The sequence below is a fragment of the Eubalaena glacialis genome, chromosome 4, assembly GCF_028564815.1.
Source record: "Eubalaena glacialis isolate mEubGla1 chromosome 4, mEubGla1.1.hap2.+ XY, whole genome shotgun sequence".
Taxonomy (NCBI): domain Eukaryota; kingdom Metazoa; phylum Chordata; class Mammalia; order Artiodactyla; family Balaenidae; genus Eubalaena; species Eubalaena glacialis.
The window spans coordinates 184,860,659-184,974,723 of record NC_083719.1 but is presented as its reverse complement, the minus strand read 5'-3'; the positions used below and the strand labels follow the sequence as shown (position 1 = coordinate 184,974,723).

Sequence of the window (114,065 nt, the reverse complement as noted above, 5' to 3'; positions counted from 1 at the left end):
CATCTGGAAACATTTCCATTTCAGGCTGTTTCTCTAAAACGATTTTTTTAGGTGGGGGGGTGGGGGGGAATCTTGTTTATTTTCATTTAATTGGTCTACTTGTGAGGCATGTTTCTTTTCAATAAACATTTTATTTTGGAATAAGTTTAGGTTTTCAGAAATGCTGCAGAGATAGTCTAGTGTTCCCACACCCCACACTCAGCTGTCCCCACGGTTAACGCCTTATGTAACCACAGCACATCTGTCACAACTAAGGCACTAAACAGCTAAGAAGACCTTTTGAAAACAACCACCACACCTAAAAATAGTCAATAACAGTTCCTTAGGGAGCCCCTCGTAGTCTGAGGGCTTCCTCCCTCTTTGCCGCCCACCCCCTGCCTCAGCTCCCAGAAGGAGGATGTATTCCTGAACGCTCCAGGAGGTGCGCAGCTGCACACCTGGGCCAGGGGACAATGCTCAGCGGTGTCTGGGGACATCTGTGCTGGTCATGATCTGGGGGGCTCCTGGCATCGTGGGGTGGGGGCCAAGGATGTTGTTCCACACCTCACAGGGCCCAGGATGGCCCCCCACAGAGAGTAATCTGCCCCTATGTCCCCAGCGCTGAGACTGACACTCCCCAGGCCACTGGTCATCTACCAACCCCGACTTAACAATGTCCCAGGAGCCTCTGGCTCAGCTCTGGCCTCCACTGTCCTGCCCCACCCCACACGTGCTCGTACATCAGTAAACATGTTCTAGACAGCTGGGCTTGGGGACTCGGTAGGGAAGTGCATCTGGTCAAGGGGCGCCCAATCCCCACTGCAGACCCTGTCCCACCCAGCCAGCCTGGTCCAGGATGAAGACTACCCTTTAGGGCAGCGCACAGACCACATCCATCCCATTTGGAACCCTCCACAGACATTAGTAATCAATTGCTGATTGCCAGAGCAATCTTAGAATCCTCTGGGCAGCCGCTACCAATTGATCCCTGGCCTGCTCCACTGTCATCGAGTGTGGGACAGGCCCTGGGAGCAGGGTTGAGTCGGGGGCAGAGCTGGGACGCACTTTCGCACCTAGCAGGGTGCTTGGTCACCAGATGGGTCGGGCCTTGTTCTGTTCTCAGAGCACGGGCTCTGTGTGGCTGCAATGGCCTGGCCTTTAGCTGGTGTTTTGTGGACCTCACACCAGCCCTACATGACAGCACTTGTGTCCATTTGGGGAAACAGGCTCACAGAGGCACATGTTTTCAAGCCTAGAAAGCAGCAGTCAGGGTTAGAACCCGGGTTTCTCCAACCTCCCATTCCCAGCCTCAGTTTCCCCACCTGCCCCCCGAGGAGTCTTCCCAGCCCCAGCATCCTGGTTCCTCCTCATGCCCCTCCTGCAATCCGGGCAGGGAGTCTACCCCAAGGGAGGTGGCGGCTCTGAGCAGGGGGAACAAGGTGGCTGTGACCCCGACTCGCTGGGCACGTGTTTAGCCAGGAGCCCCCAGTCCGGAGGGAGGAGAGCTGGGCTCAGACGCCCTCCAGGCAAGGAGTCAGGGTAGGGCAGGGGAGGCACTGAGTCTGGGGGGCCCCAGAAGGGACACTGAAGGCTCCCTGGAGGAGGGGAGGGATGCAGGTGCTGGGCCTGGGAGGACGGGGCTGCCGGGCAGAGAAGGAGGGTGGGGCCTGCCTTGCAGAGGAAAAGGCAACAGGTGCGCCCAGGGCAGGGCTGAATGCAAGTCCAGCTGCTGGACTCTTTCGCAGGGCACTGGGGAGCCATAGAGGGTGAGTGAGTTGGTCAGGGCACAAGTTGCGTGTCAGGGAGACCCCTCAGGCAGACTGGGGGCACATCACCCCATCCAGCTGCCCCATGACACAGCCCCAGCCCAGCATCCCCCCAGTGTCCCTCAGATTGTCCCCAACCCCCATCCCAGCCTCTTCCTGCCCTGGGCTGTGAGTGAGGCTAAGAATAGATGCTCTCTGCCTGGCTCCCACCGGAAACCACAGCCACTGGGGGGGGCACGTCCTGAACCTGGTCTCTGTTCCCACCATCTGGAGCCCCCAGGCCATCTCAGCCCCTCCCACGCCTCCCGTGTGCCCTTTGAGCAGGGCGGGGGGCGGGGGGGGGGAACGGAGGCCCGGAGACCCCCAGACACCAGCCCAGGAGGTGGGGGAAGCCCAGTACTCATATTCAGATCCCACCCACACGTGGCCTTTGACATGTCCTATCTGCTCTCCAGGTCTCAGTTTCCCCATCTATAAAGTGAGCATTTTTACCCCCTGCCTTGCAGAGTCGTGGTGAGACCCAGGCTAATTGCAAGTCAAGTGCGCTTCTCTGACCCCTGCCCTGGCTATTTCCCAGAAGGAGCACTGTCCTTCTTATCTCGGGCCAGAGGAAATGAGACCGGAACAGTCCCCTTTCATCTCACCCGCCACCCCATCTGAAGCCCCAGCCCCACATCCTCTTCCCACCAAGTCTGCCCTCCTTACAGTTCCCTGAAGCCTCATGTTCTCTCTTGCCTCCAAAGTTTTGCACGTGTAATTTCTGCCACGTCTCTTGGACCTGTGGAACTCCTACGCGTTCCACAAAGCCCCAGTTCTCAGTCCCTTCTCCCCTACCCCCACCCCAGGATGCCTTCCCGGCTCACCTCCTGGGCTCCTACCTAAGCCCTGTCACTTCCCTGGGCCCAGCCCTGAGCGCAGGAGACTGGGACTGTCTGTATCCAGCTTTCTCTCTCTCCAGCCTGGGGGATCTTTGAGGGCAGGTCAGGTTTAGACTACCTGTTCTACCACATGGGCTGCCACACAGAGTTGCCCTTAAGGAGGGGTTGGGGGAGGCAAGACTGCCTGGAACAACTAGGCTTTACAGAGGAGAGGGCCTTGGAGCCAGGGCTCTGCCAGATGCATAGGAGTTGGGGAGACTCCTTGTCAAGGAAGAGAAGTTACGGTTAAGTGGGATGGAACAGAGGAGGTGCCATCTGGAGGGATGCAGAGGCCGGAAGGATAGTGGGTAGACCCAATGGAGGGGAGAGCAGGGCCAGGGCAGGAGTCCATCTTTCTCACTCAGAGCCTGTACTCTGTGCCCCTCCCAGGCCCCCGAGGACTGGGTGGGGTGAGGTCAAGGCCAAGCCAGAGAGTCCCGGCCCACTCCAGGCCTTAACTGAGGGCCAAGTAGGCCCAAGGCCACCCCTCCATGCCCAAGCCCTGCCCTCCACACATCTTCAAAGGCCAGCCCCAGGCCCGTGGACCCCCTTCACCCACCTGAGGCCCAAGGACTGTGGGCAGGAAGGACCTTTAAGGAGCTTCTCACTTTCCTGCATCACGGTCCAGCCTCCATGCCTTTGCTCTAGCTGTACCCAGGTGGTCACCCTCTGCTTTCATGGCTTTGGGCTGATCAGACCCTGGCCCACAGCCCTGAGTGAGTCTGGGGGCTTTCAAGGAAGCCGATCCTGCCTGGGGAGTCATTCCCCAGCCCTGCTTCCAGCCCCCTGCTCATCCTCAATCACTCCTGCAGTGCCGGGCTCTGGGCATCCTTCCCCACCCTGAACTGGGGGGCGGAGGGAAAGCACACCTCCCCACCCCGACCACAGGCGGCTCTGCAGGGGGCTTTGCCTCCTCTGGCCCCAATTCCAGCCTGTGTCCTCACAGGACCCTCCCCCTAGAATGCCACCACCCACAGCCCTCCCAGGTCACCTGCTCCAGAAGCCTGTCTCAGCAGGCTGCCCACGAAGCTCCTGGGCGGAGAGTGTGGTCGCCTCTCCCCTCTAAACGTCCCTGCACCCCTACCCCCAGCCCGGGCAGGGGCCTCAGACAGACCCTACATTGACGAGGCACCTACTGTGTGCCAGGCCCCACCCCACCGGGTTCACCAGCTCTGAGCCCTGGGTCCCTGGGTCGGGGTCTGGGCGCGCTTGGGAGCGGGGCCCGCCGGGCCCGCCCCCGCCCCGCCCCCGCCCCGCCCCCTCACAGCCTCGGGTGCTGCCCGGACGGTGAATAACACTGGGCCTGACGGCCGGAGCGCCGGGAGGGGACCTGGCTGGGGCGGGCTTGGGGGAGGGGAGCGGGCGGAGGCTCCCGAGAGGGCGCCGGCCACCCCCGCCACCACCCCTGCCCCTACGGCCCTGGGGTCCCATGGGCGCCCCCTCCCCCAGGAGGCCTCGCGGTCTCCCCGCGGGGCTGGGGGGCGCCCACTGACCCTCATCAGCCAGGCCCGGGCGGGAGGGGCGTGGCCAGCGCGGGGCGGGAGGGGCTGATGGGAGACAGACCGAAAGACAGAGAGATTGAGCCAGACACTAGCAGAGACGGGCGCCGGCCGCAGAGCGGAGCCCCAGCCCCGGGCTATTTTTAGCCCCCGCCGAACCCCCTCCAGGCCGGGAGGGGACCTCGCCCCCCTCCCGCGGCCCGGGACCCCGCGCCGCCCCACCCTCCATCTGTGTCCCGCCGCGACGTGGCAGTGCCGGGGTCCTCGGCGTGGTCCTCCCGCCGTGACTCAGTTTCCCCAGGGCCCCCGGAGGCAGGGCCGCCCTGCTTCCGCTTCCGCACGCCCCCCTCCACCCCGGCACCCGCAGGTCCGCCGGGACACGACTGCGCGGCTGGCTACCCCTGCACGCCCCATCGACCATCGCCTGCTGAGGACAGTTGGCTATCAGGTTAGGGGCGGGGCATGAGAGTGGGCAGGTGTGGCTTGGGTGTATCCTGCGGTGACCCGCCCTGCTGTGGGTGTTTCACCGTGGGCGGTGACAGTTGCCAGGTGCTGGGTGTTCCGGGGCATTGGTGAGCTTGGGTCCCGTGCCTGGAGTGCTACCGGCCCTGGGCACCTGCGTGTGCCTCTGTGGCCAGTGTGGCGGAGGATGTGCTTTGTGTGTGGGTTTCGCTGGGTCTGTGCCCGGCCACTCCGTGTCCTGTGGTGCCACCACAGCCGGAGAGGGTGCCAGGGTGCTGGGTGTGGCTGTGAGTGTGAGCACACGTCTGGTTGGTTGTGTGTCTGTGTGCACACTCGGAGTTGTGCCCATCATTAACCACTGGCCGCCTGGCCTGGGTCCTGTCCCTTCATCACCCATCTGTCCCCCGCCGGTGCTGGGGGACGCCCACTGGACAGATAAGGAAACTGAGGCTCAGAGGGAGGGACTGTGTGAGTCCGGGCCAAGGCTCAGCTCCAACCCTGACAGGCTGACTGTGATGTCTCTGGGGTGGGGGCCTGGCTGCTGTCACCAACAGGAAAAGTTCCCGGAAATTGAGTCTTGTGGTGGGGGAAGGCAGGGGCGGGCCTGGGGACTGACAGTGGCCCTGCATGTATGCGTTTGTGTCTGTGTGGGCGTCTGTGGCTGCACAAGGGCGTGGAGGGGGTCCACACCCTCAGGCGTGCAGGTCTGCATCGGGTAAGGGCAGGAAATGATGCAGAGATTGGCCTGGTCCCTGCACTTTCATGCCAGAGGACATCGTCGTTGGTCACCTGGGCAGCACTAAAGGACTTAGGAAATGTGAAAGTGGGCCAAGGTCACACAGAGCATCAGGACTCCAACCTGGCTGCCCCATGCACGCAGCCAGGAGACGAGCTGTGAGCACAGCCAGGAAGCAGGAAGGGTGCACCAGGCGGGGTGGGGATGGGAGGGGGCACAGCGGAGGCAAAGTCTCGGTGGCAGGAGCAGGTCAGGCCTGGGAAGACCAGCCAGAATGCCAGCAGGCGAGTTGGTGTCCTTGTTATCCCCATTTCACAGAGGGGGAAACTGAGACTCAGCAAGGTCGAGCCCCCAGCTGGGCAGTGGCAGATTGCGGGCTCCAGTCCGAGTTTGTCTGAGGTCACCGTCACCCCTGGGGGAGGCTGGGTGGGTCCATGGCGTGAGGACAGGCAGGCCGGGCAGGCCAGGTGGTGGCGTGTCAAGAGGAAGAGGGACTTGTTGAAAGACGGATGGATCACAGGAGCAGGAGGAGGAGAATGGGGCAGGTGATGACGGGCCATCAGGCAGAGGAGGGGCCTGGCCCTTGGGAACCAAAGGCCACATTCCATCGGGGCCACCATGGTGGGCGGAGGGAGGACCAGCCTGGTGCCCGAGCCCAACCCAGCGCACAGGCCCCTGGGACAGCGGTGGATAGATCCCTCCCAGCCTCACCGAGGGAGGCTGAGGGAACAGTGAAAGTCCATCCTCCAGAGAGGAGCCAGGACCCGAGAGAGAGATTTCTGGAACCCAGGACCCAACCAAATTCCCATCAAAGTTCTGGAACCTCAGCCCCTTGAAATTCTAGATTCTTGGGACCTTCAGCTTCCAGAACTGGGAACTCGTTAGAATTCCAGAACCCTGGACCTTCAAAGTCCAAACCTCCCCACTCTCGGGCCATGGAATCCTGGGTTTGTCCAGCAAATCTGGGGTCCATGTTTCTCTTGAGGCACAGAGAGGGAGAGCAGTTCCCCCAAGGGCCACACAGTGGTGCTTATGGACCTCGGGCTGGGAAGAGCACGGTCCCCTGCAGGGTGGGGGCCCTGCCAGCCCTCCCGGCCAATGTGGGAGGGGAAGGGAGGCCTCGCCAGGTGCCCCTCTGGCCCGCTTGCCTGGGGAACTTGAGCTGGCCACTCTCACCTGAACCCCTCGGGGGGACTGGAAACCGCCGGCTGGGGCCAGAGGGAGTGGCCCTGGGCCACAGGTTTGTTCCCAGACATGGGAGACGAGGCAGACACGAGGTGTGTGTCCCCAGGTGCATAAGCTCCCACGCAAGGGTGGGGAACCAGGGGACCATGAGACCCGGGAGGAGCTGGCGGTCACTCAGGGCTGAGGCAGGGGCAGTGACCGCAGGCACAGCCCGAGTCCCCAGGAATGTTTAGAAAGAGCGCATACCAGCTCTCAAGGGAGGGAGGGAGCAAGCGCCCCGCCCCAGGGGGAATCCAAGTGCAGGCCAAATCTGAGATGGCAAAGAGCACACCCCTGCCCGGGAGTGGACGGCTCAGATGGCCGAGCACCGTGGAACGCCCCCACCCCTCTGGGGTTCAGGTTTCCCTCTCCAGGCCCCGCCCCCATCGAAGTGGCAGTGGCCTTGGCTCTCAGCCTGGGAGGGAAGCTCTGTGGAGCTGGCCATCGGGAGCTGGATAATTTATGAGGCTCGATAAGGAGTTGCTGAGCTGAATTAATGAGATGGGGAGTGAGGGGGTAGCTGAGCACGCTCACTGCTGAGGCCAGGTCACAGACACGGGCCCAGGGCCAGCACGAATGGAGCGCCTACATGGGCTTAGCCCTGGGCACAGACGAAATCATTCTCATCATCCGCCCCATTTTATAGGAAGGGAGACTGAGACTCACAGCGGGGACTTGACTCCCCCCAAGGTCCGTGAGAGGGTTCGCGGCAAAGTCAGGATTCGAATCCAGTCTGACCAACTTTTTAGAAAAATTCTACCCCTTTTTGTTGTTTGTTTGGTTGGTTGGTGTGTTTTTTGTCTGTCTTGTTTGGTTGAGCTGCACGGCTTGCAGGATCTTAGTTCCCTGACCAGGGACCGAACCCATGCCCTCGGCAGTGAAAGCTCAGAGTCTTAACCACTGGGCCGCCAGGGAATTTCCTAGAAAAATTCTGTTTTTCATCAAGGAAAATTCCAATGATGGTGACGGTCCACACCCACCTCCCACCAGCCTCCACCTGACTGGCAGGCCTTTGACTCAATTACACACATTTGTATGTAACGAGGCCCGAGTTTAAATCTCAGATCCACCCCGGCTAGGCTGTGTGACTTTGGATTAGTTATTTAACCTCTCTGTGCCTCAGGTTCCCTGCCTTTGCAAAATGGGGATCATAAGAGGACCTTTCTGAGCTTTAACTGCCTGGGCCATCTGTGCCTCCCATGGTCCTGCCTCCCCACCTTTGCCCACTCTGATCCTGCCGCCCAGTGCCCCCTCCCTGCCAGCACAAGGATGGCTCGTGGTGTGCACCCAGTGTGGGGTGCCGGCCCCCTGGGTGACCTTATGCCCTCCCTGCTGTGTCCTTTTGGGGAATAGTTGCGGCATGCGGACTTCTTAGTTGCAGCATGCAGACTTCTTAGTTGTGGCATGTGGACTCTTAGTTGTGGCATGTAACTCTTTAGTTGCGGCATGCATGTGGGATCTAGTTCCCCGACCAGGGATTGAACCCAGGCCCCCTGCATTGGGAGCGCGGAGTCTTACCCACTGGGCTACCAAGGAAGCCCCTGGAAGCTGGCTTTTGAATGGTCTCATTTTATTTCTACTCGACATCCCCATATCTGGCTGATTCGTCCACACCCGAGGCAGTCAGACCCTCATGTCTCTCCAATTTTCTCCCCCAGCCCCACACAGGGTAGTTTATAGCCCATTACCCTCCTCCTATTGTTTATAGCCCGTCCCTGGGGAACCTGTTGCTCCAAATGACCTGAGTTTTGTTCCCAGATGGAACTGGATTTCTGGGTTTCTTTCTTTTTTTTTTTTTTTTTAATTTTTATTTATTTTTATTTTATTTTATTTTATTTTTATTTATGGCTGTGTTGGGTCTTCGTTTCTGTGCGAGGGCTTTCTCTAGTTGCGGGGAGCGGGGGCCACTCTTCATCGCGGTGCGCGGGCCTCTCACTATCGCGGCCTCTCGTTGCGGAGCACAGGCTCCAGACGCGCAGGCTCAGTAATTGTGGCTCACGGGCCCAGCTGCTCCGCGGCATGTGGGATCTTCCCAGACCAGGGCTTGAACCCGTGTCCCCTGCATTGGCAGGCAGATTCTCAACCACTGCGCCACCAGGGAAGCCCCGGTTTATTTCTTATTAAATGAAAATGGGGGGAAAAAAAGAATCTACACGATTCCAACATGTGAGGAAGGCTCTCCCTAAAACACCAATGGGGCCGGGCCTCCCCCACAATTTCATGAGAAATTGTGACCCACAAGGCTGACCTTGGAGCCCGCTCGAGAACCAGCGACCTCTGGCCACCAGCCAGCCGCCCTCCCCACACTGGATGTGTCCTGTTTTACAATAGCTGAAATCTGTTCTGGATTCTGCAGTCCACCAAGGGCTCAGATGGATGACCAGCAGGGAAATGGAAGTGTAGAGAGAAGAAATCATTTGCCTGGGGTCACACAGTGGGTACCAGGGCTGGAGTTCAAACTGGGGCTTCTCAGCCCTTCTCTGAGACCTGGCAAATACTAACTGGTGTCTTTCAGGGTTCCCAGAGGAGACAGAACTGATCCTCACCCTTGAGGGTCACTGAGCCTGGGCAGGACAGGGCTGGAGCTAGTCATAGTAGTAATAGTAATACTTACTGAGTGGGGAGTGAGATAGGTCAGGAAAGGCTTCCTATAGGAGGGGATATTTGAGCTGGGGCATTGAAGGTTGTGTAGGAGTTCACCAGGGCTGCTCAGACTAAAATGCAGAATGAATCACCAGCAAATCTTCTCTTCCGCCATCCCCCTCCCCAGGTGTGCCTGAGCCAGTGCCAGTCCACCCCACCTGCAGCCTTGGCCTGATGGGGTGGTGACCCTCCCCACTCCGCTCTGGCGCCATGTGGCCCAATGGCAGTTCTCTGGGGCCCTGTTTACGGCCAACAAACATCACGCTGGAGGAACGGCGCCTGATCGCCTCCCCCTGGTTCGCAGCCTCCTTCTGCCTGGTGGGCCTGGCCTCCAACCTGCTGGCATTGAGCGTGCTGGTGAGTGCGCGGCAGGGCAGCTCCCATGCGCGATCCTCCTTCCTGACCTTCCTCTGCGGCCTGGTCATCACCGACTTCATGGGGCTGCTGGTCACTGGCACCATCGTGGTGTCCCAGCACGCCGCCCTCTTTGACTGGCAGGCCGTGGACCCAGGTTGCAGCCTCTGCCACTTCATGGGCGTCATCATGGTCTTTTTTGGCCTGTGCCCGCTGCTGCTGGGGGCCGCCATGGCCTCGGAGCGCTACCTGGGCATCACCCGGCCCTTCTCACGGCCCGCAGCCGCCTCGCAGCGCCGGGCCTGGACCACAGTGGGGCTGGTGTGGGCCGCCGCACTGGCGCTGGGCCTGCTGCCCCTGCTGGGCGTGGGTCGCTACACCGTGCAGTACCCGGGCTCCTGGTGCTTCCTCACGCTCGGTGCCGAGCCGGGGGACGTGGCCTTCGGTTTGCTCTTCACCCTCCTCGGCAGCCTCTCGGTGGGGCTGTCCTTCCTGCTCAACACGATCAGCGTGGCCACCCTGTGCCACGTCTACCACGGGCAGGAGGCCGCCCAGCAGCGCCCACGGGACTGCGAGGTCGAGATGATGGCTCAGCTCACGGGCATCATGGTGGTGGCCAGCATCTGCTGGATGCCGCTGCTGGTGAGTGGCGGGGGCAGGGGCTGCCAGGGTCTCCCACCCACCCTTGGTGACTGGGCCTCGGTTCCTCCCGAATGAATTCGTAACCCTCAGGTTCTCGTCCGCCCAAGAAAGTGTGGGCATGACCCCAGTGTTCAAGGGTCCTTCCTTGAGGAACCCATGAGCAAGACACAGATAATCCCAAACTGGGGGCAGGACTGGGGCAGAGGCAGTGTCCTGGGACTGAGATGCCCAGGGAAGGGCTCCCAGGCTCTCCCTGGGATATCAGGGAAGGCTTTCTGGAAGAGGGGCATTGGAGCTGGGGTTTTGAAGGATGAAGAGGAGTTTACCTGCCAGAGAAAAGCAGGGAGGACATTCCAGGTACAATTACTGGATCATTTCTACTTTGTGCCTAGTTCTGGGCTGGACCCTAGCCTTGCACAGATCTTCCCTGAGTCAGGGGAGCTTGCTGAAGTCCTTCCACTGATTGATGTAATTGGCCGCTTGGAGTGGTTATTTTTCCGTTTCTGACTGGATGGGGACAAGTCTGGAGACTGGAATCAGATACTTGCTTTCCAGCCCACATCCAACAAGGACTTATCATGTGACTCTGGCTACGGGTTTCCCTCCTCCAGCCTCAATCTCCTCCTATTATGGGGATGACTAAAAAGGTGCCAGCCTCTCAGAGTGACTGTCAGGATGATGACATGAACTCATTTATTCATTTGTTCCTTCAACAAACATTTATTGAGCAATGAGTGTGTTGCTGGCTCTGGTCTAGGCACTGCACAGGGAACAAAACTGACAAAACTGAGTGACTTCCTGGAACTCTTAGGTCATGGGGAAGACAGAAAATAAACATAGTATATAAATAAGTGAAGTGGTAGATATTAGGAAGTGATAAGGGCTAAAACAAAAACTAAACCTGTGGGATAGGAAGATTGCAAATTTGGTTTGCTTTGTTTTGCTAAGAATATTTTTACGTGTGTCAATGGTGGGAGAAAAAAAAGAAAGGAACATAATTTTTTTTGTGATATGTGAAGCTGCAGGCACTGATGGGTCCCAGGGGAGTGGCAGTTACAGGATGATGCTTCCGGCTGAGAAATGTGCTTCTGTTCTGTACCTGGGGTGTCCCTCCCAGGCCTGGTCTCATAGAGCTGAGGCCATTTCTTTTTTTTTTTTCTTTTTTTTTTTTTGAATTTTTGAATTTTATTTTATTTATTTTATACAGCAGGTTCTTATTAGTTATCTATTTTATACATATTAGTGTATATATGTCAATCCCAATCTCCCAATTCATCCCACCACCACCGCCCCACCCCGCCACTTTCCCCCCTTGGTGTCCATACGTTTATTCTCTACATCTGTGTCGAGCTGAGCCCATTTCTATATTCACTTATAATTATTATCATTATTATTTATCGGGCAGCATCTAGAGGGCGCCTGTGAACACCTGAGTCAGGTCCCCCCTCTGCCCACAGCCCTCCAGGGGTCTCACCTCCCTCAGGGTAAAAATCCAAGTCCTCCCTGCCACCCACAAGGCCCTGTACTACCTGCCCCGTCCCCTCCCTGCCCCCCCCTCCTCCCTCTCTCCGCCTCGCTCACTCTGCTCCAGACACATGGACCTCCTGGCTGTTCCTCCAACATGCCAGGCCCGGTCCTGCCCCAGGACCTTTGCACTGGGCTGTATCCTCTGCCTGGAATGCTTCCCCCCACCCCAGATCTCCACATGGATCACTCCCTCACTCCTCCATGTCTTTCCTCAAATGTCACCTTCACCAAGAGGTCCCTGAGAAGGATCTGCCTCAGCCTCTTCTTTCTCCCTGCCCTCCAGCCTTGACTCTCTTGAAATACCCAGGATGAGCCCTGCCCTGCTCTAAATAGGAGTTGAACTGTTAGGTAAAAACCAAGAAGGCATCCTAGGTAGAATCATTGAATCATTATACGATTCCTGGTCCCCTTTGGCAGCAAAGTTTTTCCTAAAAGGCCATATAGTAAACCCTTTAAACACAGTCTCTGTGACAACAATGCGGCTCTGCTGCTGTGGCATGAAAGCTACATGGAAACAAACGGGCACGGCTGTGCACCAGTAGGACTTCATTTACGGACTCTGAAATTTGAATTTCATGTCATTGTCACGTCACAAAATATGCTTTCTAGGCCACTACCCTGGTGGCCCAGTGGTTAAGACTCCGTACTTCCACTGCAGGGGTTGTGGGTTCGATCCCTAGTTGAGCATGCTGCGTGGCACGGCCAAAAAATAAAAATAAAAATTTTTTAAATTAAAAAACCCCCAAAATATGCTTTCTATTTTTTTCCTCTCACCATTGACACATGTAAAAACATTCTTAGCAAAACAACAAAACAAACCAAAAAGGCAAAAATAAAGCAAACAAAGCAAAACAAAAACAGGTGGCAGGCCAGATTTGGCCCATGAGCCAACTCCTGCTCTAAAACCTCCCATAGCTCCTTATTGTCCCAGAAGAAAGGCCCACAGACACTTCCTTCAAACTCACCTGGGAAACTCCTATTAGCCATCTGGTTACCTCTCCCAAGCCCGGTCAGCCTCCTACCCTGGGCTCCAACAGTGCCTCCATCACTGCTAGGTCACCCCCACTCCCACCGCCAAGCTGCAACCACCTGGTCACATGTCCTAATGGGGCTGTGAGCCTGTGAGCCTGTGCAAGTGGGACCTGGGTCTGCCTTGGCCACTGCAGTGTCCCCAGAATTGCCCAGCACACTGTAGGTGCTCAGGAAACAATTTTAAAATAATAATTTATGGGAAATTTCCTAGCGGTCCAGTGGTTAGGACTCTGCACTTTCACTGCTGAGGGCACGGGTTCAATCCCTGGTCAGGGAACTAAGATCCCGCAAGCTGTACGGCGCAGCCAAAAAAAAAAGAAAAAAATTTATTTTAATATACTACATGCAATACAATATGAATATAATTATATTAAATATAGTATAAATTGGATTATAATTATGAAATATAATAATTATAATTAATTATATTATATTAGAATTAATACTTAATAATTATATCAATCATATAATTGTTAAATACTGTATAACATATAACTATAATTACATATTATTACTTAATATTTAACAATTATATCAATCATTATATAATATATAGTTATATATTATATAATTGTTAAATACTATATAACATATAACTATAGTTATCTATTTTTCATTCATACTTAATAATATATCAATCATTATATACTATATATTATATAATTATTAAATACTATATAACAGAGCTATAATTACATATTATTAATTAATACTTAATAATTATATCAATCATTATGTAATTTATAGTCACATCCTTATAATTATGTTATATATTATATAATTACATATATAATTTTAAATACTATATAATATATATAACATAACTTATATAATAGTTATAATTAACAATATATTAATTATTAGGTAACTAATTATATTCTATGATAATCTGTAAATACCTTATTACATTACATAATGTATAATATTAAATATAAAATCCAATATTTAATAAAATATATTAAAGTGATTTAATATAAGAATTTAACATAAAATTATTTGTCATAAAATTTTATAAACTATAAATTTTAATATAATATAAACTGACTTAAAATAAAATAAACAACATAAAGTTTAATTATTTAATATACAATTTTATACCATAATTTGATATTATATTATAAAATTTGTGTAAAATATAAATGTTTGATAGAATAATGAAACTGGCAGTCACAGTGATTCCACCTGCTCACACGTGCAAGTCCTCTTGTCCACCACGTTTAATTGTGCCCAGGAGAGGAGCAGGAAAAGTGTGCTATTTTTCGGTCACATCAGCTGAAGCTCAGAGAGGTCAGGCAGCTCTCCCGAGGTCACACAGCACCTCGGGGACAGAATCGGCACGGGATCTCGGCGGACGGCAGGTGGCCCGGGCAGGTGCTGGTGGAGGGCAGGGCTGGTGGCCGGCCTGGCCCCCGGCTGACAGCTCTGGCGACACACACACACACACCCCTCCCCCCGCAGGTCTTTATCGCCCAGACGGTGCTGCGGAGCCCGCCTGCCATGAGCCCGACTGGGCAGCTGTCCCGAGCCACCGAGAAGCAGCTGCTTATCTACCTGCGCGTGGCCACCTGGAACCAGATCCTCGACCCCTGGGTGTACATCCTGTTTCGCCGGGCGGTGATCCGTCGCCTCCACCCTCGCCTCAGTACCGGGCCCAGGTCGCTCTCCCTGCAACCCCAGCTCACCCGCAGGTCCACGATGCAGTAGGGCCAGGGCTGGACATCGGGGGCAGCTCTGGAAGGACAGAGCACCCTGCCAGCATGTCCCCCATCAAACCTTCATCCTCCCTGTCAGTCGCATCTGCCTGTTCGGAAGTCCAGGAGCCAGGAGTGCAGGATGGACAGTTTGAGCGGCAGGATTGTGTGCTGTCTTCCATCATCCCTGGGGACCCTCGAACTCTTCCCTGACTCCCCTTTCCAAAGCCCCTCCCCTCTCTCAGCCCCCTCCCCACTCAGTGGCCCCTCCGGATCCCAGGAAGGGTGTGGGCAATGCTGGGATGGTGTCTGGAGGAAAGCAGACTTGTAAGCCTCCCCTTGCAGAAATCCTCCAGAAATGGGGGACTCTGACCCCTGAATATGACCTACTTACTGGGGTACAGTTGATTCCCTTTGACAGCCCAATTTGAGAAGGCTCTGTCTAGAAAAGATTGAATGAGAACGGGCAAGAGACTCCCTCTCTTGCCAAAATATAATCTCTTTTGGCTCTGAAATTGTCAATTATTGAAGTTTCTTGTATCAATATTCCTATCCAACCGTGTGGCAGCCGAGCAAGACTGGGGGTCTGCGGAAGCCCCAAGAGGTTGGGCTGGCTTCCAGCTCCTCTCCCCACTTCCTTTATTGAGTCTTCCCTAAGCACATTACAGCTTGGATCTCCTGGAAGCCTCCCTACAGCCCCTAGGAGAGGGTTCTGGGATTAAACCCATTTTGCAGGTGAGGAAAAGAGAGGGCAAGACACACGGAGACCATGGGGTACACGCCTGCTTCCTCCACGGAAGACGGGGCGCACTCCCTCATAAGCTTGTGGTTTAGCCAGCTATTCGCTCAGCCCTCAGACTCCCCATGCCTTGAACAAGCAGCTCCTGGCCCATAGTAGGTGCTCAATAAAGGCAGACGGAATGGCCGAACGACTGAGCTTGTATAGAGCACCGTGTGTCTGCAGGTCCATGAGCACCTGCACACTTAGCACTTAACAACGTGCCTGGCACATCGTAGCCGCGTAAGAAGCATCCAGTGTTGTCATGTCAGCCCCCCAGACCCTCACGCCTGCCCCTTCCTCTGCTCTCCCCCAAACACCCCCCAAAAACGACACACCAGGCTGCAGGGGTGGGAGGTGCCTTTATTCCCCATGAGCCCTCGAGGTACATGAGGAGGAAACCGCCTCCTGCCCCCACTTTCCCCCCCACCCCTCCTCCCCTCCACAGACCTGGGATCTGCTTACAGCTCCCAGAGCCAGGCCCAGGTGAAACCAAAGCCCCTGTGTCCACCCTCCCTCACCCCCCCCACCCCGCCTGTGGGGGAATGAGGTCACCTGCTGCTTCTGGGGGACCCAGGCTGGGAGGGGCAGGAGAGGGCATGGGGGCCACAAGTATGTCACCCCCAAGCTATAGCCCCCCATGGTAGGGGAGGGGCTCTGACGCCTGCGGAGCCGGCCCTGGCTCCCTGAGCACGGGGAAGGGGGCAGGCCCCCGAGCTGAGGGTTCAGGGGGCTGGGAATGCAGGAGGGCCGCCCTGGTGGCAGAACTAGGGATGACAGATTTGGTGGGCAGGGTGGACTTCTGGGGTCCCAGCTGGGGCTTGGGGGGAAGGGCTGGTTTCTGCAGGGCAGAGGGGGACCACGGCTGTGGCACCAGGGCAGAAGTGGATGGGCTTCGGCCTGGGCCAGTATCGGCCTGGGCTCCTTGAACCAGATCATGGGGCTGAGGGTGAGAGACCCTCCTAGGACCTGGAGGTGGGGCTCTGGGTGGTGGGCCTGGGTGTTGAGGTCGGGCTGGGGGAGTGGGATCAGGCTGGGTTCTGGGGTCAAGGCCAGGGGTCTGTAGGTGGAGCCCATTTCTAGAGCTGAGCTGGATTCTTGAGCTGGTCTGGCTTCTGGAGCTGGATTGGATTTCAGAAACAGATTCGGTTCTGGAACTAAGGTGGATTCCAGAGCTGGGCTGGGTTCTTGAACTGGTCTGGGTTTCAGAGCTGTGGTGAGTCTCAGATCTGAACTGAGTTCTAGAGCTGAACTGGGTTCTGGAGCAGAGCTGGGCTCCAGAGCTGGGCTGAATTCTTGCACTGGTCTGGGTCTCAGAGTTGAGCTGGGTTCCAGAACTGGTCTGGGTTCTGGAGCTGGTTTGGGTTCCAGAAATGAGGTGGACTCCAGCGAGGGGCTGCATTATCACACTGGGCTGGGTCTCAGAGATGAGCTGGGTTCCAGAACTGGTCTGCGTTCTGGAGCTGGGTTGGGTTCCAGAGCTGGGCTGAATTATTGAACTTGTCTGGGTCCCAGAGCTGGGCTGGGCTCTAGAGATGAGCTGAGTTCCAGAGCTGGTCTGTCTCCCAAAGTCCGGCTCAATACCAGAGCTGCCTGGGGGTGTGTTCTGGAGTTGGTTTCGAGAGCTTGGCAGGGTTTCTGAGATGAGCTGGGTCCCAGAGGGTTTTTGAGCTCCCAGGCAGGGCTGGGTCCTGGGGCTGGGCCTGCTCTCAGAGCTCGACAGAGCTGTGGAGCTTAAGTCTGTTGCTGCGTTGGCCTGGGTCCCAGGACCAGACTTTAGCTGGATTCTGGAACTCAAGTGGGTCTCAGCGGTTGACTGTGTTTTAGAGCTGGATGGGATTTCAGAGCCAGCCTGTTCTCTAGAACTGAGCTGAGTTCTGGAGCTGGGTGGGGTGCCTGAGCTGGACTGAACTCTGGAAATCGGCCAAGCCTTGAAGTCTGTCTGGGTCCCAGAGCTGGATGACGTTCTAGAGCTGTTCTGTGTTCTGCCGTGAGGGCGGGGCTTGGCATCAAGTGGAGCTCTGGAGGCGGGCCTTGCCCCAGAGATGGATGGGGGTCCAGAGCTTGTCTGAATTCTGGAGACAGGCCTGCTTGTTGCACTAGTCTGGGGTCTAGAGCTGGGCTCAGTCTCTGAGCTGGACTCATCACTGGAGCTGGACTGGGCCCTAGTATGGGGGTGGGGTCTGGACCTGGGCTGCTCTGTGGCATGCATCTGGGTTCCTGAGCTGGTCTGGGCATGAGAATAGGGTTGGGCTTGGGAACTGTCTTTGAATCCTGAGCTGACGTGGCTTCTGGAACTGGGCTGCTTCTTGAGTCTCACCTGGGTTCCAGAACTAACTGGCATTTCTGAGCTAGACCAGGTGTCCAGGAACAGCTGGGTCATGGAGCTGTCTTGCGTTCCAGAGTTGGGTCGAGTTGTAAGGCAGGGCTGGGTCATAAAGCTGGCCTGGCTTTCAGAACTAGGATTGATTTCAGAGCCGGGGTGGCTCTTAAAACTTGTCTGGGTTCCCAAACTTGACTTTACATCAGAGCTCAGCTTAGCCTCAGAGCTGTCCTGGGTTCTAGAGGAGAGCTGGGTTCTGGAGCTGGGTTGCATCTCAGAACTGGATTGGGTTCTAGTGATGAACTGGACCTCAGAGCTGGCCTGGGTTCCAGAGGAGGGCTTGGTCTCAGAGCTGGGCTTGGTCTCAAAACTGGTATGGGTTCTAGAGGTGAACTTGGTCTCAGAGCTGGCCTTGGCTCTAGAAGGGAGCTTGGTCTCCGAGCTGAGCTGGGTTCTAGAGCAGGGCTGGGTCTCAGATCTGGGCTTGGTCTCTGAGCTGGGGGTTCTAGAGCATGGCCGAGTCTCAGGGCTGGGCTCGGTCTCAAAACTGGCGTGGGTTCTAGAGGTGATACCAGTCTCAGATCTGGGCTTGGTCTCCGAGCTGAGCTGGGTTCTAGAGCAGAGCTGGGTCTCAGATCTGGGCTTCTGGACTCCAGAGCAGGGCTGGGCTTGGGGAACTGGCCGGGAGGGCTGGGGCAGGGGGCTGGGCTCCGGGCTGGGGCTGCGCTCAGCCCCGGGGCAGACTAGCCACAGGCCTCCCTGGCCTCGCCGATGGCGGCCCACACCTCCACCACAAACTCGTCCGGGAAGGCGAACTCGCCCAAGACAGAGTCTAAATGGCGTGCAAACTCCTGGACACTCACTGTCTTCTTGGATGTCTCCACCATGGTGGACGCTGCAGGCCGAGCCGAGGGGAAGTGGGTGAGGGCGCTCCCTGGGGGGACGCCAGCTTCCCCTGGGACCCTTGCCTCCTCCCCGTGGGCTGTCCTCCCCCCAGGGTCCACCCGGCTTACCCTGGCCCCTTACCCAGCTCTGGGTCCCGAATGCCCATGTAGCTCTCCAGCAGGTCATCCACCCTCCGAGATGCCTCTTCCTCAAATTCACTGGGCTGGGGGCGTAGGGAGCAAAGCAGAGGGTCAGAAGCCTGGGATCCCTCCGGCCCAGCCCCCTCCCCAGTCCCCCACCCCTTAGGTGACAGCAGACTGGGACCACCCATTAGTCAATGCTTCTGGTCCCACCATTACTGCCCTGACTGACAAGGGCCCACTTCGCACGTAGGGAAACGGAGGCTGGGCAAAGGAGAGGGTCTTACCCAAGGTCATGCTGAGTCAGCGATAGAACTCTAGGTGCAAGAGACCCTGAAGTCCACCCTTCTCCCCTCCACTCACCACTTCCTCCACGGTGGCGGCCCCCCCAGACCGAAGCCGCAGGGTCTCCCTCCCGCTGCTGACTTTTGCCTCCATGGGGCATTTGCTGCTCCGGCTCCTCTGGCCGATCATATCTGGAGGGGACAGAGTGGGGGAGGTGCATGTGTTCTGGGCAGATCCATATCTTCCTAAACACTCAGAAGCCACCAGCTGAGCCTTTCTAGAACCTTCCTACCCTTCAAAGTCCTCCTTATGTCCATGGGTGAATCCTCAGGAACCATGCTTGAGAATCCTTTCTTCCCTCAAATTTCCCTCCTCCTCTCAAAATGACTTTCTCTAGAAGAGACTGGTTAAGATTCTCCTTGTGCCCAGAGGGTCAATCTAGAAAGCTCCTTGCTCTAGAATTGGCTCTTTCTAACCTGCTCATGGCTCTCAGAGTTCACTGTCTTGCTCCAGGGCAGATCTAGGACCCCATCCTGCCACACTCTCCTGGGACCTCCCTCCAGATGGGCCAGGGCAACTTTAGAGCCTCTTGTTCTGGGACAGGGCGACTCAAAGGGCCAGTCCATGATGAGATAAGAAGGCTATGCCAGAATGGAAATTAGCATCCTGCTTCCTTCCTTGAGAAAGTCTACCTATGGAAAAAAATTGTCTGCTGAACTAAACAAGGTGATCTACATTCTAGATCAAGGTTCTCATCCCAGTTGGCACGGGGTGGGGAGTGTGATTTTGCCCCCCACCCCCGGTGACATTGACAATACCTAGAGACACTTTTGATTGTTACAACTCGGGGGAGACACTGGCACTTGTTAGGTCGAACCTGACAGTGCCCAGGACCACCCCACAACAATCATCCAGCCCCAAATGTCAATAGTGCTGAGGTTAAGAATCCTTCTTCGACGGGGACCTCCTTATCTCATCCATGGACCAGTCACAGACTTCTCTTTGAAAACCTCCATTCTAGAGCTCCCTTTGAGAGCCATTCTCAAGAACTCACCAGAGCCTCATAGCAGTACTTTAAAAGCTCCCAGACCAGCTACAAAATAGATCCAGATACCTCCTCATCCTTTCCCAATCTTCCCAAGCCTCCCCCGACCCCCATGCCCAGACCAACTCTATAACAATCTAGAAATGACCCTCCTGTTCCTCATACAGTGCCAGAAGCTCCCTGTCCTGTCACCAGAGTCATCTAGAACCTTCCATCCTGTCCCATCCCCCCCACCCTTTGCCACCCCGTGCATCCAGAGGACCAATTTCTGGAAGAGCTTCCCCGCCCCCCCCCCCCACCAGCCTGCCCCCTGGGCCCCAGGTGGCCCTCACCGAAGGCTCTCTTGGGCTGAACCAGGCGCAGGGTGAAAGGCTGCAACTTGGGCAGCTCCCGGAGCATCTTGGCCACCTCGTAGTGGCGGCAGCCAACGATTGAGTGGTCGTTGATGGCCTCAATGCTGTCGCCCACGCATACTGCCTCGATACGGTTGATGATGCTGCCTTCCTTGATCCTCTGCAGGGACCCAGAGTCACTCACAGGGCCACCCCAGCGACCCCTCTCAGGTCCTGCTCACACCAGAGAGGGGCAGAGAGGGGCACCCGGGAAGCCACCCGCCCCCACGGGCACCTTGATGAAGGCATAGCCAGCCCCGTTGTCAGTGATGGTCAGTCCCAGGGCGTCCTCGGTCTTAGTGACCTCCACCTCTTTGGTCTCGCCGCGCACGTGGGCAAAGATAAAGTCCTCCAACCCTATCTGGCCGCCCAGGAGTTTCTGCATGTCCACTTTGTGGCTGTTTAGGGTGCAGAATAAGATCTGTCCCGAGGGGAGGGGGAGCCCAAAATTAACGACAGACCTCATCCCCCACCGTCTGCGCAGAACAACCGGGGGTTGGGCTCAGGGGCCTGATAGGGAAACCGAGGCGCAAAGAGGCACGAAACTGACCCCAGTCATCCCCTACCAGGATCGCAGTCACGTGTAATGGCAGAGTATGGGATCCTCTCAGAATGGGGTGGGAGGCGAGGAGATTGGGACCCCCAGAATGGGGAGCAGGGTGAGAAGGAGACTTCGGGCAGGAGGTCGCCCCCTCTCCCACCCCCCAGACTTCCCCTTTTAACCCTTCGGTGCCCTGTCACCCCCAATCTTTTAAGGCTGTTCTAAATCTGCTGGCGCCCCCTCGGGGCTGCGAGGCGCACCTACAACCCAGCCCCTGACCCCCCGCAGTCTCTGACTTCTCACCTGAAAGGGGGCTGCCTGGAAACACAGCCCCGCAGCCGCGCCCAGGAAACATAGGCGCTTCCCTGAGAGCTGGGGTCCACTCCTAGCTGGGTCAGCCCAGTGTTTTCCTGGACGAACTAGGCGTCCATTAACCCTAAGACGTGCTCATGTTTTGTGCAGGGGGTCCACCGGGTATGGGCACCCCAGGATCTGAGAGGTGCGTCTCTGAGATCCGGAGATGGGATCCCCTCCATCCGAAGATGGGCGTTCTGGGGCCCCAGTCCCGGCGTCCAGGGTCCACCCATACCCCCGGTCAGCCGGTGGGCCTCGGGTGCTGGGGGTCCGGGGGCCTCACCTCGGTGGGCGCGATCCCGAAGGCCTCGGCGATCTTGGCGTAAAGCTCGCGGACGTTGGTGAAGCCCTCGATCTTGCCCGTGGGGCTGCCGTGAGCCAGCTGCGTGCGGAAGACGAGGCGCGGGCGGGCTCGGGGCGCGGCCGGGGTGGGGGACGCAGCTGGGGGCTCGGCGGGCGAGGGCGGGGGCGCGGGCAGGCGTGGGGCCTCGGCCCCCCGGGCCTCGCGGGCCGCTGTGGTCTCCATGGCAGGAGGAGCTCGGCCACCGGGGCCACGGCCACAGCCGCCGGATCCGCCGCTTCCTGCAGCCTCCCCTCCCCCGGCCCAAGGAGCGACAGCCGAGCCGCCCGGGTAAGGGGATCCGGGAACCCGAGCCTCCCGGGAAGGCGACACCGCGGAGTGCGGGGCCGGGGGTGGGGTGGGGGGGGGAAGGGGGGCGGGGGGGTGGGCCCCAGGTGTGCCGGCCTTGCCAGGGCCAGCTGTGAGCTCTCCGGGGAGCGGGAAAAATAAGGATCACAAATAAATAAGGATGGGGCAGCCGCGGGTGCCCGGGCGCTTGCTCTCTGCTGGGCGCACTCATTTAATCCTTGCGACAACCATAGGAGGTGGGGAGGACGCTTACCCTGGTATAAACTGAGCCACATCGTGTCCATCCTCTGCCCACAGCCCTCCAGGGCTCCCACCTCCCTTGGGGTAAAAACTCAAGTCCTCCCCTCCGCGCACAAGGTCCTGCACGACCTGCCCCGTCCCCTCCCTGCCCTCCCCGCCTCCCTCTCTCCCCCTCGCTCACTCTGCTCCAGACACACAGGCCTCCTCACTGTTCCTCCAACACACCAGGCACAATCCTGCCCCAGGGCCTTTGCACAGGCTGTGCCCCTACACTTGGAACATCTTCTCCCAGATCTCCAAGGTTCACTCCCTCACCTCCTTCGGCTCTTGGCTCAGCTGTCACCTCCTATCACCACCTCCCAATCTCTCTTTCTGGCTTTTTTCCTCCCTAGCACTGAGCATGACCTGACATAGCAGATAGTTTATTTATTCATCTTGTGTTTCCTCTGTCTCTCCAACTGGAATGTCAGCTTCAGGAGGGCAGGAGTTCTGGTCTCTTTTATCCCCTGCTGTATCCTGGCACACAGTGGGCACACTGGGTTACAGATAAAGAAGGAGGTTCTCGGCACCAGGAGGCGTCTCTCAGAATCCCCTGGGAACACAGCATCTAGGCATCACCAACAGGAACGTTGGTTGGCTCAATAAACAGCAGTGGAATGCCATATAGCAGCTCCAAAGAGAGGTCTTTCGCCTTGGATGAATCTCAGAAACCAAGCATTGATGAAAACAGGCAAGTTGCAGAAGGCTTTGGACGATGTAAGAAAATTTATGTAAAGTTTAAAAACGTGCAAAATGGGATACACACTATAGCACAGATGAACCTTGGAAACATGATGCTCATTGAAAGAAGCCAGATTACAAAGGCCACATAGCGTGTGATGCCGTTTAGATGAAGTGTCCAGAACAGGCAAATCCATGGAGACAGAAAGTAGATTCGTGGTTGCCTGGGGCTGGGGGAGGTGAGGATGGGGAGTGATGGCTAACGGGAGGGGGGTTTGTTTTGGGGGTGATGAAAATGTTCTGGAATTAAGTTGTGCTGGTGGTTGCACAACTTTGTGATTAAACTAGAAACCACAGAGTCGTCTACTTTCGAACCTTTAGAAAACGAACCAAAAAAAATCCATCAAAATGGTACTCTTGTGGGAAGACATCCTTTTGTGCTAAAAGTAGGTAAAGACCTGCCCAGGAATGGTAAACTCCAAATTTGGGATGAGGGTATGGAGCCAGGGAGGGGGTGAGACGAGGGAGCACACACTTGGAGGTGGGTGTGTGACAGTATTGTTTTTCGAGTCTCCTGGGACAACCGTAACAAAGTATCACCAACTGGCTGGCTTATAAAGAACAGAAATTTACTCTCTCACAGTTCTGGAGGCTAGAAATCAGCAAGACCAAGCTCCTCTGACACCCTGGGTGGCACCCTTCCTGCCCATCCTGGCTTCTGTTGGTGGCTGGTCATCCTTGGCATTCCTTGGAGGCGTGCTTTGCTTGTGTCTGCCTCTGTTGTCACATGGCTGTCTCCTCTCTGCGTCTGTGTCCAAATCTTTATCTTCTTATAAGGACATCAGTCATATTGGATTAGAGGCTGCCCCACTTCAAGATGACCTCATCTTAACTAATCATATCTGCAGTGACCCTATTGCCAAATACGGTCACATTTTGAGGTTCTGGGGGTTAGGGCTTCAAGATTTTCTTTGGAGGGGACAAAATTCAACGAGTAACATCAGTGCTTGTCAAATGACTCCCCAGAATTTTTAAGCTGCCCCAAACATTCCATTAAAGGCTGAAGTCTCTGAGAGGGTTCCCCAATAAGTTAAGCATAGAATTGCCATCTGACCCAGCAAGTCTGCTTCTCAGGATCTACCCAGAAGTGAGGGCAGGTGTTCAAACAAAAACCTGTACGTGCATGTTCTCAGCAGCACGATTCACAACAACCAAAAGGTGGGGACAACCCAAATGGCCATCAACAGATGCTGGATAAACAAAACGTGGTCCATCCACACAATGGAATATTATTCAGCCAGAAAAAGGAATGAAGCACTGACATACACTACAATGTGGATGAACTTTGAGAACACGATGCTCAGTGAGAGAATCCAGACACAAAAGGACACGCAGCATGTGATTCCATTTACATGAAATGTCCAGAACAGGTAGATCCAGAGACAGAAAGTGGATTCGTGGGACTTCCCTAGTGGTCTAGTGGTTAAGGCTCTGGGCTTCCAATGCAGGGGGCATGGCTTCCACCCCTAGTCGGGGAACTAAGATCCCACATGCCACGTGATGTGGCCAAAAAAAAAAAAAAAAAGTGGATTCCTGGTTGCCAGGGGCTGGGGAGAGTAGGCTTAGGACCCCAACAGAGGGTCCTGGCCTGTTTCCCTCCAAAAGACACACACTCACAAACTTGAAATTCAAATTCCATTTTTATTTAAAAAGTCCAATTGAGCAGTGGCAAAGGGGCCCCCTCCACGGGGGTCCCTCAGCTGGATGAGGGTGGGGTGGTCAGTACCAGCCCCCCCATTCTGGGGTGCAGGAATGTGAGGGCGACGGTAGAGGGCCCCGCCCAGAGTGTGAGAGTGTGTCCCTGCGGCGTGCCCGGCCATGTGGGCACTTAGGATGACACCTGCCAGGCAGGAGTCCCAGTGTGTCAGGTGTGGGTTTTCTCTGCCCTGTGTCCAGGGACTGGTCCTGGAGAGCCGGTGTAGGGTGTGTAACTCTCCCCACACCGGGCGTATGAGCGGCTGTGGGTCTCCTCCTGTCCCGGGTCACGCTGTCCACGCGTGGTGTTCCCACGTCCGCGTAGTGTGATGTGCCCTGTCGGTCGAGCAGGCCTCGCTGGGCCCTGGGGCCATGGGGTTCTATGTGTGCTGTGCGTGGTGGGCGATTTTTCTGGGTTGGGACGCTGGGGAGACTGAAAGCTAGAGGGATGCTGTAGAAATTTAATTTTAGGGGGGCTGGAGCCCCCAAGGTGCAGGATTGGGCCTGGCCCCAAACGATGGACCCGCACCCCTCCTCCATGGGGTGGGGGCGGGGGAGGGGCCGTGACCAGGACTTGGTCTTCTCTGGATCATGGGGCGGCAGACACCCTCATAGATGCTCACTGTGACAGAAGGGAGGAGATCTGTGAGGGGGGACCCCCATCATCTCTCAGCCCCACCCCCTTCCTGGGTACCCTAGAGGCCATGCCCCTCTGCTCCTTCAGATGCCAGGGTGGGGAGCCTGGAGTTGATCCCACCTATCCTGGGCAGCTGGGAGCCACCCAGAAAAACCCACCCTGAAGCTTTGGGGAAGCTCGGGTCCCCTGGGCCAAGGGGGTGCTGGACGATTCCCCATAATAGAGTACCAGGCCGAATCAGCGCCCCCAGGGGCTAGGCCATTAGCCACCTGCATCAAACCAGCCCCACCTAGTAGATCCCGCATGGGCTGTGGCCTCCGTAAAAGAGCCGGCAGCCAGATCCCACTGGGCAGCGCCCACAGACCCCAGAAACCCCGCTGGAGGCCTAAAGCTAGTCTATTTCGCCGGGCCCCGCCAGCGAAGGTCTAGCCTGAGGCAGCCCCTACGCAAGGCAGCCCCAGCTGGGCTGAACGGGCCTGGGGGGCAGACCTGCCCGGGCACATACCTGGCTACCTGAGCCAGGATCTCCTTGATGCGGACGATGAGCTTCTCGTGCTGCGCGGGGTCGCGCTCGATGGCGCCGTGCAGCCGCGCCATGTAGAAGTCCAGGGTGCTGAGCGTGGGCGTCTCGCCTGTGCCTGGGGGGGGAGGACCCGTCAGCCGAGCCCAGCGGAGGAGTCACCGCGGTGGGGTCTCCACCGAAGCAGAGGTCAGAGGGTGGGGGTCTGTAAGCGCGGGGTCCTGGGGGGGGGGTCAGGGGCGCACTTCAGTGGGGCCGGGAGGGCGCGGTCAGGGCGTCTGTACCCGGGGAAATCAAGGTCAGCTGTGGCAGGGGTCAGACGATGGAAGTTGGAGAGGGCGGGGTCGTGATGGGGGGGGATGCGGGGGCTAGTGGGGGAGGGGAAGTTGGCCCAGGTCAGCTGAGGAAAGAACCATGAATGAGGGGAGGGGTCAGAGGCGAGGGGAGGGGTCAGAGGCGAGGCGGGGCGCGAGGGCCAGCGTGGGCGGGGCTGGCGCAGCAGGGTGGGGCAGCGGGGCGGGAGGGGCTCGGGTAGCCGGGAGCGGGGTCCGCAGGGGCGCGGCGGAGGGGAGGGAGGTGAGGGTTTGTGAAGAGACTGGTGAGGGGGTAGGGGTAGGGCTCGCGGAGCCGGGCCAGAGGAGGCGGGACTCGAGGTAGCCTGGGCGGAGCCCGAGGTAGTCGAGGGCGGAGTTAGCGGGGCGGGACTCGCGGGGGTGGGAGGGGCGGGGCTAGGGTGGTTGGGGGCGGGGCCTCCGCACCCGGCACCGGCAGCGAGGCGAAGCTGGCGGTGAGCGCCTGGCGCACCGCGTGGAGTTGCTGCTGCAGCGCCAGTGTCCGCCGCTCCTCCAGCGCCAGCTCCTGCTCCAGGCGCTCGCGCGCGCTGCTCATGCTCTGCGTGTGCCTCTGCAGCACCGCGTTCTGCTCCTCGAAGGCCACGTTCATCTTCCGCAGGCGCCGCAGCTCCGCCTCCCGCGCTGTAGGCGGGGAGCTGGGTCAGATCCTGGCGCTTTCCTGCCTCCCCTCAGCCGCGCTTTGCCCCTAGCTGTGCCCCACGCAGGCCTTCCGTCACTGCTCTGCCTCCAGCCCCACACCTCAGCTCTCTGGTCTACGGGGGCAGGAGAGGAAGGCACCCACTGCCTACCCCCTTGGCGCCCTCTGGGCCCAACACTTGCTCCAAGAACCTGTGGTCAGCGCTCACCTTTGTTTTGGTCCAAGAACTCTTCCGTGAAGATGGGGACGTCGAAAGTGGAGAAGCCGTCACAGTCTCCACCCTGGGACGACAGGACAAGGTAGCAATATTTTTGGGAGGGGGTGGGAGGGCAGCCACACCCCCTCTGGGACATCCCCTAAGCTTGGGAGGGTCTCCTCAGGCCACCTGGGTCAGAGTCCATTTTACAGCCTTCCCATTGTGTGGCTGTCCAGCCTCTGCTTGCACACATCTGGACCGGGAGCTCACTTCATCCGAGGAGCGATGGTCCTCACTCACCCAGAGGTCTAAATACCTCCAGACCTTTCTTGCCCAGGTGTCCTCCTTGGAGGAGGGAAGCTTACCTTATGTCCATTCAAAAGGGTATTCATGAGCCCGGAGCTGGAGTCCTCTGGTGGGGGAGGGAGGAGGGCAGGGTGAGCCTCCCAGGTCTCCTCGGACCCCACGCTTTGCTCTGCACGTGCTGTTCCCCCTGCCTGGAACACCATCATTCCCCTCCCCTAGTCAGCCCTACTCATCCTGGGTCAAGATCCCCACCTGGTCCCCTCCCCCCGCCCCCGCATCTGTGTGTGCCCAATCTCAGCGCTGACCAGCCCTATTCACTCACAACTGTCTGGTTATGTGTGTCTCATTCCCACGGGACCGTGGGAGCCCTCTGGAGGGGGTAGGTTGGTCTGCCTGTGTCACCTATCTCAGAGCAGGCACTCAGCTGCCTGGGGGCTGGGGCCCTTCGCACCTTTCTTGATCTTCTTTTCCTGGATCTTCTCTGTGCACATCTTGTAGGCTTCTGACTGCTGGTATGCCCTCAGCTCCTTCATGTACTGCTGCTTCTCCCGCTCTGCCTCGTCCAGGTACCGCTGGCGGGGGCAGCATGAGAAGGCTTGGCCCAGCCCGGGGGCAGGGTAGCCCTCGCAGGCCAAGACCCCATCGCCATCCCTCAGCTCACTGTGCTGCACCTTCCCACAGCGCCCTACTGCCCTCCAGACAAAACCCCACCCTTCAGGCTGCTGCTCAGGCCACCTCCCAACTCCCTGACCTCACCGACCTCACCCCAATTCCAGCCTTTATAAACCACTCCCTGGTGTCTGAATGTCTGCAGGCTCCCACCTCCAGGCTGGACTGCCCTCCCAAACGCATTTTGCTTGTTGAAATCCCAGGGTAGAGGGTGCAAGCTGGTGCTAACGTTTCCTTGATGTTTTTGCAATTTTAAAATTAATTACCAGAACTTAAAAACCATAAGGTTTCTAACAGAAATCCAGCCCCCACCCCTACTTCTTTAGTCTAACGTTGTTTATTAAGTTTTATGTCTATTCCAGCCTACTGCTACTCTCTCCTCCCTTCAACAAGCTGGAGAGAGCTAATGGGTGGTCAATTCTCCAGGTCCTGGAGTCCAGGAGGAACGAAGGACCCTCCACACCTGTTCCTTTGGGGTAAGTGGCTGCAGGTGGGTATCTGAGTGGGTGAGGGAAGGTCAGTGGTCCCCAGCCGTCCCCACCTGCTTCTCCGCCGGCTGCAGCTTGCTCCACTCGGCGCCCAGCATCTTGGTGATCTCAGGAAAGGGCAGGTCCGGGTGGCGCGTCCGGATCTGCTCACGCCGCTCGTTCAGGAAGCGCACGTAGCCGGTGACAGGTGCCTTGGGCCCATTCGGCAGGATTTTCTTCCGCTTCTTGCCTTTGGGCCAGCCGCGCTTCTTCACCGGCTGCAGAACCCAGCCGCGCCGTTGGGAGGGGCCTGGAGGGCTGGGGCCGGGCCCAGAGGGGAAGGGGCGGGGCCCTGAAAGACTTGGGCGGGGCCTAACCACGAGGTAGGACCCAGAAGGCCTGGAAGAATGGCCTGATCAGGGTTCAGGGTTGGGAGACTGGGGTTAAGGGACCCCTGGCCAGGGGTGAAGGGATCAGAGAAGTACTGGGGACAGAGGATCAGCCCAGGGATGGGGCTGCCTTGTGTTGTGGGCGTGGCCTCGTTGTGGCCGTGGCTTCCGTACTGGCTTCGATCCCTGGGAAGTGGGCGGGGCCTGGACTTAGAGTGGCAGTGGAGCTCTTGGGGCGTGATATCTGGCACGGGGCGGGGCCTCAGCATCTGGAGGGAAATCTGGACTGTGGGCGGAGCCACAGCGAATTCAAATTGAGTTCGGGGCGGAGCTTCAAGACTAAGGGCCGCCGCCACCACAGTGCAGGGACTCTCACCTCCTCCTCGTGTGACCCCTTCTCTCCGGCCCTCGGGCCCTCGCCGCGCTCTTGCTTGACAGCCACCACGAAGCCCCCATGCTGTCCTGGAGCCTTGCCGCTCGCCGGCCTGGAGCCATGGGAAGCCAGGGTCACCCCCCACTCCCCAACACCGACGGCGGAGTTGGCAGCGAGGGGCCTGAGTCCTCCCTCAGAGGAGGGCTCTGAGAGGGTCAGGATCCGCGGGTTGAGGCAGAAGCACTAGGGGGGGGCCACAGGGGGCGTGGGAGAGACTAGAGCCACAGGACGCCAGGGTCATCCACGCCCCCACGACGCTAGCGCTGGCAGCTAGGGGCCTGAGTTCTGGAAGCAGGGGTCAGAGGAGGTCAGGATCCGGGGTTCGGGCAAGAGCACTAGGGGAGGCTAGTAGGGGACCCCTGAAAGGGAGTGGAGCCCGGAGGTTTGAGGGAGAAGCCCGTGGGGGCCCGAGGGGGAGGGCCTGCCCCAAGTCGGGGAAGTCAAGACCCTGGGGGGCGGGGGTCGAGGAGCTCCAACGGGACGAGGTGGGGGCTAGGCTGCAGCTCCGAGTGGGCTGGGGGGAGGGGATGTCGCACTCACGCGGCGGCCGCGCCGGGCTGCTTGGGACCGTGGGACATGGCCACTCCCGGCCGCACCTGGAACGTAGACGCGTGGCCGAGTGAGGGACGCCCAAGCCGGTGACGGCGGGGCCGGGCTGGGGAGCCCCGGAAAGCCGGGTCCGGGGCGCCTGGGGGGGCCGGAACCGCGGGCGGGGAGGCCCTCGAGGGCGGGCGCCCCAAGGATCCTTTGTTGGGCAATCGCCCCCCAGGAGGCTCGGGTCCGCACCCCCCCGGCCCGGGAGGGGCCCCGCTCCGGCCCCTGGACCCCCGCGCCCGCGCCCCCTCGCAGGGCCCCGAGTTCCGCGGCTGTTTTCACCTCCAAAGAAACTTTCCCGGACCTCTCCGCTGCTACGACGCTCCAACCAACCGCCCCGAGCCCGCCCCTGCTGCCCACCCCTGCCGTCCGCCCCGCCCTGGCCCGCCCCCGGCATGCTAATGACGGTTCGGCGAGCGGTCGGATTGGGTATGCACTTCCCCTGGGGCGTGACCATGCAGATGAGGGTCGGCGCGCCCGTTGGTGATTGGCGGGGACGGCCGCTGAGCTGCGTGGGAGGTAAGTAGGGAACGCTGCGGGCGGGTGCGTCAAGTTCGGCTGCGCTCGGCGGCTCTCGGGACCAATCAGGATGCTTTGAAGCATCGCAAGGAGGAGCCTCTTAAAGGGCCAGTAGGCGCGGCGCGGACTCCTCCTCCCCCTCTGAAGGCGAGACTCCCCGCCCCTGCAGGATCCGGGGACCTGTGACTCCGAGTTGAGCCCCGCCCTAGTTGCCCTGGGACGGCGGCAGGTTGCTAGGGGAGGGATTAAGGTCTTTCGGAGCAGCCCCTTACCCCACGGCAAGGTGGGGACCTGTTCTTAGCAAACCTGGCGGGGAAATTTCCCGTTTATTGACAGGACTTGTAGCCCCCGACGCCCCCGCCGTGCCCCGCCCTGCTCTGAGCCGGGGGCCTTTGGATGCAGGGGCTACTCTCCTTCCTGTGAAGGGGCCTCTACTTTCTCTCCTGTGCAATGGGGATTTTGCACGGTGTTCAGGACCAGGAGGCTGGGATGCTGCGAGGATGAGACCGGGAGCTGGGCTGGAAGCATTTAGGAAAAGGTGGTGTGGACAGGAAAATTGCAAGGACCTCGTGAAGATGGAGGGCCAGGAGACTCTGCCCTGGGATCTTGGGGACCCCCAGGCAGCAGCCTGGTCTTCTTACAGCCTGGACTGGGGTTACCTCTGACCCCAGGATGCTAGTTGTGGTTACTGGGTGCTCATGATGGCCCATTAGAACCTAAACAATCTGCCGACATCACCTTCCGGCTCTCACCTCCCTGCACTTTCCTCCTCACTCCGCACCGGCTACCTCGATGTTCCTCAGATACCTATATTTCATTCATTCCCACCTCTGGGCCTTTGCACTCGCTCTTTCTTCCATCTGGAGTGCCCTTCCCCCAGATTAAATGGCCCCCTTTTCAGTGAGACTTTCCCAGGCTTGTACCCCACCTCGTCTAATCTTTTCTCCATATGTTCGTTTGCTCCCTGTGAGCTGCCTGTTTGCTCATTGCTATATTCCCAGCACCCAGAACAGTGCCCACAGGCGCTCTCCATACATATATGTTGAATAAACAAATAAATGAATCATGTAAATTTCTAACAGGCAGGTGCAGCAGCTTTGGCAAACAGTCTGGCAGTTCCTCAAAAGGTTAAAAAAACAAACCATGGAGTTACCATGAGATCCATCCATTGCACTCCTAGGGATATACCCAAGAGAATTAAAAACATACATCCACAAAGACACTTGTACATGAATGTTCACAGCAGCAAGATTCACACTAGTGCAAAAGTGGAAACAGGGACTTCCCTGGTGGCGCAGTGGTTAAGACCCTGTGCTCCCAATGCCGGGGGCCAGGGTTCGATCCCTGGTCGGGGAACTAGATCCCACATGCATGCCGCAACTAAGGAGCCGGCGAGCCGCAACTAAGGAGCATGCCTGCCGCAACCAAGACCCAGCACAACCAAATAAATAAAATTTAAAAAAAATTTTTTAAAAAGCGGAAACAACCCAAATGTCTATCAGTTGGTGAATAGATAAATGCTGTGGTCCATCCATCCAATAGAATATCATTGGCCATAAAAAGGAATAAATTGCTGATTCATGCTACAACAAGGATAAGCCTTGAAAACATTAGGCTCAATGAAAGATGCCATCACAAAAGCCCACACAGTGTGTGGTTCCATTTATGTGAATTGTCCAGAACCAGCAACGCCAGAGAGACAGGAAGTGGATTAGTGGTTGCCTGGGGCTAGAGAATCAGTGGGGAGGGGCAATGGAGAGTAATTGCTAATGGGCACGGGGTTTCTTTTGGGGGTGTTCAAAATGTTCTAAAATTAGACTGCGGTGATGGTTGCATAACTCTTTAAATATACTAAAACCCACGCAACTGTACACTTTAAATGGGTGCATTATCTGGTGTGTGAATTAAATCGCAATGAACCTGTATTTCGAAGAGCCAGCCCAGGGCTCAGGAAGATGAGCAGTTCCCTGGAATCTTGACAGACCCAGATTCCACACCCTGCTCTGTTGCTTCATCCGATGTGGTACTTCCCACTCTCACTTGCCTCTCTGCTGGGTTAGAAACTATCAATATCTAGGTGAGAATTCCAAGCTAGAAGACAGGGGAAGACCCGCCCTCCGAGCCCCGCCTCTTTGGCTTGATTGACAAGGCTGGTGTTGGCATAGAAACTGTCCTTCCACTCCCAAGGTACCACACAAGGAATTCAGGGGTCTTCCTGTGTATCAAAAAGAAATGAAAGGGGCTTCCCTGGTGGCGCAGTGGTTGAGAATCTGCCTGCCAATGCAGGGGACGCGGGTTCGAGCCCTGGTCTGGGAAGATCCCACATGCCGCGGAGCAATTGGGCCCGTGAGCCACAACTACTGAGCCCACATGCCGCGGAGCAATTGGGCCCGTGAGCCACAACTACTGAGCCTGCGCGTCTGGAGCCTGTGCTCCGCAACAAGAGAGGCCGCGATAGTGAGAGGCCCGCGCACCGCGATGAAGAGTGGCCCCCGCTCGCCGCAACTAGAGAAAACCCTCGCACAGAAACGAAGACCCAACACAGCCAAAAATAAATAAATAAATTAATTAATTAATGAATTTAAAAAAAAAGAAATGAAAGGTTTTGAGGTTGATTTTTAAAATTTTTATTGGAGTAGAGTTGATTTACAATGTTGTATTAGTTTCAGGTGTACAGCAAAGTGAATCTGTTATACATACACATATAGGCACTCTTTTTTAGATTCTTTCCCCATATAGGCCATTACAGTGGACTGAGTAGAGTTCCCTGTGCTATACAGTAGGTTCTTATTAGTTATCTGTTTTATAAATAGTAGTGTGTATGTCAATCCCAACATTCCAATTTATTGAGGTTGATTTTTTAAAATTTACTTTATTTATTTTTTGCTGCATTGGGTCTTTGTTGCTGCGCGGGCTTTCTCTAGTTGCGGTGAGCAGGGGCTACTCTTCGTTGCAGTGTGCAGGCTTCTCATTGCGGTGGCTTCTCTTCAGTAGTTGTGGCACGCGGGCTCAGTAGCTGTGGCGCACAGGCTCAGTAGTTGTGGTGCACGGGCTTAGTTGCTCCGCGGCATGTGGGATCTTCCCGAACCAGGGCTCGAACCAGGGCTCGAACCCGTGTCCCCTGCATTGGCAGGCGGATTCTTAAACCCTGCGCCACCAGGGAAGTCCCTATTGAGGTTGATTTTGAAAGAAGTTTGGAGCTCTTTGGCATCAAGACAAATTCCTTGCTGTGTGGGTATTTTCTAGAAAAAACAAAAGTGTCTTGAGTCTAAACTGCATTGCATTCAGTCCAATGCATGCAATCCAGACACACACCACCCCCCAACAAGCAACATGTAAGAAGTAGCATTTCTGCTGTTTGACTTTACATCCTTCATACGTTTATCTAAAAGCAGATCCTTTTGCCCCCAAATTATAAATAGGTTTTTCTTAGCAACAAAGTTCTCTCAAGTCCTAGCTCTCAGTAAAACCAGGAACTCTAGCTGTCTAATGTCATATAATTTCATGCTAGTTTCTTTGCATTCATTTCTATGCTCCATTTGGAAATTTTTATAGTATGAAATCAGGAGGAGTATCCCGATTTGTGGTCCTAGAAATATGAGATCTGTTAAGGATGGCTTAAATGTCTTTGTTTACAAAATTAATTTTATTATGCAAATAATGTGCAAATTCATTTCATTTGTACAACATTAAAGTAGTGTATGAAGGCCACCATACCTCCACCATACTCTCCATTATCAGCTTGTTACATTTCTTAGCAAAACTTCTCCTAGACACACACACACACACACACACACACACACACACACGCACTCTATGAGTCTCCTAGGGCTACAGTTCTGGGACCAGAAGTCCAAGATCAAGGGCTTGGTCAGGCCTGGTTCCTTTTTAGGCCGTGAGTCTGTCCCATGCTCTGTGTGCTCTCCCGGTTTCCGGGGGTCCCTGGCAATCTGCGGCGTTCCTTGACTTGTAGAAGCATCACGGCATCTCTGCCTTCATGTGCACATGACGCTCCCTGTGCGTATGTGTCTGTGTCCAAATTTCCCCTTTTTCTAAGGTCACCAGTCATGTTGTACTAGGGCCCACTCTGCTCCAGCTGTGACTCATCATTACATCATTACATCTGCAGTGACTCTATCTCCAAATAAGGTCACATTCTGAGGTCCTGGGGGTTAGGACTTTCACCTAGGAATGTTGGGGGGACACAGTGCAAAACACAACACGTGCAGGACTTCCCTGGCGGTCCAGTGGTTAAGACTCCACGCTACCAATGCAGGGGGCCCAGGTTCGATCCCTGGTCAGGGAACTAGATCCCACATGCCCCAACCAAAGATCCCGCGTGTGGCAACGAAGATCCCATGTGCCACAACTAAGACCCGGCACAGCCAAATAAATTAATTTTAAAAAACCCAAAAACACACAACGCGTGCGTGCGTGCACGCATGCGCACGCACACACACACACACACACACACACGAGTGTGAATGTATTCCTATAAGGAATGTGAGCTCACATCTTGCTTTTTGGGATCACATGGCCATCATGCTGTGAACATCCCCTGCAAACTGTGAGTCCATAGCCTTTCTCCCAGTGGTTTTATATGTGAGGTCCAGAGCAGTGCCTCGTTCCCTCTGGCGCTGGGTAACATTCCACAGCAGGACCGCATCACCGCCTGTTTAACGAGCCCTGGCTGACGCAGGTTCTGGTCCTTCTCGATATGACTGTATTGCAGCCCCTGCTTCAAACGTTCCCAACCTGCTGTCTAATGCCCCTGGTTGGCTTTTCCAGGGTAGGTAGGAAGACATGAAATTACTGGGGTGTGGTGCCTCCCGTTTATTTTTAAATTTTTATTGTTTTTGTCCATGCCGTGCTCATGTGGGACCTTAGTTCCCCGACCAGGACCAGGGGTCGACCCTGTGCCTCCTGAATTGGGAGCATGGAGTCTTAACCACTGGACCGCCAGGGAAGTCCCCCATTTACTTTTTTTTTTTTTTTTTTTAAAGATTTTTTTGATGTGGACCATTTTTAAAGTCTTTATTGAATTTGTTACAATATTGCTTCTGTTTTATGTTTTGGTTTTTTGGCAGCGAGGCATGTGGGATCTCAGCTCCCCGACCAGGGATTGAACCTGCTCCCCCTGCGTTGGAAGTCGAAGTCTTTACCACTGGACCACCAGGGAAGTCCCCCGTTTATGTTTTTAATGCTTATTTGCCAACATAGGGTGGTTCAACTTCTCTCCATCCCCAGGAAGGATCAGGGTGTTGTCGGTGCTCCCAGGATATCCCAGCCCTGCTCAGGCTTTTTTACAGAGTGAATTTAATACAGGGGATTGCTTTCATGGGCATTGAAGGGCCGAGAAGGCAAAAGGGAAACACAGAGGTATCAGCTGCCGGAACGAAGGGGTGTGGAGACAGGGGTCTCAGACCTCTGAGGAGGGGGCACCCCCACTGCTGCTGGACCCTCAGGAGCTCAGGGAGGTGGCGCTGAGCCCCAGCTGTGTGACTTGGGCAATTTATCAAAACTCTCTGCACCTCAGTTTGCTCCCTCTGTAAAGTAGGATAATAACCATGTCTGCCTTTATGAGGTGGTTGGAAGGATATAATGAGTTTAATTCACGGCACAGTGCTCAGAAAGATCAGGGAAGGCCCTGCCTAGGGGAAGGGATGACAGGAAGGAGAGATAAATGCCCAGCCCTCAGGGTAGGACAGAAGGACAGACAAGCATTGGCTAGTCTTGTCCACGGAGACTGAAGCCCCTGTTACAGAGAATTTTCTACTGCCATGGTTCCCACCTGGGGGCAATTCGCCCCCTCCCCTGCCCCCGCCCGGACTGATGTCTAGAGACAATTTTGGTTGTCACGACTGGGGCCGGGGGTGGGTGGGGACCAGAGATGCTGCAATGCCCAGGCCAGCCCTCACCACAGAGAACAGTGCCAACTGTCAATACTGGCCAGCTTGGGAAACCCTGTTCTAGGGCCCAAGAAGTTCTTTACCTGTCTGATCTCCCTAAGGCCTCCCAAGAACTCTATTCAGAGTTGCTACTCTCACCTCCATTTCACAGAAAGGGAAACTGAGACCCGGTGGCTTGCATGAAACTGCCTGTGTTTGGTCTTGCCTGTGGGCTCTGCACAGCCACCCAGGGATTTAAGGAAATTTCTTCTGAACCTCCGTCCGAACCCTCCCTCTCCGAGTGCTCCCCCCACCCCCCATTTTGACCTGGGTCAGAAGAAGATCAAAGCAAGCACCTCTCCTGAGGCTGGACAGGGGCCACCGGGACATCTGATCTCCAGCTCGGAGGAGGGGAGACGCGGGTCTGGCGTCTGAGGTGGCTGGGGGATGCTCTGGGGGCATCAAAGGATGTCCGGATCTCTCCTGACCACAAGCCTGTCTGTCCTTCTGTCCTTCCCTGAGGGCTGGGCATTTATCTCTCCTTCCCGTCATTCCTTCCCCTAGGCAATGGCCTTCTCTGATCTTCCCAGCAAGTCTGCCCCCGCCTCTTATTCGGGTCATGTATGCCCTCCACTGGTGTCCCACCCATGCAGCTGAGGCCTGCTTTGGAATAAACCGCCCTCACCCTCACCCCCACAGACATTTTATCTGACCCTCCCCGCTTCTAAAAACTCTACTGTGGCTCCAGTGACCTGAGGGTAACGTCCCAACTCCTCCTCTGCCACTCAATCACCCTTTTTGGTCTGATTCTTCCAGCCCCAGCACTGACCACGGGGGGCTCGGAGGGTGTGGCTCTGCCCCCCCCACCTTAAGACTAGGGGTTTCAGAAGCTTTGGGGGTCCAGCATTGCTCAGCCTGAGACCAGATCCACTGAATGAATGAGTTCATGAATGAATGAATGAGTTCATGAATGAATGAATGAGTTCATGATTGAATGAATGAGTTCATGAATGAATGAATGAGTTCATGAATGAATGAATGATGATGCTCGGGAGGCAGCTCCCTGGCTCCCCCAGGGTCAGAATCAGCTTTGTTCCTGCCTTCCCCACAGAGTCAGGGCCAGGAAATACTAGCTGACTCTAACAGCGCAAGGACCCAGAGATCAGAGATGTGCTGTGCTTCTGCCAAACATCTCCTTGTTCCCCTGCTGCATCTGCCCCAAGGGGCTGCGGGGATGACGTCTTGTGTTCCTGACCCACACAGGAGGCGGATAAGAGGGAAAACTGAGCCACCTTTCCCTCCAGGTGGGCTGTCTCCTGCCAGTGAATAAATAACTCAAAGATATTGGAAGTCACAGGGAGCTCAGTTGGAAACTTGAATCCGCCTCTTGTTAGCTGCTTGCCCTCTGGCAAGGGACGTCTGTCTGAGCCTCAGTTTTCTCATCTGTAAAATGGGTGTGGGGACTTCCCTGGTGGCACAGGGGTTAAGAATCCACCTGCCAATGCAGGGGACAGAGGTTCATGCCCTGGTCCGGGAAGATCCCACATGCCGCGGAGCAACTAAGCCCGTGCGCCACAACTACTGAGCCTGTGCTCTAGAGCCTGCGAGCCACAACTACTGAGCCCACGTGCCGCAACTACTGAAGCCCGCGCGCCTAGAGCCCGTGCTCCACAACAAGAGAAGCCACTGCAAGGAGAACCTCGCGCACCGCAACGAACAGTAGCCCCCGCTCGCCGCAACAGGAGAAAGCCCGCGCGCAGCAACAAAGACACAGCGCAGCCAAAAATAAATACGTTTGTATATATTAAAAAAAAGAACAGAAGCAATATTGTAACAAGTTCAATAAAGACTTTAAAAAAATGGGTGTGAAGTGTTGAGGGATGAAAGGAGAGGAGGAATGCAAATAAAAAGCTTAGCCTAGTATTTTTTTTTTAAATACTTATTTATTTGGCTGCACTGAGTCTTAGTTGCGGCATGCAGGATCTTTTTTTAGTTGCAGCATGCGAACTCTTAGTTGCAGCATGTGGGATCTAGTTCCCTGACCAGGGATCGAACCTGGGCTCCCTGCACTGGGAACTCCGCAGAGTCTCAGCCACTGGACTACCAGGGGAGTCCCTAGGCTAGTAATTTTAAAAGTCGTCTTCCATTTCCTTCGGAGAAATCGAAGGGGAGCATGCCCAGCAGGGAGGAAAGACTTGTGGTTCTTATCTCTCCTAATCCATTTATCAAAGATCTGGGTCTACCCCTTATCTCCTTTCTTCCCCTGCCAGGCTATCTCTCTTGGAGCCTCTATTCCCCATCCACACCAGTTTTTCAGGCTCCTTTTCATGAAAGAATTGTGGGTGGTCTGCGTCAGTGTGGGCGTCTGGGCCAGGCACCCCTTGGGCTGCCTGGGCTTCAAGTTTATAGGGGTTCCCCTCTGTTTCCCAATTTCTGTCTGCATTTCTGATTCTCTGCCTGTATGTCCACCATTCAATCGTTTGACAGATGTTTCTTGAGTTCCTACTATGTGCCAGGCATCGCTGGGGACAACGCAGTGACTAAGACGGACCCGGTTCCTGCCTTCACAGGGATCATGGTCCAGTGGGGGAGACAGTTACAATTGGGGCGGGGAGAGGAGGAGGTGTCAGGGTTGTGATGGGGGCAGCCCAGGACACTGTGGAACCCGGAGTAATAACCGAGGGGGGAGGAGAGGGTGCTGGAAAGCCTTTCTGGCTGAGAATATGGAGAGAACACTTAAAGGACTTCCCTGCTGGTCCAGTGGTTAAGACTCCTCGCTTCCACTGCAGGGGGCGCGGGTTCCATCCCTGGTCAGGGAATTAAGATCCCACCTGCCGCGCGGTGAGGCCAAAAAGAAAAAAAAAAAAAAGATAACGCTTATATCCTTTTAAACATACATTATACCCATTCTAGAGCTCGGGAGACTGAGGCCCAACGAAATGGACTCGTCCCAGCCGGAAGAGCTAGGAGGGGGTGGGGCTGGGTCTGGATCCCGTGACTCTGGCTCCAGAGTGCAGGTTTTAAACCACTGCTGGTGGAGGCCCGGAGGCCGGGGGAGCTGCACCCTACGCTTGGAGGAACTTGAAACTGCTTGCGTGGTGACCCAATCGTGGGAGGGCTGTTGGAAGGAGGATGGGGAGGGGTCCAGAGCACAGGCTTCAGAGTCGCATGCACTTGACTCACTGTGCGCCCCAGAGCACCTGCGTCCCCTCTCTGGGCGGGTTTGTCGCCTGTGAAATCGGAGATTTGCCCCGCCTCCTGCTCTGCTGGGATGAGAAAATCCACGTGGGGCGCTCGGCACAGTCAGCGCTCATTAAATGCCAGCTGGTGTTAAAATTCTGATTATCCCCATTATTATCGTTAATAACTAAATAATTAGAACTAATGCGTCCTCTCTGCGTCCGATTGGGTCTCTCCGCGTCGGGAAATCACCGGGCCCCAAGAGAGGCGAGGTCGGACTCAGACCTCTCTTCCACTCACCCACGCCCCGAACCCACCCCGTCTGCCCCGGCCTACAGCAGGCAGGCCTCGTAAATTTGCAGGCAGGCTGAGAAGGCGCGGGCCTGGAGACGGGGGTGTGATTAAGGGTGCCCTTGGCGTCGCCCCCATCTCCGTGGAAGGGGTCTGCAAACCACTGTGAGACCGTTGGGCGCTAGGACCCAGCAGCCCCGTCGGTGCCGGGCTAACCCCGAGACCACGCCTCTCTTCGTGATGATTGGCGTTCCGTCCCCGGCCTGCGGTCCCTATTGGCGGACGCGGCCGCCGCTCCCGGGATTCCCCGCCCCGTCCGAGCTAGTCTCGGGTCCACCGGTTTTTGTCGCCGCAAAAGCGCTCGGCGGGGCGGGCGGGCCGGAAGAGGGCGACCCGGGCCGGGGATCCCGTCTGCTGGCGCCGGACGGACGGGCCGAGCCCGGAGCGCCACCATGGGCCCGGGGCCCCCGGCGGCCGGAGCGGGGGCGCCCCCGCGGCCGCTGTCCTTGGTCGCGCGGCTGAGCTACGCCGTGGGCCACTTCCTCAACGACCTCTGCGCGTCCATGTGGTTCACCTACCTGCTGCTCTACCTGCACTCGGTGCGCGCCTACAGCTCGCGCGGCGCCGGCCTGCTGCTGCTGCTCGGTCAGGTGGCCGATGGGCTGTGCACGCCCCTCGTGGGCTTCGAGGCTGACCGCGCCGCAGGCCGCTGCGCCCGCTTCGGCCCGCGCAAGGCCTGGCACCTGGTCGGTAAGCCCCGGCCCGGACTCCCCCATCCGACTGCCTGCCTCAGGGCCCGAACCTCCGCGCTCTGTCCCACTGCTCCGTCCTCTCTAATTGCCCGACCCATGAGCCTTCCCGTTTGTCTGCTTAACTGCCCAGTACCCCTTCTGTTTGTCTGTCGCCTGGCTGCCGTCTGACCCGCGGATCCTCCTCCGTCTGACTGTTCGTGTGACCGTCCAGTGTCACTTTTCTTTGTCTAATTCTCCGGGGCACCCTGAACCCTCTCTGGGTTGGGTCTACTGCTAGCGCCTCCTCTGTCAGTCTGTCTGGTCTGGCCTGACTTCATCTGTATCAGGGTGACCACCCAGGACAACTCTTGAGTCAGGCTGCCTAGAGTCCCCTCTGTCTGTCTGTTCCCCCAGCGCACTTTGTGCATCCATCCCCTCCCTCATCTCAGGCAACCTGGCACTTGGTGGCTTTGGGGAGCTGTCCTCTGAACTGGGTTGGGGACCAGGTGAGCCAGAAGGGTCGGGGTTCTGTGCTTGTCCCGCTGATGTGCTGGGGGTCTGCAGAGCAGGTAATGGGGTCACCCTCTGTTTGTTATGAAGGAGTTACCTGGACTAAAGGGCTGTTGGTGAGGGGAGGAGGTGGGTCCCACGGGGGCCGGGGCACCCTGCCCGGTGCACATCCATGATGAGGCCCGGCTCCTGGCATCCCTTCTCTGCCCACCCGGACCCTGGACCCTGAGATTAGCCTTGGCCACTTTGCCTGCTGTTCTTTCCCTGGCAGAAGTACCCGCCGCATCCTGGCTCTTGGGGCATGCCGGGCATTTCAGGAGGCAGAACCAGGAATCCTGCCCGCTTCTGGGAATTCTGGGCGGCAGCTTCCAGAAACCAGGAGGGCCGGCTGGTGTCTCCTTGCCCTTGGGAACAATGACTGAGGAGGCAGTGATTTGCCCTGGCCCTCATGAGGGACATTTTTCCAAGGTACAACAGATCTCCAAGTTGCCTGCAAGTGGCTGGCATTGCTGTGGCCGCGGCTTAGGGTCTGGATTTCAGTTTCTTAGACACTGAGGATGCCCAGGCTGTTCTTGGGTCACATTAGGCTAGCAGCCCAGGTGCGGGGGCGCAGGGGGAGCGGGGAGCAGGGAGAGGCACGTGACTCAGACCCCAGACAGAGGTATCCGTCTGCGGGCTGCGGTTGGGATTGCTTACAGAGCTGAGCCCAGAGTCTCAAATGCAGTTTTGTTCATAATAGTTGGGTAGACCCGTTGACACACAAAAAAGGTAGTTCTTGGGTCAGAGAGATGTGAGGGCTGTTTTCTCTGGTGCAGACAGGTGAGCCCCCTCTAAGGAGATGGAGTCAGCCACAGGTAGGTTTGCCTGGCAGTGGATGCTGCATGTGCAAAGGCCCTGAGGTGGGACCTCGTAACAGCCTGTCTTCCCGTTTTGTAGGTGGGGGGCTGAGGTTCAGCGATGGTCCCACCTGACCCCAGAGGGAGACGCTGAGTCCCCTTGCAGAGGGGAGGTTAGGGTAGTGGAGGCACCTTTGTCAGTACACTGAAGGCTTTGTGTTTATGCCTTCAGCTTATGATGGGTGCCCCAACCAGACACCAGGGCCTCCACCTGCGCCCTCTCCCTGCACGTGCAGAGATCCAGGAAGATCTGTGGAGAGAGGAAGCCAGGGCGGCCCCTTGTGATGCCTGATAAGGTGACTTGAGTGAAGGTCACCTCGGCCACAGTGCTCACTTCTCTTTTTTACCCGAGTCTGTGGGTGATGGGGACGGACTCATTCTTTCCCTTAACAAGCCCTCGGGGCTCCCCGTCTAGCGCAGAGAGGACCCGGAAAGCCAGACATGGACACTCCTGTCGTGTCCAGGCTGGGGCAGGTGGGTAGACTGGGCTTCATAGGAAGAAGCAGAGCTCTGGAGGAGGGGACATTAGCTTTGGGGTTTTGAAGGACGAATAGGAGTGTGTGTGTGTAGGGGGGCATTCCAAGTAGTTGAAACAGCTTTTGCAAAGGTGTGACATCTCATGGCTTTGAAGTTGCTGAGACAGGCAGTGGCTCAAAGTAGTAGGAGCTCCCAATTTCACACATTAACTCTTAATTCTCATGCCAATTTTGTGAGGTATTTTTATTAGCTCCTTTCCTGGAAACGGAGGTCCAGAGAGGCAGTCACTCGCCCAAAGTCCCCCAGCCAGGCAGCCTGGCCCTGACAATGGTTAACGTGGCCTGGGCAGCAGCAGGGTAAGGGTCCGTCCAGCCAGGGCAGCACATTCTTCTGACCAGAGTCTACAGTTCCTGTCTGGCCCCGGGGTGGCCTCCAGGCCACCAGGAATCTGCCTGGGGTGTCTCTTCCAGGCACCAGTTCCAGAGAAATACCAAGCGTGGTTTTGGTTTCATTTCCCAGTCCCTGGACTGTTGGGGCGGGCCCAGGGTCTGGGGGATGAGGTCACCTCCGGGGCCTGGTGGGGAGGAAGGAGGTCTGGCTCCAGGCGCTCTGGGATGGGAGGAGAAGGGTGGAGGGCTGGAGGGAAGGAGCATGGCTCGGGGTCCAGCAGGCTGGCCTCGCAGCTCTGCAGCTCACTCAGTGGGCCTCAGTTTCCTCATCAGGAAACGGGGTTAATAATGACATTCACCTCTTTGGGCTGTTTTAAATAGAGGCCACTATTATTATTATTCACTCATTCAAAAGATCTTGATGTGCCAGACTCTATATTGGGTGCCAGGGACACAGAAGTGACTTGGAGAGACCTGTTACCCACCCCCCAGACAGAGAGACAAAAGAATTCCTGTGTGTGCAAAGGGGTATGAAGGAGAGAAAGCAGGGTTCAGACAGAGGGTGTCAGGGTGGGGAGGGGACTGCTGGTGACTGGGCTGGTCAGGGGGGCTTCTTTGAGGAGGTGGCATTTGAGTTGAGTCCTGGAGGGATGAAGAGGAGTGTGCCTTGCTAAGATGTCATGGGAAAAGCATTCCAGGCAGAGGGGACAGCCTGTACAAAGGCCCTGGGGCAGGAGGAACAGGGAGGAGGCCCGGGTGGCTGGAGCAGAGTGAGCCGAGGGGGAGAGAGGGAGGAGGGGACGGGGCAGGGCGGGTGGTGCAGGCTCCTTTGGGACCTCAGGGAGAACTTGTGCTTGTTCTGAGGTATGAGTGTTTTCCAGGGAGAGGCCCCCTTGTGGGCTGACGGGGACACTAGGAGGGACACTAGGACTCGGGAGGGCAGGATCCGGCCCAGCCCCGCCCAGCATCACCTGGGCCTCCTGACTCCTGGCAGCCCCATGGGACGCCTGGTAGGAGCTGGGAGGAAAAGGCCCCCTCCGTGGGCAAGGCGGGAAGGGGAAGTGATGGGGGTACGTGGCACATCTGTGGTGGGCAGTTCCCCAGGGGACCTCCACAGCGCCCTTTCAACCTGCTGCGTGGCCTCAGGCTCAGCTTGTTTCCCCAGCTGTCACCAAGGGGGCAAACTTGGCGAGCCCTGAGCCGGCATGGCGAGGCCCCATTCTTGCCCCCTATCACCTGGCCCTGCCCCTGCATGGTTCCAGCATGTGGCCGGCTCTGTGTCAGTTCCCCCATCACCCACAAGGGGCGTAGGGCCTGGGCTGGGAGGCCCAGCCCCTCTGTCCTGTTTGGCTGTGTGTCCTCAGGGGGCCCCAGATCTCTCGGCCTTAGTTCCCCATCTGTCACAGGGGCTGTAAGCCTGGGGAGCCCCGGGCTGCTGACGGCCACTCACTGTGTGACGTTGTTGTGTGTGTGTGTGTGGCGGGGGGGGGGGTCTCTAACCTTTTCCGTGTCTCGGTTTTGTCCCCACCCGCTCACCTGGGGAGCCCTGGGCCAGCGTGGGAAGGCCCTGCCATGTGCCCTCCCCGCTCTGCTCGTCCACAGGCACCATCTGCGTCCTGCTGTCCTTCCCCTTCATCTTCAGCCCCTGCCTGGGCTGCCAGGCCACCACGCCTGAGTGGGTTGCCCTCCTCTACTACGGGCCCTTCATCGTGATCTTCCAGTTCGGCTGGGCTGCTACACAGATTGCCCACCTCAGCCTCATCCCGGAGCTCGTCACCAATGACCATGAGAAGGTGGAGCTCACGGCTCTCAGGTGCCACCTTCGGGGCAGGGCGGGCAGGCGTGCGAAGAGCAGGCATGGCCGGGGGCCCAGGGCCACCCTCCGTGTCTGGGCACCAAATGAGCACCAAGTTAGCAACTTCAGACAGCACATATTGACCACCTCCTGGTTTCTGTGGGTCAGGAGTCTGGCTTAGCTTAGCTGGGTTCTCAGCGTTAGTCTTGAGGCTGCAATCAAGGTGTCGGCTAGGGCTGGGGTGTCATCTGAGGCTTGAGGTCCCTCTACCCTGCTCATGTCATTGTTGGCAGTGTTTGTCTTCTTATAGATTTAGAAGTCTTGGGGGCTGGGACTTCCCTGGTGGTCCAGTGGTTAAGACTCTGAGCTTCCACTGCAGGGGGCGCGGGTTCGATCCCTGGTTGGGGAACTAAGATCCTGCATGCCGTGCGGCACGGCCAAAAAAAGAAGTTGTAGGGGCTTGCTGCTTCTTTGAGGCCAGCACGAGTCTCTCATCTCAGGGATGGTGTGAGCCCACTTTCTGAGGGTCGCCTGATTAGGTCAGGCCCACTCAGGATAATCTCCCTTACTTACATCCACAAAATTCCTTTACCTTTGCCACAGACAGTTACCTAACACGGGCTTGACATCCCATCACATTCAGACGTCCCGTTCCCCAAGGGGAGGGGGTTAGAGGGGGGCGGGGGGGGGCAGGCCATGGGAATGTCTGAGCCGTCTTAGAATCCCGCCTCCCACACGTGGGTACAGCTGGCGCCCAGCGCATCCGTTGACTTGCTTGCGGTGCTGAAGGAGGTGATTCTGCATGTGATGGTAGCAGGAGCACTTAGGGAACGCTTGCTGTGGGCTGGGCACAGTTCCGGGCCTGTCACGCAGAAGATCTTCTTGAATTCTCACGACAAGCCCTAGTGGTTGTCATGTGCCCAGGGACAGGGTTGGAGCAGAGCGGGGCCTGTGCAGTGGGAACAGGGATCAGGAGATGACAGTTCTCGGCAGGAGGGACGTCACGCATGAAGGTGGCCGTGTGGGCATAAGCGCTCGTCATGAGGGCCCTGCCTGTCTGAGCCCAGTTCCCCATTGTGGCCGAGAGCTGTGGGCACTAACGGCGGGGGTTGCTCAATGTCTGGGGCCCCCGAGGGCGCCAGCTGAGGGGGACAGGCTGGGCCCGGTAGAGGCCAAGCTCTGGGCGCTTTCTACGCGCAAGTGCTTTACCGCCTGCCTTGTGTCATCTTCACCTTGACCTCTGCGGGTGTTCTTGTTCTCACTTTCAGAAAGGGAAATGGACTCCTGGTGAGATCCAGAGGCTCCTCGCCCCAGCCGAGGCCCTAGGCGGGACATGGCTCTGGGGCTGCAGGCAGGAGTGGACTCAGATGACTCTAGACCATGGAGCCCTTGCCCAGCTGAAGCCCAGGATTTCTGGGTATCTTGGGTTCTCAGGCTTCTGGGTTGCAGGCTTGACTCGGCCCTGCTTTGCTGAGTCTCTGCATTCAGGCCCCAGGCAGACGGCACCTCACGGTGGGGTCTTGGGCCAGAGAAATCATATACGTGCAGGCTGGGGAAACTGAGGCCAGCAGAGGCTTTCCTGGGCTACCCGGTGTGTTGGTGGCTGAAATCACCTGGCCGGAGGTTCCCCAGACGCCACAAGCAGCTCTGACTGTACGCCTGCCTCGGGAGGAAGTGGTCGCGTGGCTCCCGGGCTGCCCTGCTGAGGCCTCGCCTGTGCCCCGGCAGGTACGCCTTCACCGTGGTGGCCAGCATCACCGTCTATGGGGCTGCCTGGCTTCTACTCCACCTGCAGGGCTCTGCCCACATGGGGTCCACCCAGGATGTCTATGACCAGCTGGGGGTCCAAGATGTGCCAGTGTTCCGGGTGAGCTGGGGCCCGGGGTGGGCCAAGGCTGGCTGCTGCCCGGGTGGGACAACCCCAAGGCCCTGAACTCAGGGCTCGGGCCGAGAGTCGCTGCTGACCCCTCTCCTGCCCGGTCCCCAGAACCTCTCGCTGTTGGTGGTGGGCGTTGGAGCTGTCTTCTCACTGCTGTTCTACCTGGGCACCAGGGAGGGGCGCCGGCGGCAGGTGGAGGAGCCAGATGAACACAGCCCCCTGTTGGCCCCTGCTACTGCCCGGCCCTTGCTGCTCTGGAAACACTGGCTTCGGGAGCCGGCGTTTTATCAGGTACGTCATAGGGGCAGAGGGTGTTGGAGTTGATGCCCCTCTCCCACCAGGCCCTCACTCTGTGTGGCTGCAGGCAGGGATGGCAGACATTGGAGCAAACGTAGCCCCTTCTCCAGTCACACCCAGGGCAGACGTTACTAATCAGTCACTGCTCTCTTCTGCACTCGACCAGCTAGGCAGTCACTACTAATGGATCAGGTGCCAGCTGCAGGGTTACTCACGTTGGCCCCCAGTGCTCCCCGCTTATGGGAGTAGAGGAGGGCCCCCTCTGACCCGTCCCTCCGTTTGCAGGTGGGCTTGCTGTACATGAGCACGAGGCTCATTGTGAACCTGTCCCAGACATACATGGCCATGTACCTCACCTACTCCCTCAACCTGCCTAAGGTGAGCTGGCCGGGCGGCGGGGGTGCGGGGCCCCGAGCCTGATGAGCCACGCCTGACAAGCCTGTGCCCGCTCTGCCCCAACAGAAGTTCATCGCCACCATCCCGCTGGTGATGTACCTCAGCGGCTTCCTCTCCTCCTTCCTCCTGAAGCCCATCAACAAGTGCATCGGGAGGAATGTGAGTGGGCCAGGCAGAGGGCAGGGTGCCTTGCAGAACCTGGGCGACTCCAGACCACGGCCCAGCGTGGGAGCCAGAGGGTGGCTGGCGTGACTGAGGAACTGAATGCTTCATTTTGTCATTTAATTGACTTGCGTTGAGACCCAAGTAGCCGCCCACCTCTAGTGGCAGCCGTAACAGACAGCATAGCCCTAGAACATCTGCTCCATGGAGCTCGGAGCACCTCTGAGGCTCAGAATCTCAGAATCCTCTGAGCTCAGAGCTGGGGGCTCCTTAGGGATAACCCAACTCAAACCCCCCTTTGCTGGGGTTGGGGGCCAGACTGAAGATCAGAAAGGGCAAGTGCCAGGCTCAGGGCTGCCCAGCGAGGCAGGCCTTACGCTGGGCCGGGCTCTCTGCAGATGACCTACTTTGTGGGCCTCCTGGTGATCCTGGCCTTCGCAGCCTGGGTGGCATTGGCAGATGAGCTGGGTGTGGCTGTGTATGTGGTGGCTGTGCTGCTGGGCACGGGCTGTGCCACCATCCTCGTCACCTCGCTGGCCATGACGGCTGACCTCATCGGCCCCCACACGGTAGGGCTGCTGAGCCGGTCTGGGTTGGGGTTGGGGACCAGGGCCGAGGCCTGGGATGCTGACACCCTGCCCGTGTCCCCCCAGCACAGCGGAGCCTTCGTGTATGGCGCCATGAGCTTCTCGGACAAGGTGGCCAATGGGCTAGCAGTCATGGCCATCCAGAGCCTGCACCCCTGCTCGTGAGTACCCCTATCCATTCGTTCTCGTGTTTAATGAGCTGTGCTGAGGCCGTGCTGTGTGCCAGGCGCTGCCCCAGGTCTGCTAACTCCATGAGAACAGAAGACCCCGCCCCGGTGGCCTCACAGCCAGGGAGACCGGGTTATTCCCCACCTCGAGCACCCATTTATTTACTGAGCCGACAGTCTGTCCTGGGCCGGGTGCTGAGGACACACAGATGGATCGGGGGGATGTGAGCGGACAGGGCAGAGGGAGAGCCTGGAATCCCTGTAATTCAGACCCTCAGAACCTAGGGTTCCAGCCCCAGATGGTTCTAGACCTGAGTTTGCACCCTGTAGAAGCCCACGATTTGGGAATGAAAGCTGGCCTGGTCCTCTGTTCTCATGGAGCTGGGGACAACACGAGCCACATGAATAATCTCATGAATAAATGTGTACAAAGGGTGTGAAGGACACCACTTGGGGAGGCCTGACTGGGGCGAGAAGTCAGGAAGGGCTGCCTTGAGGTGACATGGGACCCGAGACCTGGAGGATGTCAGGGAGTTCTAGGCATATGGGGAGGAACAGCCTTGTGCAAAGGCCCCGGGGCAGGACTGTGCCTGGCATGGTGGAAGGACAGCGAGGAGGCCCGTGTGGCTGGAGCAGAGTGAGCGAGGGGGAGAGAGGGAGGAGGGGAGGGCAGGGAGGGGACTGGGTAGGTCATGCAGGGCCTTGTGGGCCACACGGAGGACTTGGGTTTTCGCCCCAAGGGAGGTGGGACCCTGGAGGGCTGTGAGCAGAGGGGGCAGGACCTGACTCAGGTGCTCACAGGTGCCCTCTGGCGGCTACTGCGGGGAGGACAGACTGGGAAGGGAGGGTGGGAACAGGGGAGGGGCCTAGGATGGCAGGACGGGGGGGCAGGTGGTGACGGGGCTGGATCCTGAGGGAGGAGAAATGGGCAGTCTGGGGTAGACTTGGAAGGCAGAGCTGACCTTACTGACTGAAGTATCAGATGTTGGAGGGGAGGAGGGGGTTGAGGGCAATCAGTTGGTCCTGGCCTGAGTGCTGGGAAAGATGGGGTGCCCCGGCTGAGATGGGAGGAGCAGGAGGTCCAGGCTGGGGCTGGAAGGTACTGATAGGCGTCTGCTCACCCCCTTCTGCCCTTCCCCCGCCCCCAGCTCAGAACTCTGCTGCAAAGCCTGCGTGGCCTTCTACCACTGGGTGATGGTGGCCGTGACGGGTGGCGTGGGCGTGGCCGCCACCCTGGCTCTGTGCTGTCTCCTGGTCTGGCCCGTCCGCCTTCGGAGCTGTGAGTTGCAGATCCCACCACCCCACAAAAGCCCCAAACCAGCCATGGGTGTAGGTCTGGGCCAGGACAGGCCCCGCCCTCCCTAACCCCACTTCAACCCCCTTCTCTTGCAGGGGACCCTGGAGCCCAACCCTGACACTGCCCCATGGTCCCTTACCCTTTGTAACTTAACCGCGACTGTGAACACTCGCTGCCCAACGAGGCCTGGAGCGGCCCCTTTGCTGCTCTGATCCCACTCCTGCGTCTGTCCCGTCCCTGCCTGGCTGCGGGGTCGGGTGGGGCTTGGTGGGCGCGGTCAGGATGGGCGGGATCCCAGCAGCTTATCCCCGCTAGGGCGGGAACACCGAGCTAGGCCCTCTGGTATTCAGGGGCTGGTGGGGTCCTTGTGGGTCTGGGGTACCCAAATCCCAACTCTAACCCACCCCCAGCTGTCTGGATGATTCGGGGTGCCCGGTGTTGTGTGGGGGCCGGATGTGAGGCCCCTGGGCGCAGGGTCTGCCCCGAACTCAGCCCCGGCCAGCCTAGGGTCTCCCGGGTGCTGCTCCCGGGTGCCGCCAGGCCCTGGAGGACAGAGACGTTGCTGAGCCTGCCAGGAGCCCCAGCCTCGGGGTTAGGGGGCTGGGCCCAGACCCTGGCCATGGCGATGGTGAGGCTCAGCATGCCGGGCCAGGGGCCCGAGTGCAGCTCCCTGCGCCCAGGCCACTGCTGCAGTGAATAAAGAGCCGCCCGGGGCCAGGACTGTGCCTTGGCCTGGGGCCCGGGGTAGGGGGAGCCGAGGGCAGGAGAGGTGTCTGTCTGACTCTGCCCTGGAGCTTGGTCACCAGGGTCCTGGTTCAGAGCTCCTTTCATCTGGCTGCCTGCCCGCCCCAGGCCCCAGCCCCCAGCCCCAGAGGTGGACAGACGCCTTGGGGGAGAGGCACCGGGTCCCCGAAGAGCCACACCGGGCAGCACGATCTTTATCAGTGACGGGGCGTGTAGATGGGCGAGGGCTGCTGGTTGGTGGAGGGGCAGCAGGGTTCCAGGTCCCACTGCCGGTAGTTCTGGGTGGTGTAGCGCGGGCGCTGGGGCGCCGAGAGGTATGGCACGTAGTCAGACGCCTGCCACAGTGGCTCGACCCCGAATTGGTGCCTGTGGATCACTGGGGGGCCAGGACCCGGGTCACCGGCTGGCCCTGCCTCCTGGCCCCGAGCGGTCTCACCCCCAGCCCCTGGGTCGCCTGCCCCTGGCCCAGGCTCACCGTACTCCTCGCCCCGGATGGGTCTGTCTTTCCACAGCACGCTCCCGTACCGCGCGCGAGGGCCCCTGTACTGCGCGGGGATGACGGGGTCGTACCAGGCGGTCTCCCGGAGACGCTGGGTGTAGGCTACGGGGTAGGGGTCAGCGGTCATCTCTGCACCTGTGGGCCTCACCCTCCCCTCGAGGCGGGCCTGGTGTCAGGGGCGGGCAGGGCCGGGCACTCACCCGAGGGCATGCTGCGCTCCCGGGGGCTGTGGCATCCGTGCCTGCGGGCATAAGCCTCGAGGTGCGGGCTGTCCAGAGCCTGAGGGAGCATGTTCCAGGCTTCTCGGGAGTCCAAGTTGGTCAGGCCCGTGTACCACAGCTGGCCGGCCGCGTCGCGTCCCATGGGCGTGTACTTCCAGCGCGTTGCCTGCTTGATGGCCGGCGTCTGGCGGGGCCCCTCCTGGGACAGGTAGTCATCGCTGAGGGTGGGGGTGGGAGGAGAGAGACTGAGCTTTCGGCCCCCCTGCCCTCCCCGGGCCTCTTCATCCCCATCGCCAGCACTGAGGGTGCAGAATGCAGAAGCCTGGCCCGAGGTGTGGGGGGCCTTGTCTGTCCTTCAGTACTGGACACCCTCCCACCCAGGCTGGCAGAGGGTGGGAGGCTGACCCCTTGTAGCCCCTCCTCTCTGCCACATCCTCCCCAACCCCCAGGACCTCCTAAATATTTCATCTTTTCTTGCCCCTACTAAGTCCTTTGCCCAGCCTCCCAGACCTGCAGGCCCTTTCCTCCAGGAAGCCCCCCTAGCCTGGAGGTGCACCAGGAGGACGTGGTCTCAGCTATGGCTAAGTGAGTGGCGCAGGTTTCACCGTCATTGGTCTGGCCTGGGAGCCGTGGGTTGGGGACACTGGGAAAGTGTGTGGGGAGCCCAGGCTCCCAGGGAGACCTTCGGGGAACCCTTGTGCCATCACCACCTGCCCAGCCAGCCGGGCCAGCGGGGAGTGAAGGCAAGCTCACATTTAAAGGAGAAACTATTGCAGCTACACAGGAGTGCCTGTTCCGGGGGCCTCTGTTGCCAGAGCCCGTCCCAGGCTGAGAGCATCAGGAGGGCTCCCCCGAGGAGGTGGCAGTGATGTGAGGAGGGACCCGCTTGTGCAAAGGCCCTGGGGCAGCAGGGATGGTGTAAGGAACAGAGGGTAGTAGAGCAAAGACGGAAGTGGAAATATGCTAACGATGGCAAAAATCAAACCTCAACGAGGTACCATCAAAACTAAAGCTACCCTTCGGGAACACCCTCGCAGCACCACTGCCCAAGAGACAGACATGGGCACGTGCTTTGACCTGGCGAGCTCGCTCCAGGGAGATGCCCCAGGGAAGGAGGCCGTGGCCCCAAGATGGTCCAAGCAGGGCTGCTGATAAAACGTTCTCCCCTGTGCCTGCTTGGAGTTCTCACTCCACACAGAAAACCAGAAACCCACGTGTTTCATAAGAGGTGGGCTCGGCCTGGTCAGTTCCGGAAAGTGGCCGCAGGCTGGGTTTGCCACTTGCAGGGAGGGCAGTTTGGGGACCGTCTGGCGGGCCCCACTCTTTTGAACTACAAAATGAACCGGAACTACAAAATGTACCTGGCTTGTAAAAAGGAATTAAAACAGTCAAAAATAACACAATGAAAAGCGAGTCTCTGTGTCAATTATACCTCAAAAAAACTAATAAAAGAACATCGCGTTATGGCTGAAAAACATTTTTTTTTCCTCATAATAAATGAATGCCTTTTTGATCTAGAATCGAGAACTCTAATGGCATTTAAATAAATAAAAGTATTGGAAAAAGCAGTGAGTCTCCCTGACCTAGCTGCCAGTCTCCTGCACCGGGGCCGCCACTCTTACTGGTTTCTGCTTCATTCCAGAAGCAGTGTGTGTGCACGAGACATTCCGTCCCATCACACACCTGTGGGAGCCTGCTTCTATCGTGGTGGCACAGCTTTTGTTTTTAACTTAATTTTCTTGGAAATGGAGCAGCACCAAGGGCACTGACCTGCCTTTTCTGTAAAGCTGCACGGTGACCCATCATACTTTATTAACGCTTATTAATGGATCCTCTAATGGGTTGAACGTGTCCCCCCAATTCACGTCCACCCGGGATCTCAGCACATGACCTTACTTGGAAATAGGATCTTAGCAGATGTAACTTAAGACAGGGTCATGCCGGGTCAGGGAGGCCCTAATGCAACCCTAACGCGGAGCCCTGGTGAGGCCGGGGTATCTGCACGGTCAGGGGAGAAGGTCACGAGACGAGGGACGCCACGGACTGCCAGCACCCCCAGAAGCCAGGAGGGACATGGGGCAGATGCTCCCTCACGGCCTCAGAAGGCCCCAGCCCTGCTGACACCTTGGTCTTGGGACTCCTGGCCCCCAGAGCTGGGAGAGGTAAATTCTGTGCTCGAGGCCGCCCCCTTGTGGGGTTGTTCCAGCAGTGCAGGGCTCCCGAGAACGTATCTGCTCCGCTGGCTGGCTGTGTGCGTGTCCTGCATGCGTGAACCATCACGTGTGACCTGCGTGTACTCCTGCCAGGTCCCAAGCCTGGTGCAGGGAGCAGCCGGGTTAGGATGCAGGGAGCAGGTGCAGCACCCACGTGCCTTTATGGAGAACGAATGACGCTGGTGGGAAGCAAACCCAAAGAGGCAGTGCAGGGGCAGGATGTGCTCACCTGTAGAGAGATGCCGGGAGGTTCACTTCCAGGGTCCCCCGGGGGACGTAGGGCCGGGCAGCCTCCTGCCTCAGGGTCTGCATGTCTGCCTCTGGGTGCCCGGGGGCTCCTGCCTCCAAGGCCTGCGGGGGCCATTGTTGACAGCAACAAAGGCGGCCCGGTGTCCTGGCAACAGCTGGGCCTGCTGGCCACAATCCAGGCCACCGCCTCTCCCCCAGCTGAGGGGCCGGGCCGGGAGAGCAGAGGCTGGAGAAGGAGGCGGGCGCTCATCTGGGTAGGGCTGGCCTGGGGCTCAGCCCTCCCACCTCTTCTCTGCCCCCCAACACCGCCGTATGGGGGCCTCCAAACCCAACGAAGCTTCTGAATTTCCTTTCCACAATCTCAGCCCTACCCTTCCAGGTGCTCAGGCCAGCAGCCCTGCAGCCCCCAGGTCCTCCCTTCTCACCCCACCCCCGTCCAGTCCTTCATCTGTTTCCAAAATACATCTAGCGCGAGAATCTGCACACGCGTGTTCACAGCGGCACGATCCACAACAGCCAAAGAGTGGAAGCAACCCAAATGCCCACCAACTGCACAACAGAAACCCAAAACAGGGTCCCTCCACACACTGGAATGTTAGCCATGAAAAGGGGTGACGCGCCGACACGACCTTGAGAACACGAAGCTCAGTGAGAGAAGCCAGACACAAAAGTGTCTGATTCCATTGATGGGAAACATCCAGAACAGGCAAATCCACAGACACAGAGGGTGGATTCGTGGTTGTCGGGCTGGGAGGAGAATGGGGGTGACTGATAATGGGGATGGGGCTTCTTTTGGGGGTGATGGAATATTCTGGAATTAGATGGTGGTGGCCGGCACAACATAGTAAATATACTAAAAACCACAGGATTGTACACCTTAAAATGTTACACACATTTTACTACACGTTAAAAAATTCACAAGAAATCCAGAACCTGCCTGCCTTTCATCATTTCCAGCTGCTTGTGGCCGCAGTCCTGTCATTGCCTGCCTGGGCAGGGCGTCCTCCCTGGTCTCTGCGCCCCTGCCCACCTGTTTCCAGGTCTCCACATCGAGAGGGGAAGAGTCTCCCTTCCCCTCTCTGCCCACAGCCCTCCAGGGTCCCCCCCTCCCTCCTGGGGTAAAAGCCCAACTCCTCCCCAAGGCCCTGCATGACCTGCCCCGTCCCCTCCCTGCCCTCTCCTCCTCCCTCTCGCTCCAGACACAGGGGCCTCCTGGCTGTTCCTCCAGCTCACCAGGCACAGTCCTGCCCCAGGGCCTTTGCACGGGTCCACAGCGTGGAGCACCAGCTCTGCCCGGGTGTGTCCGTGCCCCCCTCAGGCCCTTGCTGACACATCAGCCCTGGGCTCAAGCTGCCCTCTCCCAAGGCCCACGCCACCCTTCACACCATGACGGCCACATGCACTTACACTCTGTCGTCCACTCCCTGACACACAGAAGCTCCTCAAGGGCAGGTCTGGGCTCTGGCCTCCCTTGTCCCCGGCTGCCCAGGACGCGGATCTTCCCCAGGCCCGCAGGCCCACCCAGTGTCACAACCCCTCTGGTCCAGGCTGCTTTCCTCCCTGGGGCCTCCTGCCCCCCCCCCCTTCTCCGCTCCTTCCTGGAAGCTGCTGTGTCTCCCCTGCCTCACCCTTGGCTGTCGCTGTCACTAATTCCCTTCCCCCACCAGTCCAGGAGCAGTGGAAACGAATCCTGCCGCACCACACCTGGCCCTCCCCACGCACAGGGCGCTGGGCCGGCAGTGTCCCCGCTGGCCCCGGAAGCCCATCTGTCAGGCAGAGGTGCCGCCCCCTTTACCCCGGGCCAGGCCTCGCTATGTGCTCAGACCACCACCCCCGGGCCCACCCTCCACTTCCCAACAGAACCAGCCTGGCTGCAAGGACTGGCCTGGATCATGGGGCCATGAATTCAGGGACCCCGGCGCCCGCTGCTGACCGCCTCTGAGTGGCCCCCGCAGCCTCTCCCCCAGAGCCAGCCACTCCCCACCGGTTTGTGACATTCAGGCCGCTCTGGGGTCCCGGTGTGTGCAGACTCCAGACGGATCGAGAGACAGGCAGCCCCAGCTGGGCATGACCCACATGGTTTAATGACGGTGACGCTGAATTCCAGAAGGAGCGAGGTTCACCTGCGCCAGGCGCCTGCACCCAGCCCTGCCATGGCGCAGGCTGACGACGCGCGTTTCATCGTTTTGTGCCCGTCTGCGCTCCCAGGCTCGGGGCCTACAAGCAGAGCCAGGGCAGGGTGCGGTAGACACAGGACTGCTCTCTTATTAAAAAAACAACAACAAAACTCAAACAAACAAAAATAAGATCTGGACCCATCGGAATACACACATCTATGTACACTGTCCCTGCTCGTCCCCGCCCGTCCCCAGCAAGCAGCCGGGATGGGCCGGGAGGGGGGGCCCACCCTTCCCCAAGTTCAGGCAGGCTCGGCCGCCTGCCCCTCTGAAGGAGAAGACCTTAAGAGCTGTGACCTCTGTCTCCCCCAGGGGTAGGGGTGGGCCACTGCTCTCCCCCAGCAAGCCTTAACATTTTGGGGACTGATTTACAAACACACAGAAACAAATCCAAAGGAAAGTCACAGATACACAGATACACATGCACACGTGTGGCTGGCTGAGCGGAGCACGAGGCTCTCACAACCGGAGGAGCGGGGGCTCCAGCAGAGCCGGGGTGACCGGTGGGGCTCTGTGGGGCCTTCCCTGGCCACACTGGACCCCCGCCCCGCCCAGGCCTGCTCTGCCCAGGCCACATCCATCAATGTCCTCCGACCTGGGAAGGGGAGAGGGAGGGAGAGGAGGAGAGGCAGGGTGGCTGCTCAGGCCCCTGGCCACACACTGGCCCCACCTCCCTCCTCCCTCTTCTCCAGGTGAGGTGGGCCCAGGGTCGGGGGGAGCTCAGGAAGCTTCTGGGGGAACCCTCAGGTGCCCCCTCCCCCACCTGAAGGCGCAGATGGACAGGACCCACTAGGGTGGCCTGGAGGGGAAGGGGCTGGGGAGGAGGGCTGGGCGCCTACAGGACCTGACCCGCAGGGTCAATTCTGCCCTCAGGTTACCCTGACCGGCCGCCCAGCAAGCTGCAAGAACCACAGTCGGCTGTGACCCGGTGAGCGACAAGGACAGTCGGGGCGAGCCATGATGGCGAACAGGTCCCACATCAGTCTCCCTCAGACAACAAGTCCGCCTCAAGGTGACCTCCTTTGGCGTGTGGCCTGCTCCCAACGCCGTGCCCCTGAAAGAGCCACCGGTCGGCTGCTGGGGCAGGGAGAGCAGAGGTGGCTGCAAAGAAACCTCTCGAGTGGGGACGTCGTTTCGATCCACGGGCCGACCCGAGCCACCATCCTGCCGGGCCCTCCCCCGGCCGACCGGCCTGGTGTCCAGCTGTCTGTCCCGTAGCAGGTGTGGGCAGCAGTGAGCACGAGCTTCCGGGCAGAGCACGAAGCCCCAGCGAGGCGGTGACGGACACGGACGGAAGCAGGCGGCGTCCAGGAGGCGTCCATCCCGCTCCGAGCACAGCCGTCCGAGTCGGGGCCACCCAGGGTGGAGGGATCCGGAGGCCCCACTCCTGCTGGTGCCCGAGCCCGGCCCCGCCCCAAACACCGGCTGACAGGGTTCACAATCAGGCTTTAATAGAACCTTCAGGGTCTCTCCAGGCCCGGCTCCCGCCCCACCCTGGCTGCCTGTCTTCCTCTGGGGCCCGTGTTCGGGGGAGGGGAGGGTCCATGCACGCTGAGAGGTGGCGCTCTGCGACCAGGACGGCACGGCCACGGGTTTACCGGATCCTGGTGAAGAGGTTGAGGACGGACACGGATTCCTGCAGGGCACACAGGAGCGACGCTGAGCCCTTGGTCCGGTGACCTCCCGCAGGGGCCGGCTGCGGGGCTGGGCCGCTGGGCTGGGCGCCAGCCGCTCGAGCACCGGAAGGAAGTTCTGCCTGGAGGGACCCTGAGGCTCCGGGCCTGAGGAGGGGCCTGTGCGGGCACCTTGCGCGGCGAGTGCCCCAGGATGTGCAGGGACACCAGGTGATGCAGGAGGAGGAGAGGGGGTGTGGGGATCCTGGGGAGGGCACAGCTGATGGGGTGACTGGGGCTGGCTGAGCGGCGGGGATGGGGGAGGAGGCCCCAGGACAGGCTGAGGGCACACATGTGGGGGAACATCTGGCGCTGATACCGACCCACTTTACCTTTGTTGAACGGGTTTTGCTAAAGACATTCCAGAACCTCAGGGTTTCATCTCCAGCACCAGTGACTATGGCCTCTCCGTCAGGGGACATGGCCTGCGGGAGAAGAGAGACCCCCGCTGTCCTTGTGGCCTATGGGCAAAGCCGTGAGACGCCACGCCCCGCCACAACAAGGCACTTCCTTGTTGGCCAACGGCTTCCTGCCGCAGCAGGGGTCCCACTCTGTGCAATTGGGCAAAGGATTTGCTGGTTTAAGCACAAAACTTTTTTCTAGAAAAAACCAAAATATTGAAGAGTGAGTGGATTTGGGGAGGGGCTCCTTTCTCCAGACACGTGCAAATGGTTATTTGGTGAAACATCTAGAGATGATCTCAGGGATTGGATGTGGGTTATTCGTGGCATCTTCTATTTTTATGTGGAAACAAATACCTGGAGGTTATAAAGGCGGGCAGAGCTGCCCCTGCTCACATGGCAGGGGCGTTGGTGAAACAGATTCAGAGTGATGATGCTGCACCCTGCCGTTCAGCCCCCGAGCCCAAAGCTGGACCAGATGGAGGAACCGGGCCCGGCTGGGGAGACTCACCAGGTAGAGGACCCGGTAGGAGTGCCCGGTCAGCTTGGCCACCTGTGTCAGGGATGGGTATTTCCAGACGAGGATCTGGTTCTGCGAGTAGCCGTGCGTGCTCACCTAGGGGACAGAGAGAACGCTGTCAGAGCCTGGGGCTCCCCTCCAGTGGCCCCAGGGCGCAGACCCCCCCCCCAGACACACCCACCAAGGCACAAGGACACCAAGGCCCGCCCGCAGGGTGCAGAGACCACAGGTGTCAGCCCTCAGCCCCGCACCCTGGTCGATGACTGGCTCCAGACAGGGAGACACACTGCACATGAGCGCCCTCGGGCCTCTCCTGCGGTCACCGGGCACACGCACCAGGTCAGCTTCTGCCAGACCTGGACGGCCGGGGCCTGGCCTCCTGCGCCCCACACTCACCAGCTCATTGGCGTGCTTGGACCAGGCGAGGTTGCACACCTGGGAGCCGGTGTCGATGCACTGCAGCGGCTGCCCCGTGAGTGTGTTCCAGAAGCGGATGCAGCGGTCGGCTGTGCCGCCGCCGGACGCCAGCAGCCCATGCTGGTGCGGGGACCAGGCGATGGCCTTCACGGCCGCCAGGTGCTCTGTGTACTGCTGCACGGGGCTCAGGCTTGAGTGGTTCCAGACCAGCAGCTGCGGGGACGGGGCCGTGACGCCCGGGCAGCTCGCCCCCCAAGGGAAGGCAGGGCCCATCCTGGCCTCCCTCGGGGTGCACCGCTGTCACCCGTCACCCCTGCTCCACGGCAGGGGGGCCGGCGGGGAGGGAGGGAGGGCAGGGGCTGGGCCTACCTTGTTGTCGTTGCCCCCTGAGGCGAGCAGCTGGTGGTCCGTGGACCACTTGAGCCCACACACCTCCTGCCGGTGGCCCTGCAGCCGCCGCTCTGACTGCAAGGGTGGCGTGCGGATGTCCCTCTGCAGGATCATGCGGTCCCGGCTCCCGGACGAGAGCTGGTCGGCGTTCCAGGCCAGCGCCCCTGCGGCCGGGCAGAGGGTGGGATGACGACGGGACCCGGCCCCTCGGGACCTACCCACCCCTGGGGCCCCGAGCGGCTCCTCACCAACGCGCGCCGTGTGGCCTTCCAGCATGGACAGCTTCTTCCCTGCGGCCGCATCCCAGATCTGCACGAAGCCCTTGTGTGTGCCGACGGCCACCAGGTTCCCCTAGGACGACGACGTGGGCGAGAGTGGGCATCAGGGCCCTGTGTGGGGACCCCTTGCTCGGGCGGCTGGGGAGCTCCCCTCACCTCCCCGCAGCAGAGCCTTGGGCCCACTTCTTTTCAAGGTCTCTAACGCACGCCCCTTCGGACACCCCTCCTAGGAACTTTCTGGGCAGACGGTAGTACAGAGAGCGGGACTGTTAAAGTCCATGCGATGTGCCCCAAGATGCGCGTGCTTCAACGTGCGGAGCAAGCCTGCCCCAGAGTCTCTGTCGCTCCAATCATCTCTACCAGGCTGGGGACAGCTGGGGGCACAGGTGTCACTGCGGCTTGGGCAAGTCACCACAAGGCCAGATTCTGGCTCCTCTGGGTCTCCAAGGCCCCCAACACTGCGGAGGGCCCCTCCAGTGAGGTCCGGTCGACCTCCCTTGGGCCAACCCTGCCCAGCGGGGTGATGGGGCTAGTGTACTGACCCTCTCAGACCAGCCCACGGAGGTCACCGAGTCCCCTTCCACGGAGAGGTCACAGAGCCGGGTCACCTGGTGGAAGGGGGAGCAGTTGGTGCCCACTGCTCCTTCAAGGCCCAGACTGTCCATTCATCCATCCGTTTGTTCACCCATTCATTCATTCATTCACACCTCAGGCCTGGGGGCACTAGCGTCCGTGCTGGGACCCAGTAGAAGGCGGCTGGGGGGCTCGGGAAGCCACAGGCCGGGAGGTGACACACCCAAGCACAGGGATGCTGACTGCACAGAGCCTGGAGGGATGCGGGCATCACGCCCGGGGTGGGGGGTCCCTGCAGCAGGTGTCGGCCACAGGCTGCCGGGTCGGGGGTCGGGTATGTGTGTGTGTGTGAGTGCGGGTGTGCCGGCCTCGCTGTGCTGGCTTCGCTCGCCTTCTCTGAACCCACTTGCATCTGGTTTTGTCCCTCAAACACCCCACCTGCAGGGTCTTTGTGCCCTGCAGACCCTGAGCCCACATGTGTCCAGCAGCCACTCCGAGGCATTTACTGCTGGGTGGGGGACACTGCACTCAGTCGGGCCCGGACACTGCGCCTCTTCTGCTGGCACGGGCGGAGGCTGGAGCTCAGGCCGGGGAGCAAGGACTCCTGACTCTTGGAAGCCAGCCCAGGGCAGGGACGGGCGTGGGCCTCCACTCACCCCTGCTGACCGACCTCAGGAGAGTCTGCACACTGAGGAGACAGGCCTGGGAGGAGGGGGTGGCCAGGAGCTGCCCCAGGCTCTGGAGGCCCCCGGCAACACTCCCACCCTTCACACAGGCCCCGGCCCGGCTCGGCTGCCGCCCCGCAGCCCGCGTGCGTGCGCACAGGCTCAGCGGCACCCACCTGGCTGGTGCAGGCGCTCCACAGGTACACGCAGGTCCCCAGCCCCACGCTGAGCACGTTGAGGGATGACCAGTCCACCAGGTTCAGGTAGAAGTCGTCCTGCAGCTCGGGCGCGTCCAGGACCTTGAAGGGGATCTTAGAGATCTTGCGGGTGGGTTTCCGTGGTGACCGCAGTAACTTCTGACTGCAGAGAGAGACCGAGGCAGAGATTTGGCAACAACTGCACAGAACTGCAGAGACGCCATCTCCTCCCGGTGGCGCTGGGAGGCTGCGTCATTTCCCGCTTGTCCCGACTCTGTCACTGTGTGATCCCAAACCCGTGGGTGACCCCACGGCCACCGACCCCTCCACCACTGGATGTTCAGCCGCCCTGAGCTCCGACAGCCCCGCCTTCCCCTCTGCCCAGCACCTCCTGCAGGACCCCTCCTGGGCTCCCAGCACCTGGTCTGGGCCCGCAGCAAGTCCCCAATGAGGGGGGTCCTCTGGGCCACCCCGTACCCCGTACACAGCTCTAGAACTGATGGCAGCTCCCGGGCCCTGCCCGGCTGCCCCCCAGCCCCACCCCCGGCCAGTGCAGGTCTGGACTCACCTTTTGTTGCTGACGGGGGACAGGGAGTAGGGAGACACGTCATTGCCATCGTCGGGGCTGGAGCGCTTGGCGCTGAGGGAATACTGGGGGCAGGGGACACCCACTGAGTGGATGCTGCGTCCCCGAAGCCCTGGTGGCCTGTGCCTGAGTCCAGGGTGCGCCGAAACTGGGAGGGGCTCTGACTAGAGATGCGCGTCCCAGGCAAACCAAACCTCGCACCCAAGGCGTCCTCCTGCAGGGCTGCTGGCATCAGCCTGTCTCTCCAGCCCCCGTGCAGCCACCAGCCCCTCAGCCCAGTCTCCTGAGGGACCCAAGCCAGGCCTTCTGGCGCTGCCCCGGGGCCCAAACGGGGAGGTGGGCTGCGGGGTGGCTCAGGCTGGGGCCCCGCCCCTCTGCCCTGCAGGCAGCACCGGTCCCAGGTCCCTCCAACCCGCAGGCACGCAGGAGGGCGACAGGCCTGGTGCGAGGCACGGGGTTAAGCGGGCCCCTGTGCCTCTGGTATTCCAGCCCCCTGGTAGGGCTGACATGGGAGGAGACGCCCGCGGAGGCTGAGACCGGAGGCCGGGGGCAGCCAGCGGGGCTCACCGTGAAGAGGCCCTTCCTCTCAGGCGTGGAGGGCTGCAGCCTGCGGTCCTCCGTCTGCGGGTCCTGCACCTTCTCGATGCCGGCACCGAGCAGTTCGTTCTTCAGCAGAGCCGAGTAGGCCAGGCCGTCTGTGGGCACCAAGCTCCGTGAGGCCGGGCTGGGGGGCGGGGCGGAGGGGGCAGGGGGCGGGGGGGCCTGAGTCCCGACCTTTGCCGTTGTCTGAGGTGGCATCCTTGGCTTTCCGGTTTTGGCTGGGAGATTTCTCATTTTCCTGTGGGACAGGGAGGGGAAGGAGGTAGGGCTGAGTGGGAAGGACCCGGCCTGTGCCCCAAGGCTGCGCGGTCAGGGTCCCTCTCCCGAGCCCCCTCACGTTGATCCTGTGGAAATTCACGCTCCAGTTGGCGCCGGCTCTGGAGGGGATGAAGCGGTCCCCGTGCTTGCTGGGGGAGGACACGGGGGAGTTGGCGGGTGTCAGGGTTCGCCGCATCTCTGCAACCTGGAAAGACGGCAGGGCGGGCTGGGTGCCTCAGAGCCCCCAGAGCGCCCCAAGGCCAGCCTCTCCTCCCCGACTGAGGCCCCGCCCACTGTGCCTCCTCGCCCTTGGCCTCTGGCCACCGAACGAGGGTTTGATCTTGGTAGTGACCCACGTGCTGGAACCTGCTAGCGGCACCACGTCTGGGGCTCAGTTCGTCCGTCCGGCTCCGTGGGTGGGAAGAGGCCGGGGAGCGAAAGCCCGACCATGGACACCGCCACGTGCTGAGAGCCGTTTCTCAGCGGTCACCAAAGGACAGGAACGTTGACAGCACAGAATAAAGAGCATCTGTCCCCCGACACTGAGAGCCTGTCGTCCTGCCAGCCCCATTCCCCGCACACAAGGCTATTCCCCCATCAGACCACGACCCAACCCCAGAACCAGGCCGTGGGAATGTCCCAGGAATGTCCCTCTTTCTACAAGGGATCTGCTGTAGGTTGAACTGTGTCCCCCAAAAGGATATGCTGAAGTCCCGAACCCTGATACTTGCGATGTGACCTTAATTAGAAATAGGGGTTTTGCACATATTATCAAGTTGAGACGAGGTCATACTGGAGCAGGGTGGCCCTAAATCTAAGGCCTGGTGTTCTCAGAAGAGACAGAGACACCGGTACACAGAGGGAGGGGGGACGTGAAGATGAGGCAGAGACTGGAGAGTGGGTCTGTAAGCCTAGGACTGCCGGCAACACCAGAAGCTGGAAGAGGCAGGAAGGACCCCGCCCTGGACGGCCCAGCGCGGAGCTGAGAGCACTGAGAACCGGCGGGCGCAGCCTGCAATGTGTCGGGAGCCCAGGACAGAGAAACACAACACGGCGGAGGGGGTGGTGATGCAGGAAAGAGCAAAACAGGTCCCTCCCGTGCCACCATCGCTCCTCTGCCCTGGCTGCCCACGAGGATGAGGGGTCTGTGGCCCCGGCAGTGGAGGGCAGCGCAGGGAGGTGCTGGGGGATCCCACACCTGGCGTGGCCGTGCCGCCGAGGGGGAGGACGTGTTTGTCGCCCGTCGGCACCTCTGTTCTCTGAGGGCCAAAGCCCAGCAGCTGCCTGCCCCCACCCCCGCGCCCCCCAAGTCTCCCCGGCGCTGGCGGGGCAGCCCTGGGCACTCACGCACGGCATCGTATTCTCGTTCTGGATGACGATCTGCCGGAGCAGGCGCCGCTCGTAGTCCTGGTCCATGGCGGCCGTCAGCCTGGGCGGGAAGGGCGGGAAGGGCGCGAGAGGTCAGCGCCGGCGCGCAGCGGTCCCCCCAGCTGCCTGGCGAGCACAGGGCACTCCTCGGGGATGGCCGAGTCCCCTGCCAGGTGGGGGCCCTTCTCTCCCAGGAGCCCAGCGGGACGTGACGGGGACAAACGGGGCTCCTCTCTGGTTGTTCTGCAGGAACCTTCCACGGGGCCCGCACGCCTTTGTCCTGGTTCTGGCCGGTCGCCCACTTACCGCAGGCCCCCCCATCCCACACAGGCACCCATCTCGTCGCCTTCCTGCTTCAGATGCTCTAGGCCGTGAGCCGCCCCCGGGACCTCGTCCTCGCCCCTTAGCTCCTCAGGCCCCGTGAGGGAGGCGGGGCGGCCCGTCAGTCGCCTGCCTGTCCCTTCGCGGGGGTCCGCGGAGCTGACCGGGCGCCAGGCCTGCCGGGGCGGGGGACGGCGGCCTCCAGCGGACACACACCCCCGCCCAGCTCCCACCAGCTCCCCCGATCGCCTGGGGAGGCCTCTGAGGAAGAGGAGCGAGAGTGCCGCAGCGAGGGGATGCCGAGGAGCATTCCAGAGAGGGAAGAGCAGGCCTGAGGCAGGAGGGCTGTGCGCCTTCCAGGACAGGGCGGAGGCCAGCAGACGCCTCAGAGGGCAGGGTACCCTTCGCGGGGGACGGCAGGCCAGAGTCCAGGGATGCCTGAGGCTCCGGGGGGGGGGGCGGCGCCGAGGGGGCCCCCCGAGCCCAGCCTCCCACCCCGTGCCTGCTCTGCCCCCACCCCCGCGGCCTCGCGCCATCACAGTCACCCTACGCTTCCGGCTGCAGCCCGAGGGCTGGACGGGGCAGTGCTGGCTAGTTCCGGTCCCCGAGCCTCCAGGCCGGCGCCGCTCTGACAACAGACCAAGTATCAAGCATTCCAAAAGTGCAGGCTGGCCAGAAATTAAGTTTACGAATACAAATTCCTAGGTGTAGTACCCTGGGGAAGTCCACACTTGCCTTTAAAAAAAAATTATGGTAAAATACACGTAACATAAAATTCACCACCTTCACCATTTTTAGGTGCACAGCTCAGCGGCATTCAGTCCATTCACGTTGTTGGGCAACCATCCCCACCATCCACCTCTAGAACTTCCTCGTCTTCCTAAACCGAAACCCTATCCCCATGAAACATTCCCTCCCCATCCCCTTGCCCCTGTTAGCTCCTCAAGAAATCAAATACACACAGCCACGTGACCCAGCAACTCCACTTTGAGATATACAGCCCGGAGAAAGGAAACAGACCCACACAGAAGCTAATGTTCAAATGCTCTTACCAGTACTATTTACAAAAGCTAAGAAGAGAAACAACCCAAGTGTCACCCACAGTGAACGGATAAACAAGGCATGCTCCATCCCCACCCTGGAATATTCCTCAGCCTTAAAAATAAAGGAGGTTCTGACACCTGCTACGCCATGGATGAACCTTGAGGACATCATGCTCAGTGAAATAAGCCAGACACAAAAGGCCACATACTGTGTGATTCCACTCATGAGAGGTCCCAGAGCTGTCAAGTCCATACAGACAGAAAGTAAACCAGAGAGAACGTTTGCCCTTAAAAAAAAAAAAGACACCTGAGGAAAGTCCAGCGCTCGTGTCTCTCTGTGTGACCAGGAAACTATGAGACACTCAGGCCGATCTGCTGAAGTGCTACTTTCATGCCCCCAGATGGCCTCTCCGAGCTCCTGGGCCTAACCCTGGGCTGAAGCACCGGCATGAGCCCGTCAGGTCCTTGTCCCTCACCGGGATTACGTGATGCACAGGGCTGCCTTGGTGTGGCTTCGGCCCAAAGGCAGATGCTCAGCCGAAGCGGGGCCAGTCGGGTTAGACCCCACGGGACAGTAACGCAGCCACTGGTCACCTCAGCGTGCCTATCTTACGCCGTGTTCCCTCCACGTGGCCCCGTGAACTGCATGCCTGCACCCCCTTGCAAAGATGAGGCTGTCGAAGCTGGGCAAGGGGTCAGGTGGGGGAAGAGACAGGGCTCCTGCTTGGACGCCCACCCGCCCCCGTGCCCACGGCCCTCCCTCCACTCAGCCTGGGGCCCTTCTGAGCCCGTGCTGGCCCAGAGCCACCCATGCCCTGTCATCGACAGACAGCGGGCTTCCTGCTTCAGTGAGAAGCGGGGTTGCAACACCTCCGCCCCCCCCATTTCAGGTAAACCTTTGGGAGCAGGCACCCCCTTGTTGGCCAACGGCTTCCTGCCCCAGCAGGCGTCCCTAGACACATTTTGTCCATTCTGGCCCCAGAACATAGTCTCTGAAATGACAAACGGCTGTCTCCGTCTCTGGCCTTGCCCTCCCCCTCCCCACGCGCCCACCCAGGGCCCCCCGCAAGCCCTCACCACACCCGACGGCTCCTGGGCAGCAGGGCCATAGCGGGACACAAAGGCGCCCATCTGAGCATCTGGCCTGGGGGGAGACACCCATTCAGGGGACCATTTCCCAAGGGCGGACCCGGCCGTCTCGCTGACCACAGTGCCAGGCCAAGTGCAAGCCAGAACCAAGCCCCAGCAGGGCCGGCGTCCACGGCGACTGAGTGGCCCGTGAACGGGCTTCGAGTGGGGCCGGACACCAGGAAGAGCCGTCACGGCCCTGTTCTAGCAGCTCCAGAGTTGGGCCAGTTGGCTGTCCCTGCTCTGCAGACACGGAAATGAGGCTGAGAGAGCCTGGCTAACTTCCTGGCCCGACGTGTGTGGTCAACCACGGCAGCCCTGACCAGGGCCTCGTGTGCCGCCCGCCGGGCAGTGAGCCCTCGGGAGAGCAGGTGCAGGCGCACTCGGCTGTGCGCTCGGCGGCACCACCTCCAGGGCCCCCACTGCTGGGCTACAGCTCGGGGCCGGCGGGGCCCAGGGGAACGAGGGGCCTCATCATCAGCCTTCTAAGCCTCTCGGTCCACATGAGCTCATTTCCGACGGAAACCACGGCCCCTCCGTTCACAGACCAAAGCCACCGTGCCAATGCCCCCAGCGGCTCCCTGCGTGGTCAGACGGCAGGGCCCAGACAACAGCTCGGACGCCGCCCGCACGCCAGAACCTAAGCAGAGCGCAAAGCACCACGGTCATCTCGGACCACATGGAGCGGGAGACTGGTTTCCTGGGATGCGCAAAGAAGCCGCTCCTAAGACGCCACGTGTCCTTGCGCCAGGGGTGCACTGAATCTGAGCCCAGCGAGTACGCCCAGCGTGGCGCGCCCCTCTCCATCTGCCGGCGGCGTCCCAACGGGACACTCTGCAGAAGCCCGTGCAGCTGGCGGACGTCTCACTGCTGACAGATGTGTCTGTTGAGGGTCAGAGAGGTTCCTAGTCCCCAACCTCTGGGTATGTTCCCTTATATGGCAGAACAGGCTTTGCAGATGGGGTTAAGGCCCCTGGGATGGGGATGTCCCGGGGGGCCCAGTGGAGGCGGAGGGTCAGAGGCAGAGAGAGACGGGAGATGCTGCACTGCTGGATACGATAGAGATACGAGGATAGAGGACGGGGCCGCGAGCCAGGGAGGCGGCGCCTCTAGAAGCTAGGAAAGGCGGGAACAGATGCTTCTCTGGAGCCTCTGGAAGGACTAGCACTGCCCAGGCCTGGATTTTAGCCCCGTGAGGCCCGAGCCAGTCTCCTGACTTCCAGGACTGTGTGAATAAATTTCTGCTGTTTTAAGCCAGGGAGTTTGTAGTAATTTGTTACAACAACTGCAGGACACGCACACACTAGGGGCAGGCGGAGGAAGGTAGAGCACCGAGACCACCTTTGCTGATCTTTAGGGGGAGGTGGCTGCCGAGAGGGTGTCCTCAATGTGGGCCCTTAGAGGCCTGCTCTCTGCCCCAGCCCGTGCGGCTCACGCGTCTGTCGGAGAGTCTTCATTCACCCCACCAATCCCATGTTTCCTGAGCACCTCCAGGCCTGGGGCAGGTGCTGGGCTGGAGCAGGCAGCGAGGACACAGTCCCACCGTGCTGAGCTCCCTGCCTAGCGGGGCGGCGAGCCAGAGACAAGTCACCAGGGGAAGAGGAGCCTTGCCGGTGGCAGCGCGCCCCAGCGGCCAGCTGTCTACGGAGGGGCAAGGCGGACGCGAGGTCCAGATTGGGCGGTGGGTGAGTGTGTGGGGCCGTCAGATGCCAGCATCCAGCCCAGGATGGTGACTCCGAGACCCGACCCCTCACAGAGGGACTCGCGGAGGCGCGGGCACGGGTGCAGGGGCTCCGGGACTAACGCCTTCTCAAGCTCTGCCCTTGTAGATGCAGATGACGCGCCCCACCATGGACGCTGCCCTCTTCTCTAAAGTAACAAGCCGGCGCCCTCAGGGGCACCCCCTGCCCCCCGCACACCCAGGCTGTCTCGGTGAGGAGGCAGACAGACGCCAAGGGCCTCAACCAAGATCTCTGGAGGAGAGCGGTAACTCGCAGCATTGGTCGGCCGCAGTCACACCCAAACCACATGATGCTGGCGACAAAACCGGGCTGAGCCCCCACTCCAGCCCATTCTCAGAGCCGAGGGCCTGCGCCTCCGCCAGGCTGCAAGCGGCCTATTCTAGAGAGTGGAGGTGGCATCCGAGAGAGTCCTCGGTCCCAGGACCTCGGGGACGCCCGCCCACCTCCTCTAAGACTGCTGCTTGCCGCACTGCAGAAGACCAGAAGAGCCCGAAGCCCTGAGAGAAAAGGCTGATAAATTCACGTGTGGAGAAATGAAAAGTGTCTGCAAGCAAACACACCACAAACACAGTTTTATAAAAAAAGAACGACACAACAGGGAAAAGTACCTGCCACCCTCAGGACAGACCAAAGCGGCAGAGGATACAAACGGTTCCCGGAAAAAGAGGCTCGGCTGCACGCGCGGCCAGAGGGCTGCGAACCCAGCCCAGAGCCCGCTCCCCCCTATCCCCGCGCAACTCCACGATCAGATGACGCACCCTCGCACCCACGCTTGGCAGGAGCCGGAATTTGGCAACTGCTTTCAGAATCTAAAAACGCACATCCTCTCTGACTTCTAAGAATTTACCCTTAGAAACTCTGGCGCGTGTGGGCAAAACCCTGTGTACGGAGACTTCTCCGCAGGCTGCTTAAGAAAGCAGGGGACGAGAGATGTCTACAGACCAGACGTCTACCTGCAGGGTGTGGCCCGTCTCCTCACAGGAGGCACTGCGGTAAAAGGGGGGCGGGTCTCTGGGACCCAGTAAACGTGACAACATGCTGTGTAGAACAAGCTATTTCTGGAAGGTTTGGGAAGGTCGGCTGGGGAAGAGGAACTAGAGGACGGGGTCAGGAGAGGAAGGAAGCCCTGGTCCCCCTGCCTTGTCACTCTGTGCTTCTTGGATTCTGCATCATGGGAACTCGCCGGCCATTCAAAGAAACGAGCAGCCGGGGAGAGCGGGGACCATGCATGCCCCGGCTCGAGACCAGAAGAGTCTGGGCAGCAGGGGCATGGCTGGTTGTGCAGGGGAACGCTCTGCCACCTTTGCTGTGTGTCTGCAAAGTTTCCTAGTAAAAGGCAGAGAGAGAGTAGTGACTTTTCTGTTGAAAAGAAGTTCTGAGCACAGAGGATCTGCAAGGCGGCTGAGAAAGGTTCCCCCAGGCTGCAGGGGGTTTAGAGCTGTCTCGGGAGACAGAGCGGGGAAGGAAGCGATGAGAGCCTGCTCAGAGGGGCCAGAACCCTGGCCCTAGAGATGCTCTGCCCGGGAGCCGGCACCTGCAGGCTGGTGTCTGCGGTCTGTGAGGTGGGCTGGGGTCCTCAGTCGCTGGCTGCCAATGCCCCCTCTGCAGGGCACTGTCACTGGGAGGCTTGCCCACCCGCCAAGCCAGCCCCTAAGGTGCGTCTCCTCTTTACCCCTCGTGGCCCCCAGAATGAAGACCCAGGCGGCCCACACCTTCTCTCATTGCTTCAGACTGGCCTTCAGTCTCCGAGCCTCAGCCTAGTCCTCTGGGAAATGGGCATGATCCTGGTCACCTGAAGGGACAGGATGAGGTCCCTACAAGGCTAGGAGTAGGGCCTGCACGTGTCACAGACCGCCTGACCCCTCAGGGCTGCCCTCCTGTGCGCTCCCCATGTTCAACCCCGGCCCCGGTCCTCTCCGAGAGTGAGGTTGACTCATGCTGGATGAAGAGGTCCCAGTGACAGAGCAGGGCCCTTGCTTTCAAGCCGGCTGCTCAACAGCTGGCTGCCCCTCCTGAGGAGGCCTCCCCTGCGGCTCCTCGATACCCCTGACCTTGCTCGGCCCTACAGCATGCCAGGGTTCCAGGCACCAGGTACTCAGCAGGATGGTTCACTGTCAGTACAACCCAGGGGTCCTCACCAGGGTGGTTCTGCCCCCAGGGGACACTGGGCCAGGTCTGGGGATGTCTGTGGTTTTCATGACTGTGGGTGCCCGGGATGCTGCTCTACATCCCAGAGCCTGGGATGCGCCCCACCCCCGCCCCCCAGAGAATGACCCGACCCCGTGTCCACAGTGCTGGGGGGAGGGCCCTGTAGGGCCAGGCCAGGGAGGCTCCCTGGTGAGTGAGATGATGGGGCATGGGCTGGCCCTGGGGTTAGCAAGGACCAAGGGGCCTGAAGATAAGCCAGTGTCCCAGCCCTGTGAGCCCTCCTTCCAGCTGGAGCCGGAGGCGGCTGGGGTCCCACGTGAGGAACAATACCAAGAGCAAGCTTTCACCTCAAGTCACTAACAGCCCCCAGGTGCGGGCAGGAACCGGCCCTCCCTCCCCCAGCCCACAGAGGAGGAAAGGAGGTCAGACAGGGGCATGTGGGGCAGGACCCATGACAGTGCAGCCCCTCTGACTGTCACCATCAAGGCCTCCCCGGGGGGTGTGCGGTGCGGAGGGCAGCACGAGGGCAGCATCCTGGGCACACCGTCCACGAGTTCACGCCAGGCCTGGAGGGGCCCAGCCAGCACTGCTTCCAGAAGTGCTCAAACTGCAAGTCCCTCAAGGCCTTGCTTATCTTTAAAACCGGTCCTGCTGTTTTCCTGCTGTGAGCCTTGGAGGCCAAGGAGATACCGTGTGACGTGGTTCATGACTCCGTGCTCGAGGCTGAGCACGGTCTGCGTGTGGCATGTGGCCGCCTGCCTCCCTGCCTGCCTGCCCGTGGCACCGCTGACATCTGGGCCGTCCTGGGCACTGCGGGGTGTGGAGCAGCCTCCCTGGCCCCCACCTGCTCAATGTCAGGGGAGACTCCCTCCGAGTTGTGTGGATCACAGATGTCCCCATACGTAGCCCAGTGTCCCCTTGGGGGGGGCGGGGTGCAGGATCACCCCGAGTGAGGGTAACTCTGGCCTCTGGGGGGGCTGGTCACACCAGCTCCCCACACGGGGCACAGGGAAGGGAGGGGAAGAAAGCATGCCAGCAGGAGCCTGGGGACACCGCCCTGCCAGGTCCAATGTGGGCACTGCGTCCCCGGCGAACGGGGCACTGCCCTGGCCCTGTGGGGAGGCCATCAGAACACAGGTGAGGACAGTGAGAGCGGTGACACGAAGGCCACCTGTGCCTCTCCAGCAGCCAGCACAGCTCCAGGCAGTCCAGGCGCTTGACTCAACTTGGTTCCCAGGTGCCATCCTATTTCCATTCCACAAAAGCGGGGCTCGGGCGGCTGGGCGGCGGTCCAGCTCCATCCCGCCCGCCCCCACCTGCCCACAGCTGCTCGGGCTCCGCAGTGAGAGGCTCCCCAGGCCAGCACCAGCAGGCCAGCCGTCTAAAGCTCCAAGGCCCACTCAGGACTGGTCATCACGGCCACGTGTGCATCGTCGCCGCCCTGCTCCAGCAGGAGCCATCCAATTAGGGATCATGGTGACAAACGGCTGGGGCTCCCTGAAAACCGTCATCTCGGGGCACAGACTTTCAACGGGCCCAACACCTCGGGGAAGCGCCCTCCTTCCCGGAAGCGTGCAGGCGGAAGAACCTGGAGACCGGGGCTGGCTCTGGTGCCCGTCCCCGGCTTCCTGACTACCAGCCCCCGAGAAAGGCGGGGGGCTGGTCGCCTTCTTCCAGCCGGTCTCTGAGGGGTTGGGGGAGAAGTCCCACAGGAGAGACCCAACCAGAAAATGGGGGTCGTCTACTCTTCCGCTCCAGTCAGTCTGGCTCTGCCTCTTCTTCCTGGGCCCAGGCAGGCAGGCCGGCCCCGCGGCCCCCTCCCCGCACGATCGTCAACCAGTCCCAGCAGGGTGGACGAGAAAGGGCGGGCTGCAGACAGGGACAGACCTGCTCTGAGTCCTGGCTTCACCCCTCCCTGGCTGCATGGCTCTGGGCAAGCAACTTCCCCTCTCTGAACCTCAGTCTCTTCAGCTCAAAGATGGGGGTAATGGGATAACACCGCACGTGTTGCGGTGACCTGGGCGCAGCTTCCGTGAAGCAGCAGGTAGAGGGCCTGACCCAAAGGAGACGCTAGGAAATGGGGGCTGGTCCCACGGGCTCAGTGACAGGCGCACAGCAGACCCCAGACGCCCCTGCTTCCTGCTCCACCGCGCGGTGATGTGGGCTGTGCGGCACGGGAGGTATCCTGGTGGCCACAGCTGTGGGCCAGGTGACCAGGCAGGGCCCCATCTTCTCCCACACTGCCCCCGAAGGTGAAAAGGACTGGTCTCCCCTTGGAGGAGGGAGGACCGTCCTGAGGACGTGGGAGGAGCAGGGTTGTGGGCTGTGGTTGTACAAGGCTAGGACCTGGGCTCCTGTGAAGGGAGTGGTCTCTCCCTGCAGCGGGAACACAACGATCTAGCGGCCCCTTATGTCTAAGGACAGCAAAGGACAAGGCTGGGAACGGCCAGAGTCAGAAAGGACTGTGCCCGGCACTGGACGGGGGACAGCGCACCTTCCCGAGTGGCCGAAGGGAATCACTAGGAGAGGGAGGCCTGGTGGCGGCGCCCTGAGGAGCATCTTCCTTTCGTTCGTTTGCTCATTCATTCATCTGAGGCTACTGCCCTTCTGTGTGCAGGCAGGTGCAGGAGCTGCAAAGCAGGGAGCCAGAGTTACGGCCCACCCCCGGGCTCACAGCCTCAAGGAGAGGAGAATCCCGTCAACACCTCTTTTCTCCGTGACAACACCCCCAAGAGCACACTGCTGGCAGCAGGGCACCTCCACCCCATGTGAGATTGCTGCTCGAAACCTCAGAAATGATGCCTGAAGCGCAGTTTCTCATCCCCCCACCTCTCAGCACACGAAGCACCCACTCCCGTCTGACTTGGTGAAACGTTCAGACCGTAAGGGCGTCTGGGTCTGCAGCAACCCAGAGGATGCAAACCCCACGCAAAGGAAGAACAACTTGGGGGCCACAAAACTGTGATTTATGTCGGAGGCCTGACTCTCAAGGCTGGATGTCCCATCAGGACCCCAGAGCCCTTACACATCTCTGCGTCCGCTTGCACACCTGCAGGGACAGGGATCTCACCCCCTCACAAGCAGCCTTGAGCAACAGAAAGTGCTTCCTCAATCTGTCTCACCGCGGTTCCCACCCATGGGTCCTGGGGGGCGGTGGCAGAAGGAAAAGCCTAGTGTGTTTAGGGCAGCCCTGGCACTGCTGACACTCAGGCGGGGTCCTGCTCTGCGGCGGGCCGTCCTGGGCACCGTGGGGGGTTGAGCAGCTTCCCTGGCCCCGCCCCCTGGATGTCCCACCCCCAGGTTTGACAACCGCCTAAACCAGTGGAGACCCTCTGGTTTAGGGAACTCCTTAGGGAGAATAGTTGCTTCCCCCGCTCCCCCGGCTTGAAAGACTAGCACTGACCTCTCAGTTGCTCAGCCCTTCTGTAAGTGCAGACAGACAGACAGACAGACATGCCCCAACCCCCATCTTTCCCTCCCCCCACCATCCTTCCAGCCCTCCACCCAGCGGCCCCTCCTCACTGTGGGACCCAGTGCAAATACAGCCTGACCCCCTTCCTGCGGTGACTGTCATGCCTGGCAGGGATGAGACCCTCCCTGATGGTCACAATGCAATGGTTCCTGGGCCCATTCTGATCTGGGGAAGGGCATGGGGGGTCTGGAAAGAATGGTTTGGGGAGGCTGGGGTGTAAGGAGCACACTGGGGGCAGGAAGAGGGAAAGGTGACAAGGCCAGAATGGCAGTCTCCTGGGCTGTGCCCTAGGGCGGCTGGTGGCAGGGAGGTGGGGAAGGGACAGGTGGAGGGGCTTGATGAGATGCGCATTTGCAGGCTGGCGGTGGTGCACTGGGCAGAGCGGCAGGGAGCAGGGAGACGGGGCCTGCTTGCCCAGGTGAGAACGCAGATGGTCCTGAAAAGATGGGGGGGACGGAAAGGAGGGGCCCAGGTGAGGCTGGGGGAAGTAGGGGAGGGGGGACGGGCAGGTCTGTGGAAAGAGCAACCTTTTCTGGACGCACCGCAGGACACCCAGGAGAGGATCGACTGGCTGCTGGCCGCGTGGGCCTGCAGTCAGGAGCCAGCTTTGGGCATCAGCAGCAAATGAGGACCGGAAGCTAAGGGCGAGGGGCAGGCCACCAAGGAGTGCGTGCAGAGGCATCTGAGTCCCGATTAAACAGGAGGCCGCCCCACAAGAAACCGTGCCCGGCTACTCCTAGTAGCTCTGTTCGCAAGACGCAGAAGGTGCCAACGGCCCAAGGGCCCCCCAACTGGTGGACAGACACAATATGGCCCACCCATACGACGGAATACTATCCAGCCACAAAAAAGGAAGGACACGCTGCAACGTGAACAAACCTTAAAGATGTGATGCTCAGTGAGAAAAACCAAATATGAAAGGCCACATACTGTGTGATTCCATTTATATGAAACGCCCAGAACAGGCAAAGCCAGACAGAGTGGTTAGTGGTTGCCAGGGGCTGGGAAGGGGATGGGGAGTGACTGCTGATGGAGACGCTCTAAACTAGATGGTGGTGATGGCTGCACAACCTTGTAAATACACTGAAAACCACCCAACTGTACAATTTAAATGAGTGAATTGTGGAATACAACAATTATATCTGAGGAAAGCTGTTACCAACAAAAATAAATAAGATGACAAAAGGAGGGCGAGTGAAGGACGAAGGGGGAGGCACAGGAAGTCAGGCGAGTGGGTTCCACGTTCTACTTTTTTTTACGACTCGCAGTAGTCAGATGACTAAAAGAAGCAAGGCCGGGAGGGTGCACAGCATGTTCTCTCCTTCCATTCACACCTGAGGACATTGAGGCAGGAGAGAGTAGTCACTTGCCAAGAACATAGGACATGGCGGTCAGGCGACCAACATCCCGTCGAGACTGTCAGTGCCACATTCGGGGGGCTCCGGTTGCGCGCCTGTCCCCTGACTTAAACACTCCCTGCCTGCACCGGGCAGGCTCCGAAGCGGCCAAAGCCTGGGGGAGGCCAGTGGGGGGTGGGCAGGGCCGTGATCAGTGGAGCCGACGAGCAAGAAGCCACTGGGGCCTGTGAGGGAGAAGTCAGACCACAGGGAGCTCTTGGGGCGGAAGAGGGGGAGCCAAATACTCCCTTCCCGGCTCTGCAGGCCACCGGCTCCCGGTGCCAACCCCCAGGACCGGCCAGGACCTCCGCACCCACTCAAGCCAGCATTCTACAGCCCCAGCCGCACCGGGCCCTGTGCAGGATCTGGGGATGGAGTCCCTGTACTCACAGGCCTCCTGGTCAGGACTCTAGTCCAGGGTCTCTCCCCCTCGGCACTGTGGACATTCAGGGCCAGGTCATCCTCTGTGGGGGACCGTCCTGGGCGCTGCGGGGTGTGGAGCAGCACCCCTGGCCCCCACCCCCTCGATGTCAGGAGCAGCCCAGTCATGACAACCACAGATGTCCCCAGACATCACCAGTGTCCCCAGTTGAGAGCCTCTGCTCTAGAAGAGAAGGATTACAAGAGTGCTGCAAGTTGGCTGCTTTCTTAAAGACAAAGTCCCTTGATGCTAGCCAGAAATCCCCAGGATCGACCCTCCAGACTGAATGACTTTGGATCCTCATCCGTCTCAGTAACACTGAGCGAAAGGTCCCACAACCAACCCCACTCTGGGCCTCCCCAAACTCAGAAGTCCTGGGTATACAAAACCTGCCCCAGTCAGAGGCCCCCAAAACTACGAATGGCAGAAGACAGAGGACCTGGTGTGAAAATCGATGCAGACCCGCTTCTGAAGACTCATCAGGCTCCGAGGTCCTCCTTGCCCAGCCCCAGACAGATAGCAACAGCCAAGGCACAGATTCTGAGATCGTCCTGGGAAATGGTCACGGTGGCACGCTGGCCAGCACAGTCACGTGAGACGCGGCCCCCAGCCACAGCAAAGCAACTGTCCTTTGAACCAAGAGCTGTCCAAGGACCAGAGCCCCGGCGTTTGGAGGGGGAGTAGCCTGCATCCTTAACACAACTCTCTTGGAGCAATCCAACCTCACTCGCTATGCAAAGCACTGCTGGGCGGCCAGCACACCTGCTTCCACTCTCAGGTTCAGAAGAAAAGCCGGCTCAGCGTGGCCGAAACAGAAGGGGCCCTCGACATCAACAGTCACGACGGCCCACGAGACACTCTGCCCATAAATGGGCCACGGGGAACAACGTGTACCCACTCTGAGGACTGCACACTGCCTCCTCCCACCCAGGATCTCATCAGCTTCCAAGAGTGCAAATCCCGTCCCCACCTCCAGGAGAGACCAACCAACCTTCTTTATTTCAAAGGCATTCCCACCTAGCCCCGATCTGGAAGGTGGATCTGGCAGGCGCCGGCTGCATGAGGTCTGGGTGGACGGTTTTTCTTTAGGTAAACTGTCCTTGTTCCAAGTATGCTAAGAAGTGGCGGGGACCGGGGTGCGGGGGGCGAGGAGAGTGGGCTGCAGCCTCACCAGCTAGAGGCATGAGGTCATCGCTTAGCGGACTGGGGGTGGGGGGATCTAGTTCCCAGTCTGAGAGGCACCTTGAACCAAGGGATGACTTGAGGGGAAAGAGAACAGGGAAAAACCAAACGGGTTTAGGCTGGACAGCTGCACAACAGTGGGACTCAGGCTTTGAATTGGGGGCAGGTCTGGACAGTGCAGGACCAATGGGAGGTGGGGGTCAGTTTTTAGCAGGGGAAAACGGCTGTAATGGCGTGACTGTGCCACACTTGCGGGATCCGGGGTGGCCGGGCTGGTGCTTGTTGGAAGACCCAGAATGGTCCCGGATTGGAGGGCAGTTGGGCACCACCAGGCGGTGTCACATTTTGGGGAGGTCAGTGGCGAGATGGGAGCGCTGGATTCTGGGTGGGTCATGCCCAGAATGGGTCAAGCCGTAAGGGTGCGGGGAGCAGAAACCAGACGGGCTGGGAGCCAGTGGGGCACTTATGTATTCAAAACTCGTCGCCTAACTGCTTCCGTGTGCCAGGAGCAGAGAGGGGCGCGGTGAGCACAATGGGGGAGCCCATTCGGGCAGGGTCTCCGCACCTCAGCCTGGCTGCTCCAGGGTCCACGAGCCTCAGATTGTATTTTATCCGGGCGGGGGGCGGGGGCTGGTCCGAGCCTGGGGGAGTTGTGACAGCTCGGGGCGGGGTTGGGGGGGGTAGTTTCAATTTGGGCAGGCCCCAGCTGGATGGTGTGAACTTGGGAGACCCGGGGTTGACAGGCCAATGATGAAGAGCACAAATTAGGGCGTGGGCCTGCCGTTCTGGGGGACGGAGTGGGGAGTCCCCCGGTTTGGGGCGGGGAGCGGTCAGAACTCAACCTGCTAATTACAAAAGGATAGGGACGCTGACCGCGCGGGGAGGTGGCGGGCCGCAGGTGTCTCAGCTTGCGGAGGTCACGCAGGACCTGCTCTAGGCGGAGGCTCGGACGTGGGGGTTAGGACGGGAGATGGGATGCTGAGGTCACCCGGGCCTAGCTCGGCTTGCGGGGCGGCGCGCCGGCGTCCGGCCGGCTCCCGAGGGGTGGGGGGGCCTGAGCTTGGGGGCGGCGGGTCGGGCCGCCGGCTCGGTTTCGGGGGCCGGGCAGGCCCACGCCGCTGCCAGGCCCGCCCGACTCGGGGGTCGCGCTCGGGTCCAGGGGGCGGGTCCCCAGACCTCGGCCGCCTCACCTGGCTCGCTCCCGTCGCCCGCTGGTTCCGCCGGCCCCGCCTCTCCCGGCGCCACGCCGCGCCCGCCTCCGCTGAGCGCAGCTACGCCGCGTCCGGCCGCGGCAGCCGCTGACGGAATCCGGGGCTCCCCGCTCCTTAATATGGCGTCGGTCGCGGCTCCGCGCCCTCCGGCGCCCTCCTCCGGGCGCGCTCCCGCGGCCGGCCCCGCCCCCGCGCTGCGTGCCGCCGCCCCGCCCCCGCGCGCCGGGGCCTCGGGTCCGCGTCCCGCCCCGCCCACCCCGCGCGGCTGTGCCGGCTCGCCGCGGGCATCTCGGGAGGACGTGACGTAGCCCGCGATTCGAATCAATACAGTAAGCGTGGCGCCACGGGTTGCCCAGGGCAACCGCGCGGGAACAGGATCCGCGGCCCGCGAAAGCGGCTACGTGGGAATCCGGGGGAGTGGCTCCTCTCAGTTTAGAGCGTTGATTCTTAGCAGAGGACAGTCGCAGAAACAGGTACCCCTGGGCAGACCCACACCGCAGTGACGGTGTCACACCGCGTGATAAGCGCAGGTGAGACCCACAACAGGTGCATGGGAGGGTCGTGCAAACCCCACTGCCTACTGAAACACATTCACTCATTCAACGGGTTGGAAAAGAATTTCCAGACACAAGGCAGAATGTAAAAAAGATAGAATTTATTGAAGGGTCGCTGCTAGAACAGCGGGCTGACTTTCTGATAGGGAGAGCTGACCCCGAGCATGGGTTACTTGTCTGTTTTTATAGCCAGGGAACAAAGGAACTTGCGAGTCATCTGCTGATTGGGTAGGGTAAGCATACTTCCAGTGTGCAGAGTGGGGGAAGAACAGGACAAATACCCTTCCTTATATGGGACGTGAAAGGAGCAGGGCAGAATGCCTGGGAGGGCTAAAAGACGTAATGGTTGCTACGTGACAGTGATGAGTCCCGTAACTCTCTGTTCCGGCGATGTTGGCCTTCTGAGTTTATCTTTTCTTTGTCCTTGGAGCACCACATTTCTCCCTCTCTTTAAATAAGCAAATAAAACAGCAGTCCTCCTTTAACATTGCACCGGTCCCACCTTGGTTAGCTGTAAGGCTGCAGCTCTCCTATTCTGTACAACCACTCCTGCTGGAGAATTTATTTGTTCTTGTAGAGTGTTAATTTGAGCTGCTAGGTTGACAATCTGTTGTGTGAGTTCGAGAGAGCTGTGGGGCAGTGAAAATAGAGTTTAAAATCCAGCTGAGCCTGTTCCTATCCCAATAATAATCCCTAGGACTGGTATTACAGTGAGGGCTGCCTGCTTTTGTTTATGTGATTGAGAGTATAAGGAAAGCAGGATACGGTCACTGATAAGGGTAAGGTTAGGAATAATGTATGCAAGGGTACAGGTCCCCATTCAGTTGGCTGGAAGGCATAAATAAACATTGGATCAGCAAAGGAAATAGATGCTGATTTGTAGGGTCTAAGCAGATGTCTAAAGTGATGTTGGGGGCTTCCCTGGTGGCACAGTGGTTGAGAATCTGCCTGCCAATGCAAGGGACACGGGTTCAAGCCCTGGTCTGGGAAGATCCCACATGCCGCGGAGCAGCTGGGCCCGTGAGCCACAATTACTGAGCCTGCGCGTCTGGAGCCTGTGCTCCGCAACGAGAGGCCGCGATAGTGAGAGGCCCACGCACCGCGATGAAGAGTGGTCCCCACTTGCCGCAACTAGAGAAAGCCCTCGCACAGAAACGAAGACCCAACACAGCCAAAAATAAATAAATGAAAATAAATAAATTTTTTTTTAAAAAAGCATTGATTGCTAAAGTGATGTTGAAGTAGGGTTTCCCTAAATGAGTACGGGAATGTTCTATGCCCCCATAGGTGGTAGCTAAAGTCATTCCAGCTAAAGGGGAGAGGCAAGCAATCTTTGAGGAATGGGAAAAGTTATAAGCCCAGTTAAAAAAAGGAATAGTAGGGTTCCACCCTATGTCATAGTCCTCGGGTGTCTTGAGTTTTCTGTAGTCTTCTTGTTTAATATTAGAGGGTTGGAACCAAATATTGTGGTTCTGATAGGGACAACTTGGGGATGGGGTGGGGCAGATGGAGGTCCCAAAATAGCTAGCCTGTGTCCAATCGGTGGTAACATTGGGAGGTTTTGGGAAGTAAATGCTGTAGAAAGGGGAATCAAAATAGTATGTATGGGGATAGTTTGTTTTGTCGTCAGTTATGAGGGAAACCCATGTTTGGGTAGGGGAAAGGGTGAACGTATGATTACAGGCCTGGGAAATATTGAGGAATTTACCTACAGGGGGCCCTGGTCGAGAGAGAGAGGATACATATAGAGGAGCCGGTTGTGCCATAGAGACTAAGGAGAATATGGGCACTTGAAAGTTATAGTGAGACCTCTGATGTATGTGGTTGAGAAGTATATGGTCCACTGTAGGTTTTACTCTAGAATTGACGGCCCATCCTGGTCCATCGAAATATGAGGGGGCTAAATAGGATTCAAGTTGGTTCCATTCATCTGATGGAATGGGAATTGCCTTTAGGCCATACTGACAGGAGACAGTGGTACACATCCAGCAGTTTCTGTATGAACCTGGTGAAGACTGGTTGAGGAGTTTGAGGGCTTCCTGAACTGGCGGTAAATATGGGTGACGACTGTATGTATGCACAGGAATGGAAAAAGGGAGAAGAATCAGAACGGTTTTTAGGAGGCTATGTTTAAGTATTGATAAAGTTGGTCCGGGGTATAATCTTGAAAGTCTCCTTGGAGGGTTTTGTCCCATGCTAACTGATATATGTATTGTCGTTGTTGGGTTGGGGTTAGATTCAATAGATGGGGGTTTTGGAGGTTTATATCTTGTAATAAGGAGCAGTAAAAGCAGAGTGCTGAGGCAGAAATCCGAGGCCAATCGGAGGGAGACGACGGAAAGGTCAGACTGAGGAGGTGACTCATAGTGCACATTTAAATTAGGAGCGGATGGTGTGGGTGGAATTAGTTATACCACCTTTGGGATATTTGAGTTAAGACAAAAATACCAAGAGGCAGTTCCACAGGAGTAGAATAGGATAACCCATGGGAGGGGAAAAGCCCAGAAAAAGAAAAGGAGGGTGACAAGATTAAAAAATCAGGCTATCGAGGCTTGAGGGTTGGGGAGGCATCACCTGTCTTTTGAAGAGAAAGCGGAGGCTGTCCAAAGGCTCGCAACTATAGGAGGCATCTGGTGAATCACTCTGGTGGATTGAGGATTCTTGTCCTCTGGAGGAGGGGCTGCCTTTAGTCACGACATATGGATCCAAAGAGTAAAGCCTTGTATTTTGGCAGCTGTAGGGGTGGCCAGCAGGGCTTTGTATGGTCCTGTCCACACTGCTTCGAGTGGTCTCCGTTCCTGTGGAAGATTCTTAACATATACCCACTCGCCTGGATGTAAGTGGGGAGCGGTTTCTGAGAAATTGGGATCTGGCTTAGGACTATTTTGGTCCTGGTATTCCCAGATATTCTTAAGAGTCAATCCTAACGTTGGGAGATACTGTACTAAATAGTGGGTCTCTGGATCGCCCAGGAGGTCTGTGCTTAAGAATGATCTTCCACAGATTTCATAAGGACTTATATGAGGCCTGGCCTTTGGAGTGATCTGGACTCTTAAGAGAGCAATAGCAAGAAGGGTGACCCATGTCTGGTGTGTCTCTATTGCTAACTTAGATATTTCTTGAGGGCTTGATTGGCTCTTTCTACCTTGCCTGATGCCTGAGGGCGCCAAATGAAGATAATAACTGATTTGGAGGGCCTCGCTGATGCCTTGGGTCAGACCTAAAATAAATGCAGGGCCATTATCCGATTGTAATGAGCGTGGCATTCCAAACCGAGGTACGATATGCTCCACGAGGGTAGTGGTAACCTCGGATGCTCTCAGTCTTAATAGGGAAGGCCTCTACCCATCCCATGAAGGTATCTACCATGACTAGGAAATACCTGAAGCCTTTACAAGGGGGCATGTGGGTGAAATACATCTGCCAATCTTCTCCTGGTTGGTTCCCCTGCCTTTGGATTGGATGGAACAGCGGCGGGGGTGTTTATAGCCCCTTCTCGGTTGGCCCGGTGACAGACCGGACAGGCCTGGGATATAGATTGGAGGGTTGAGAGGATTCCTTTTCCTGTGAATATTGTCCCCACCAGTCTGAAGAGGGATTTGGCTCCTAAATGGGTAGCCTGCTGAAGGTGGTTTAGAATCTTCCATTGGGAGGCTTCTAGTAAAAGAAGTTTGGTGTCTGGGCTCTGTAGCTACCCTTCAGGGGTTAGAGTGAACCCACGGTTTTGTCCCTCTTTAAGTGCCGATGGTGAGTACTGTGGTGGTGAAGGGTCTAAACTTCGGATCAGGGGAGCCTGTAGGACGTTTAGGGGGGCCCTTTGGCTTCCCTATCTGCTATATTATTTCCTTTGGTTATGTCCAACAGGTTCTTCTGGTATGCCCTGCAGTGGATGACAGCTAATTCCCTAGAGAATTTTATGGCCTCTAATAGGTCCAGGATTTCTGGTCCATGTTTGATTGGGGTGTTATGTGTGGTCAGTAGGCCCTTTCCTTCCAAATGGCCGCATGAGCATGGACTACATGGAAGGCGTATGCTGAGTCTGTGTAAATGTTAATTCGTAGTCCTTTTCCCAGTTGGAGCGCTCTAGCTAGTGCTATAAGCTCTGCTTTCCGGGCAGAGGTAGTTGCCCCATGGAGTGGGCCTGACTCTACCACCTCTGTTAAACTGACTATTGCATATCCCGAAACCTTTCGACCTTCTCAAATGAAACTACTGCTGTCTGTAAACCATTCTGCATCTGGGTTGGGTAAAGGGGTGTCCTGTAGAGCTGGCCTAGCACTGTAGGCATGATCAACAACTTCTAAACAGGAATGTAGTAGAGGGGTGTTGGGATTTGGGCTGGGCAAGAGAGTGGCATGGTTTAGAGCGGTACAAGGCTTGACTGATATTTCTGACCCCTCTAAGAACAAAGCTTTTTTCTTTTTTTAATTTTTGGCTACGTTGGGTCTTCGTTGCTGCACGAGGGCTTTCTCTAGTTGTGGTGTGCGGGCTTCTCATTGCGGTGGCTTCTCTTGTTGTGGAGCGTGGGCTCTAGGCGCGCAGGCTTCAGTAATCGTGGCGCGTGGGCTCCACAGTTGTGGCTCGTGGGCTCTAGAGTGCAGGCGCAGTAGTTGTGGCGCACGGGCTTAGTTGCTCCATGGCATGTGGGATCTTCCCGGACCAGGGCTCGAACCCGTGTCCCCTGCAATGGCAGGCGGATTCTTAACCACTGCGCCACCAGGGAAGCCCCAGCTTGACATTTTTGGATTCTACTATCTGAAATTCAACGGAATGCCTTGGAATTAAGGACATCCATGACCTGGTGCGGAGTGTCAACAGTAAGCGGTTGTCCTGTTGTCGGTTTGGAGGCTTCTTCTGTTAGTAGTGCCGCAGCAGCTAATGCCCTTAGACAGGGAGACCATCCCTAAAATGTCAAGTCTAGGGTTTTAGATAGGTAGGCCACTGGGCACTAAGATAGTCCCAAGGATTGTGTCAACACTCCCAGAGCTACCCCCGTTTTCTCATGAACAAAGAGAGAGAAGAGTTTTGTTAAGTCTGGTAAGCCTAGGGCCGGGGCGTGACTAGGGTCTTCTTTATTTGTTTAAAGGCTGCCTCCATTTCAGGGATCCATTTAAGAATGAGATCTTCCGGTCCTCTGAGAGCCTCATAAAGAGGCTTAACTAACAGGACGTAAGTAGGGATACAAATTCGGCAGAAGCCTGCCAACCTAAAAAGGTTCTAAGCTGTTGTTTAGTAGCTGCCATGGCCAATTAGGGCGTGGGCCTGACGTTCTGGGGGACGGAGTGGGGAGTCCCCCGGTTTGGGGCGGGGAGCGGTCAGAGCTCAACCTGCTAATTACAAAAGGATAGGGACGCTGACCGCGCGGGGAGGTGGCGGGCTGCAGGTGGCTCGACTTGCGGAGGTCACGCAGGGCCTGCTCTAGGGGGAGGCTCGGACGTGGGGGTTAGGACGGGAGATGGGATGCTGAGGTCACCCGGGCCTAGCTCGGCTTGCGGGGCGGCGCGCCGGCGTCTGGCCGGCTCCCGAGGGGTGGGGGGGGCCTGAGCTTGGGGGCGACGGGCCGGGCCGCCGGCTCGGTTTCGGGGGCCGGGCAGGCCCACGCCGCTGCCAGGCCCGCCCGACTCGGGGGTCGCGCTCGGGTCCAGGGGGCGGGTCCCCAGACCTCGGCCGCCTCACCTGGCTCGCTCCCGTCGCCCGCTGGCTCCGCCGGCCCCGCCTCTCCGGGCGCCGCGCCCGCCTCCGCTGAGCGCAGCTACGCCGCGTCCGGCCGCGGTCCCCGCTGACGGTATCCCGGGCTCCACGCTCCTTAATATGGCGTCGGTCGCGACTCCGCGCCGTCCGGCGCCCTCCGGCGGGCGCGCTCCCGCGGCCGGCCACGCCCCCGCGCCGGCGCGCTGCGTGCCCCGGCCCCGTCCCCCCTCCGTGCGGCTGCGCTTGCGCTCCTCAGGCGTCGCTGGAGGACGTGACGTAGCCCGAGATTCGAATCAATACAGGAAGCGTGGCGTCACGGGTTGCCCAGGGTAACCGCGCGGGAACAGGATCCGAGGCCCGCGGAGGCGGCTACGTGGGAATCTGGGGGGAGTGGCTCCTCTCAGTTTAGGGTGTCGTTCTTAGTAGGGGACGTTCGCAGAAACAGGTACCCCTGGGCAGACCCACACCGCAAGGATGTAGTCACACCGCGTGATAAGCGCAGGTGAGACCCACAACAGGTGCAGGTGAGGGTCGTGCAAACCCCACTGCCTACTGAAACACATTCATTCAACAAACACTTATTGCGTTCCTATGAGTGCTCCTCCAGGCCCTCCAAGCAGGGAACAAAACAGATAAAAATCTCTGCTCAAAAAATGGGCAAAGGATCCAAACGGACATTTCTCCCAAGAAAATAATGGCCAATTCATGAGAAAATGGTCACCACCTTTAGTCCATGGAGAAATGCAAATCAAAACCACAGAGCTACCACTTTAGCCTACTGGATGGCTGTGATTTTAAAAATAATAATAAAAATAAACACCCCATCACCCCAACCCAGGAAAATAAGTGTTGACAAAGACGTGGAACCCTCATACATTGCTGTGGGATTGTAAAATAGGGAAGCGACTATGGGAACACTGGCTGTTACCCATAAAGTTATATGTAGAATTACCAGATGGCCCAGCTATTCCACTCCTACAATTGGAGATCTGTGTGAAAATTAGTAAACAGAAACCTCATTTAAAATGGAGTAGGGAGTCCCCTGGAGGTCCAGTGGTTAGGACTCGGAGCTTTCACTGCTGTGGCCTGGGTTTGATCCTTGGTCGGGGAACTAAGATCCTGCAAGACGCGCCTCACGGCCAAAAAAAAAAGAAAAAAAAAGTGGAGTCAGGAAGCCAGAATGGGGCATTCTTAATTCCTACTGTAACTGAGCAGGACGCTATGGAGCCTTCCCGGAACAGACACACACCCCCCCCACCTCCATGTCCTCCGCCTGCCTCCTTTTTTGTTGTTGTTTTTAAATATTTATTTATTTGGCTGCGTTGGATCTTAGTTGCGGCATGCGGTGCGTGGGCTTCTCCAGTTGCAGCGCGCAGGCTTCTCTCTAGTTGTGGTGCGTGGGCTCTCTAGTTGTGGCATGCAGGCTTAGTTGCCCCGTGGTATGTGGGATCTTAGTTCCCCGACCAAGGATCGAACCCACGTCCCCTGCATTGGAAGGCGGATTCTTAACCACTGGACCACCAAGGAAGTCTCTGCCTGTCTCTTGTCTGTAGAAGAACTTTAGCCTTCTAGGCCTTCCCCAAGTTCAAAAGAGTAAATTTTATCAGAAGTGAGAAAATGCAGAAAGGAAGGAAAACAGTCAAGCAAGACAAAATAATAATATTTTAGCCATTAAACAAAGTCAAGGACTTTTAGTTCATTCTCAAGGGCTATAGATGATATTCTGAGCCATGTCCTTTGAGCTGTTTTGCAGATACTGAAACCCCCACCAGGTGGAAGAAGTTAACTGCATGATCCCCACAAGCACGTAGACCCCAGACCGGTTGGAATCAGAAGGCTGATGATGTTGACTCCCAGTTACCTCACCATCAACCAATCAGAAGAATGTCCATGAGCTGATCACACACCCCACAAACCCTCTCCCTTACCCTGTCTTTAAAAACCTTTCCCTCCTACACAGTTGGTGGGAATGTAAGTTGGTACAGCTCCTATGGAAAACAGTATGGAGGTTCCTCAGAAAACTAAAAATAGAATTACCATGTGATCCAGCAATCCCACTCCTGGGAATATACCTGGACAAAACTATAATTCAAAAAGATACATGCACTCCTATGTTCATAGCAACACTGTTCACAATAGCCAAAACGTGGAAACAACTTAAACTACAGTCTGAACCCCCAGTTTTCTCCAATGGACTTTTTGTTTATAACAACCCATCAACAGCTGAATGGATAAAGAAGATGTGGTACAGACAGACAATGGAATACTACTCAGCCGTAAAAAAAAGAATGAAATAATGCCATTTGCAGCAACATGGTTGCAACTAGAGATTCTCATACCAAGTGAAGTAAGTCAGAAAGAGAAAGACAAATACCATATGATATCACTTATATGTGGAATCTAAAATATGGCACAAATGAACCTATCTACAAAACAGAAACTGACTCATAGACATAGAAAACAGATTTGTGGTTGCCAAGGTGAGGGGGGAAGGAGAGTGACGGACTGGGAGTTTGGGGCTGGTAAATGCAAACTATTACATTTATAATGGATAAACATCAAGGTCCTAATGTATAGCACAGGGAACTATATTCAATATCCTGTGATAAACCATAATGGAAAAGAATATAAAAAATGTATATATGTGTATAACTGAGCCACTTTGCTATACAGCAGAGATTGGCACAAGATTGTAAATCAACTATACTTCAATTAAAAAGCAAAACAAAACAAACAAACAAACAAAAACCAAAACAAAACAAAAAACCTTTCCCTGAAAGGCTTTGGGGAGTTTGGGTCTTTTAAGTACTAGCTACCTGGACTCCTTGCTTGACCCTGCAATAAACGCTGCACTTTCTATACCACAACCTAGTGTCAATAGATTGGCTTTAGATCTATTGTCAATAGATCTGCAGGTTCAAGATTCCAAGTTCTCGGACATACACAGGCCCGGCTTTTGGGTGTGGCCTCCCATATCTGCTTCCTGCACCCCTGGGTCTATCTCCACTCACTCCCAGAGCATCCTTGGGCCCGACCACACCTGGCACGCTGCCCTGAAGCCTTCCAGAGTCAACACAGCGCCCAGGGTAGTCCTGTGTGGACATTAGTGTGAGCCACCAAACGTGGTCCAGATGGCGGCCCTGCGAGACAGGCAGGTCCACTGTAAAGCCAGTTCTCTGGGGTCAGCTTTCCAACACACAGGAAGACAATAGAAAAGTAACACACTACTATGTATAAGCTAGATAACCATCAAGGACCTACTGTAGAGCACAGGGAACTCTACTCAATATACTTCAAAAAAAAATTTATTTATTTTATTATTTATTTATTTAGGGTGTGCCGGGTCTTAGTTATGGCACGTGGGATCTTTAGTTGCGGCATGCGGGATCTATTCCCCGACCAGGGGTCGAACCCGGGCCCCCTGCATTGGGAGCGTGGAGTCTTAACCACTGGACCACCAGGTAAGTCCCTCTACTCAATATTCTGTGATAACCTATATGAGAAAAGAACCTAAAAAAGAATGGAAATAGGTATATGTATAACTGAACCTCTGCTGAACACCTGAAACTAACATTGTAAACCAACTATACCCCAATAAAATCAAAAAAAAAAAAAGAAAAGTAACAATAATCGGGATGTCGGCTCCATGAGGCCAGAGACGGTCTGTTCGTTTTCTGCCCTCTGTCCCAGGACAGCGCCTGCCACACAGCAGATAATAAATATTTGCAAAATGAATAACTGAATGTTTAAACCAGCAGTTGTCCTATCAAAGTGACTTATTTGCTGTGCGTGGCATGTTGATGTTTTTCATTAATTGCCCTCATGTTTTAAAGGAGAGATTGCATGTAAAATCAATTGCTGCCTGGCTTCCCTTAAAAATGGAACACCTAGGGAACTTCCCTGGTGGTCCAGTGGTTGGGACTCCATGCTCACAATGCAGGGAGCTCAGGTTCAATCCCTGGTCAGGGAACTAGGATCCCACATGCCACACGGTGCGACCAAAAAATAAATAAAGATTTAAAATTTTTTTAAAAAAAGGAATATCTGGCCACAAAGGGCAGTGACTGGCTGGAGAGGGGTGGCAGCCACCCGTAGAAGGAGCCTGGGTGCCCCAGGCCCCCGTTATGTTTGATTCACCCCCTTATGCTTCCTGCCTGACCCAGAAAGCAGGAGATGGCTGAGAACAGGACCCTGAGTAGCCAGGCGAATTCTGTCCCCTGATCAAAGTGACCACCTTGTGAAGGCTGCCAGCTCGCCCTGAAGGGGCTGCTGTCACATCCCTAACAAATGTCCAAATAAAATAGTACAGTAAAAAAAATTCAAGAAGCACAGGGAGGTATAAGATTTAAAGTAAGTACTCTGGGTAAACTGCTGGCCATTTTTCAAAAATTTTACCCATATGTAATTTACATATCTAAATCCATTTATGTAAATGAGATCACATTATTGATGCTGTGCCTTGCTCTCTTCACTTTTTGGAAGTACATCTTGGACCAGTTTTCATTCAACGTGGGTAGATCTTCCCATCCTTTTGTAGGTCTCAAACCCATGTCCCCTGCATTGGCAGGCAGATTCTTAACCACTGAGCCACCAGGGAAGCCCTTTTTTGCCATTTTAAATAATGTTGCAATGAATACTTCTTTTTTCACTTTTCTTTACACAAGTGTCAGCGAAATTCCTCAAAATGGATTTGCAGACTCAAAGGTTCCACATTTAAAAGTTAAGACACTTTTCAAATGTTTAACTTTGAAATGTTTAAACACTGAGAATAGAAGTAGCCCTCCTTTTCCCTGCCACCTATTTTTCCAACAGTTTATTGAGGAAACTTTCAGATGTACAGAAAAGTTGAAAGAATTTTACAGTGCACTGTCATATGCCCACCGTCCACTTTCTCCAATGAACATTTTACTATATTTGCCCTATTATGTATTTATCCATCCTTTTATCCATCCATCAATATATCTCACTTTTTATGCATCTCCAAATAAGTCACACACTTCACATCCATTAGGATGGCTACTATCAAAACAGAAAATAACAAGTGCTGGTGACAATGTGGAGGAATTGGAATCCTTGAATGTTGCTGCTGGGAATGTAAAGTGGTGCAGCTGCTGTGGACGAAGTTCAGCAGTTCCTCAAAAAGTCAAACATAGAACTACCATATGATCCAGAAATTCCACTCCTGGGTATATGCCCAAAAGATTTGAAAATAGGGAATCAAAGAGGTACTTGTACACCAATGTCCAGAGCAGCATTATTTACAATAGCCAAAAGGTGGAGACAATCCAAATGTCCATTGATGGATGAACAGATAAACAAAATGTGGTCCATTCATGCAATAGGAAGGAAATTAAAAAGGAAGGAAATTGTGATTCACGCTACAGTGTGGATGAACCCTGAGGGTAACTATGCTCAGTGAAATAAGCCAGACACAAAAGGACAAATATTGTTTGATCCCACTTTCTAAGCTTCCTAGAGTAGTCAAAATCAGAGACAGAAAATATAATAGAGGTTACCAGGGCCTGAGGCCACTGTGAATAATGCTTTGATGAACATGGATGTACAATTATCTGAGTCCCTGCTTTCATTTCTCTTGGGTGTAACTAGGAGTGGAATTGCTGGATCATATGGTAGTTCTATGTTTAACTTTTGGAGGCACGGCTATATTCTTTTGACACAATCACTTACAAGCTCTCTTTTCTCTGGCTGGTGGCAGCCAGTGGTGGCTTGGACCTTCACGGGGGCGGTAGATGAGCAAAGTGCCTGAATTACGACTCTATTTCAGAGGTAGAGTTAACAGGACCCTGGATGTCTAGAATGGGGAGGCTAATGGTTCATGGTTGCTCCATCCTTCCTACGTGTCAAAAACCTTGTACTTAGCCTTAACAGAACTCTTTCTTCCAAATGCCATATCCAATCCAGCCACAAATCCTGTTTGCTCCACCTTCAGAATTAATCCAGAATCTGAATACTTCTCTCTCCCTTCACCGTCCCTCCTGTGTTCTACTCACCAGCCTGAATGATCCTGTTAACAGTCAGAGCATGCCATTTCCCTGATTACGACACTCCAGTGGTTTCTCATTTTGTCAGAGTAAAGCCAAATCCTTCCTAAAACTGCCCACCCCATACACGCATCAACGTGACTATTTTTTCCTCCTTAGCCTGTCACCACCTAATATGTATTTTTACTTATCCTATTACTGTTTGTCTCCTTCAGACAACCAGACTGTGAGGTTGATAAGGGTAAGGGCTGCAGGCCGTCTTGTCCTCAGCGCCCATAAACTATTTGTTAAATGAATGAATAAACAAACGACTGGGTCAAGACCTTTTTTTCATCCCTCCCAATCTCGCGTCTAGCCACGCGACTCCATCGGCCGCGCCCCTGAAACTTGACCACGCCCCAGGGACACTACGCATGCTCTATCGCTAGCCGGCCCCACCTCCGGGCTGAATCGGCACAAACCATTTCCACTCGTCGTACTGGCTGGGGAGGCCGGAGAAAATCTCTTGCAGGGAAAGGACGGAAGTTGCCCTTCCCTTTCCCTGAGAAATATCCTTAGACTCCGCCTGATATGTGAGGGTGAGCTATGGCACCAGTGCTAACTCGCGCTTCCGGGCCTCCTCACGCTGCGGAGCCTTTGACTAGATTTCCCCCTCGGTGCTGCGTTGGTACCGTCCGGCCCTGTCACGTGGGCGTCAAGATGGCGGCCCCCAAAGCGCTCTAGGAGTGTCGCGGGTGGTGGCAGCGGGGGGAGCAGGCCGGTCCGGTAGGTCCTCTGATCCGGGAGCTCGCTGGGGCGTTCCGGCGGCGGGGGGAACGTGGAGGACGCCTCGTTGTGGGTCCCAGCTCTGGGATTCTTTGGCTGGGGGTGTCGAAGGGCTTTCTTCTGACAGGTCCCGGCGAGCTCTTCCCCACGAATACTGGAGACTCTGCCTCCGGGGGACGCCTCGTTGTGGGTCCCGGCTCTGGGATTCTTTGGCTGGGGGTGTCGAAGGGCTTTCTTCTGACAGGTCCCGGCGAGCTCTTCCCCACGAGTACTGGAGACTCTGCCTCCGGGGATCTCTTCACTAAAGAGTCAGCACGTGGGGCGGGGGTCCCATGTTGGGCAACCCCTTTATTGGGGTTCTGGGAGAACCAACCTGTGAGGGATCCAGTACTGGGGGATCCATATAAACAGAGCTAGAGACACCCAGTTCCTGGGAGTCTCTTCCAAGGAGCTTTGGGGAGCTGGTCGTCGCTGGGGGATCCTGCGAGCAGCCCCGAGGTATGCCGTGTCGGGGCGACCCCTCTCTGAGGGGCGCGTCTAGTTATCGGAGATCTTTTTGTTGGGAATTCTTGGTTTAGAGAATTCTCAAGGGGGCGGATTTCCAGTATCCAGAACGTCTCTTACTCCATCCCTTGCTAATTCTACGTGTCTGTCTCTAAGACACACCTTCGCAGGGGTGAGCGGATTCCCAGATTCTGCCTTGGTTGGGGGCTGATCCCCTCAACCCCATGTCCATACCCCTGTCCCCCTTCCCACTGAAAAATGGGCCTAAAATATGAGTAGCAGGCTTCCAGGTGTACCCCCTTACTTGGCTTCCTGCGTATAGAGGTGGGTGTTGGGCTCCCTGTGGAGATTTTTCTTAAAATAAATTTGTTTATTTATTTATTTTTGGCTGCGTTGGGTCTTCGTTGCTGCGCGCAGGCTTTCTCTAGTTGCGGCGAGCGGCGAGCGGGGGCTACTCTTCGTTGCGGTGCGCAGGCTTTTCTTGTTGAGGAGAACAGGCTCTAGGCGTGCGGGCTTCAGTAGTTGTGGCACGCGGGCTCAGTAGTTGTGGCTCGCGGGCTCTAAAGAGCAGGCTCAGTAGTTGTGGCGCACAGACTTAGTTGCTCCGCGGCATGTGGGATCTTCCCGGACCAGGGCTCGAACCCGTGTCCCCTGCATTGGCAGGCAGATTCTTAACCACTGCGCCACCAGGGAAGGCCCTCCCTGTGGAAATATTTAATACCAGCTCTGGTTTATCAAGTGCCTACTAAGTACCAGCAGTGGGTACTAAGTGCTCTATGAGCATCATTCCATTCACAGCAACTCTGTGATGTCCATGTGCCCCTTACGCCCATTTTACAGATGATACAGATTTATACTGTGTATAAACCACTCAGTACCGTGCCTGGCAGGTAGTGGATGCTCAATTCATTCAACAATACTTATTGAGTGCCTGCTGCCATAGCGACAGACACTGTGCTGGCCTTGGGGATACAACAACGAACAAAATAGTGTGTGTCTCTCCTTTGTGTCTTGAGGGAGGCCCTGCACAGACCGGGATTCAGGAGTCCTGGGCACTGTCTGCACTTGACTTGCTGTGTGACCCCAGACAGGTCACAGCTCATCTGTGTAGAAGAAAGAGTTGGGTCTCGATGGTCCATGGTGCCTTGCCAGCTTGCTCACCCCTGGCTTCTGTGGTTTCTGATGACCACTCTTTTACATGTCACGTCCTTTGATGGTCACCTGTGTGCAGGCAGCTGCACTTCCCCCATTATACCTGCTCAGCCCTACTGACGCCTCTGGGAGCTACAGCCTGCTTGTCAGGTTCACGAAGCATGTCATTGGTCTGGAGGATGGAGCCCAGCCTCAGCTGTGTCCTTTAATCTTAATCCATCTATTCAACATGGTGTTTGTGGTTTAGAGCTTGACTCGGGAGCCCAGCTGCCTGGATTTATAACTCTTCAGTGGTTCCTAAGCAAGCGATTCACCTCTTTGTGCTTGTGTGTCCTCTCCAGTAAAACGGTGACAATCATGGTGCTTGTCTCAAAGGGTTATGGCGAGGATGGAATGAGTTCAGAAATGTAAAGGGCTTAGAAGAGATGTGTGGCACATAGCACATCCTATGTAAATGTCAGATGCTGTTATTATTATGGTCATTGTTCTTACTGAGGAGTTGTGGGCTGGGAGTACAGCGGTGACTAAGAGAGACTCAGTCCCTGCCTTCAGAGTTCTCATACGAGGGTTAAGACCAACCATAAGCAGCTAAACCGAAATATCAAATATGATATCTCGTGGTGGTAATTGCTTCGAAGAAAGATAAAGCAGAACAAGACTGGGATCAGGGAAGGCTTCCCCGAGGAGGTGGCATTTGCGACCCAAGGAAATGAGAGAGTGAGCATGGGGGCATTTGGGGAAGAGTGTTCCTGAGGGCGAGAATAGCCCGTGCAGAGGCCCCGGGGCAGGACCGTGCCTGGTGTGTTGGAGGAACAGTGGGGAAGCCTGGTTGGTGGAGCAGAGTGAGTGAGGGGGAGAGAGGGAGGAGGGGAGAGTGGGGAGGTGATGGGGGCAGGTCGTGCAGGGCCATTGGGACAGTTAAGGAGTTTGGAGTCTTGAGGCCCATAGGAGGATTTTGTGAGGGAGTCACAGGGTCCAGTTTATATACTGAAAGGATTCTTGTATCAGTTACCTGTGCTTCGTAACAAATTACCCCATACTTAGTAGCTTTAAAGAATAGTAAGCACTACTTCCCACAGTTTCTGTGGGCCGGGGATCTGGGCCTGGTTTAGCCAGGTGGTTGTGGCTCTCATCTCTTGTGACGTTGCAGTGCAGACACTGGCTGGGGCTGCGTCATCTGAAGGCTGGAGAAGCTGCTCTCAACCCGCTGCTCTCACCTGGCTGTTGGTGGGAGGCCTCGTTCCCCACCACGTGGGCCCCTGCATACGGCTGGTTGAGCCTCTTCACAGTATGGCTGCTGGCTTCCGCTAGAGCCAGCAAGGAGGAAGCCACAGTGTCTCTTATGACCCTCAGAAGTCACACTGCCATTTCTCCCATATCCTGTTATTCACCCAGGTCAGCCCTATTTGGTGTGGGAGGGGGCCACACAGGGCACGGATACCAGGAGGTGGGGGTCATTGAGGGTCATCTTGGGGACCAGCTACCACATTCCCTCTGGCTGCTGTGTAGAGAGCAGACCAGCAGAGGTCATTGCCAGTGGACAGTAAGTCCCCTACATACAAACCTTCAAGTTGCGAACTTTCAAAGATGTGGACGTGCGTTCACATGTCCAGTAAGTTAGTTCATGTGTCTGGCGTACCTTGTCACGTGTGTGCATCCTCTACAAGTGGTTGTGCTTTTGTGTACTTTACTGTACAGTACTGTGTAGAGTACAGTAGTACAGTATCTTTATTTCAAGCCCAGGATGTCCGGAAGCAAGCGTAAAAGCAGCGGTGATGTAGCTGGTACTGCTAAGAACCGCCAAGCAATAACAATGGAAACAAAAGTGAAAATAATTGAGAGACTGGGGTCAGGCGAAAAGATGGTAGACATCACTCGTTCTTGTAACATGAATCGTTCAGCCATCGGAACAATTCTAAAGAACAAGGACAAGATCATGGAACGTGTGAAATCTGCTGTACCAATGATGTCGACGATAATACCAAAGAAGCGTGGAAAAGTGATGGAGGAGATAGAGAAACTTCTCAATTTCCTTTATTTTTTTGTGGGTTTTTTTTTTATGTATTATCTGTGTGAAAAGTATTATAAACCTATTACAGTACTCTATAGCCGATTGTGTTAGTTGGGTACCTAGGCTAACTTTGTCGGACTTATGAACAAATTGGACTTACAGAAGCGCTCTCGGAACGGGAACTCGTTTGTATGTAGGGGACTTACTGTATAGGCCAGAGGCTCAGAGAGGGAAAGTACCTTAGGGAAGGCCACACAGCAAGTAGGCAGGGCCGGAGCTGGGCTTTGAACCCGGATGCCCAGGCTGGTCAGCAGTTAGGAAACCACCCCTACCCCCGAGGTCCTAACTCTGAAACGAACAAGTCAGCGAGCGGCGAAGGGCGCCTCTCACCTGGCCTCTTGGTTTTCTGCCGCAGGTTCTCGAGCCCACGAGTCCCCTGGTTTAGCCCAAGCCCAGCGGCGGCGCCATGGTGACGGAGCAGGAGGTGGAGGGCGTGGGGCAGACGCTGGTGGACCCCCAGAAGCCCCTGCAGGCCCGCTTCCGGGCGTTGTTCACACTGCGCGGGCTCGGGGGTCCAGCAGCCATCTCCTGGATCAGCCGGGCCTTCAGCGACGACTCGGCCCTGCTCAAGCACGAGCTGGCCTACTGCCTGGGCCAGATGCAGGACTCGCGGGCCATCCCCGTGCTGGTGGACGTGCTGCGTGACACCCGCCAGGAGCCCATGGTGCGCCACGAGGCAGGTGAGCGGCGGGTGAGGGTGCGGGCTATACCAGGCTGGCTCTGGGAGGGGTGGGCGATAAATATCTTCCCACGGTCTCTGTCCCGGGTCTCTGCCGCTGCAGCATAAGTGCCACCCTGAACCCCAGTCAGCAGATGGGCGTGTGGCCGCCAGCCAGTCCAACTTTATGGGCCCTGAGATTTGAATCTCACATCACTTTTACGCGTCATAAAATGTGATCCTTTTGATGTTGATTTTTTTTTTTCTTTCTTTCTTTTTTTTTTTTTTTAAATGGCTCACGGGCTTAGTTGCTCCGTGGCATGTGGGATCTTCCCAGACCAGGGATCGAACCCGTGTCCCCTGCATTGGCAGGCGGAGTCTTAACCACTGCACCACCAGGGAAGCCCCCTTTTGATTTTTAAAAAACCATTTAAAAACGGAAAAACCATTCTTCGCTCATACAAAGATATATGGTGTCTTTGGATGGTAGCCATGGATGGTCAACTCCTGAGGTCACTCATTCAGTCCATTCACCGGACATGTTTATGGACTGCCTGCTGTGGGCCAGGCCCTGTTCTCACAAGGGACTCAGATGGCAAACAAGATGGAATAGGAACATCCCTGGCGGGTCTGTGCAGCCGAGGCTGCGTTTGTATTGATATATCCAGTGAGCTCATAGCCAGCAGGGCGCATTGTTTCCATTTGATTGTTTTTGGGCCTTTTTAATACTCCCCACGATAATCTCCAGCTATACCAGGCTGCCCTGGGGACCTCTCAAGATCGCAAACACTGATCCTGTTGGAGCTCTCCCTACAAAGAATGTTCGACCCCAAACCTCTCTTGTCCCATAAGCGCTGTTCGTTTGTGTGATTTTGTAGAACACCCAATCGTGTTATGGTGGAAACACTTATGTAAGTGCTAAGGAGGAAAATAAAGCAAGGGGCGGGATGGGGGTGCTGGAGGTGTTGCCTTTTTTTTTTTTGGCCTCACCACGGGGCATGTGGGATCCTAGTTCCCCGACCAGGGATCAAACCCGCACCCCCTGCATTTGACGCGCAGAGTCTTAACCACTGGACCACAAGGGAAGTCCAGTGTTGCCATTTTTAATTGGTGGTTACCAATTAAAAGACCCGAGTGAGGTAAGGGAGTTATCTAGGTAGATGTCTGGGGAAAGGTGCTCCAGGTAGCGGGCACAGCCTTTGCAAAGGCCCTGAGGCAGGATGGTGCTGGTCTGCTGACCCTCCTTGCCCACACTGCAACTTAAAAACCTCCTCCAGGTTTTCAGGGCTCCCCTTGATGGGCTCGACTCAGCCAGCTGTTCTTGGCTCCTTGCCACCCGTGTCCCCAAGTTGTAATGACACGCTTGTCTGTGTCTCCCCTCTAGGCCATGAGCTCTGGGGGTGCGGGCCGGGGCGGGGTCCGAGTCTGGTTCCAGCAAAGCCTGATTTCTGGGGAAGGGACTCTAATTGGCACAGCTTCAGGGCTGGACCAGCTCCAGCTCCAAACCTCAGTGGCTGGAGCGGCCCGAAGGATACAGGCAGAGCGATGGGGAGGGGGATCACGGAGGAGGCGTTGGTGCTGGTTAGCGCCTCTCCACCCGCCGAGGCATTCAGGGTGTTTCCCAGCCAACCAACATGAGCTCTCTGCCCCGTTCTTCTCAGGGGAGGCCCTGGGGGCCATTGGGAACCCAGAGGTGCTGGAGATCCTGAAGCAGTACTCCACCGACCCTGTCATCGAGGTAACGCAGCCCCTCCCCCACCCCCCCTCAGACCCTGTGCCTGGTTGCCAGGGTAACCACCCGGCCCAGGGATGCCGAGAGAGGACCATTGCCCCACTGGGCAAACCTGAACTCTTGATTCACATGTAACACCTGCCCTGGTCGGCCGGCCCCGTCCCCCTCTCCCCTCTCCCCTCTCCCGGACTCCCACTGGCAGTCCCTGCACCTGTGGGAGATCCCCCAACCCACCCACTTCTCCACCTCTGCCGCCCGGGGCCACCCAGCCTCATCCAGGGTCGCCCTGCTGCCTTCCTCCTTCCTTCTTTTTTCTTTTTTCTTTATTCAATAACAGCTTTATTGAGATATGTCACAAAGCATAACATCCACCCTTTGAAAGTGTACACTTGGGTGGTTTTTAGTACATCCACAGAGTTGTACAGCCATCACCACTATCTAATTCCAGAACATTCCATCCCCCCCAAAAGGAAACCCCACCCCCATCAGCAGTCACTCCCCACCCCCTCCCTGGCCCCTGACAACCATGAACCCACTCTCTGTGTCTATGGATCTGCCTGTTCTGGATGTTTTCCATCAATGGAATCACACACCGTGGGTCCTTCTGTGTCTGGCTTCTCTCACTGAGCATCGTGTTCTCAGGGTCCATCCATGTGGTAGCGAGTGTCAGGGCTTCTCTCCTTTTCCTGGCTGAGTGATGTTCCCGTGTGTGGAGGGACCACATTTGTTTATCCATCATCTGTTAACCTACTCTGTGCCTAAAGACTCACGGTTTGTCATCACCTTTAGGACAAAATCCCAAGCCCGCAGGCCCCAAGTAGTCTGGCCCAGCTGCCTCAGGTCACCTCTGTTGTTGGCTCTTCCCTGAGGGGTCCGGCACGTCCTGCCTCGGGGCCTTTGCACTGGCTGATTCCACCTGACGCCTCTCTCACTGGTTCTGATGTCACCTTCGAGCTAGCCCCTCCTGGCCCTCTGCCCCTGGTCACTCTCTAATCACAGCAGCCCCTGCTGGTTTGTCTCCAGTCTGGAAGGATCAGTTGGTCCTGTGTCTGTTGGCTCCACCCCTGCTAAACTGGGAGCCCTGGGGGCTGGGGGAGGGCCCGGCACATCCACCCCGCTGTCCCTGCAGGTGGCAGAGACGTGCCAGCTGGCCGTCCGGCGGCTGGAGTGGCTGCAGCAGCACAGCGGGGAGCCGGTGGCTCAGGGGCCCTACCTCTCTGTGGATCCAGCCCCATCCGCCGAGGAGCGCGACGTGGGGCGGCTGCGGGGGGCGCTGCTGGATGAGGCCCGGCCGCTCTTCGACCGATACCGAGCCATGTTCGCCCTGCGTGACGCTGGCGGGGAGGAGGCTGCCCTGGCGCTGGCCGAGGGTGAGGAGGGGCCCCGGCGGGCAGGGTCGGGGCCCCTTGGGGAGGCCCAGTGGCCACATCTGTCACACGGGGCAGCCCAGCATCCCAGGGCACTTGCATCCTGGGGCAGGTACTCCTCTTATTACCCCCTCTTCTCTGTGGAGGAAGCCTAGGCCCAGAGAGGCAGAGATACTTGCCCAAGATCACACAGCGGTCCGAGCAGCAGAGGTGGGATTTGATCCCCAGAGGCCCTGCTTTTTTGTTTTTTGTTTTTGTTTTTTAAATTTTTTTGGCCACGCCGCGAGGCATGCGGGATCTTAGTTCCCCAACTAGGGATCGAACCTGCACCCCCTGCATTGGAAGCGCAGAGTCTTAACCACTGGCCCACCAGGGAATTCCCCAGAGGCCCTGTCATCATTTACTTGTGTCATTTTCATCCCAGCTCTGCAGGGAGCCCCGTGCAAGCCTGCGGGGCTGTGGTTCCCCCATCTGAAAAGGAGGGGGGGGGACTCGGGGAATCCTGGGGTCCCCTGGCACCCCCCCCATGCCTGAGGTGGTCTGCTTCTGGTCCACAGAGCACTCAGAGCCCCCCTCTGCCCTCCTGGAGCTTCCTGTCTGGCAGAGGAGATGCCCGGCCATCACCATGACCCGGGACCCAGGGGATGCTGGGTGGGAGCACAGAGTGGGTGGGTGGTGGGTTTGTCCTGGGTAATGCTCGGAGCAGGGGCTGCACGGTCTGGCGGGCCTGCTTCAAACCAGCTCTGCCTGAAAAGTGGCATCTGATCGCAGGCAGGTCGCTCCCAGGTCTGGCCGCGGGTCCCCATCAGGAGAAGTGTGGCCTGTCTGGCTGTGGTGGGGTGAAAGGCCTGGGACTCCCAGTGTCACTGATAAAACTCTGTCGTGTGTGGAGTCGTGTGGGAAGCAACCCAGAAGCACAAATGCACAACATGCCTGCAAATAGCACTGGCTGGTGTGAGGACAACGCAGAGTACAGAAGTCCAGGCGGAGGCCGGGAGGGACCCTGGGCCTGGGAAGGAGGAGGCCACGCCTGGTCCGGCCAGAGGGAGGGCGGAGTTCCCAGTGCCTGGCTGGACCCTCGCTGCTTCTCCTGCCCCATGTCTCCGGGTCCTCCCTTTGAGCAGCGCTGAGCACCAGGGCGGGGTGTCCTCAAGACGGGAACCCTTTCCACCCCTCTTGGACACTTCTGTCCCCAGGCTGCCCCGCCCCAGGTCCCCTCCTGTCCCGATGGCGCCCCCAGCCCGCAACTCTCTCTCCCGCAGGCCTGCGTTGCGGCAGTGCCCTCTTCCGCCACGAGATCGGCTACGTCCTGGGCCAGCTGCAGCATGAGGCGGCTGTGCCCCAGTTGGTGGCGGCCCTGGCGCGACCCGCCGAGAACCCCATGGTGCGGCACGAGTGCGCGGAGGCCCTGGGGGCCATCGCCCGGCCTGCCTGCCTGGCCGCCCTGCGGGCCCACGTGGCAGACCCCGAGCGCGTGGTGCGGGAGAGCTGCGAGGTGGCCCTGGACATGTACGAGTATGAGACGGGGCCGGCCTTCCAGTACGCGGACGGGCTGGAGCACCTGCGCCCACCCCCCTCCTAGGGCCGCGCCCGGCTGTCTCCCTCGAGGACTCTGCCCATAAACCGTGTTGGAATGAATTGCATCTCGCTTCCCTGTCTCCCAGCCGCTTTCGCATCTTGAACCCCCAAGTGGACTGCAGGCTCCCCGGGGCCAGGCTGAGGTCTCTTCTCTGCCCCTCTGAGTGCAGGGCTGCAGTGTTGGTGTGGGAGGGGTATCTAGGGGGTCCGGGGACAGGGCTGTGCTCTGGGGGGTTGGGGTGCTGTGGCCCAGCTTCTCTAGGAATGAGGGGGTGCAGGGAAAGGTGCTGTGGGCAAACCCGTTCCAGTCGGGCTTGGGCAGGGTCTGGGGGCATCAGAGAGCTGTCCTTGGGGTGGGCAGGTGGTCCCTGGGTGGGGTGGCCTGGGCTGGAGTTCAGGGAGGGACAAGCAGGTCCCAGGACATTCCCCAAATGGACTATTAAATTATTTTTGCCAAGCGATGACTCTCAGAGTGTGTTGGGGGGGCCTCTGGGGTGAGGGTCAGCTGCTCTAAAGGAACATATCCTAAGTGTGGGGGGCCAGGGCGTTTGGAGAGCTCAGCTCTGGGATCTGCCCTGCCCCAGACACTGTGTGACTGACACAAGCCTGTGGCCCTGTTTCACATCAGTTCCCAGGGGTAAAATCTGCCCAGCCAGACCCCCCAAGGGGGTTGAGGGGGAACAGCCCTACATCCTGGCCCTCTCTAAGCCTCATCCTCACCTACTCCTATTGGGGGCATAGGGGAAGGGGTTTAGTGGTATGACTAAGAGTCCGGGCTATGAGTTCCCATCCTACCTACCTCCCTTACTTCCTCCTCATGCAGTCTCAAGCAGCCCATTTACCGCTCTATAAAATGGGTGTTAACAAGAGAACCTAATTTTACATGTGACGCATTTTCCACACCAAGCAATTCTCTGTTTCTCCGTGGATGTCAGCTGGGCATCCTGCAATTCAATTCAGTTCTGACACTACCCTGAATCAGTGCAGACCCTCCAGTTTCAGGGTTCAGTCCTGCAGGACTGCCCCCACTTCAGATGCAGGTCCCAAGTCCGGACCTCCCATACTTCTGACCGACTGGTTATGAACTGGGGTTCCCACCACCCCCTCTTCACATTTGATGATTTGCAAGAATGGCTCACAGAATCAGGAGAGCACTTTACTTAACCTGTTTATCATAAACGAGGCAAATGAACAGCCAGATGAAGAGGCACAAGGTCTGAAGAGTCGGAAACACAGGAACTTCTGTCCCTGTGGAGTTTGGGGTGGATGCTTTTAACCTGCTCGGAAGCTCTCCAAGCCCCTTCCTGTAGGGTTTTTATGGAGGTTCCATCACGTGGGCATGATTTGGCAAATCACTGGCCATTGGCAATAAGCTCAGTCCCCAGCCCCTCTCCTCTCCCTGAGGGGTGGGGCTGAAAGTTCCATCCCTCTAATCCCAGGGTCAGTTCCCCTGGCCACCAGCCCCCAGCCCGAAGCTGCCATGCCCCTGCCCTCATTAGCATACACGCAGGCGTGGTGGAAAGGGGCTGAAAATTCCATCCCTCTAATCCCAGGGTCAGTTCCCCTGGCCACCAGCCCCAAGCCCGAAGCTGCCACGCCCCTGCCCTCATTAGCATACACGCAGGCGTGGTGGAAAGGGGCTGATTATGAACCACAAAGGAGGCTCACCTCTCCCCCATCACTCAGGAAATTACACGGTCCTGGGAGCTCCAAGCCAGGAACCAGGACGAAGACCAAACAGAGCTCTTGTTATCTCACAGCGTCACCCTCGGGTGCTGGCTGCGGGCCCCCTCCCCCATTTATCCCCTGGCCCCCAGCCCCTCTCGCCAACTCGGCCATCACTTCAGCCTTTCTCCCTTCTCCAGTTTTCCCTCTTTGCCCGTCAGCATAGACAGGCTGTAATTTCTTTTTTCTTTTTTTTCTTTTTGAATTTTATTTTATTTATTTTTTATACAGCAGGTTCTTATTAGTTATCTATTTTATACATATTAGTGTATATATGTCAATCCCAATCTCCCAATTCATCCCACCACCCCCTCCGCCATTTTCCCCCCTTCAAGCTGTAATTTCTTAAAAACATGAACCACCACCACCCACAGCCCTTCCTGACTCCATGACTTGCAGCTCTCTCAAACCCCGCCCCTCCTGTCCCCAGAACCGTCCTTGCCCACAGGTGACCTCCCAGTGTCCAAATATGGTGGTCACATCTCAGTCTGCGCCCTCCCCCTCTCAGCAGCCTCTGACCCGGCCAGCCACCCTGCTCCTGGGACATTCTCAGGGACTCCGCCTCCGGGCCCGCCTCCATCTCCCCGTTCCTCTCCCTCACTGGCCCAGGGCTGAGTCCTCCGGCCCCACCCACACCCCCGCCCGGGCGGTCTCATCCACTCTTGGGGCTCCAACCCCATCTATGTCCCAATGACGCCCACTGTCCTGACTCTAGCCCGGGGCCTCCTCTGAGCTCCTGACTCGGGGTCCAGTTTGGACATCTCCACTTAGATAGTGATGGGGCATCCCAAATTTAGCATGTCCTTAGAATTCCTCATGTTACCTCCCAAAGTGGCTCCTCCCACAGGAAATGGAAACCATCATTTCAGGTGCTCAGCCTGCAAACATTGGGGTTTGATCAGTTTAAAATCTACCCCAGCTCTGCCCATTGCCCCCCCGCCAAGCCTCTGCCTCCACCTGGTCCAGCATCATTATTGCCCACCTGGACCAGCTCAATCCCTCCTCCCCATCCCTGGCTCCCATCCTCAGCCCACAGTCTGTCTTCCCCGCAGCAGCCACCGGAGGGCGCCCGTGAGCACCTGAGTCAGGTCCCGTCCAACAAGCCCAGCAAGGTCCTGCCCCAGGGCCTTCGCACCGAATGTTTCCTCTGCCTGGAAAGCTCTTGCCTTTGGTACTCCCATGGCCGGTTCCCTTCCTCCTCTGGGTCTCTGCTCAAATGTCATCTGAACATGGGCTTGGCTGCTCTGTTGTGAACTTTACTTTCCCTCGTAGCTGTCCCATCCCTTAGACCATGGTCTCCCCCCACAGTACCCTCAAACCACTCTTTGCTTTCTAACACGATATATCATTTACTCAAGGTTATGCATTTCTCAGTCTATCTCTCCATCTTGAACGTCAGCTCCACGAGAGCAGGGATTTTCCCAGAAGAGGGAGCATCCTGTGCAAAGGCCCTGAGGTGGGGATGGACGTGTAGGGTAGTACCTGGCGTGGCTGGAGCTGAGCGAGGGAGGGGGCCAGTGGGCGGAAGTGATTTGCAATGTGATCCATCCAGGCAGATGGAGGCCGTGGGGGAGCCCCAAATCCTCTTACCCAAAAGCTCCTTAATACTTCCGCCCAGCGGGTCACCACCGGGCCTCTCCTGCTCCAGGTGGCTGCCATGCCAGCGCTGGCAGTCGAGGAGGGGATGGAGGGCTGGAGCCCGGCCTCGCCACTCTATGAGGAGTACCGCCCGCCGCCGCTGGACACCATCCGCCTCCCCAGGTACGCTCTGTACCTGCTGCTGGCTGCGTTCCTGGTGGTGGCCGTAGCCTACGCCATTGTCGGGCATCTCATCAAGGACCTCGCCCACGACCTGGCCGGTGAGCCGCTACCCACTACGAGCCTGGCTTGGGCTAGTGCTGGGCCACTTGGTGGGGGGTGTCCGAGGGCCTCTCCTTGCCAGGGAGGGGGCAGAGGGTGGCCGGGCCCGGGGATGCTCCTCACCAGCCTCCTGCCTCAGACTGGGCATTCGGCCCGAAGCCGGACCAGGAGGATGCCCCCCGGGAGCTGCCCGAGAGCCCCGAGAGCGACGATCTGGAGGAGCTGGACCTGCAGCTGGCGCTGGCCTGGCGGGTTGACGAGGACGCTGCTCGGGGCGGCGAGGGGGCCCCCGCAGAAGCCCCCGCCCAGCCCCGTCGCCACCCCTCCATCGCCTTCAAAGACCCACCAGCCCAAAGCTCCTTCTGGAAGCTGGGCTGAGCCGGGCCCTGCTCTCCAGCCCGGGAGCCGGTTCCAGCCCCTTTGGCGGTTGTATAAACTGGACTTTTGCCCATCGGAGCCCTTTCACCTTTGATCTGCGCTGTCTTGACAGAGAACGTTCTCTTTCTTGGCTGGTGGACTCCAGTGGTTAGACACTGATTTTTTTTTTAATTAATTAATTTTATTTTTAATTTATTTTTGGCTGTGTTGGGTCTCTGTTGCTGTGCGCGGGCTTTCTCTAGTTGCGGCGAGCGGGGGCTACTCTTCGTTGCGGTGCGTGGGCTTCTTCTCTTTGCAGTGGCTTCTCTTGTTGTGGAGCACGGGCTCTAGGCACGCGGGCTTCAGTAATTGTGGCATTTGGGCTCAGTAGTTGTGGCTCGCGGGCTCTAGAGTGCAGGCTCAGTAGTTGTGGTGCATGGGCTTAGTTGCTCCGCGGCATGTGGGATCTTCCCGGAACAGGGCTCGAACCCGTGTCCCCTGCATTGGCAGGCGGATTCTTGACCACTGCGCCACCAGGGAAGCCCTGGACACTGATTTATTTCCACACTCTGGTTTCCTCCATAGTCCCAGAGCCTAACTCCACCCGGCCTCCACCAAGCCCTTGGCAACCTGTAAACCAAAAAACACTAAGAAGATTAAAAATAATAATAACAACAATAATAGTGGCCAACCCTTAGCTAGAGCTTCGAATGTGCCTGCTATTGTATGCTAAGCAACCCCTTTCCTTGTATTAATATTATCTCGTTAAATCCTCCGAGGTAGGATTTATTGCACCCATTTATCAGATGGGGAAACAGAGGCACACAGCCCAGAAATGACTCGGTCGGAGTAGAGAGAACGTTTTGCAGAAAGAGGCTGGCCCAGCGACCTGCCTTGGAAAGCAGAAGCCTGCTCCGCTGGGCTCCTCCACCTCCGAATCTTCTCGGCCCCCGCCTCTCACCTCATTCCTGGTTCGGCAGCTGGATGGGTCCATCTCTGGGGGTCCTGACTTCCTAACTAGCCTGAGGGCTTCCTTCGCTCCTGAGTTTTGCACGGGCTGGGGCACACAGTAGGAGCTTCACCTGTGCCTGCCTGGCTGGTCGAACTGGGCTTGTCCTGGGCTCCACTGAGTGGCCCTCGTGCACAGCGACCGTGGTCAGACCTCAGGAAGGGAGGGGGCTCCAGGAATGCACAGGCACTCCGTACGTCCGTGGGCAATGATGCTGGTGTTCCCCCAGCCCCCAGGCGTCCGACAGAGGTCTCAGGCCTGGAGAAGGGCCAGGCCTCCCCACCCCAGCCTTCCTGCCATGTGCTTGGGCTGTGGCTGTCCCGTGGCAGCTGGGGTGGGGTCCCCATTCGCCCGGGCAGGGCACCCTATCTAATCAGCCTGGGGATCAAGGTTGACACGCAGGAGAGCCAGGAGTCTGAGTCATCAGCTACCCCAGGGGCCCCGTTCTCCGGCCACACGGTAGCAACTGGGCTTGGAGGTGGATGGTGGCCCATTCCTTCTTGCCCCGTTTGCTCCCCCTGGAGCTGGCTGTGGGTCCCCAGGGGTCGGGAACCCAAGAGGAGCCAGTATAAGCTGGTAGTGGGAGAGACCCGCGTTTACATCTCAGTTCTGGCTGCTTCTGCCCGGCCTGACACTCCTGGCCTCCCTGGCTTCTCTGTAAAACGCAGGTGGCAAAATTTCATGGTGCATGCAGAGAAAGAATCGTAATGATGTGTAAAAGCACTGAGCCGGGAAGGAAGCTCAGGGCCGGCTCAGCCCGGCGCCTGTGGCGGGGAACCTGGGGGACACTGAGGCTGGCGGTCCTGGGTGGGGCGCAGGGCAGAGGGGCCGGACTCCTGTGTTAATCATTACACCAGGTCCAGAGTCTGCCCTCCTGGAAGGCGGGGGAGAGGGGGTGGATGCCAACCAGGTGGGGCAAAGGGAGGGGCCCTCTGGTCTGGGGCCTGGGGCTGGGCAGGGTCTCCCCTGACTCTGACCGGACTGTGCACTCCCGTACCTGGACTGCTGGATCCTCCGTGCCATGGGGACCCTGGAGACCCTTCTCCTGCTCAGCGCCCTGCTCCTGTCGCCGGCTGAGGCCCAGCAGGGTAGGGCTCCGACCTCTGGGGCGGGGGCGGGAGGACGGGTCGTGGGGATGGGCTTGGACACAGGCTCGCCATCTCCCCATTTGATGAGAAACCGAGGCCTCCGAGAGGAGTGGGCAGGCAGAAGAGGAATGGGGTCAGGCCCCTCTTGGAGGCAGCCTCCCTAACTCCCCCACTCCCTCTGGGCCTCCCACCTCATCCCTGAGCACCCCTTCCTCTCAGAGCCCTGTCCCCTTCTCTAAAACCCACCTCTGAGGGAATTCCCTGGCGGTCCAGTGGTTAGGACTTGGCGCTTTCACTGCCTGGGACCCGGGTTCAATCCCTGGTCAGGGAACTAAGATCCCAAAAGCTGCGGCGCAGCCAAAAAAAAAAAAAAGAAGAAAGAAAAATTTAAAAGGACTTCCCTGGCAGTCCAGTGGTTAAGACTCAGTGCTTCCACTGCAGGGGGCACGGGTCACGGGTTCGATCCCTGGTCGGGGAACTAAGATCCTGCATGCCGCAGGGCGCAGTCAAAAAACAAAAACAAAACCACCTGTGAAACCCAGCCCCTTTCTAAGACCCCTCTGTCTGAGCATCCCCTGCACCCTTCGCCCCTGTCCTTTCAGGGGCCTCCCACCTTTCCCATTTCTGAGTCTCCTCTCCCCCCACCTCCTAACAGCCTCAGAGCGTCAACTGAAGCCATGGCTGGTGGGCCTGGCTTCTGTCGTGGGGTTCCTGTTCATCATCTTCATCCTCATGCTGGCCAAGCGTATCTGGTGCTCCAAAGAGAGGTGGGAGCCCCTTTCCCCACCCTCCATCTCCTCCCCACTCCCCAAAGCGCTGGGCACCCCCTCCTACCTCATGACCCTCTCTGGTCCCTTTCTTGTCTCCCCATTTCCCTGCTCCCCCTGCTCCCACAGCTCAGGACAGCCATGCAGCCCCCTCTCTTGCTTCCTGCAGTCCCCCCAGCCTGGGGGAGACTGAGGCTGAGGCTGCCCCCACTTCCCACCCTTCACCCGCCCTCACCCCTCCATCTCCATCTCTTCTGCAGAGCTGAGGATGAAGAGGAGTCCGCATTCAGAATGGATCCCCGCTTGAACGAGGAAGTGGACCTGAGGTACTGCCGTGTGAGCATGTGTAGACGTGTGTGGGGGTCAGGGGGTCTGCGTGAGGCCCCTCCTCGAGGAGGGAAGGGGTGGGTGTGCGCAGAGGCCCTCTTTCTGTCCTTGAACACCTCAAGCACATTCCTGCCCCAGGGCCTTTGCACTTACTGTTGGTTCTACTTTGTACACCTTTCCCCATATCTTCTGGCTGGCTCCGTCTCTCCTTCAGTCCCTGCTCAGATGTTTCTTCCTCACAGAAGCCCACCTTGACCACCAGCCTTCCTGACACTCTCTCCGCCACAGCCCTGCATCTTTCTTTGCATGTGTCACCAGCTGAAATTATCTTAGTCATTTACCGGTTTCTCGACACTAGATAGTGGCTTCCAGTAAGTGAACAGAACTTAGCTTTGGTCCCGGCTCTGGCCCCAGGGCCCGGCACAGGGCCTGGCACACAATAGGCACTTAATAAATACCTGTCAAACAAGACCGTGGTGTGGGATTGTGTAGGGACTGTGCACAAGTGTGTGATTTGGTGTGGGTGTCTCTCCTGGGCTCAGCATCTCCCATGATCCTGGCTCAGGGATGCGGGCAGGGCTGGGGGCTCTTTCAGGGCAAGATCCCAATTTGGCCAAAGGCTTGGGGACAGAAGTAGGAGCTCAGGAGCTGGGAGGACACTATCCTGGCTGGGAGATTCTCAGCTGAGCCCAAGATGCCTGAGGGACAGGCGTGGGCCAGACTGTGCTTTGTCTACGACCCAGCTCAGCCCCAGTAAAATGTGATTCCTACTCCCAGGATGTGCTGGAGGTTCCAGATCCCACAGGTGCTCCTAATTTGTAGTTTCCTCCCTGCCTTATTCATTCCTTCATCCATCCATGCATCCACCCATCCATCCATCCTCCCATCCATCCATCCTTCCTTCCTTCCTCCCATCCACCCATCCTTCCATGGGACGACTGACCCTTAGTTTCTGCCTTTGTGAAATGGAAATAACAAGGCTGCCTTGTTAGGGCTGTTTTGGAGATTCAGCAAAGATTCTTTTTGTAAAGCGCTCATCATAGGACCTGGCACAGGTAATTGTTCGTTAAATGGGAGTGACTCTGTTTCTTATTGTGGTCTGGGGCCTTTGTGTCCCTACAGTAAAGAAGACAAGAAGGGGAAGAAAGAGAAGGAGAAAAAGGCCGAGAAGGAAGGAGAGAGAAACTTGGGGCTGGAGCTGGAGGAGAAAGAGGAGCGCAGAGACCAGGAGAAAGTCAAGAACACGGCCATGTGAAGACTCCTCAGCCTCTGCCTCCAGGCAGCCCCCCAGAGGTGCCCCTTCCACACCCTAGAAGCAGTGACCTGAACCTGAAGCCACTGCAGTGACTCTATCTGGGGTTGAGAGTACAGCGTCCTGAATGAAGAGGCTTGGGACCACCCCTCCCGCCTCAAGGAGGGATCTTTGTGCGTTATGTGGTCTATATGTGTTATGATTTGTACCACCTGGTGATTCTTCTTGCATTTGGAGAGCATTCCTGGTTACTGAGAAAACCCTAACCCCTGCAATTTCATGGCCCCACCTGCTTCTACCCATTGCCTGATTTCTTTGCCCTCTGCCTGATATCTATCTGTCAGAGCCTCCTCCCTCCCACTCAGCTTCAGGACCAGTATCGGCCAGGGACTGCCTCTTGGGGAAGAGCCCTTCAGAAGGGCTACTGTCATCCCGTGGGACTTAGCTTCCCCTTGAGGAGACAGCTTTTGGGGTTGGGGGTAACACCCAGGCAAGGGTGGGAAACCAAACTCCATGGTGCCCAGATACCCTGGGCAGGTTAAGCGCTCCCCCTGCAATCTCGATTCTGCTGTCCTGAGCCCCGAGGGCCGTCTCCTAGGAAAGCCTTGCTCCCCCCATCAACCCAGGGTTTTGGGTCACGTGACTCCATTTCTGGGAACTGGGTCTTGGAGGGTGCGGTGCCCCCGCATGCACGATCTTGGAAAGGGACAGGGACTCTCTCCTCCCTGTTTCCAACCTCCCCCCTCTCCCCACTTTCTCCGGGCCCTGGACCTTGCCCTGGATGTTAACCATTTCCTAATGAGAACTTTGATAAAGGCTGGCATTTAGGGCTCCCTTGTGGAGCAGGTAGCCGGGGTTGGTAGGATCCAGTCCAGAAGGCGGGGAGCTTCTGTCTGAGAATATCCCAGGATCGTCCACCAGGGGGCAGAAAAACCATAAATAAAAAAATGTAATAATCTCCCTAACAGGTGCTCCCACTGAACGCCTAGCATCCTTACGGTCTCAGTCTCGGTCAGTTTGCAATTAGTCTCATTTTCCGGCTGAAAATACTGAGACTTAGAATGAAGGAAGCCACTGGTCCAGCTCTCCCTGGCTGTTGCTGGCAGAGCTGGGATGGAAGCCCAGGCTGCCCAAAGGATGGGGCATGTGCAGGCTCTGGCTAAGGTCAAATTTGGAGGTTCATGTCCCAGGATGGGAGAGGGTTGGGGTAGGGGGTGTTCCTAGCTGGGAGAACTATGTTCTTTTGGGATGCTGTGTGGCCAAGGGGAAGTGGCCTGACCTCTCTGAGCCTCGAGTTGGTTCCTTTTCTGAAACGTGAGGACAAGAGTTCTGACCACCAGAGTGTGAGGCTTGAAGGAGGTGCCGGGGCTCAAGAGCCATTGCAAGACCTGGCACATAGTAGGCGCTCAGGAAATGAGTTCCCCATCTTTCCTGAGCCTCCCCTCCCATGTCCCTGGCCGTGGGGAGTGACAGGGTCAGGATGGGCCTCAGGGAGACGGGGGCTGGGACGCTTGGGACCCTGAGCCCCTCCCCATGGTGCCCGGAACCCAGTGAGGGGGCCCCACCCCCGACTTCCTGCGGCACCGGCCACATCCTGCCCTGGGGTGCCCTGCGCAGGCCACTTCCCCCTCTGGCTGGGGCGGCAACCCCAGAACCTGCTGGACAGGGGCGAGGACAGACGGAGAAGGATGGATAGATTCTGGACGACCCCCGGCCAATTCTCCCTTCTGGCAGCTCTGGTCCCGCGGCCGGTTCAGGCCCAACCCTGTAAGGCCTTGGGAGGGAGTGGGAGCGGGGTGGGGAAGAGTCCCAACCTGGCGGCCGGGCTGCTGACCCCGCCTTGCTCCCGCCCGCAGTGGCCCAGCGGAAGCCGTGGCTGGTAGGGCTGGGGGCTGCGCTGGCCTTCCTGTTCCTCATCTTTGTCCTCACCTTGGTCTATGCCATCTGGTGCAGCGAACCCTGGGACAGGTGGGTCCTCATCTTTCTGAGCCCCTTCCTCCCGAAATCTCTAAATCGCTCCTCTCTAAGCCCCTCCCCTCTCTGAGTCCCGCCCCCTAAGCCCCTCCCCGTGTCGAGCCCCCTCTGAGCCCCTCCCCTCTGAGCCCCTCCCCTCTCTGAGCCCCTCCCTTCTCCGAACATCCTCCAAGGAGGCCGGGCAGGACCAGGGGATAATTCTTTGATTCAGAATCCATGGGGGCCTCACATAACCTCACTCTCTTCTCTCCTGACTACCGACCTGCAAAATGAGGGTGGCTTCCTCACAGAGAAGCCCATCCCTAATATGTGTTTCAATTGGGGTCTGTAAAGTCTTTTTTGGGGGGAGGGGGTCTGTAAAGCCTTTATCACCCCCACGCGAACCCCATCCATTTATCCATCCACCTGTCCTTCCCTTCCTCCCTCAAGCTGTCCATCATCCATCCATGCATCAGCCCTCCCTCCCTGTCTCCCTCCGTTTCTCTCTCCTTCCCTCCCTCCAGCCTCCAATCCTCCATCTGTCCATCCATCCAACCACCCACCTTCCCACCACCCATCCAGACATCCGTCGGTCCATCCCCCTTCTCTCTGCCTGTCCGCTCAGCCACGGTTTTGAAACCCCTTATCGGTTTTGGCTCATGCAGCTCAACTATGGGCTCAAGCACTTCCTTCGTGTTCAAACAGGGCTTGTTTCCTAAGCTGCCTGAGCCTCGTCGTCCCCTTCCGTACCATGGGAACAACAAGGGTGGCTGCAGGACTCAGAGGTTCTGTGAGCATTGTAAGAAGCCCGGAACACTGTCAGTCCTTATTAACTTGGGTTACCTGGGCCCTTCTTGTCTCCACAGCAATAAAGAGAAGGAAGAGGAGACTGTGAGAAATGAGGAGAAGGATGGAGAGGGCGACTGGGGGTTGGAACTGGAGGAGAGAGGGGCCTCCGAACCATGAAGCAATGGCAAGCTCCTCCTCGTGAAGGTTTCCCACTCATCTCCTCCAGGCAGCCACCCAAAGATGCCCCAGGGGTATGCCCCTCCATACCCTATCAGCAAGGACCCGGCCCTGGGGCCAGTGAGATGACTCCATCTGGGATTCAGGGTAAAGTGCCCTTGAGTGCAGAGGACTCAGGACCTGCCCCAAGTCCCTCTTGGAGGGCTCTCTGCGTGTTACCTGGTCGCCCTGTACCCCTTCCCAAGCTTGGTCTCCACCTGATAATTCTTCTTGAGCCTGGAGGACACCCCTGGCGCAAGGAGCAACCCACCTCCCCGAGACCCCCTACTATCTCATATCTCTACCCAGTCTGCATCGCTGGCAGCTTTTGGCCCTTTTGATTTCTTCTCCTACCTCCGATTTCTATTGCCCTTTGGATTTCATCGGAGAAGCCAGGTCCTCCTCTTGCCCACGTGCAAGCTCTTCCAAGAGTTTTCCAGGCCTGCTTCAATGAATCCATAGGAATCACTTGTCTCCCAGCCCCTCTCCTGGTCTCGGTTTGCTGCTCCTGAACGTGAACTTTGAGCTGGCTCAGAGCAAGGCCGTTTCCTGGGAGATGAGGGCTCCTCCTACCTTGTGCTGAGTTTCAGGGCACTGTCCTGGAGGCTGGGACTCCCAGGGCCTGGGGTGAGGGTGCAGGAGTGGGAGTGGGGGTGGGGGAAGCAGCAGCATCACCCCTTCTTCCTGTCCTGCACTCCTTGTGGGGAGGCGCCATGGAGAAGCAGAAGGAGTTGGAGTCCCCACTTCTTTGCTGTGTAGCCCCGAGGCAAGTAACTTAACCTCTCTGTGCCTAAGTGTCCTGTCCTGTAAAAGGGGAGGATAATAGATTCTTCACAAGTCGTCATGAGGTTTGAATGAAATACGGTCTACAGAAATCCTGAGCGCAGAACCCAGCACCCCAAAAGCGTCTAATAAATGTCGGCTTTTTGTTATGCTGAAATGGTGAAGATGGGGCGGGGCAAATGGGCCTCCCACCACAGACTCGGGGGATCCTGAAGGTCAAAGGGTGTTTTCCGACGGCAGCTCTGGGAGGGCAGAAGTTTTCCGCCCTCCAGTCTCCTCTGTTCGAGGTCTGGGGCTTCCGGGTGGGTGGCAGTGTTGAGGGGCTCGGGAAGGGAGAAGGGCGGGGCTATCGGGGCTCCTCCCCTTCCGCAGGGGGCGGGACTTCCCCACTAGGGGGCGTCGGGGGCGTTTGGGGGGGCGTTCTTTTGGTTGTCGCAAGCCTGACCCTTTTATGGCGTTTAGTGGGGAGGCAGGGCTGGGACAGCGCCTCAAAGCCAAAAACTGCTTCACCCCAGGGGCCAATGGATGAAAAACACTGAGGCTTTCCTTGAGATTAAAGGCCAGATTGAGCCCCCAGCCCGGCTGAGACGCGGCCCTCCAGCCCCTGGCTGAACCCTCCATCCCAGCTGAACGCCCACCCCCAGACTGAGCCCCTCACCCAAGATGAGATCCCCACCCCGCAAAGAAGCTCCTGCTAGAGCTCCCCTTCCACCCCTCCGCCAGGAGAGCCGGACTGTGGGGATGCGGGTCAGCTGACCCCTCCATCCGGGACCCGCTTTCTGGGTCCAGGTCCTAGGTCCTCCCACAAGGGGGCGCCAGAACCTCGCCGCTGAGCGCAGAAGAGCCCACCCCGGTTGGGGGTGGGGCATGGGAAGGGTACGTGTCCATCTTGGGGGGGGGTCTCGGACTCCACCCCTGCCCCACAACGATTGTGTCTTCGGTGCCTGTTACTGGGCAGCAGCGTGGGGCTGCGCACCTGCGCGTCAGCGTCGGCGCACCGCACCTGGGTCCCTCTCCGTGCGTCTTGCCTTCGCTTCGTGCCTTAGTTTCCCCGCCAGTGAAAGGGGATATAAACGTCCTTCCCAGGGAGGCTTGTGGGTAGGATGGAAGGAGCCTGTGCAGCGGAGAGCTTTGACTGCACGTCTTGGGGGTCCCTGGGGGACTTGGAATGGGGGCCAGGATGGGGGACAAGGTTTCAGACCCCAGCCTCTTAAGGAGGAGAAGTGACTGCCCCTCACATCCATGATGCTTCCCTGACCCCAGCCTTTGAGGAGCCCCTGTGGCTTCAGGGTAGGAGCTGGACATGGATAGTGCCAGGTCTGAGTGGTCAGGGGTGGTGTGGAAGACACTGGGGTGCTGGGGTGCTAGGAGGGCTAGCAGGGGCTCTGCCCAGGCAGGTAGAGAGGGCTTTCTGGAGGAGAGGGTATTGGCACCAAGTTGCCCTGTCCTCTGGGGCTCCCACCTCCCTCCTGGGGTAAAAGCCCAAGTTTTCCCCGTGGCCCACAAGGCCCTGGCTGACCTGCCGCGTCCCCTCCCTGCCCTGCCCTCCTCCCTCTCTCCCCCTCACTCACTCTGCTCCAGACACGCGGGCCTCCTCGCTGTTCCTCCAACACACCAGGCATGGTGCTGCCCCAGGGCCTTTGCATGGGCTGTGCCCTCTGCCTGGAAAACTCTTCTGCCAGATTTTCAGGGGGCTGTTTCTCTCCCTGTATTCAAATCTCTGTTTAAACATTACTTCCTCATGTGAGGCCGACTCTCCTATCCCTTATTCTGCTTCATTTGTCTCCTTGGCACTTACGTCCTCCGACATTTACTTATTTTTATTGTTTATTGTCCATTTTCCCAACTTGGAACTGTAAGTGCCAGGAAGGCAGATCATCTGGGGTGTTTTTTTGTTCTCCACTGTGTCCCCAGTACTTGGTACCCAGCAAGTACTCAGGAAATCTTTGCAGAATGAATGGGAGTTTGCTAGGTGGAAAAGAAAAAAAAAGAGGGAAGGCATTCTGTGCATTTTTGGAGCACCAACTGTGTGCCAGGCTCTGTCCTTGAAGCCAGGTAGGAGGTGGAGTTCCCTGTGCCTGGCACAGAGCAGGTGCTCCATAGATGCCCGTGGAATTTGTTGATCAAAGACTCTGGGAGAATCCTGGGACTGGTTTCCTGAGGCCGCCTGCCCTCCAGCCTCTTCCCTTCACTTTGGTACAGAACGCAGAACAGCCCGAATGCAACACAGAAAGGAGGACCCAAGACAGCTAGAAAGAGTCGAAGCATAGCTTGTTTAATTTTTATACATTTTTTCTTTTTTTTGCCTTTTATTGAATCTTTTATGGAACCCCCCTTTTTCATTTTTTCTTTTCTTTTCTTTTTTTTTTGCATAGGGAAACAAACAAAATAATAACAGCCAGAGTCACTTTCTGTAAATGGTACTTAGGTAGGCGCGTCGGCGGAAACCAAAATGACTGCATAATATACAAGGTTATGATCGGAGTATGATGTGAGGGCGCAGGGCGGGGAGCCGGGCAAGGAGAAGGCT

At 57.6% G+C, this 114,065-nt stretch overlaps 11 protein-coding genes and 1 pseudogene across 25 annotated transcripts; 6 read left to right on the top strand and 6 right to left on the bottom strand.

The window, feature by feature from the left end:
* Positions 1–4,521: 4,521 nt before the first annotated feature.
* TBXA2R (thromboxane A2 receptor) lies at positions 4,522–14,571 on the top strand. The gene is made up of 3 exons (XM_061190801.1): positions 4,522–4,609; positions 9,354–10,222; positions 14,240–14,571. Exons 2-3 carry the CDS (start codon positions 9,437–9,439, stop codon positions 14,483–14,485), a joined length of 1,032 nt encoding a protein of 343 aa, XP_061046784.1. The 5' UTR covers positions 4,522–4,609; positions 9,354–9,436; the 3' UTR covers positions 14,486–14,571.
* A 1,170-nt stretch (positions 14,572–15,741) lies between these two features.
* Positions 15,742–21,787, bottom strand: GIPC3 (GIPC PDZ domain containing family member 3). 4 transcript variants are annotated; one of them, XM_061190731.1, is made up of 6 exons: positions 21,499–21,787; positions 20,556–20,741; positions 20,261–20,441; positions 18,962–19,074; positions 18,587–18,681; positions 15,742–18,468 (listed from the first exon to the last, which is right to left on the bottom strand). In XM_061190731.1, the coding sequence occupies exons 1-6, from the start codon at positions 21,739–21,741 to the stop codon at positions 15,879–15,881; spliced, it is 3,408 nt and encodes a 1,135-aa protein (XP_061046714.1). In that variant the 5' UTR covers positions 21,742–21,787; the 3' UTR covers positions 15,742–15,878. The 4 variants fall into 4 exon arrangements, with proteins under 4 accessions (XP_061046714.1, XP_061046715.1, XP_061046716.1 ...); XM_061190734.1 differs by having other exon boundaries at positions 18,236–18,468; positions 18,600–18,681; XM_061190732.1 differs by lacking the exon at positions 20,556–20,741.
* A 2,718-nt stretch (positions 21,788–24,505) lies between these two features.
* LOC133091461 (uncharacterized) lies at positions 24,506–25,119 on the bottom strand (annotated as a pseudogene).
* HMG20B (high mobility group 20B) lies at positions 25,115–30,124 on the bottom strand. Its single transcript, XM_061190802.1, has 10 exons — positions 30,063–30,124; positions 29,727–29,782; positions 29,130–29,238; positions 28,439–28,642; positions 27,680–27,800; positions 27,288–27,334; positions 26,935–27,007; positions 26,495–26,710; positions 25,722–25,854; positions 25,115–25,201 (listed from the first exon to the last, which is right to left on the bottom strand). The coding sequence occupies exons 2-10, from the start codon at positions 29,762–29,764 to the stop codon at positions 25,189–25,191; spliced, it is 954 nt and encodes a 317-aa protein (XP_061046785.1). The 5' UTR covers positions 29,765–29,782; positions 30,063–30,124; the 3' UTR covers positions 25,115–25,188.
* A 9,910-nt stretch (positions 30,125–40,034) lies between these two features.
* On the top strand, positions 40,035–52,114 carry MFSD12 (major facilitator superfamily domain containing 12). 2 transcript variants are annotated; one of them, XM_061190777.1, is made up of 10 exons: positions 40,035–40,408; positions 44,264–44,474; positions 46,185–46,323; positions 46,444–46,626; positions 46,918–47,010; positions 47,095–47,187; positions 47,589–47,759; positions 47,844–47,938; positions 49,093–49,223; positions 49,337–52,114. In XM_061190777.1, the coding sequence occupies exons 1-10, from the start codon at positions 40,111–40,113 to the stop codon at positions 49,357–49,359; spliced, it is 1,437 nt and encodes a 478-aa protein (XP_061046760.1). In that variant the 5' UTR covers positions 40,035–40,110; the 3' UTR covers positions 49,360–52,114. The 2 variants fall into 2 exon arrangements, with proteins under 2 accessions (XP_061046760.1, XP_061046759.1); XM_061190776.1 differs by having other exon boundaries at positions 47,589–47,938.
* On the bottom strand, positions 50,179–54,339 carry TEKTIP1 (tektin bundle interacting protein 1). Its single transcript, XM_061190810.1, has 4 exons — positions 53,148–54,339; positions 50,685–50,923; positions 50,461–50,586; positions 50,179–50,361 (listed from the first exon to the last, which is right to left on the bottom strand). Exons 1-4 carry the CDS (start codon positions 53,228–53,230, stop codon positions 50,183–50,185), a joined length of 627 nt encoding a protein of 208 aa, XP_061046793.1. The 5' UTR covers positions 53,231–54,339; the 3' UTR covers positions 50,179–50,182.
* A 2,439-nt stretch (positions 54,340–56,778) lies between these two features.
* FZR1 (fizzy and cell division cycle 20 related 1) lies at positions 56,779–77,503 on the bottom strand. Of its 5 annotated transcripts, none has more exons than XM_061190751.1 (14): positions 77,315–77,503; positions 63,250–63,331; positions 61,982–62,107; positions 61,819–61,882; positions 61,612–61,739; positions 61,027–61,109; positions 60,438–60,621; positions 59,566–59,631; positions 58,994–59,096; positions 58,725–58,909; positions 58,335–58,568; positions 57,930–58,034; positions 57,341–57,442; positions 56,779–56,980 (listed from the first exon to the last, which is right to left on the bottom strand). In XM_061190751.1, the coding sequence occupies exons 2-14, from the start codon at positions 63,316–63,318 to the stop codon at positions 56,939–56,941; spliced, it is 1,491 nt and encodes a 496-aa protein (XP_061046734.1). In that variant the 5' UTR covers positions 63,319–63,331; positions 77,315–77,503; the 3' UTR covers positions 56,779–56,938. The 5 variants fall into 5 exon arrangements, with proteins under 5 accessions (XP_061046734.1, XP_061046732.1, XP_061046733.1 ...); XM_061190749.1 differs by lacking the exon at positions 77,315–77,503 and adding an exon at positions 63,577–63,906; XM_061190750.1 differs by lacking the exon at positions 77,315–77,503 and adding an exon at positions 63,577–63,900 and having other exon boundaries at positions 57,350–57,442.
* A 470-nt stretch (positions 77,504–77,973) lies between these two features.
* Positions 77,974–83,728, bottom strand: LOC133091452 (syncytin-2-like). 3 transcript variants are annotated; one of them, XR_009700884.1, is made up of 4 exons: positions 83,566–83,728; positions 81,272–82,570; positions 80,464–80,687; positions 77,974–78,518 (listed from the first exon to the last, which is right to left on the bottom strand). XR_009700884.1 is itself a non-coding variant. In XM_061190796.1 (3 exons), exon 3 carries the CDS (start codon positions 80,082–80,084, stop codon positions 78,921–78,923), a length of 1,164 nt encoding a protein of 387 aa, XP_061046779.1. In that variant the 5' UTR covers positions 80,085–80,687; positions 81,272–82,570; positions 83,566–83,728; the 3' UTR covers positions 78,526–78,920. The 3 variants fall into 3 exon arrangements, 2 of the variants coding, with proteins under 2 accessions (XP_061046779.1, XP_061046780.1); XM_061190796.1 differs by lacking the exon at positions 77,974–78,518 and having other exon boundaries at positions 78,526–80,687; XM_061190797.1 differs by lacking the exons at positions 77,974–78,518; positions 81,272–82,570 and having other exon boundaries at positions 78,526–80,687.
* Positions 83,729–87,024: 3,296 nt separating this feature from the next.
* Positions 87,025–99,469, top strand: DOHH (deoxyhypusine hydroxylase). Of its 5 annotated transcripts, none has more exons than XM_061190806.1 (6): positions 87,025–87,041; positions 93,154–93,398; positions 94,430–94,754; positions 96,394–96,470; positions 97,594–97,834; positions 99,094–99,469. In XM_061190806.1, the coding sequence occupies exons 3-6, from the start codon at positions 94,481–94,483 to the stop codon at positions 99,411–99,413; spliced, it is 912 nt and encodes a 303-aa protein (XP_061046789.1). In that variant the 5' UTR covers positions 87,025–87,041; positions 93,154–93,398; positions 94,430–94,480; the 3' UTR covers positions 99,414–99,469. The 5 variants fall into 5 exon arrangements, with proteins under 5 accessions (XP_061046789.1, XP_061046790.1, XP_061046787.1 ...); XM_061190803.1 differs by lacking the exon at positions 87,025–87,041 and adding an exon at positions 90,269–90,347; XM_061190805.1 differs by lacking the exon at positions 87,025–87,041 and adding an exon at positions 90,291–90,347 and having other exon boundaries at positions 93,159–93,398.
* Positions 99,470–102,686: 3,217 nt separating this feature from the next.
* SMIM44 (small integral membrane protein 44) lies at positions 102,687–103,372 on the top strand. The gene is made up of 2 exons (XM_061190816.1): positions 102,687–102,993; positions 103,134–103,372. Exons 1-2 carry the CDS (start codon positions 102,792–102,794, stop codon positions 103,370–103,372), a joined length of 441 nt encoding a protein of 146 aa, XP_061046799.1. The 5' UTR covers positions 102,687–102,791.
* Positions 103,373–105,270: 1,898 nt separating this feature from the next.
* LOC133091465 (small integral membrane protein 24-like) lies at positions 105,271–108,022 on the top strand. Its single transcript, XM_061190813.1, has 4 exons — positions 105,271–105,448; positions 106,104–106,215; positions 106,476–106,541; positions 107,665–108,022. Exons 1-4 carry the CDS (start codon positions 105,382–105,384, stop codon positions 107,795–107,797), a joined length of 378 nt encoding a protein of 125 aa, XP_061046796.1. The 5' UTR covers positions 105,271–105,381; the 3' UTR covers positions 107,798–108,022.
* Positions 108,023–109,252: 1,230 nt separating this feature from the next.
* On the top strand, positions 109,253–111,393 carry LOC133091466 (small integral membrane protein 24-like). The gene is made up of 3 exons (XM_061190814.1): positions 109,253–109,561; positions 109,651–109,762; positions 110,614–111,393. The coding sequence occupies exons 1-3, from the start codon at positions 109,483–109,485 to the stop codon at positions 110,711–110,713; spliced, it is 291 nt and encodes a 96-aa protein (XP_061046797.1). The 5' UTR covers positions 109,253–109,482; the 3' UTR covers positions 110,714–111,393.
* Positions 111,394–114,065: the final 2,672 nt, after the last annotated feature.

What these genes read in the sequence shown, in the direction of transcription:
- TBXA2R (XM_061190801.1), top strand. Translation starts at nt 9,437, where the DNA reads ATGTGGCCCAATGGCAGTTCTCTGGGGCCCTGTTTACGGCCAACAAAC. An exon ending in TCTGCTGGATGCCGCTGCTG is followed by an intron (nt 10,223 to 14,239) that starts GTGAGTGGCGGG and finishes CTCCCCCCGCAG; the next exon opens with GTCTTTATCGCCCAGACGGT.
- GIPC3 (XM_061190731.1), bottom strand. Translation starts at nt 21,741, where the DNA reads ATGGAGACCACAGCGGCCCGCGAGGCCCGGGGGGCCGAGGCCCCACGC. An exon ending in TCGGGATCGCGCCCACCGAG is followed by an intron (nt 20,742 to 21,498) that starts GTGAGGCCCCCG and finishes CCCTCGGGACAG; the next exon opens with ATCTTATTCTGCACCCTAAA. An exon ending in CCGCCACCGTGGAGGAAGTG is followed by an intron (nt 18,682 to 18,961) that starts GTGAGTGGAGGG and finishes CTACGCCCCCAG; the next exon opens with CCCAGTGAATTTGAGGAAGA.
- HMG20B (XM_061190802.1), bottom strand. Translation starts at nt 29,764, where the DNA reads ATGTCCCACGGTCCCAAGCAGCCCGGCGCGGCCGCCGC. An exon ending in CAGCCCGGCGCGGCCGCCGC is followed by an intron (nt 29,239 to 29,726) that starts GTGAGTGCGACA and finishes CCATGGCTCCAG; the next exon opens with GCCGGCGAGCGGCAAGGCTC. An exon ending in GTTCTTGGACCAAAACAAAG is followed by an intron (nt 26,711 to 26,934) that starts GTGAGCGCTGAC and finishes CCCCGCCTACAG; the next exon opens with CGCGGGAGGCGGAGCTGCGG.
- MFSD12 (XM_061190776.1), top strand. Translation starts at nt 40,111, where the DNA reads ATGGGCCCGGGGCCCCCGGCGGCCGGAGCGGGGGCGCCCCCGCGGCCG. An exon ending in GTGGAGCTCACGGCTCTCAG is followed by an intron (nt 44,475 to 46,184) that starts GTGCCACCTTCG and finishes GTGCCCCGGCAG; the next exon opens with GTACGCCTTCACCGTGGTGG. An exon ending in AAGATGTGCCAGTGTTCCGG is followed by an intron (nt 46,324 to 46,443) that starts GTGAGCTGGGGC and finishes CCCGGTCCCCAG; the next exon opens with AACCTCTCGCTGTTGGTGGT.
- TEKTIP1 (XM_061190810.1), bottom strand. Translation starts at nt 53,230, where the DNA reads ATGCAGACCCTGAGGCAGGAGGCTGCCCGGCCCTACGTCCCCCGGGGG. An exon ending in CTCCCGGCATCTCTCTACAG is followed by an intron (nt 50,924 to 53,147) that starts GTGAGCACATCC and finishes CCCCACCCTCAG; the next exon opens with CGATGACTACCTGTCCCAGG. An exon ending in CATCCGGGGCGAGGAGTACG is followed by an intron (nt 50,362 to 50,460) that starts GTGAGCCTGGGC and finishes CTGGCCCCCCAG; the next exon opens with TGATCCACAGGCACCAATTC.
- FZR1 (XM_061190749.1), bottom strand. Translation starts at nt 63,608, where the DNA reads ATGGGTGCCTGTGTGGGATGGGGGGGCCTGCG. An exon ending in CACCTCAGACAACGGCAAAG is followed by an intron (nt 61,740 to 61,818) that starts GTCGGGACTCAG and finishes TGGTGCCCACAG; the next exon opens with ACGGCCTGGCCTACTCGGCT. An exon ending in CCAAGCACGCCAATGAGCTG is followed by an intron (nt 58,035 to 58,334) that starts GTGAGTGTGGGG and finishes TCTGTCCCCTAG; the next exon opens with GTGAGCACGCACGGCTACTC.
- LOC133091452 (XM_061190796.1), bottom strand. Translation starts at nt 80,084, where the DNA reads ATGGGACAAAACCCTCCAAGGAGACTTTCAAGATTATACCCCGGACCA.
- DOHH (XM_061190806.1), top strand. Translation starts at nt 94,481, where the DNA reads ATGGTGACGGAGCAGGAGGTGGAGGGCGTGGGGCAGACGCTGGTGGAC. An exon ending in CATGGTGCGCCACGAGGCAG is followed by an intron (nt 94,755 to 96,393) that starts GTGAGCGGCGGG and finishes CGTTCTTCTCAG; the next exon opens with GGGAGGCCCTGGGGGCCATT. An exon ending in TGCCCTGGCGCTGGCCGAGG is followed by an intron (nt 97,835 to 99,093) that starts GTGAGGAGGGGC and finishes TCTCTCCCGCAG; the next exon opens with GCCTGCGTTGCGGCAGTGCC.
- SMIM44 (XM_061190816.1), top strand. Translation starts at nt 102,792, where the DNA reads ATGCCAGCGCTGGCAGTCGAGGAGGGGATGGAGGGCTGGAGCCCGGCC. An exon ending in CCTCGCCCACGACCTGGCCG is followed by an intron (nt 102,994 to 103,133) that starts GTGAGCCGCTAC and finishes CTCCTGCCTCAG; the next exon opens with ACTGGGCATTCGGCCCGAAG.
- LOC133091465 (XM_061190813.1), top strand. Translation starts at nt 105,382, where the DNA reads ATGGGGACCCTGGAGACCCTTCTCCTGCTCAGCGCCCTGCTCCTGTCG. An exon ending in GCCGGCTGAGGCCCAGCAGG is followed by an intron (nt 105,449 to 106,103) that starts GTAGGGCTCCGA and finishes ACCTCCTAACAG; the next exon opens with CCTCAGAGCGTCAACTGAAG. An exon ending in ATCTGGTGCTCCAAAGAGAG is followed by an intron (nt 106,216 to 106,475) that starts GTGGGAGCCCCT and finishes TCTCTTCTGCAG; the next exon opens with AGCTGAGGATGAAGAGGAGT.
- LOC133091466 (XM_061190814.1), top strand. Translation starts at nt 109,483, where the DNA reads ATGGATAGATTCTGGACGACCCCCGGCCAATTCTCCCTTCTGGCAGCT. An exon ending in GCCGGTTCAGGCCCAACCCT is followed by an intron (nt 109,562 to 109,650) that starts GTAAGGCCTTGG and finishes TCCCGCCCGCAG; the next exon opens with TGGCCCAGCGGAAGCCGTGG. An exon ending in TGCAGCGAACCCTGGGACAG is followed by an intron (nt 109,763 to 110,613) that starts GTGGGTCCTCAT and finishes TTGTCTCCACAG; the next exon opens with CAATAAAGAGAAGGAAGAGG.